Source organism: Polyodon spathula, chromosome 23 (assembly GCF_017654505.1).
Source record: "Polyodon spathula isolate WHYD16114869_AA chromosome 23, ASM1765450v1, whole genome shotgun sequence".
NCBI lineage: Eukaryota > Metazoa > Chordata > Actinopteri > Acipenseriformes > Polyodontidae > Polyodon > Polyodon spathula.
Genome location: NC_054556.1, coordinates 380955 through 509635, shown reverse-complemented (window position 1 = coordinate 509635; position 128681 = coordinate 380955). Strand labels below are relative to the sequence as shown.

Below are 128681 nucleotides of genomic sequence, written 5' to 3'. Positions count from 1 at the left end.
GGGGCCTTAGGCACTGAATGACCACTGGCTAACTGACAACCGGGGCAGCCCTCGTCCCAGCGAGTGGGTGACTTTATTTGACTGGGTTTTCAGGGAAAAACCTGTCTTAGTAAATCTGCCTACATAAAACATAGGTAAGTGCCAAGGAGAACACAAACCAAAACTGCTATACGAAAACAAAGCCGCGGAGTATCATGTTGGGGTAGGCTAGCAAGCTTCTGCCCGTAGTGACACGCTGTTTGTCCAGCTTCAGCACCTGGACAGCTCTGCACTCTTTTCAGCACTTTTTTTTCTTTTCTTTTTTTAACAGTGTTGCTCGGACAGCATCTCTTTCATTCATCCTTCCTGGTCGGCAGCCATTGCAAATGAAAGTATTTTTATATACGGGGTTTGGGGCTGAGCAATCAATTAAGCTCACATACTTAAAATTTTCACATGGATTCCCAGACCCAGTGCAGGGAGACAGATTGGCTTTTTCCCTGCCACATGCATTTTACTTTGAGCTTGGAAGCCTTTTTTTGTAAGTACATATTTAATTATTTGTATACTTGGACTAGAAAAAGGTTTAGCTGAAATCTTTCACTTGTGGCATATTTTAATTTTTAACCATGGGATTCAGATTGAAAAATATGAACTTTGCCTGGAAGTTAAAAATTTTAACCCACACACTGTACTGTAGGTGTTTAGGCTACATAAATAAAATAGATTTTATCATCAGCCTCTTCTTCAAATACAGAATGAAATGAAAGTCATCATCTTCATTATTCCCCCTCTTGCTTTTTTTCCTACTACTTCTCCTTATAGGTCTACCTGAATTTTCTTTGACTGACCTTTAGAAAGGTGGGTTGCTATTCATTTTCAGGAGTTAGCCTTGTTCTGTCACCACAGTTGACATTTCCAGAAGATCTGACACAATACAGTTTGCTCTACAGGTGAAAAAATCCATTATTGGAATCATCTGAGTTACTTTTTCAACTGACCTACATGGTAGCAAATATCATTGAAACCCTTTTTAGCATTCCAGTTTAAACATCTGGTTTATGTATTATTACAAAATATAGAATCATTTGAATATCTGCATTTTCCAAAGTGAAGCATAAAACGCAAGCAAACATTTGTAACAGTATACTTGAGGGAACAGTGATAATATTGGTAGTTCATAAGATTGGTTTTATAGTATGGCTGGCACTTAAATTTCATATGTGATCATTTCAATATGAAAATATTTCTGACTATTGTCTTATAATCCAATAAAAGATTTGTAGGCAGTTTTAGATTTAGGCAAATCAAATCAGCTAAATCCCTGAGTAATGTTTGTTTTGACATTCCAAACTTGTCATGTTTCACATCATTATTTTAATTAATTTCATTCCTGTTTTTCAAATCCAAATTCTTTCACAGGGGAATATACTGTTTAAAACCTTCCTCAAACTAGATATCCTGTTATCTCTTCTTTCTATCTAAAAGAAGAGAGGTTGATTGTACTGTTATTTCCTGCAAAACAATGTGCTTGCAGGGATAAAGGAAACGTCTATGACAGATTTTGAGGAGTTTGTTGTGATGACATTATACAGTATATGGAAATGCAGTACAGAAGACAACCAGAAATTGAGATATGAACTAAATGTGTAATGCTTTCATTTAGAATTAATTCGTTAAGCCTGATTTCTTGGGAAGGACACATATAATTCACTGATGCTCTACTAATCAAAACAAATGAGCAACATGTTTTTATTTGGTATTGCTTTAGGTACACATAGGTAAGCTAACATTCAATCAATCCTGAAAGCAGCGATCCAATTTGGGTCCAGCAGCTTTTTATTGCTTCCATGCAGGAGTGTTGTTATGAGGTTGTTATTGTGATGTTATCGAAGCCTCTCAGTATGGGAAAAAATCAGTTGAAGCTAAGTGGATTAGCCAGCAGTCAGAATAATCATACAATTGGCGTGTTACAGTCTGAAAGTAAAACTAATGATGTAGCATACAGGTAGGCATTCACACCACCACCATTTCCAGGCTATATCAAGTCTTTCATTCAACTGGTACCACAGCGGATTGCCCCTGCTGTGAATGTTCACATGCCAACAGGGAGGACAAATAGGACAAGTGATTATAACTGCCCTGACTGAGGGCACAGAACAGAACATGTTCCATACAGTACCTATTATTCATAGCAGCTTGTAATATGATAGAATCCATTTCAGTCTAATGTCATATTGTGTTATATATGAGTATATCTCCAGTCTTTCTATTGTTAATAGTTGAAAATGAAACACAAGGCAGGCAAATTTTGAGAATGTAGAGTTGATTCCTGAAAAGGGAAACCCAATCTATAGTTAGGTAGCTTAGTGTTACTGCTGCAGGAGTCCATAATAGGTAGAATGTGCAAAACCTTTTTTAGCCCCCACAGGGTTTTTCAGTTTTTTGATTTAACATTTCTGTTCTGTATCATGTGAATATATCACACTAGGAGCTACCATTGTTGGTACCCTAGCAATGACTTTACTTAAGTTTATAAATATTGAAAATAAACCTGTGCCAACACCCTTTTAATGCCACGGTTGCCAAATCTAAGTCCTCAAAATTAACGAATGCAGCTGTGAAAATGAACTGTAAGATATATTACTGCTAGATTATCATATTTCAAATTCTGAATGTTTTATTTTTTGGGAAGGAAGTAGCTGTATTCATTTTTTTTTTTCATTAGATCACCAACTATTTGGGCCAGGCCGAGCAACGAGTACAAATGGATATTCGTAACAAGTATGGCCATATGTCTGGGTACGGGTAATTCTGATATTTCCAATAAATATAGTTTACAAAAACACACATTGTGGACATGGCAGCCCTTAATTTCTTCATTTTGTACAATGAATGCACAGGGGAAAATGTCATTTTATGATTCTAGCCATGGAGCTTTGGCAGAAACATTTCTATCAGAAAGCTGCAAAGCGGCAGGGAAACACAGCTCAACCTGGATACAGTGTGCATCAAGAAATCAAGTGACACACGCAACAGAAAACATTTACTTGTACCTAAATGTACTCGCTATTGGGGGCTACTTTGAAGTATGTTTCCTTGAATGCATATTCCTGTTACACAATGTGAACAGAGTTATGTTCTTTTTTATAAATATTGATTTCAATTTTCCAGTTCTGTATGTAGGCCTACATGTAATCAGTTTACAACTGGTTACACAAAATTTTCTTTTGAAATGTTTATTACATTTCAAAAGAAATAAACATTTTATTATTATAGTTTTCATTTTTTTTTTAAGTTACACCTATGGCTAAATGTAAAAAAAAAAAAACAAAAAAAAAAAAGAAAAAAAAAAAAAGCCTTTTATGATATTTTGTAAATAATTACTTCATTTTTACAATTTTTATATGATATATAGTTTATATCTGTTTACACTATCTTTTGAAATGTTTATTTTATTATAGTTTTTCATTTTTTTAGTCATGTGTTACATGCGCTAATTTCGAAAATAAAGCCTTTTGTGTTTATTTTTTTATTTAAATACAGTGTTTCTGCTATGCAAATGGTAGATATGATGTTCATAAATAAATATTTTGAGTTGTATCTGTTTCATGTTTTTGTTTCATTTTTATATCGAAGCTGTTTAAAATGTACCTGTCAAAATGACTACTGCTGGCGGTTCTAGGTAGTAACATAAACCCGGCGGTTCTAGTGTTAATTTCAACCTCTTTCCAAGTTTTATATAAAAGAAAACTTAAAAGTATATTGTAGCTTCACAATTTGTCAAGGACTTTAAATCTGAAATCAAAATTGAAAGTTGAGAGAAAAGAGAGTTGCAGAGCTAGATAAGGTTTTATAATGCACAGTATTTTACAAAAATCAACCTCCAAAATGGCAAAGGCAGACCAGAGCTAAGACTTGCCAAAAAGTGAGACTGGAAACGCAATTGCCCTATTTGAGATAACATTATAAAAATAAAAAAATTTAAAATAAAGAAACACACAAATAGTAAAAAAAAAAAAAATATATATATATAAAAAAAAAAACATATTACATCTATTACAGATAAAACTTTGATATTTAGAATTTTATTTGGGACGGAGGAAGGGAGACAAAAAAAAAAAAACACATTGTAGTGTATTTAGTGATTTTCAAAACTAGAATAAATAATAATCAAGCTAAAACATTTTGTTGCAGAAAATTAATACGTCATAACATAAAATATATATTTGTTATGAATTTAAAATTGCATACAAGATAATGATCAGTAAACTACTTACAGTAAATTGTCATTACAGAAAGATGAAAAAGAGAAAACATGCAGTAAGAAAACTGTAAACTGTTAGGCAGCATGCAATTAGAAAACAAGACATCATGCTATAAGAACAGTGAATGAACAGCCAGGCAACATGCAAAATGAAAACAAGACAGCATGCTATCAGAACAGTGAATGAACAGTGAGGCAGCATGCAATCAGAAAACAAGACAACATGCTATAAGAACAGTGAATGAAAAGTGAGGCAGCATGCAATTAAAAAACAAGACAGCATGCTATCAGAACAGTGAATGAAAAGTGAGGCAGCATGCAATTAGAAAACAAGACAGCATGCTATCAGAACAGTGAATGAAAAGTGAGGCAGCATGCAATTAGAAAACAAGACAGCATGCTATCAGAACAGTGAATGAACAGTGAGGCAGCATGCAATTAGAAAACAAGACAGCATGCTATAAGAACAGTGAATGAACAGTGAGAAAAATTTCGCCATCCTTTTTCACACACACAGTAAAAGTAAACTAATAATAAAATACAATAGCTAAATAAATAATAATAATGAATACTAACAATTACCTATGTCTATTTAATAACCGACACAAAACACACACACACACACACAAACACACACACACAAACACACACACACACACACACAAACAGTTTTTGCTCATTTAGAGAGTATATGTTCAGAGAAAAAAACACAGGGATGTCAGTATTCGGTATGTGAAAAGCATTATGAGCATTATGAGAGCGCCATTGTGTAAACTAGGACTTGACATAGTTTAAACATTCATAAAAATGTACATCAATGTAAAAATGTACAACAAATTATGTTTTTTTTTTTGTTGTTTTTAATTTTTTTCGTGAAAACAACTGATCATTTAGTATTCAAGCCCAAATTCTGAGAGAGGAACATATGTCTTTGTTTAGATACCATGTGCATTGGAGTGCCCACTTAAACAGTATGGAGCAACATAAGTCCCCATTTAGATAGTACAGAACGACGCTCACTGCTGTGTGTTTGTGCAATGTAAGTACACTATGCAAGTACATTGTAAGTAACTGATATAAAATAGTTATAGTAATTAGGCTGCTAACTGTTTTCATGGTTCTATCAATATAATAACATATATTCTGACGGTAGAGTGATGTGTGTGTCGAAACATCACTGTTGACAGTTAATTAAATTGTTATTTTCGATAGATTCATTATTATTTTATGATTATATTATGAGATGAATAATAATATACAATAATAATTATAATAATAATGACTACAGCTAAATAATGTCTTTGTTCTTTATAGGCTACATACACAAGTAAAAATAAAAACTAAACCAATAATTTACACACACAGAGTAATCTAAATTTTAAAAGTAAAATGATCCTATCAGTTAATGGTGTAAATAGAACTTTGGCAGTGCTAGTTGTTCTATAATTATTATATCTTTGTCTTTGTGAATGAAGAGTTAACAGGTTTCATTCTAATTAAACCCTTAAGGGGAATAATTAAAAAGTCTGAATAATTTGCATAGCCCAGTGTCTGCACAATTACAATAGGTTTCAACATCCAGCTCATGTTGGAATGGTTTTAAAACTTCTCCTTGTAGTAGTCTCAATTCCATCTCATAGCTGTTTTCTTCTTGGTCCCCCATGGTGTTAATTATCTTTTCCAGTAGAACGTGGATTTGCTGCTTTGTGGTAACTACATCTAAAGGCTCTCCTTCCCCCAGATGGCTTCCTCTGAGCACTTTGTTGTTATCCAATATACATTTATCTGAATGGCATTTCCTAAGCATCCCACCTCTTCTCGTTGGCTTCTGTATCTCCCTATTATTTGCTGTGCCCTTTCCTTTTCAGCATCTAATCGTCTTGGTATCCCATCACTAATTACAATAAGATCCATGGAGAATTACAGGAATTGGGGAACTGAAGTCTTGTACTGAAGCTAAGCCAATTGGGATATAGTCAGGACAGCATTAACCAATGCATACTTTTCATTGTACTCTTCTGCCCACTGCTTTGGAATCAGTGGAGTATCTTTGTCACTTACTTTTCTTAGGGTTAATAGCAGACCTTACAAAGCATCTCAACGTAGTTGAATTTCACTTCAAACACCAAAGTGTACTGACCCTGTTTACTGCAAAGAAGACACAGTGAGACAGCGACATGGGTCAGTAGCTATTTATTCCGCTGTGATTAAAAGCTGTCTGCACAGCCAAACCAGAGCTCTAAACCTTGTTGTGGCTATTTCAACATAACCTAGTGACTCATCTTGGGAGAAAAAATCAATTTCAGGAAAACTTTGTGAAAAACGTAAAGGCTGCCCTTCGTATCAATTATATCATGGGGAAGAGGAGGCCTTGGTCTCAGTTTGGCTCCCCAGTGATGGCACAAAGCAACTTTGGTAGTTACTAAAGTGCAAAAACAGGGATAAGAGGACGAGGTCTGTCAAGGTGGTGTCCCAGGCTAAGCAAGGAGAGTGAATGAGATGGGATAATGTGGAACAGAGTAAGATTGACTGGCGAGACCTGTGGATTGTGGAACTGAGGAGGATCAGCTTCCTAATTAGGTACACATATGATGTTTCATCCATCATCACAGAGCCTGAATGTGTGGGTAGGGGAGAACCCTTCATGTCCTTTGTGTTAATCAGCGGCTACCCTGAAGCACATTCTTACAGGTGTCTCTGAGCTAGGATTGCTTCACTTGGCATCACAACCAGATTCTGCATTGATTGTCGACAATGTATTGAAGGCTCTCAGATCCACAGTGATGAGGTCTCTACACTAGACTGTATTGAAAGTGCTGGCTCTCAGATCCACAGTGATGAGGTCTCTACACTAGACTGTATTGAAAGTGCTGGCTCTCAGATCCACAGTGATGAGGTCTCTACACTAGACTGTATTGAAAGTGCTGGCTCTCAGATCCACAGTGATGAGGTCTCTACACTAGACTGTATTGAAAGTGCTGGCTCTCAGATCCACAGTGATGAGGTCTCTACACTAGACTGTATTGAAAGTGCTGGCTCTCAGATCCACAGTGATGAGGTCTCTACACTAGACTGTATTGAAAGTGCTGGCTCTCAGATCCACAGTGATGAGGTCTCTACACTAGACTGTATTGAAAGTGCTGGCTCTCAGATCCACAGTGATGAGGTCTCTACACTAGACTGTATTGTATTGCTCTCAGAAGTGCTGAGGTCTCTCTGTAGATCCACAGTGATGAGGTCTCTACACTAGACTGTATTGAAAGTGCTGGCTCTCAGATCCACAGTGATGAGGTCTCTACACTAGACTGTATTGAAAGTGCTGGCTCTCAGATCCACAGTGATGAGGTCTCTACACTAGACTGTATTGAAAGTGCTGGCTCTCAGATCCACAGTGATGAGGTCTCTACACTAGACTGTATTGAAAGTGCTGGCTCTCAGATCCACAGTGATGAGGTCTCTACACTAGACTGTATTGAAAGTGCTGGCTCTCAGATCCACAGTGATGAGGTCTCTACACTAGACTGTATTGAAAGTGCTGGCTCTCAGATCCACAGTGATGAGGTCTCTACACTAGACTGTATTGAAAGTGCTGGCTCTCAGATCCACAGTGATGAGGTCTCTACACTAGACTGTATTGAAAGTGCTGGCTCTCAGATCCACAGTGATGAGGTCTCTACACTAGACTGTATTGAAAGTGCTGGCTCTCAGATCCACAGTGATGAGGTCTCTACACTAGACTGTATTGAAAGTGCTGGCTCTCAGATCCACAGTGATGAGGTCTCTACACTAGACTGTATTATGCTGGCTCTCAGATCCACAGTGATGAGGTCTCTACACTAGACTGTATTGAAAGTGCTGGCTCTCAGATCCACAGTGATGAGGTCTCTACACTAGACTGTATTGAAAGTGCTGGCTCTCAGATCCACAGTGATGAGGTCTCTACACTAGACTGTATTGAAAGTGCTGGCTCTCAGATCCACAGTGATGAGGTCTCTACACTAGACTGTATTGAAAGTGCTGGCTCTCAGATCCACAGTGATGAGGTCTCTACACTAGACTGTATTGAAAGTGCTGGCTCTCAGATCCACAGTGATGAGGTCTCTACACTAGACTGTATTGAAAGTGAAATGGCTCTCAGATCCACAGTGATGAGGTCTCTACACTAGACTGTATTGAAAGTGCTGGCTCTCAGATCCACAGTGATGAGGTCTCTACACTAGACTGTATTGAAAGTGCTGGCTCTCAGATCCACAGTGATGAGGTCTCTACACTAGACTGTATTGAAAGTGCTGGCTCTCAGATCCACAGTGATGAGGTCTCTACACTAGACTGTATTGAAAGTGCTGGCTCTCAGATCCACAGTGATGAGGTCTCTACACTAGACTGTATTGAAAGTGCTGGCTCTCAGATCCACAGTGATGAGGTCTCTACACTAGACTGTATTGAAAGTGCTGGCTCTCAGATCCACAGTGATGAGGTCTCTACACTAGACTGTATTGAAAGTGCTGGCTCTCAGATCCACAGTGATGAGGTCTCTACACAGTGATGAGGTCTCTACACTAGACTGTATTGAAAGTGCTGGCTCTCAGATCCACAGTGATGAGGTCTCTACACTAGACTGTATTGAAAGTGCTGGCTCTCAGATCCACAGTGATGAGGTCTCTACACTAGACTGTATTGAAAGTGCTGGCTCTCAGATCCACAGTGATGAGGTCTCTACACTAGACTGTATTGAAAGTGCTGGCTCTCAGATCCACAGTGATGAGGTCTCTACACTAGACTGTATTGAAAGTGCTGGCTCTCAGATCCACAGTGATGAGGTCTCTACACTAGACTGTATTGAAAGTGCTGGCTCTCAGATCCACAGTGATGAGGTCTCTACACTAGACTGTATTGAAAGTGCTGGCTCTCAGATCCACAGTGATGAGGTCTCTACACTAGACTGTATTGAAAGTGCTGGCTCTGATCCACAGTGAAGGTCTCTACACTAGCTGGCTCTCAGATCCACAGTGATGAGGTCTCTACACTAGACTGTATTGAAAGTGCTGGCTCTCAGATCCACAGTGATGAGGTCTCTACACTAGACTGTATTGAAAGTGCTGGCTCTCAGATCCACAGTGATGAGGTCTCTACACTAGACTGTATTGAAGTGCTGGCTCTCAGATCCACAGTGATGAGGTCTCTACACTAGACTGTATTGAAAGTGCTGGCTCTCAGATCCACAGTGATGAGGTCTCTACACTAGACTGTATTGAAAGTGCTGGCTCTCAGATCCACAGTGATGAGGTCTCTACACTAGACTGTATTGAAAGTGCTGGCTCTCAGATCCACAGTGATGAGGTCTCTACACTAGACTGTATTGAAAGTGCTGGCTCTCAGATCCACAGTGATGAGGTCTCTACACTAGACTGTATTGAAAGTGCTGGCTCTCAGATCCACAGTGATGAGGTCTCTACACTAGACTGTATTGAAAGTGCTGGCTCTCAGATCCACAGTGATGAGGTCTCTACACTAGACTGTATTGAAAGTGCTGGCTCTCAGATCCACAGTGATGAGGTCTCTACACTAGACTGTATTGAAAGTGCTGGCTCTCAGATCCACAGTGATGAGGTCTCTACACTAGACTGTATTGAAAGTGCTGGCTCTCAGATCCACAGTGATGAGGTCTCTACACTAGACTGTATTGAAAGTGCTGGCTCTCAGATCCACAGTGATGAGGTCTCTACACTAGACTGTATTGAAAGTGCTGGCTCTCAGATCCACAGTGATGAGGTCTCTACACTAGACTGTATTGAAAGTGCTGGCTCTCAGATCCACAGTGATGAGGTCTCTACACTAGACTGTATTGAAAGTGCTGGCTCTCAGATCCACAGTGATGAGGTCTCTACACTAGACTGTATTGAAAGTGCTGGCTCTCAGATCCACAGTGATGAGGTCTCTACACTAGACTGTATTGAAAGTGCTCTCAGATCCACAGTGATGAGGTCTCTACACTAGACTGTATTGAAAGTGCTGGCTCTCAGATCCACAGTGATGAGGTCTCTACACTAGACTGTATTGAAAGTGCTGGCTCTCAGATCCACAGTGATGAGGTCTCTACACTAGACTGTATTGAAAGTGCTGGCTCTCAGATCCACAGTGATGAGGTCTCTACACTAGACTGTATTGAAAGTGCTGGCTCTCAGATCCACAGTGATGAGGTCTCTACACTAGACTGTATTGAAAGTGCTGGCTCTCAGATCCACAGTGATGAGGTCTCTACACTAGACTGTATTGAAAGTGCTGGCTCTCAGATCCACAGTGATGAGGTCTCTACACTAGACTGTATTGAAAGTGCTGGCTCTCAGATCCACAGTGATGAGGTCTCTACACTAGACTGTATTGAAAGTGCTGGCTCTCAGATCCACAGTGATGAGGTCTCTACACTAGACTGTATTGAAAGTGCTGGCTCTCAGATCCACAGTGATGAGGTCTCTACACTAGACTGTATTGAAAGTGCTGGCTCTCAGATCCACAGTGATGAGGTCTCTACACTAGACTGTATTGAAAGTGCTGGCTCTCAGATCCACAGTGATGAGGTCTCTACACTAGACTGTATTGAAAGTGCTGGCTCTCAGATCCACAGTGATGAGGTCTCTACACTAGACTGTATTGAAAGTGCTGGCTCTCAGAACCACAGTGGGAGTTCTCTACACTAGACTGTATTGAAGGCTCTCAGATCCACAGTGATGAGGTCTCTACACTAGACTGTACTGAAAGTGCTGGCTCTCAGATCCACAGTGATGAGGTCTCTAAACTAGACTGTATTGAAAGTGCTGGCTCTCAGATCCACAGCGATGAGGTCTCTACACTAGACTGTATTGAAAGGCTCTCAGATCCACAGTGATGAGGTCTCTACACTAGACTGTATTGAAAGTGCTGGCTCTCAGATCCACAGTGATGAGGTCTCTACACTAGACTGTATTGAAAGTGCTGGCTCTCAGATCCACAGTGATGAGGTCTCTACACTAGACTGTATTGAAAGTGCTGGCTCTCAGATCCACAGTGATGAGGTCTCTACACTAGACTGTATTGAAAGTGCTGGCTCTCAGATCCACAGTGATGAGGTCTCTACACTAGACTGTATTGAAAGTGCTGGCTCTCAGATCCACAGTGATGAGGTCTCTACACTAGACTGTATTGAAAGTGCTGGCTCTCAGATCCACAGTGATGAGGTCTCTACACTAGACTGTATTGAAAGTGCTGGCTCTCAGATCCACAGTGATGAGGTCTCTACACTAGACTGTATTGAAAGTGCTGGCTCTCAGATCCACAGTGATGAGGTCTCTACACTAGACTGTATTGAAAGTGCTGGCTCTCAGATCCACAGTGATGAGGTCTCTACACTAGACTGTATTGAAAGTGCTGGCTCTCAGATCCACAGTGATGAGGTCTCTACACTAGACTGTATTGAAAGTGCTGGCTCTCAGATCCACAGTGATGAGGTCTCTACACTAGACTGTATTGAAAGTGCTGGCTCTCAGATCCACAGTGATGAGGTCTCTACACTAGACTGTATTGAGGTCTCTACACTAGACTGTATTGAAAGTGCTGGCTCTCAGATCCACAGTGATGAGGTCTCTACACTAGACTGTATTGAAAGTGCTGGCTCTCAGATCCACAGTGATGAGGTCTCTACACTAGACTGTATTGAAAGTGCTGGCTCTCAGATCCACAGTGATGAGGTCTCTACACTAGACTGTATTGAAAGTGCTGGCTCTCAGATCCACAGTGATGAGGTCTCTACACTAGACTGTATTGAAAGTGCTGGCTCTCAGATCCACAGTGATGAGGTCTCTACACTAGACTGTATTGAAAGTGCTGGCTCTCAGATCCACAGTGATGAGGTCTCTACACTAGACTGTAGGTCTCTACACTAGACTGTATTGAAGGCTTCAGATCCACAGTGATGAGGTCTCTACACTAGACTGTATTGGCTCTCAGATCCACAGTGATGAGGTCTCTACACTAGACTGTATTGAAAGTGCTGGCTCTCAGATCCACAGTGATGAGGTCTCTACACTAGACTGTATTGAAAGTGCTGGCTCTCAGATCCACAGTGATGAGGTCTCTACACTAGACTGTATTGAAAGTGCTGGCTCTCAGATCCACAGTGATGAGGTCTCTACACTAGACTGTATTGAAAGTGCTGGCTCTCAGATCCACAGTGATGAGGTCTCTACACTAGACTGTATTGAAAGTGCTGGCTCTCAGATCCACAGTGATGAGGTCTCTACACTAGACTGTATTGAAAGTGCTGGCTCTCAGATCCACAGTGATGAGGTCTCTACACTAGACTGTATTGAAAGTGCTGGCTCTCAGATCCACAGTGATGAGGTCTCTACACTAGACTGTATTGAAAGTGCTGGCTCTCAGATCCACAGTGATGAGGTCTCTACACTAGACTGTATTGAAAGTGCTGGCTCTCAGATCCACAGTGATGAGGTCTCTACACTAGACTGTATTGAAAGTGCTGGCTCTCAGATCCACAGTGATGAGGTCTCTACACTAGACTGTATTGAAAGTGCTGGCTCTCAGATCCACAGTGATGAGGTCTCTACACTAGACTGTATTGAAAGTGCTGGCTCTCAGATCCACAGTGATGAGGTCTCTACACTAGACTGTATTGAAAGTGCTGGCTCTCAGATCCACAGTGATGAGGTCTCTACACTAGACTGTATTGAAAGTGCTGGCTCTCAGATCCACAGTGATGAGGTCTCTACACTAGACTGTATTGAAAGTGCTGGCTCTCAGATCCACAGTGATGAGGTCTCTACACTAGACTGTATTGAAAGTGCTGGCTCTCAGATCCACAGTGATGAGGTCTCTACACTAGACTGTATTGAAAGTGCTGGCTCTCAGATCCACAGTGATGAGGTCTCTACACTAGACTGTATTGAAAGTGCTGGCTCTCAGATCCACAGTGATGAGGTCTCTACACTAGACTGTATTGAAAGTGCTGGCTCTCAGATCCACAGTGATGAGGTCTCTACACTAGACTGTATTGAAAGTGCTGGCTCTCAGATCCACAGTGATGAGGTCTCTACACTAGACTGTATTGAAAGTGCTGGCTCTCAGATCCACAGTGATGAGGTCTCTACACTAGACTGTATTGAAAGTGCTGGCTCTCAGATCCACAGTGATGAGGTCTCTACACTAGACTGTATTGAAAGTGCTGGCTCTCAGATCCACAGTGATGAGGTCTCTACACTAGACTGTATTGAAAGTGCTGGCTCTCAGATCCACAGTGATGAGGTCTCTACACTAGACTGTATTGAAAGTGCTGGCTCTCAGATCCACAGTGATGAGGTCTCTACACTAGACTGTATTGAAAGTGCTGGCTCTCAGATCCACAGTGATGAGGTCTCTACACTAGACTGTAGGCTCTATTGAAAGTGCTGGCTCTCAGATCCACAGTGATGAGGTCTCTACACTAGACTGTATTGAAAGTGCTGGCTCTCAGATCCACAGTGATGAGGTCTCTACACTAGACTGTATTGAAAGTGCTGGCTCTCAGATCCACAGTGATGAGGTCTCTACACTAGACTGTATTGAAAGTGCTGGCTCTCAGATCCACAGTGATGAGGTCTCTACACTAGACTGTATTGAAAGTGCTGGCTCTCAGATCCACAGTGATGAGGTCTCTACACTAGACTGTATTGAAAGTGCTGGCTCTCAGATCCACAGTGATGAGGTCTCTACACTAGACTGTATTGAAAGTGCTGGCTCTCAGATCCACAGTGATGAGGTCTCTACACTAGACTGTATTGAAAGTGCTGGCTCTCAGATCCACAGTGATGAGGTCTCTACACTAGACTGTATTGAAAGTGCTGGCTCTCAGATCCACAGTGATGAGGTCTCTACACTAGACTGTATTGAAAGTGCTGGCTCTCAGATCCACAGTGATGAGGTCTCTACACTAGACTGTATTGATCCAAGTGCTGGCTCTCAGATCCACAGTGATGAGGTCTCTACACTAGACTGTATTGAAAGTGCTGGCTCTCAGATCCACAGTGATGAGGTCTCTACACTAGACTGTATTGAAAGTGCTGGCTCTCAGATCCACAGTGATGAGGTCTCTACACTAGACTGTATTGAAAGTGCTGGCTCTCAGATCCACAGTGATGAGGTCTCTACACTAGACTGTATTGAAAGTGCTGGCTCTCAGATCCACAGTGATGAGGTCTCTACACTAGACTGTATTGAAAGTGCTGGCTCTCAGATCCACAGTGATGAGGTCTCTACACTAGACTGTATTGAAAGTGCTGGCTCTCAGATCCACAGTGATGAGGTCTCTACACTAGACTGTATTGAAAGTGCTGGCTCTCAGATCCACAGTGATGAGGTCTCTACACTAGACTGTATTGAAAGTGCTGGCTCTCAGATCCACAGTGATGAGGTCTCTACACTAGACTGTATTGAAAGTGCTGGCTCTCAGATCCACAGTGATGAGGTCTCTACACTAGACTGTATTGAAAGTGCTGGCTCTCAGATCCACAGTGATGAGGTCTCTACACTAGACTGTATTGAAAGTGCTGGCTCTCAGATCCACAGTGATGAGGTCTCTACACTAGACTGTATTGAAAGTGCTGGCTCTCAGATCCACAGTGATGAGGTCTCTACACTAGACTGTGTTGGAAGGGATCACCCGGGGAACCTGGGAATGCTGTAAGTACATATTTCTGGGAGGCGGTTCAATAAATAACTGGGAGAACTACAGATAATGTTAACAAATATAAAACAACATGAAATGTGATTGCACAGTAAACGCTTACGTTAGCTCTCAGTCGCCTATGGGGTTGGCTTGGGTAAGATTGCATTCAGCCTTGGTCCCTCCTTCATGCAGTCTTGACCAGTCCTCTTGTCAGTGTTGTCTCTGCCCTCTGAATGTGTGCACTGCCATGTTAACAGACCCGGCCCCTCCTCACCTTCTCTTCTGCTTGTAAAGATCAAGTTTGCATCATTTTTAACAAAGTGCTCTCTTTGATTTCAGATTAAAGGATCTCCGGGGAGCAAAGGAGACAAGGTAACTGGGGAAGGTCTCTGACTTGCGTGCGTGTGTATGTGTGTCTGCGTGTGCATGTGCGTGTGCGTGCGTGTGTGTGTTTGTCTGCGTGCATGCGTGCGTGTGCGTGATAGTCACATTCTTTCTCTTTGTTTCAGGGGAGTATGGGGCTCCCGGGCCCAGAGGGTCCCAAAGGTATAAAAGGAGACCCTGCCGAGAAAGGGGAGAAGGTGAGTGGATACCTGTCCATTCACACTGCGTGGGCTGCCCTGGGAGCGCCACATTTTACACACGAGGCTATTTACCACGTTACAGAAACAGCAGGATCGTGCTCTCAGACACAACGCCATGCTTTCATTTCACCTACATATCTAGAGAAGAGCCTCTATAGAGCTGAGAAGAAACTCGGTACAGAAACTCTGTTGAGAGATTCAGAATCTGTGAGGTGCATCTGCCCTTCTGTCTGTCCTTCTTTCCGTGTGTCACACTTTTGTACACATGTGACATCCTTTTTCATGAGGCCGATGGCTCTAACTAAGTGCTGTTGGTTTTGATTGGCTGTGCCCCACAGAGGGGTGTGTGCTTCTCTAACACAGTAAATGAGGTACTGTTCATTTGGGACAGGCACTCCTTGCCATGGCGCTCCATGCATTTGTCTGTATTGGTTCATTTATATAGGTTTGGTGTTATCTGATGTGATGAGAAGCCCCTGAGATTTCCAGCTCCTCTTCTCTGCTCTCTTTGTCGTCTTCTTGCAGGGTTCAGTGGGGTTTGGGATCCCTGGTCAGCCTGGACCCAAAGGAGATTCTGGAGAGAGGGTGAGTGCCACAGCCCAGCCCAGGAAACTCCAGGACTGCAGTCAGTGTGGAGAAGCGGGACCGTTCCTCAGGAGCGTGTCTCGGAGGAGCGGAGCAGCAGAACAATCACATTCATTAAAACCATTTCCCTTGCTGCTGGCCATCATCATTTGGAGTAAAGAATCTGAACACGCAATTAAGTAAAGAAAAATGAATCCCTTCATAAATTCAAGTTCTTATTTACAGCCCTATAGAAAGCAACGTATAAGTCTTTTTTCACAGTCTTGAGATTCTAAACAGAAACTGAAAATCAAATGCTTGTCTACCAGACTGTCAGACGTTTCTTTCGTTACTAAGAAGTCAAAGTAGAGCCAGGTCTTTGACGAAGCCTTCAGGTACTTGACTAAAACTCTGTGAAACGAAGTCAAGCAGACAAACGTTTTGGATATGCCTTCATCTGCTTGACTCAGTTTCCTATAGTCCCAGCACAGATTACCCAGCTGAGCTGGAGATGCCCAGACACAGGACTGGGAAGGAAGGTGCTTGTGTCGAATCTCTTTCTGTAGTAAAGCTGATACTCTGAACTCTTTCTTTTCAGGGAAATACCGGCCTTACTGGAAAACCCGGCGTTAAGGTACGTGATTGATTGATTGACTGAGTGATCAATTTACTGATTGACTTTATTGATCGATCGATTGACTGAGTGATTGATTGTTAGGACACAGGGTAGCAGATACCTCATTACACAGAGAGTTAGGACACAGGGTAGCAGATACCTCATTACACATTGGGTTAGGACACAGGGTAGCAGATACCTCATTACACAGAGACTGGTGAGGGCATGGAAAGTGTTACCTCACCTTGTTGATGCTGAATCTTTGCCATCTTTTAAGATCCTTTAATACACGACTTGACAAAGCTTTGAGATCCGTCAGGGCAAGCACTGGTTGGCTAAATGGCCTTCTCTGTCAGATATTTTCATGTGTTCTTCTGTTCTTCGTGGTCTGTGTCTGCTCCTGTGTAGGGAGACCGTGGAGAGCCTGGAGAGAACGGAGAGCCTGGGAAAGCAGGAACTCCGGGACAGATCGGACTGCGAGGGAAGGAGGTGAGACCCTCTGCATTGCCACTGCAGATCACCGGGGCACTGCAGAGACACTGTCTGCATTGCCACTGCAGATCACCGGGGCACTGCAGGGACACTGTCTGCATTGCCACTGCAGATCACCGGGGCACTGCAGGGACACTGTCTGCATTGCCACTGCAGATCACCGGGGCACTGCAGGGACACTGTCTGCATTGCCACTGCAGATCACCGGGGCACTGCAGGGACACTGTCTGCATTGCCACTGCAGATCACCGGGGCACTGCAGAGACACTGTCTGCATTGCCACTGCAGATCACCGGGGCACTGCAGAGACACTGTCTGCATTGCCACTGCAGATCACCGGGGCACTGCAGGGACACTGTCTGCATTGCCACTGCAGATCACCGGGGCACTGCAGGGACACTGTCTGCATTGCCACTGCAGATCACCGGGGCACTGCAGGGACACTGTCTGCATTGCCACTGCAGATCACCGGGGCACTGCAGGGACACTGTCTGGCATTGCCACTGCAGATCACCGGGGCACTGCAGGGACACTGTCTGCATTGCCACTGCATATCACCGGGGCACTGCAGGGACACTGTCTGCATCGCCACTGCAGATCACCGGGGCACTGCAGGGACACTGTCTGCATTGCCACTGCAGATCACCGGGGCACTGCAGGGACACTGTCTGCATTGCCACTGCAGATCACCGGGGCACTGCAGGGACACTGTCTGCATTGCCACTGCAGATCACCGGGGCACTGCAGGGACACTGTCTCTGCCACTGCAGATCACCGGGGCACTGCAGGTGACACTGTCTGCATTGCCACTGCAGATCACCGGGGCACTGCAGGGACACTGTCTGCATTGCCACTGCAGATCACCGGGGCACTGCAGGGACACTGTCTGCATTGCCACTGCAGATCACCGGGGCACTGCAGACACTGTCTGCATTGCCACTGCAGATCACCGGGGCACTGCAGGGACACTGTCTGCATTGCCACTGCAGATCACCGGGGCACTGCAGGGACACTGTCTGCATTGCCACTGCAGATCACCGGGGCACTGCAGGGACACTGTCTGCATTGCCACTGCAGATCACCGGGGCACTGCAGAGACACTGTCTGCATTGCCACTGCAGATCACCGGGGCACTGCAGGGACACTGTCTGCATTGCCACTGCAGATCACCGGGGCACTGCAGGGACACTGTCTGCATTGCCACTGCAGATCACCGGGGCACTGCAGGGACACTGTCTGCATTGCCACTGCAGATCACCGGGGCACTGCAGGGACACTGTCTGCATTGCCACTGCAGATCACCGGGGCACTGCAGGGACACTGTCTGCATTGCCACTGCAGATCACCGGGGCACTGCAGGGACACTGTCTGCATTGCCACTGCAGATCACCGGGGCACTGCAGAGACACTGTCTGCATTGCCACTGCAGATCACCGGGGCACTGCAGAGACACTGTCTGCATTGCCACTGCAGATTATTGGAATCATGTTACACCACTAGCAATGGTTGGGTCCTTAAATTCAACTTTAGAAATACTAAATGAAACTTAGGAAATTTATTGACAAACATTGCGACCAGAAGTCTTGAAGACATTGAGAACGACTTTGTCAAAACAAGACATTGAGAAAGACTTCTAGTCAAAACAAGACATTGAGATAGACTTCTAGTCAAAACAAGACATTGAGAAAGACTTCTAGTCAAAACAAGACATTGAGATAGACTTCTAGTCAAAACAAGACATTGAGAAAGACTTCTAGTCAAAACAAGACATTGAGATAGACTTCTAGTCAAAACAAGACATTGAGAAAGACTTCTAGTCAAAACAAGACATTGAGATAGACTTCTAGTCAAAACAAGACATTGAGATAGACTTCTAGTCAAAACAAGACATTGAGATAGACTTCTAGTCAAAACGTTTATCATTGAATTTATTAAGTTTCTTTAAGTCGTTCTAAATTCATCCTTGCGGTTGTATGTGAAAGAAGTAGAATGCACCTTTAATTAATTTATGTATTTATTTTATTTCAGGGGGAGAAAGGAGACAAGGGAGACGAAGGAACGCCAGTAAGAGCTCACAATGCATTGATTCTAATTGAGTAATGATGGGAGCTCTTTGTACTGTGTAAATGTTGCTCAAAGAAGACAAGGGTGCAGAATGCAAGTCTCCGGTTTGACGTGTTTCTGTTCTTCAGTCTGGTTTTTGTTTTGTCTCGTTTTCAGGGGGAGTCGGGTTTACCAGGGAAAACCGGAGAGAGAGGTCAGAGGGTATGTTTTTGGTTTACTGCTCACAATGCCTTCCTGCGCTCGTGTTTCTCATTTGATTCCTGGGATATTCCTCTGAATAGATGTATTTGTGCACATTGCTTTGCAGAGCTGCCAGTCTCTCACTGATCAACTTACTGTATCAATCATTGAATAAATAAATGAAAATAATAATATTTCTGTAAGGCATGTCCATACTACTGACTCTGCTAGTTCTCATCTCAGCACTCTGCTCTGATTAGTTAGTTGTCTCCAGGCACGTTCTGATTGGCTGTTTGTATTCCAGGGGTTGCCAGGGCTGGCCGGCAAGGCTGGAGAGAAGGGAGACATGGGAGATCCTGGAGAGCATGGCAGAAATGTAAGTCAAGTCAGAAGTAGCAAGAGTCTCCAAAGAGAATTCAACCAATACTCCCCCCTGTCCACTGCCAGTACTGCAGAGCTGTGCTGTGTAAATCTGCATGAGATTGGGTCATACCTGCTATACTGCAGAGCTGTGCTGTGTAAATCTGCATGAGATTGGGTCATACCTGCTATACTGCAGAGCTGTGCTGTGTAAATCTGCATGAGATTGGGTCATACCTGCTATACTGCAGAGCTGTGCTGTGTAAATCTGCATGAGATTGGGTCATACCTGCTATACTGCAGAGCTGTGCTGTGTAAATCTGCATGAGATTGGGTCATACCTGCTATACTGCAGAGCTGTGCTGTGTAAATCTTATACTGCAGAGCTGTGCTGTTTCCTTTTATTCCTAAAATACTCCAGAACACTTTGAATTCTTTATTGACTGATCTAATACATGTTCCAGCCTATCAACAATTCAAATTGGAATTGAACTTCCACTGGTCTATCTATCTATCTATCTATCTATCACTATATATCCATCACTATATATATAGATATATATTTGATAGGGCTCATCCCAGGATTTTAGTGGGGAATATGAACAGGGAGAGTCTATAATATTGATATTTTCCTAATAGAATCGTTCTGATATATATATATATATATATATATATATATATATATATATATATATATATAATATATATATACTATATATATATAAGTATATATATATATATATATATATAGTATATATATATGATGTTGCAAGTCCTTCATGTTGTCTGTTTTGTGGTTCACAGGGCAGTCCTGGACCGCCGGGGCTGAAAGGAGAACGAGGAGCGCAGGTCAGTGCCTCCCTCCCTGTATCGCCATCACCCCTCTGATCAGACTGCTCCCCTGTGCACACTGCTGTGATGTGTGTTGCGTGGAGACTGTAGACTGCGTACAGAGCATAGTTTAACCCTTTCCTTTCTCTGCAGGGTGCACAGGGACCGCCAGGGCTGCCCGGGAGAGTGGTGAGGAAGCTTTAACCCTTTGTTACCCGTTTAACTGTGGCTGTCGAAGTCGAATTGTATTTACTTTTATAATTCAGCATGTACTGGCTTCGGTCACTTTGCCCGGAGAGATTCAATTGCGTTGAAAAGTATCTTTGGAAGAGGTTGTGCCAGGGATTGGAACCTGTGCACTGAGCTGCATCCACAGGCATTGCAAGAACAAGATCAGCAGTCTGATTGTACAGAGCGCCGCTCACAACAGGGGCATCGCAAAAAAATAAAAGGCAGAAAGCAAACAAGCAAGTGCTGAGCTGAAGGAAGGAAACATTCCCTACTGATCAATCCTCTTTCCTCTGGTGAAGTAGAATTCACTGTCAGGCATGCAGTCCAGCCCCCCCAGTATATAATTCACTGTCAGGCATGCAGTCCAGCCCCCCCACTGTATAATTTACTGTCAGGCATGCAGTCCAGTTGCACAGCCTGAACCTGGCTTGTTAGTGACGGTTCTCTCCATGTTCTCTCCTCTTTGCAGATTGATGTGGAGAGAGGGATCCAGGGGCACAAGGGAGACAAGGTACACGTGTGTTACAGAGTTTAGAGATTGGTAACCCTTAAGAGAGAACTGACGAGACGTCATGTTACAAAAGTGACAACAATGTTCAGAACTTAAGAGATCCCACCTGAAGAAGCGTTCTCTGTTCTGTTGAGATGTCTACTGGAAGGGAAAGTGTCATGTTTTAAGTCAGTCGTGTAACATCATGAAATAAGACTTGGAGCTGGAAGAGCATTCTAGGGAAATATGAATCCAGGCAGTGGATTGGATTACATTTAGATTTTATTAACATATTATCGATGACACCGTGTAACAAATTATTTTTTTTTTTGTTCCTGGGTAGTAAGTGTTATTTCCTAATTGCTTATGCCTCAAAAGTGACTACAAAAGATTCAGAAGTGAGTAGTTTTTCGAGATTTACAATTATACTGTATTACTCACGTCTAAATCTTTTGTTGTCATTTTTGTATTACTTTAGTATAAATACATGTTAATTTGGATTCATATGTTGTTTTTTTCTGACTTTATGTGGAAATAGTGATATTTTGAAATATCACTGTCCTGGTCACAAAAGCAAAGTTTGTGGGGAATAATATCCATTTTCTATACATTTGAGGCATAAGCAATTAGGAAATAACACTTACTACCCAGGAACAAAAATTATGTTACACAGTGTTATCAATGAAAATGGAACGGCTTGACATGAGCTTCATTTTGGGTTCATTTTGTTTGTCATTGTGTTGGGCTGCTAGCTTTCTTGCTGCAGCGTTACAGGGTGTTCTTTCGAGCGTCTGTCTGTTGGGCTGGTCTGCACTTCCCTGGTAATGTGGTACAGCAACCAGGCTGCTGTGCGGCGTGATAGGCTGTGATGTCACTTCCTGTCTTCACTGTCTCTGTTTTACTCTTCCAGGGTGATGCTGGTGACCCCGGAGAGCATGGGGCGAAAGGGGTGAAGGGTGAGGGCGGCCCCCCTGGTCTCGCAGGTGAAAGGGTGCGTCTCACTCTCCATTCCATTCCATTTCTTCCTCTACCCTTGCAATTGTTTTATTCGTCTCTGGAAATTGTCTTTGCAAGTACGAACAGTAAGGGCTCCCCAGACTCTCAAAGCGACATTGTCTGCATTTCTCTCCTGTCTAATGCCCCTGTGTCGTACTCTCTTCTTGTTTCTGCTCAGGTCTTTCTCAGGATTGCAAACTAACCAAAACGTAATCATTTGGACTGACTCTGTTAGAGCGAGCCTGCTCTGTATAAACAGAGTGGGCTTTCTAGATGCGTTGGGTTATTAATTTCTCTGTTTTATTTTCCAGGGTGTTGAAGGCCCCAGAGGGCCACCAGGAGCGAGGGTAAGTGAACCAGACAAGGAAACATTCCACTTCTTCCATTCTCCTTCCTTCTCCTGGTGTCTGTAGACATCAGTTCAGTTATTGCCTTTGGTGGAGGTCTTTGTGACCGTTCTAATACTAGAGTGTGATTTTGCTTGCTCTTTTTGAATGAACAGAACGTTGTAAAAGGTGATGGAATGGGTGTGTGTTTGCCTGTGTCCAGTGAAGGGACCTTGCTCTCCGTACTTCCAGCTTTCTCACTTCATCTTTCTAAATTGCAGGGTGAAAAAGGGGACCGAGGCAGCGCTGGGGAAGCCGTAAGACACCGTTCTTGCTGTTGTTTTTATTGTCATCATCATTATTATTTCTTTTTTTTTACACAGTGCATGCAGTAAAGGAAACCGATTGTATATAAAACTCCCATTTCCACTTTAGTGGAGCTTAATTAGATACGCATGCGCCTTTTCGTTTTAGTAACTTGCAATGGCTGGAATGGAATTGCAGAACCAAAGCCCGGGGCTTAAAAGTAATCATCTGTACGGTCCTTTACAAACATGGCTGACACTTGAACCAATTTCCAGCTGGAAGACAAGCTTGCAGTCCTGTGCTGAAACTAATGTCGGCCATCTTAGTGAAGGAGAGTTCCCAGGGATGAGGGTGGCAAAAAGAAGTGCATTTGAACAATGTACCAGTGAAGGGATCGCCATCACTGCTTATTGGCCACCCCTGCTGTCCTTCATTCTACCGGATCCTGTTCCCAAAACTCCAGATTCCCAGTGGGATGAAGCACAACAGGGCGGGCACAGAGCCTCTGCAATAGCCAATCAGATCATCCTCTGAGTCTAATCATCATATACAGTCAGCACTCGCATGACTGACCCCAGAACATTGTGACTTCAGCGAGGGGTCAGTAACACTGTGACTTCAGCGAGGGGTCAGTAACACTGTGACTTCAGCGAGGGGTCAGTAACACTGACTTCAGCGAGGGGTCAGTAACACTGTGACTTCAGCGAGGGGTCAGTAACACTGACTTCAGCGAGGGGTCAGTAACACTGTGACTTCAGCGAGGGGTCAGTAACACTGTGACTTCAGCGAGGGGTCAGTAACACTGTGACTTCAGCGAGGGGTCAGTAACACTGTGACTTCAGCGAGGGGTCAGTAACACTGTGACTTCAGCGAGGGGTCAGTAACACTGTGACTTCAGCGAGGGGTCAGTAACACTGTGACTTCAGCGAGGGGTCAATAACACTGTGACTTCAGCGAGGGGTCAATAACACTGTGACTTCAGCGAGGGGTCAGTAACACTGTGACTTCAGCGAGGGGTCAGTAACACTGTGACTTCAGCGAGGGGTCAGTAACACTGTGACTTCAGCGAGGGGTCAGTAACACTGTGACTTCAGCGAGGGGTCAGTAACACTGTGACTTCAGCGAGGGGTCAATAACACTGTGACTTCAGCGAGGGGTCAGTAACACTGTGACTTCAGCGAGGGGTCAGTAACACTGACTTCAGCGAGGGGTCAGTAACACTGTGACTTCAGCGAGGGGTCAATAACACTGTGACTTCAGCGAGGGGTCAGTAACACTGTGACTTCAGCGAGGGGTCAGTAACACTGTGACTTCAGCGAGGGGTCAATAACACTGTGACTTCAGCGAGGGGTCAGTAACACTGTGACTTCAGCGAGGGGTCAGTAACACTGTGACTTCAGCGAGGGGTCAGTAACACTGTGACTTCAGCGAGGGGTCCAGTAACACTGTGACTTCAGCGAGGGGTCAATAACACTGACTTCAGCGAGGGGTCAGTAACACTGACTTCAGCGAGGGGTCAGTAACACTGTGACTTCAGCGAGGGTTCAGTAACACTGTGATTTCAGCGAGGGTTAAACGCGTGTGATGCAGATCTGCTCATTTCATTCTGGCCCATTCCAACCTTTGTCTGTTTTTCAGAGAGCACAAAAAAGATACTGAGTCAACAATGCATATCTGAAAGGACTGTGTTTTAAAAGAAGTAGGCTTCCATTTAGATGCACTGTATTGGTTTTGTTGGTACAGTACTATATTTTTAACAGAAGTATTATTTTAATTCAGAACGATATGATTCTGAAAATATCTCTTGCCTAAAGAGACGACACATAGACTGTAATACAGGACATGCTTTTAAATCCAGTGCGTATTGCAGCAGCAGAGTGTAAAATTCCCTGTCAACAACCCGTCAGCAAAATGAAATCAGAACTGAACTGCAGAAAATGTAAAAGGCAATGCAATAGAGCAAAAGATTAAATGAACAAACATCAACACGGTTTCCAGAGTTAAAACAGCATCCTAATGTGAAAATGCAGAAAAAAGTACATCACAGTACCTAAAACTGTTTAATGGTTAACTGCTACCCTAGCTTGTCTTGTTTGCTTTGTTTTGGCTGCATTTCCATCAGAACTATGAAACTATATCAAATAAAAACAATAAAAGACTGATTTGGCAGACAAGAGAAAAAAAACGCGGGCTGTGACGGATATTCAAATAAACTGTAACATTGAAGAGATGGGCTGTGTATCCCAACACTGGTGACGGGAAAGTGCATTCATTTGTTACAGATATATAATGGGGAGGGATGTTATTCTTAATACAAGGTGGTAAAACGCCACTGTCGTGTATCTGGGTAACGGATATCCGAGTGAATGAAAGCTGGACGGTCTGTGTTGCTCTTGGCTGGGCAATGGCAGGGGTCCTGATCAGTGTGTGTTCCTCTCCGCAGGGTGCTCGCGGAGCCCCAGGTCAGGATGGTAGGAATGGACTGGACGGGAAACCAGGAGCTGGCGGACCCCCAGGCCAAAGAGTGAGGACTGCTTGGGGGGGTGAGGGGGACCACTGGGGTACAGCATGGTAAAGTGACACTAGGGTACAGCATGTTAAAGTGACAATAGGGTACACTGTTGCACTCTGTGCTAAAGGCTCACATGTTGTACCTTCCAGGAATAACAACAGCCCTTAAGATCTTTGTCTTTCGGTCTCGGTTGTGACCTTTCTTTCCCTCTCTTTCTCTTTCAGGGTGACCAGGGGAAGCAGGGAGATCCCGGTCGAGATGTGAGTCTCGCTTTCATTCTGCTGTGATTGAATGGTGATCGGATTTTTAAAGCCACTGATTTAGTGTGTGAGATTCTGTGTGTATTTCAGCAATGACCTGCAGTGCTGTCAGTGAGGACCTGTACCTCTCGCTGTTAACCCCTTCCTCCCTGTGTCTCTGTCAGGGTTTGCCAGGAGCGAGGGGGGTGGAGGGTCCTGCAGGGCCAATTGGACTCCCTGGGACTCCGGGCTTACCTGTGAGTACACCTGGGCACCTGGGCACCTGCCTTGTACACCTTTATTAGTTATTGATTTCATCCATTCATTTGATCTGCTGTATGTTTTATAATCCCAGGGTAAAGCAGGAGAGGATGGAAAGCCAGGAATACCTGGAAAGAATGTGAGTTACAAAACATACTGATCAAACTGCTCTGTCAATAGAGCATTCACCTTGCTGCTGTTATTGTCATGAGCCTCCTGTCCAGTGAAGGGGCTCTGCCTGACTGTGTTTGTTTTGTTTGTGTCTCTCCAGGGGGTGGATGGGACCCCAGGCGAGGATGGCAGAAAGGTGGGTCGCGTTTCTGAATGAAAACACAAATTGACTTGGGGGGGTGGGGGGGACGACTTCCCAAACCCACGTGATTTTGAGGAATTAGGAACGATTTTCTCTTTGTGTTGCATCTCTGCAAATGTCAATGTTTAAAATAAGTAAATCTTTGCAGATGAATGGAACAGTTTGTGTTGGTTTCACCTGACTCTTTTTCAGCTGCACCCAATATGTGCCAAAGAGTAACCACAAAACACTTTCTTTGCAGGGAGAGAAGGGAGAATCTGGAGCAGCTGGGAGAGATGTGAGTAGCTCTTTAATGTATAGAAATAATATATAGTAGACCCTGATATTGATGTGATCCAGCCCTCTGAAGTGTCTTTATAATATACAGCACTAGACCCTGATATTGATGAGATCCAGCCCTCTGAAATGTCTTTATAATATACAGCACTAGACCCTGATATTGATGAGATCCAGCCCTCTGAAATGTCTTTATAATATACAGCACTAGACCCTGATATTGATGAGACCCAGCCCTCTGAAATGTCTTTATAATATACAGCGCTAGACCCTGATATTGATGAGATCCAGCCCTCTGAAATGTCTTTATAATATACAGCACTAGACCCTGATATTGATGAGACCCAGCCCTCTGAAATGTCTTTATAATATACAGCGCTAGACCCTGATATTGATGAGATCCAGCCCTCTGAAATGTCTTTATAATATACAGCACTAGACCCTGATATTGATGAGACCCAGCCCTCTGAAATGTCTTTATAATATACAGCACTAGACCCTGATATTGATGAGATCCAGCCCTCTGAAATGTCTTTATAATATACAGCACTAGACCCTGATATTGATGAGATCCAGCCCTCTGAAATGTCTTTATAATATGCAGCACTAGACCCTGATATTGATGAGACCCAGCCCTCTGAAATGTCTTTTTAATATACAGCACTAGACCCTGATATTGATGAGACACAGCCCTCTGAAATGACTTTATAATATGCAGCACTAGACCCTGATATTGATGAGACCCAGCCCTCTGAATTGTCTTTGTATCAGATAGTTTGTAGCAGAGGGCTGGTATTAATAGTTTGTAACAGATTGAAATGGCGTCACATTAAAAGTATCCTTATTGTTGTTATTATGATACAGGCTGATTTTCACCCGCTCCGGTGACCGCTTGTGGAGGGGGTCTCAGCTTGTATCTTACAGCTCTCTATACACTATTCAATATGTAGCATTCTTATCAAACAGTATTGAGGGGCATCTTCTCTAAGCTTGTGCTCCAATACAAGAATGCCATTTGTTTTGATCTCTGTCTCTTGTTTGTTCAGGGCCGGGATGGAGTGAAGGGGGAGAGGGGGGAGCTGGGTCTGGCTGGCTCTGTTGGCCCAGCTGGACCCCCAGGGGTCCCTGGCAATCCTGGCCCCCCAGGACAGGTAAGGTCTACGAGACGTGCTCCTCAGTGTCGTGGCTCAAACAGTGTTTACGTTGATTGATCCCGATGGGAATGGAATGTGGAAGGCTGATCAGTCCTGCCATTTCGAATTTCCCCAGTCAAGCTGAATGCAGGTGTAAAAATTTAGAGAAATAACTTCAGATTGGAGTCGCATAACCCAGAACCTCTCAGAATGGGCTGCCAAGCCACGCTGTTGAGGCTGAATCGCTGGGATCTTTTAAGACCCGATTTGATGAAGCTTAGATATGAATCTGTTACTAGGGACTGGACGAGCACCAATGCCTCTTGCTGTTCTATGTTGTTTTTAAATGTTCTTACCATTTGAATAGTAAGAGACATACACAAAACAATTAGAATGCCACTGGAAACAAAGTAACATGTTTGTGTGTCTCACAGGTGGTCTACATGAAAGGGCAGGAGGTCACAGCTATCCCCGGACCCCCAGGGCCTCCAGGAACCCCTGTGAGTGACCCCTTCTTTATGTCTGCTCAGTATAAAAGCATTAGCAAAAACATTTGTCCCCTTGGTTTATTGTGTGTGTTGTTTAAAAAGCTCATCAGACTTTCGTAAGCAGCTTGTGGTCAGTGTTGGGTAATGACACCGGTCTATAATTCCCAGCTAGAATTTCTGCACTGGGATTGTCTCCACAGCAAGATTAGATACAGTAAATGCTTCTTTGAAGATGAATGTGACAGAATGGTCAGGCAGTCAAAAGTGAATTTTAAAAATGAAGTTCACTTTTATTTATAACAAATAAACACAGAACTTAAAATCAAACAGTACTCTGCCCTTTTTAAGCAGGGTCAGGCATTTAACAAGCATTACTGAAGCCGTTAGCGATCTCTGCTATCTCCCAGCTCCTCCTTTATCCACATGTTTACATGGCTATAACTCAGAGTTAGAGAGTTTCAATCAGATCATTTGCATTGACATCGTGCAGCAGCGCAGCTTCTAATGTGCTGTGCTCCTCCCGGACAGGGTGTCCCTGGAATACCTGGAGCCAGCGGCCCCAGGGTAAGTCTCATTCCTCCTTTCTTTTTTCATTGACTTCGTGATTGTTCACAGGCCCTATGTCCAGGCACACTTGGAGCGGAGTGTGCCTCTAATGGTTCTTTTTCTTCCCCCTCAACAGGGACAGGTGGGGGCAACTGGAGCCAAAGGAGACACAGTGAGTCGTATTTATCTAGCAGTGCTTCCATATGAAAATGAATGTTGAAGGCAGGTTCAGCACTTTCAAAGTACAACCAGATATGTGTCCAATGTTCTTATCTAATTCAATTACTTATGTTCTTATCCAATTAGAATCAGTCTTGTTTAATTAGTTCCCCTTACCAGGGTGGTCTATGATGGGGTGAACCCTGAGGGGCCGCCTCTTCTTCCTATATTTCTTGTGTTCTATTCTGTTCTGTTGAGTGTGTTCTATTCTGTTGAGTGTGTTCTGTTCTGTTGAATGTGTTCTGTTCTGTTGAATGTGTTCTGTTGAGTGTGTTCTGTTCTGTTGAGTGTGTTCTGTTCTGTTGAGTGTGTTCTGTTGAATGTGTTCTGTTGAATGTGTTCTATTCTTGAAGGTGAAATATTCAGTGTGTTTGAATGGCTGTTTCCCCCTCTGCTGTGTGAGTTATCTCAAGGTGTTCATGTTCTGTGTTTCTCTAAAGCTGCTTCTCTTGTTGTGACAGGGAGATCCTGGGGAGGACGGGAGGCCTGGCCGGAACGGAGAACCAGCGGTACAAGAGATTTTTCATAATTGTGAATTTTCTGCAATATTTTAATAATTTAATTAGATTCTTCCCTTTTTCATCACAAAAGAAATACAAACAGAAGGGTTGGGTTAGGATAGCAGCGTGCAAGGACAGCGCGTGTCACTGGAAGGGTTTTAGTGCAGCAGCGTGCAAGGACAGCGCGTGTCACTGGAAGGGTTTTAGTGCAGCAGCGTGCAAGGACAGCGCGTGTCACTGGAAGGGTTTTAGTGTAGCAGCGTGCAAGGACAGCGCGTGTCACTGGAAGGGTTTTAGTGCAGCAGCGTGCAAGGACAGCGCGTGTCACTGGAAGGGTTTTAGTGTGCAAGCAGCGTGCAAGGACAGCGCGTGTCACTGGAAGGGTTTTAGTGTAGCAGCGTGCGAGGACAGCGCGTGTCACTGGAAGGGTTTTAGTGTAGCAGCGTGCGAGGACAGCGCGTGTCACTGGAAGGGTTTTAGTGCAGCAGCGTGCGAGGACAGCGCGTGTCACTGGAAGGGTTTTAGTGTAGCAGCGTGCAAGGACAGCGCGTGTCACTGGAAGGGTTTTAGTGCAGCAGCGTGCGAGGACAGCGCGTGTCACTGGAAGGGTTTTAGTGTAGCAGCGTGCAGGACAGCGCGTGTCACTGGAAGGGTTTTAGGTAGCAGCGGTGTCACTTTTAGTGCAGCAGCGTGCAAGGACAGCGCGTGTCACTGGAAGGGTTTTAGTGCAGCAGCGTGCAAGGACAGCGCGTGTCACTGGAAGGGTTTTAGTGCAGCAGCGTGCAAGGACAGCGCGTGTCACTGGAAGGGTTTTAGTGCAGCAGCGTGCAAGGACAGCGCGTGTCACTGGAAGGGTTTTAGTGCAGCAGCGTGCAAGGACAGCGCGTGTCACTGGAAGGGTTTTAGTGTAGCAGCGTGCAAGGACAGCGCGTGTCACTGGAAGGGTTTTAGTGTAGCAGCGTGCAAGGACAGTGTCACTGGAAGGGTTTTAGTGTAGCAGCGTGCAAGGACAGCGCGTGTCACTGGAAGGGTTTTAGTGCAGCAGCGTGCAAGGACAGCGCGTGTCACTGGAAGGGTTTTAGTGCAGCAGCGTGCGAGGACAGCGCGTGTCACTGGAAGGGTTTTAGTGCAGCAGCGTGCAAGGACAGCGCGTGTCACTGGAAGGGTTTTAGTGCAGCAGCGTGCAAGGACAGCGCGTGTCACTGGAAGGGTTTTAGTGCAGCAGCGTGCAAGGACAGCGCGTGTCACTAGGTAGCTGGCTACGTGACATTCCAGTTAGAGCACTGCAGGGATTCGTGGTTGTTTAATTGAGGTCCTCAGAATAAAAGCCTTGGTGATCGATAGTCGTTCAGTAGATTCATTGTTGCATCTCTATTACAGAGTTTAAAGAGTGGCAGAATTAAGACCCGTCGCTGTTTAGATCTTTAAAAGAGTCCCCTGCTGTGAATCTGTAAGCATGGCAACACTATGCAGCAGGAAGGATCCTCTCTCTGCTGTGAGTCTGTAAGCATGGCAACACTATGCAGCAGGAAGGATCCTCTCTCTGCTGTGAGTCTGTAAGCATGGCAACACTATGCAGCAGGAAGGATCCTCTCTCTGCTGTGAGTCTGTAAGCATGGCAACACTATGCAGCAGGAAGGATCCTCTCTCTGCTGTGAGTCTGTAAGCATGGCAACACTGTGCAGCAGGAAGGATCATCTCTCTGCTGTGAGTCTGTAAGCATGGCAACACTGTGCAGCAGGAAGGATCCTCTCTCTGCTGTGAGTCTGTAAGCATGGCAACACTGTGCAGCAGGAAGGATCCTCTCTCTGCTGTGAGTCTGTAAGCATGGCAACACTATGCAGCAGGAAGGATCCTCTCTCTGCTGTGAGTCTGTAAGCATGGCAACACTATGCAGCAGGAAGGATCCTCTCTTTGCTGTGAGTCTGTAAGCATGGCAACACTATGCAGCAGGAAGGATCCTCTCTCTGCTGTGAGTCTGTAAGCATGGCAACACTGTGCAGCAGGAAGGATCCTCTCTCTGCTGTGAGTCTGTAAGCATGGCAACACTGTGCAGCAGGAAGGATCCTCTCTCTGCTGTGAGTCTGTAAGCATGGCAACACTGTGCAGCAGGAAGGATCCTCTCTCTGCTGTGAGTCTGTAAGCATGGCAACACTATGCAGCAGGAAGGATCCTCTCTCTGCTGTGAGTCTGTAAGCATGGCAACACTGTGCAGCAGGAAGGATCCTCTCTCTGCTGTGAGTCTGTAAGCATGGCAACACTGTGCAGCAGGAAGGATCCTCTCTCTGCTGTGAGTCTGTAAGCATGGCAACACTGTGCAGCAGGAAGGATCCTCTCTCTGCTGTGAGTCTGTAAGCATGGCAACACTATGCAGCAGGAAGGATCCTCTCTCTGCTGGCTATGTGACAATGCTTTACAGAGCTTTGACTTCTCCTTTTCCTTTTTGTTTTCAGGATATTAAGAAAGCGCTGTCTTCCTTTGGCATCGAGGTAAGGAAAGCTCCTCACACAGCAGTGTCGCGGTCCTGGTGGCGCTCGTGTTAATGCTAGCTCCTCGCGCAGCAGTGTCGCGGTCCTGGTGGCGCTCGTGTTAATGCTAGCTCCTCGCGCAGCAGTGTCGCGGTCCTGGTGGCGCTCGTGTTAATGCTAGCTCCTCGCGCAGCAGTGTCGCGGTCCTGGTGGCGCTCGTGTTAATGCTAGCTCCTCGCGCAGCAGTGTCGCGGTCCTGGTGGCGCTCGTGTTAATGCTAGCTCCTCGCGCAGCAGTGTCGCGGTCCTGGTGGCGCTCGTGTTAATGCTAGCTCCTCGCGCAGCAGTGTCGCGGTCCTGGTGGCGCTCGTGTTAATGCTAGCTCCTCGCGCAGCAGTGTCGCGGTCCTGGTGGCGCTCGTGTTAATGCTAGCTCCTCGCGCAGCAGTGTCGCGGTCCTGGTGGCGCTCGTGTTAATGCTAGCTCCTCGCGCAGCAGTATCTCAGTATCACAGCCCCTCTGTTTCTTGTTTCAGATCTTGTTGCTGAAGGAGATTCTAAGCAAGACGGATTTGCAGACTTTTCAGGGGAAGGCTGGCGCCCCGGGACAGAAGGGAGAGAAGGGGGATCATGGAGAGAGGGGGCACACTGGAGACAGAGGCCCTGCGGGCAAGGACGTAAGAACCAGAAAACAAAAAAAACAGCAGAGAAAACATTTTAGAAAAGTTTCCAAAGAGCTGTAAGGGGTGTCAGCTTCGACCTCAGTGGCGTTGCAACTGAGACATGCAGACAGGCCCTTGCCGCCTTCAGTGTGCTGATCAGAATTAGTGCTGGTGGGGGTATAATTATTGTTTAGAAAGAATGAAAGAAGTCCCAAAGCCTGCAAAACAGCCACCTGTTAAAGGCAAGCAGCACTTATTAAATGTGATGAGCCTATTAATGCTAATACATTGCAGGCAGAGACACTGATGCAGACATTAACAGCATGTCAATACCAATCATCACAGAGACACACGCATCACTCACACCAATCACAGAGACACGCGCATCACTCACACCAATCACAGAGACACGCGCATCACTCACACCAATCATCACAGAGACACGCGCATCACATCACAGAGACACGCGCATCACTCACACCAATCACAGAGACACCAATCATCACAGAGACACGCGCATCACTCACACCAATCATCACAGAGACACGCGCATCACTCACACCAATCATCACAGAGACACGCGCATCACTCACACCATCACAGATACGCGCACACGCAATCATCACAGAGACACGCGCATCACTCACACCAATCATCACAGAGACACGCTCATCACTCACACCAATCACAGAGACACGCGCATCACTCACACCAATCATCACAGAGACACGCGCATCACTCACACCAATCACAGAGACACACGCGCATCACTCACACCAATCACAGAGACACGCGCATCACTCACACCAATCATCACAGAGACACGCGCATCACTCACACCAATCATCACAGAGACACGCGCATCACTCACACCAATCATCACAGAGACACGCGCATCACTCACACCAATCATCACAGAGACACACGCATCACTCACACCAATCATCACAGAGACACGCGCATCACTCACACCAATCATCACAGAGACACGCGCATCACTCACACCATCACAGAGACACGCGCATCACTCACACCAATCACAGAGACACGCGCATCACTCACACCAATCATCACAGAGACACGCGCATCACTCACACCAATCGCACCAATCACAGAGACACGCGCATCACTCGCACCAATCATCACAGAGACACGCGCATCACTCACACCAATCACAGAGACACGCGCATCACTCACACCAATCACAGAGACACGCGCATCACTCACACCAATCACAGAGACACGCGCATCACTCGCACCAATCACAGAGACACACGCATCACTCACACCAATCACAGAGACACGCGCATCACTCAGAGACACACCAATCACACCAATCATCACAGAGACACGCGCATCACACTCACACCACTCACACCAATCACAGAGACACGCGCATCACTCACCAATCACAGAGACACGCATCACTCACACCAATCACAGAGACACGCGCATCACTCACACCAATCACAGAGACACACGCATCACTCACACCAATCACAGAGACACGCGCATCACTCACACCAATCACAGAGAGATCACAGAGCGCATCACTCACACCATCACTCGCACCAATCACAGAGACACGCGCATCACTCACACCAATCACAGAGACACGCGCATCACTCGCACCAATCACAGAGACACGCGCATCACTCACACCATCACTCGCACCAATCACAGAGACACGCGCATCACTCGCACCAATCACAGAGACACGCGCATCACTCGCACCAATCATCACAGAGACACGCGCATCACTCACACCAATCATCACAGAGACACGCGCATCACTCACACCAATCACAGAGACACGCGCATCACTCACACCAATCACAGAGACACACGCATCACTCACACCAATCATCACAGAGACACGCGCATCACTCACACCAATCACAGAGACACACGCATCACTCACACCAATCACAGAGACACGCGCATCACTCACACCAATCACAGAGACACACGCATCACTCACACCAATCACAGAGACACGCGCATCACTCACACCAATCATCACAGAGACACGCGCATCACTCACACCAATCACAGAGACACACGCATCACTCACACCATCACTCATCACAGAGACACGCGCATCACTCACACCAATCACAGAGAGACACGCGCATCACTCACACCAATCATCAGAGAGACACACGCATCACTCACACCAATCACAGAGACACGCGCATCACTCACACCAATCATCACAGAGACACGCGCATCACTCGCACCAATCACAGAGACACGCGCATCACTCACACCAATCATCACAGAGACACGCGCATCACTCACACCAATCATCACAGAGACACGCGCATCACTCACACCAATCATCACAGAGACACGCGCATCACTCGCACCAATCACAGAGACACGCGCATCACTCACACCAATCACAGAGACACGCGCATCACTCACACCAATCACAGAGACACGCGCATCACTCACACCAATCATCACAGAGACACGCGCATCACTCACACCAATCATCACAGAGACACGCGCATCACTCACACCAATCATCACAGAGACACGCGCATCACTCACACCAATCATCAGAGACACGCGCATCACTCGCACCATCACAGAGACACGCGCATCACTCACACCAATCATCACAGAGACACGCGCATCACTCACACCAATCATCACAGAGACACGCGCATCACTCACACCAATCACAGAGACACGCGCATCACTCACACCAAACATCACAGAGACACGCGCATCACTCACACCAATCACAGAGACACGCGCATCACTCACACCAATCATCACAGAGACACGCGCATCACTCACACCAATCACAGAGACACGCGCATCACTCACACCAATCATCACAGAGACACGCGCATCACTCACACCAATCACAGAGACACGCGCATCACTCACACCAATCATCACAGAGACACGCGCATCACTCACACCAATCATCACAGAGACACGCGCATCACTCACACCAATCATCACAGAGACACGCGCATCACTCACACCAATCATCACAGAGACACGCGCATCACTCACACCAATCATCACAGAGACACGCTCACAGAGACACGCGCATCACTCACACCAATCATCACAGAGACACGCGCATCACTCACACCAATCATCACAGAGACACGCGCATCATCACTCACACCAATCATCACAGAGACACACGCATCACTCAGAGACACCATCATCATCACAGAGACACGCGCATCACTCACACCAATCATCACAGAGACACGCGCATCACTCACACCAATCATCACAGAGACACGCGCATCACTCACACCAATCATCACAGAGACACGCGCATCACTCACACCAATCATCACAGAGACACGCGCATCACTCACACCAATCATCACAGAGACACGCGCATCACTCACACCAAACATCACAGAGACACGCGCATCACTCACACCAATCATCACAGAGACACGCGCATCACTCACACCAATCACAGAGACACGCGCATCACTCACACCATCACTCACACCAATCATCAGAGAGACACGCGCATCACTCATCACAGAGACACGCGCATCACTCACACCAATCATCACAGAGACACGCGCATCACTCACACCAATCATCACAGAGACACGCGCATCACTCACACCAATCATCACAGAGACACGCGCATCACTCACACCAATCATCAGAGACACGCGCATCACTCACACCAATCACAGAGACACGCGCATCACTCACACCAATCATCACAGAGACACGCGCATCACTCACACCAATCACAGAGACACGCGCATCACTCACACCAATCATCACAGAGACACGCGCATCACTCACACCAATCATCACAGAGACACGCGCATCACTCACACCAATCATCACAGAGACACGCGCATCACTCACACCAATCACAGAGACACACGCATCACTCACACCAATCACAGAGACACGCGCATCACTCACACCAATCATCACAGAGACACGCGCATCACTCACACCAATCATCACAGAGACACGCGCATCACTCACACCAATCATCACAGAGACACGCGCATCACTCACACCAATCACAGAGACACGCGCATCACTCACACCAATCACAGAGACACGCGCATCACTCGCACCAATCATCACAGAGACACGCGCACTCAATCTCGCATCACTCGCACCAATCACAGAGACACGCGCATCACTCGCACCAATCACAGAGACACGCGCATCACTCACACCAATCATCACAGAGACACGCGCATCACTCACACCAATCACAGAGACACGCGCATCACTCAGAGACACCACTCACACCAATCACAGAGACACGCGCATCACTCACACCAATCATCACAGAGACACGCGCATCACTCACACCAATCATCACAGAGACACGCGCATCACTCACACCAATCACAGAGACACGCGCATCACTCACACCAATCATCACAGAGACACGCGCATCACTCACACCAATCACAGAGACACGCGCATCACTCACACCAATCACAGAGACACGCGCATCACTCACACCAATCATCACAGAGACACGCGCATCACTCACACCAATCATCACAGAGACACGCGCATCACTCACACCAATCATCACAGAGACACGCGCATCACTCACACCAATCATCACAGAGACACGCGCATCACTCACACCAATCATCACAGAGACACGCGCATCACTCACACCAATCATCACAGAGACACGCGCATCACTCACACCAATCATCACAGAGACACGCGCATCACTCACACCAATCATCACAGAGACACGCGCATCACTCACACCAATCATCACAGAGACACGCGCATCACTCACACCAATCATCACAGAGACACGCGCATCACTCACACCAATCATCACAGAGACACGCGCATCACTCACACCAATCATCACAGAGACACGCGCATCACTCACACCATCACAGAGACACGCGCATCACTCACACCAATCATCACAGAGACACGCGCATCACTCACACCAATCATCACAGAGACACGCGCATCACTCACACCAATCACAGAGACACGCGCATCACTCACACCAATCATCAGAGAGACACGCGCATCACTCACACCAACCATCACAGAGACACGCGCATCACTCACACCAATCATCACAGAGACACGCGCATCACTCACACCAATCACAGAGACACGCGCATCACTCACACCAATCATCACAGAGACACGCGCATCACTCACACCAATCACAGAGACACGCGCATCACTCACACCATCACAGAGACACGCGCATCACTCACACCAATCATCACAGAGACACGCGCATCACTCACACCAATCATCACAGAGACACGCATCATCACTCACAGAGACACGCATCACTCATCACAGAGACACGCGCATCACTCACACCAATCATCACAGAGACACGCGCATCACTCACACCAATCATCACAGAGACACGCATCACTCACACCAATCACACAGAGACACGCGCATCACTCACACCAATCATCAGAGACACGCGCATCACTCGCACCAATCATCACAGAGACACGCGCATCACTCACACCAATCATCACAGAGACACGCGCATCACTCACACCAATCATCACAGAGACACGCGCATCACTCACACCAATCATCACAGAGACACGCGCATCACTCACACCAATCATCACAGAGACACGCGCATCACTCACACCAATCACAGAGACACGCGCATCACTCACACCAATCATCACAGAGACACGCATCACTCACACCAATCATCACAGAGACACGCGCATCACTCACACCAAATCACAGAGACACACGCATCACTCACACCAATCACAGAGACACACGCATCACTCACACCAATCACAGAGACACACGCATCACTCACACCAATCATCACAGAGACACACGCATCACTCACACCAATCATCACAGAGACACGCGCATCACTCACACCAATCACAGAGACACGCGCATCACTCACACCAATCATCACAGAGACACGCGCATCACTCGCACCAATCATCACAGAGACACGCGCATCACTCACACCAATCACAGAGACACGCGCATCACTCACACCAATCACAGAGACACGCGCATCACTCGCACCAATCACAGAGACACGCGCATCACTCGCACCAATCACAGAGACACGCGCATCACTCGCACCAATCATCACAGAGACACGCGCATCACTCGCACCAATCACAGAGACACGCGCATCACTCGCACCAATCATCACAGAGACACGCGCATCACTCACACCAATCACAGAGACACGCGCATCACTCACCAATCATCACAGAGACACGCGCATCACTCACACCAATCACAGAGACACGCGCATCACTCACACCAATCATCACAGAGACACGCGCATCACTCACACCAATCACAGAGACACGCGCATCACTCACACCAATCATCACAGAGACACGCGCATCACTCACACCGCATCACTCACATCATCACAGAGACACGCGCATCACTCACACCAATCACAGAGACACGCGCATCACTCACACCAATCATCACAGAGACACGCGCATCACTCACACCAATCACAGAGACACGCGCATCACTCACACCAATCATCACAGAGACACCCGCATCACTCACACCAATCACAGATACGCGCATCACTCACACCAATCATCAGAGAGACACGCGCATCACTCACACCAATCACAGAGACACGCGCATCACTCACACCAATCATCACAGAGACAGAGACACGCGCATCACTCACACCAATCATCACAGAGACACGCGCATCACTCACACCAATCATCACAGAGACACGCGCATCACTCACACCAATCATCAGAGACACGCGCATCACTCACACCAATCAGAGACACGCGCATCACTCACACCAATCAGGACAGCCATGTGGGAGCGTGTGCAGGTGAAGGCTATCCATCTCTCCAGTCCTGCACTCATCCACTCATTCATTCATCCACTCATCTATTGACCTCCTTGTTTATTTGTTTGTTTATAGAGTAAGCACATGTTTGACCTATCCTGACCTCTTGCTCAGTTCCTCAGTCCAGGGCTATTAATCAACACTAGTAAGCTGTAGCTGCTGCTAAACGGCTGCTTTTCTGGGGAGGCTGTGCAGGGTATTTTACTAGAGATTCAGGGTTTTTCAGGGGAGGAGTCGGGAATTAAATCACCAGTCCAATAAGTCTGCTGTCTGAGTTGAGTTACTAGAAATAAGAATGTGTCTGTCTGCTCTTTTGGCACAGGAGACACACAGACAGACACACACACAGACAGACAGACACACAGAGACACAGACACACAGACAGGGTTCGATCCTCAGTCAGAAAGCATACGGCATTACCATTACAGTACCTGTTTTTATCACTGTGTGTTTGTGAAGTTCTGACTGGTCTTGAATTCCTTTTAGGGTCTGTCAGGGGTCCCAGGGGAACGTGGACAGAGGGGAGAGAAGGGGGACCCTGGCCCTGCTGGACCTACAGGACCCCCCGGCAGGGCGATTGGAGAGAGGGGCCTCGAGGGCCCACCTGGCCAGGCAGGAGAGCCCGGGAAACCAGGAATACCAGGAGTGCCGGGAAGAGTTGGAGAGCAGGGAGAGACAGGCAGGCAGGGAGACAAGGTGAGAGGGGGGAGCGGAGAGAGGGAGTGAGGAGGAGGGAGAGAGGAGTGGGGGAAGCAGGGAGAGACAGGCAGGCAGGGAGACAAGATGAGGGTGGAGAGGAGAGCGGTAGTGAGGAGTTGGAGAGAGGAGTGGGGGAAGCAGGGCAGTATTCCCTCAGCCTCACTGTGTTTCTTTTTCTCTTGCAGGGTGATCGAGGTGATAAAGGGGACAAAGGTGACCATGTGAGTAGAGTCTACACTGTGCTTGCATGCTTTCCTCCCGGCAATGCTCTGGAGATTGAAGGCCTGTCCTGTAACTGATTATATATTAACGTCTTCTTGTTTCATTATTGCAGGGCAGGGATGGAGTCACGGGACCCCCTGGCCCGCCAGGACCCAAGGTATCAGTTTGAGGCTCCCGTGGTGCTGTCATACTATTGTTACTGTTTCCATATGTTTTCCTCCACTGGTTTCCAGCCTCATCCCACACACACAGTGAGGTGTCAGGGGATCCCTGCCTCTCTCATTTCTGTAAGAGATGTAGGACCAGAGTGCTTTGAAATGTTCAGGTGCTGATGGACGGCGTGTCTGTCTCTGTTCCAGGGAGAGGCGCAGGAGGTCTCGGGGCCCAGGCTGCCTGGAGAGAGGGGGCTGCCAGGAGTGAAAGGAGAGAAGGTGAGACTGGAGGGGCCGGGATCAGGATCTGGATCGGGGGGGTACAGCAAACATACAGCATATACAGTATATTCCAGACAGAGAGCGAGGTAGATAGAGAGCGAGGTAGATAGAGAGCGAGGTAGATAGAGAGCGAGGTAGATAGAGAGCGAGGTAGATGGAGAGCGAGGTAGATGGAGAGCGAGACAGATAGATAGGCAAATAGATAGATAGATAGACATAGATGGACAGATAGATAGATAGGCAGATTGATAAATAGATAGATAAACATATAGATAGATAGATGGACAGATGGATAGATAGATAGAGAGGGTACAGCATTGCAAAGGACACTTCAGGACAGACAGAGTTAGCGACTGTTTGAATGAAGGAGCTTTTTTTTTTTTAAATCTAGTTTGCTTTGGTTCTGGTGTTGACCCAGTTGTTTTTAAATCTCTTTTCTTTTCTTCCAGGGAGAGTCGGGAATCCCTGGCCCAGTGGGACCCAAAGGAGACAAGGTCTGAGTTTATAACAGCCTCCCTTAACCCTGGTGCAGCCTTCTACCCCAGTCTGCAACCCCCCGTAACATTCAGAGAATCACAGCACACCCCCACTGTAACATTCAGAGAATCACAGCACACCCCCCCCCCGTAACATTCAGAGAATCACAGCACACCCCCCCGTAACATTCAGAGAATCACAGCACACCCCCCCGTAACATTCAGAGAATCACAGCACACCCCCCCGTAACATTCAGAGAATCACAGCACACCCCCCCGTAACATTCAGAGAATCACAGCACACACCCCCCCCGTAACATTCAGAGAATCACAGCACACCCCCCCGTAACATTCAGAGAATCACAGCACACACCCCCGTAACATTCAGAGAATCACAGCACACCCCCCCCCCCCGTAACATTCAGAGAATCACAGCACACACCCCCCCCGTAACATTCAGAGAATCACAGCACACACACCCGTAACATTCAGAGAATCACAGCACACACACCCGTAACATTCAGAGAATCACAGCACCCCCCCCCCGTAACATTCAGAGAATCACAGCACCCCCCCCCGTAACATTCAGAGAATCACAGCACACACCCCCCCCCCGTAACATTCAGAGAATCACAGCACACCCCCCCGTAACATTCAGAGAATCACAGCACACCCCCCCGTAACATTCAGAGAATCACAGCACACCCCCCGTAACATTCAGAGAATCACAGCACACACCCCCGTAACATTCAGAGAATCACAGCACACACACCCGTAACATTCAGAGAATCACAGCACACACCCCCCGTAACATTCAGAGAATCACAGCACACACCCCCGTAACATTCAGAGAATCACAGCACACCCCCCCGTAACATTCAGAGAATCACAGCACACCCCCCGTAACATTCAGAGAATCACAGCACACACCCCCGTAACATTCAGAGAATCACAGCACACACCCCCCGTAACATTCAGAGAATCACAGCACACACACCCGTAACATTCAGAGAATCACAGCACACACCCCCGTAACATTCAGAGAATCACAGCACACACCCCCGTAACATTCAGAGAATCACAGCACACCCCCCCCGTAACATTCAGAGAATCATAGCACACACCCCCGTAACATTCAGAGAATCACAGCACACACCCCCCCCCCGTAACATTCAGAGAATCACAGCACACACCCCCGTAACATTCAGAGAATCACAGCACACACCCCCCCCCGTAACATTCAGAGAATCACAGCACACACCCCCGTAACATTCAGAGAATCACAGCACACCCCCCCGTAACATTCAGAGAATCACAGCACACACCCCCGTAACATTCAGAGAATCACAGCACACACCCCCGTAACATTCAGAGAATCACAGCACACACCCACCCGTAACATTCAGAGAATCACAGCACACACACCCGTAACATTCAGAGAATCACAGCACACACACCCGTAACATTCAGAGAATCACAGCACACACACCCGTAACATTCAGAGAATCACAGCACACCCCCCCGTAACATTCAGAGAATCACAGCACACCCCCCCGTAACATTCAGAGAATCACAGCACACACCCCCGTAACATTCAGAGAATCACAGCACACACCCCCATAACATTCATAGAATCACAGCACAGTTTCATTTTGTTCTCATTTTTTTGGGGGGGTAGCTTCAGAAACAAATTCTCTTTTTTTATTATTGATTTACTTGTTTTAATATTGTATTTTACTATATCATTTATTAAATGGGACAGTAGCTTGAGTTTTGGGTTTGTTGGTTGTCCTGATGAATATGCACATGGCTGTGACTGTGAGGTGCCATTGTAAAACTGCCTGTCCGTGTGTGTGTGTGTGTGTGTGTCTGTGTGATTGTGTGTGTCTGCCTGTCTGCTGTGTGTGTCTTTGTCTGTGTGATTGTGTGTGTCTGCCTGTCTGCTGTGTGTCTGTGTCTGTGTGATTGTGTGTGTCTGCCTGTCTGCTGTGTGTGTCTTTGTCTGTGTGATTGTGTGTGTCTGCCTGTCTGCTGTGTGTCTGCCTGTCTGTGTCTGTGTGATTGTGTGTGTCTGCCTGTCTGCTGTGTGTGTCTGTGTCTGTGTGATTGTGTGTGTCTGCCTGTCTGCTGTGTGTGTCTGTGTCTGTGTGATTGTGTGTGTCTGCCTGTCTGCTGTGTGTGTCTTTGTCTGTGTGATTGTGTGTGTCTGCCTGCCTGCTGTGTGTGTCTTTGTCTGTGTGATTGTGTGTGTCTGCCTGCCTGCTGTGTGTGTCTTTGTCTGTGTGATTGTGTGTGTCTGCCTGCCTGCTGTGTGTGTCTTTGTCTGTGTGATTGTGTGTGTCTGCCTGCCTGCTGTGTGTGTCTTTGTCTGTGTGATTGTGTGTGTCTGCCTGCCTGCTGTGTGTGTCTTTGTCTGTGTGATTGTGTGTGTCTGCCTGCCTGCTGTGTGTGTCTTTGTCTGTGTGATTGTGTGTGTCTGCCTGCCTGCTGTGTGTGTCTTTGTCTGTGTGATTGTGTGTGTCTGCCTGTGTGTGTCTGTGTCTGTGTGATTGTGTGTGTCTGCCTGCCTGCTGTGTGTGTCTTTGTCTGTGTGATTGTGTGTGTCTGCCTGCCTGCTGTGTGTGTCTTTGTCTGTGTGATTGTGTGTGTCTGCCTGCTGCTGTGTGTGTCTTTGTCTGTGTGATTGTGTGTGTCTGTGTGTGCTGTGTGTGTGTCTGTGTGATTGTGTGTGTCTGCCTGCCTGCTGTGTGTGTCTTTGTCTGTGTGATTGTGTGTGTCTGCCTGCCTGCTGTGTGTGTCTTTGTCTGTGTGATTGTGTGTGTCTGCCTGCCTGCTGTGTGTGTCTTTGTCTGTGTGATTGTGTGTGTCTGCCTGTCTGCTGTGTGTCTGTGTCTGTGTGATTGTGTGTGTCTGCCTGTCTGCTGTGTGTGTCTGTGTCTGTGTGATTGTGTGTGTCTGCCTGTCTGCTGTGTGTGTCTGTGTCTGTGTGATTGTGTGTGTCTGTGTGTCTGGCTGTGTGTGTCTGTGTCTGTGTGATTGTGTGTGTCTGCCTGTCTGCTGTGTGTGTCTGTGTCTGTGTGATTGTGTGTGTCTGCCTGTCTGCTGTGTGTGTCTGTGTCTGTGTGATTGTGTGTGTCTGCCTGTCTGCTGTGTGTCTGTGTCTGTGTGATTGTGTGTGTCTGCCTGTCTGTGTCTGTGTGATTGTGTGTGTCTGCCTGCCTGCTGTGTGTGTCTTTGTCTGTGTGATTGTGTGTGTCTGCCTGTCTGCTGTGTGTGTCTGTGTCTGTGTGATTGTGTGTGTCTGCCTGTCTGCTGTGTGTGTCTGTGTCTGTGTGATTGTGTGTGTCTGCCTGTCTGCTGTGTGTGTCTGTGTCTGTGTGATTGTGTGTGTCTGCCTGTCTGCTGTGTGTGTCTTTGTCTGTGTGATTGTGTGTGTCTGCCTGTCTGCTGTGTGTGTCTGTGTCTGTGTGATTGTGTCTGTGTCTGTGTGTTTGTCTCTCTCTGTGTGTCTGCCTGTCTGTCTGTGTGTCTCACAGGGGAGTGAAGGACCTCAAGGAGAGAAGGGAGGGAGAGGAGAGTCCGGAGAGAAGGGTCGGGATGGCTTTGCGGTAAGTTTGATAAACAGCAACAACAGCCTTTCACACCGAGCCAGTCCCAAAACCATTCGCTGACTCATTGATTTCATTGAAAAGCTACGTCAGTCCTAAGTCCAGATTTGTAAACTGTCCCAGCTTTCGAATCCCTAGTATGCATCCTCATTAAAAGGCGTGTTGCTCAGGTGTTGATGATAACATTGAGGGCTGCATGTCAGCTGAACCTCTCTCCCCAATGTTTGCTCAAAAATGTCATGCCCCTCACCGTGGCTGTAGGTCACGGCCAGCCCATTCCACTGCGCTGATCCCTGATTGGCTGGTTTGTTCCTCAGGGGTCCCCGGGAGAGCCAGGGCAGCCCGGGCAGGAGGGGAAGCCGGTGAGTGACATCGGGGGACGGGGGCGGGGCACCTGAATATTTGTTGTGATTTTCAATGTGAACCCCATTTCTGTTGGGGGGTCAGTGTTCATTTCAAAGAGGTTGCTCAGAGGACGATTGCTGATTTTCTTTAATAAAAGGTGATGATTCTCATATTGTGATTGTCAGTATTTATAATGATTTTATTACATGTTTCACTTTGGTCTGTGCTTGTTTTTATTTTTTGTCAGAAGTGAAAGTAAAGCAAGGTTCTTGTGTTTCTATTGATTTCTTTCCCTTTTGATGTCCCATCGAGGTGGCATAGACAGGAGCTGGATCCTGAATTATTAATACTTCAGAAAGTGTAGTGGCCTCCACCTGGCAGAGACACAAGCAGACTCTGTTTAATATGTGAATGATCTTCACAGCGCCAGTGTGAGACTCGGAGCCCCTCTTCTGGGGTCAGTAAAGCGAGGTGGAGAGCACCTGTAGGGCTCACTCCACCCCCCAGCTGGGTCCAACACTGTCAAACTGTCTTTGTCTAGTTACTTCGCTTTTCTCCCCTTCATGTCTAGGGACCACAGGGGGACAGCGGGCCTCCAGGGCGTGCAGTGAGTAACAGTAACTGAGCCTGTGAGCCTCTTTGTGAGCAGGGCTGGTCAGGAAAGCCTGGTGCCTGGGCTGCTGTGAAGGCTGTTTGCTCTTGGTTGCAGTGTGGTTATTCTAGCTTCTCTGTAGACTAGTAGCCAGGCTGTAGCTACGTTGATAAAATGTTAGCCCTTCCCTCCCCCCCTGGAGCTCCAGTCATCCTGCTGTAGATGCCTCCTCCATCCCTCCCTTTCTCTCCTCCATCCCTCCCTTCCTCTCCTCCATCCCTCCCTCCCTCTCCTCCTTTCTAACTCTCCGGCTTTCCAAAATTCCCACAGGGTCTGCCAGGCTTCCCCGGAGTGCTGGGTCGACCGGTAGGTGCGCTGTCCCGTCTCGCATGCGGCTGCACGACTAACCTGGCGTGGGATTGAAACCATGGAGGGACGGGTTCACTTTCAGACTGCTGCCCCTTTACCACGCGCACACACGCACACACACGCACACACACACTTGCGCACGCACTCTGATCAGACCACCAGAGAGACAGCAAACCTGGTCTCAATAGAGGCAGCTGGATCCCCAGATTGAAAGAGATAGAGAAGGAGTATTTATATTGTTCTGTACTGTGCAGTGAATCCTCTAATACAGAGCAGCCTGTCCTGTTTAAAAGCACTGTCAGTCTGCAGGGACCCCTGTCACATGTACAGATGTAGAAGCAGGTTTCACTCTACTGACTGACCTGTTAAACATTTCACTGGGTTGTAAGACTGACTGGTAATCGCTTTAAAAAGACCCCTGTGAAAAGATCTTGAGCAGATGTTATTTCATCTCCTTCAGGCTCTGCACACAGATCAAACCCAGCCAGGCTGACAGAGGATCTCTACACAGGGGTCAGCAGTCTGAGTGAAAGGCATCAGGGTGCTGCCCGCAGGAGTTCTTCAGCAAGTGCTTAGCAAGATAGTGCATGGAACATGCAATGCACACGCCAGTCATGGGTTTTGTATTTATTGCATATTCAGTGTTTGTTCTGTAAGCTTGGTTCTGAAACCTTTTATTTGTTAAAGTAAAAAAAAACATATATATAAATGTGCATGTGATATAGAGCCTGTGTGATGAACATGCCTGTGATACAAAGCATTGAGAAAGCAACGACACTTACTTATTATAATGAACAACTCCACTCCCCTTTTACTTGTGCAGAAATAGAAACCCTGAATCTGCAATAACATGTGGTCAGCAACAGCTTTGAATTCCCTTTGTTTTATATATGTTGATGGGCCCTATTTTCCACTGTTGTAATGATTATCATTTTTTTAACTTAAAGAAAAAGTGGAAAATACCAGCCCAGTGTCATACCATTGCCCAGTCATTACCAACTCCTTAATAATAATGAGCACTGGTGTAAACACTGCATTCTCAGCTCTGCAGTACATTAATAATAATGAGCACTGGTGTAAACACTGCATTCTCAGCTCTGCAGTACATTAATAATAATGAGCACTGGTGTAAACACTGCATTCTCAGCTCTGCAGTGCATTAATAATAATGAGCACTGGTGTAAACACTGCATTCTCAGCTCTGCAGTACATTAATAATAATGAGCACTGGTGTAAACACTGCATTCTCAGCTCTGCAGTACATTAATAATAATGAGCACTGGTGTAAACACTGCATTCTCAGCTCTGCAGTGCATTAATAATAATGAGCACTGGTGTAAACACTGCATTCTCAGCTCTGCAGTACATTAATAATAATGAGCACTGGTGTAAACACTGCATTCTCAGCTCTGCAGTACATTAATAATAATGAGCACTGGTGTAAACACTGCATTCTCAGCTCTGCAGTACATTAATAATAATGAGCACTGGTGTAAACACTGCATTCTCAGCTCTGCAGTACATTAATAATAATGAGCACTGGTGTAAACACTGCATTCTCAGCTCTGCAGTACATTAATAATAGTGAGCACTGGTGTAAACACTGCATTCTCAGCTCTGCAGTACATTAATAATAGTGAGCACTGGTGTAAACACTGCATTCTCAGCTCTGCAGTACATTAATAATAGTGAGCACTGGTGTAAACACTGCATTCTCAGCTCTGCAGTACATTAATAATAATGAGCACTGGTGTAAACACTGCATTCTCAGCTCTGCAGTACATTAATAATAATGAGCACTGGTGTAAACACTGCATTCTCAGCTCTGCAGTACATTAATAATAATGAGCACTGGTGTAAACACTGCATTCTCAGCTCTGCAGTACATTAATAATAGTGAGCACTGGTGTAAACACTGCATTCTCAGCTCTGCAGTACATTAATAATAATGAGCACTGGTGTAAACACTGCATTCTCAGCTCTGCAGTACATTAATAATAATGAGCACTGGTGTAAACACTGCATTCTCAGCTCTGCAGTACATTAATAATAATGAGCACTGGTGTAAACACTGCATTCTCAGCTCTGCAGTACATTAATAATAATGAGCACTGGTGTAAACACTGCATTCTCAGCTCTGCAGTGCACATTAATAATAATGAGCACTGGTGTAAACACTGCATTCTCAGCTCTGCAGTGCATTCTCATTAATAATAGTGAGCACTGGTGTAAACACTGCATTCTCAGCTCTGCAGTGCATTAATAATAATGAGCACTGGTGTAAACACTGCATTCTCAGCTCTGCAGTACATTAATAATAATGAGCACTGGTGTAAACACTGCATTCTCAGCTCTGCAGTGCATTAATAATAATGAGCACTGGTGTAAACACTGCATTCTCAGCTCTGCAGTACATTAATAATAATGAGCACTGGTGTAAACACTGCATTCTCAGCTCTGCAGCGCTGTCAGTACCCTGCACATTAATACAGTTTTAGGCACAGTATTCATGTTGTGATGTAACTCAGGGTGTGTTTGTTTATTAAGGGAAACCAAGGTGAACCCGGGACTCGCGGCCCCCCGGTGAGTCTTTATTATTATTATTGAATATTATTTATTATTATTATTATTGGTTTGCCTGCTGTACGCCATGACACGTCGCAAAGAAACTCATGAGATCAGCTGTCCCATATTGAGTTTCATCTCAGTGTCGGTACGGCTGACCAGCTGATCTGCTTTTAATGACTGTACCTGAGGCACCTCTCGGATTTCCATTCAACTGCATAGTCAAGTCGATGACAACACAGTGTGCCACCGAATGGTGTTCTGCTCATCAGCCTTCCCCGCTTTCAGTGAAAGTCACAATGGACTAGATGAGGGATAAATAAAGGTCCTGAGTTGAAAGCAGCTGGGTTTAGTTTTTTACATTTGTATTGACAGTATCGCAGTCTATACTTCAACAGTTATAGGACTGCACATGTCTGTGAGTAGGTTATAGGAACACAAGACCTCCGCTTTTAGCCTTGGTTCAGTCGTGCTTGCGTCCCTCGCTCAGACGCTTGCTGTCCTTTAGCTCTACAGGTAGTTTCTAATGTCATCTTGTCTTCTTTCCTCTCTGCAGGGTCCAATAGGTCTTGTTGGCCCCCAGGGCCCCCCTGGTCTGAAGGTTAGTGCTTTGTTTTATACTGAGACAGGGTTTGCTCCGCTGGCATTGCTTTGTTTTATACTGAGACAGGGTTTGCTCCGCTGGCATTGCTTTGTTTTATACTGAGACAGGGTTTGCTCCGCTGGCATTGCTTTGTTTTATACTGAGACAGGGTTTGCTCCACTGGCATTGCTTTGTTTTATACTGAGACAGGGTTTGCTCCGCTGGCATTGCTTTGTTTTATACTGAGACAGGGTTTGCTCCGCTGGCATTGCTTTGTTTTATACTGAGACAGGGTTTGCTCCACTGGCATTGCTTTGTTTTGCTACTGTTCTCATGTTGAACACGACTCTGACTACTTTTGTTTCTTCACAGGGAAATCAAGGAGAACCTGGGATTGGTATACAGGTAAGCGCTGTATTGGAAATAGGCAGGTGTCAGCTTTCTAGAGAGATTTGAGCAGATCACAATCCAAGAAGAAGATAAACAAGTCCTGACCAGCCCTGACCCTGCTGCTGCTGCTGCTGCTTCGCTTTCTGAAGTCTCAACAGATCACAATCCAAGGAGGTCTGGTAGCAGGACCATAATAGAGTCTAAGAGAGAGGCTAGCTCTGCTCCATAACAATGTCTGCTTCTCCCATTCCAGGGACTGCCGGGGCCCCAAGGCAACATGGGATTGCCAGGACCTCCTGGTCCTCCAGGAGCTGTGGTAGGTGATACAGAACCGTCATTCTTGCATGTGTTTGATACTGAACCGCGATTGCACCTGTCATATGACTAATATGCCAAAAACATTATTTGTGTTATTTTTTCTCCTGAAGGAAAAACAACACCAATTCTAAAATGAAGACAACACAATTTAAGACTACTTGCAGAAACACCAAGATTAAATGTTTATTTCTGGTAGGGTAACTTTACAGGGCGCGATTTCTGGAAAAAAAAAATGCGTTAATGACAATTGTAAATATCTCTGAGGATCGAGTGCAAGGCCCCAGCATGCATGATAGGATGGAGGTGGGTCTCTGGAAGAGTGTCATTGGTTTTCTTCTTTAATGTTTAGGGCCCCCAAGGTCCGCCAGGGTTGCCCGGACAGCTGGTGAGTTGAGATATTTTTTGAATTCCGTTAGACTGCACCGTGACTGCAAACACCACAGCTGTGCAGCTACTGACGCTGCAATGCACTGGGTTACCGTTCAATAACTCTGGACAGTAACTAATGTTCCACACCCTTAGCAAGCTGCTCTTTCAGCTATAAAACCAAGGCAACACAAAAGGACAAACTGAAGGCAAGCGTTTTTGTTTTGACCCTCAAAGAAATGTCCCGCTTCCTCACGAGGCCCAGAAGTGCACTATCACAATCATACTCCTTGCCTACAGAATCTCATCCAGCGTGTTTCTATCCTGCCTGTGCTCCGCAGGGAGAGTCTGGGAAGCCTGGCGTTCCGGGGAGAGATGGTACTCCCGGTAAAGATGGGGAGGCGGGGCTGCCGGGGAAAATGGTAAGGAAGAGCTTGTCCACGCAGCACCGCTTCCTAGAGTCCCCTCTGAGCTCTGGGTCTGTGCCTGTCTGTCTGTCCAGACCGTGTCTCGGTGTGTGTCTTGTCTGTTGTAATCTCACCTCTCTTGACGTCTCTCTCCGGCAGGGTGTCGCGGGGCCGCAGGGGCCAGCGGGGCCCAAGGGGCAGCAGGGGGACCGTGGCCTACCAGGAGAGGTATGTCATGTTGAATCCAAGGGCCATGCCCAAACACAGAGCCCAGCAGAGACCCTCATATCTGGGCTCTTGAAACTCACTGTCTGGGTGTAGCACCTGCGTACAATTATAACTTGTAAATTTGGCATTAACCAAATGACAGATTTCTTTCGATAGTCCTCGGGTATCTATTGATGGTAAATAAATACTTATTTCTAAACAAAATCCACTTTCTCGGTTTAACATAACCCTACCCCTAAACACACAGGTGAATAAATCAGCTGAGCATGAAGAACAATTACAATGACATGTATTTAAAAGTTTATTTCTTTACTTACTCCTTCCTAGTAAAAGTTTACTGCAGTCAAATTTCACGGTCATGTTTCAGTTCTGCTTTGCATTTACCATAGTTTGATGTGTTTTTTAACACGCTTCACCATACCTCTGTGGGCATTACAGTGCATACCTATGCTTTACCATGCTTTGATTCCTATGGATATACTACAGCAAGAGTTATTTCTGAAGGTATTGTCAGAATCGGGAATGATATTTATCTTGTCTTTTTTACTTCTCTCAGACTGGAATTGGCGTGCCAGGGGCGAGAGGAGAGAAGGTAAGAGAGAAGAGTAAAGAAATCTCAGTGCAGTAAACTCTCAGCCGTTCTCTGTGGCAGCACAGGTTCAGTGACGCCTGCTTGTGCTTGTTGTGTCCTGCAGGGAGCGCCTGGCGAGACGACGGGCGGGGTGATGGGACTGAGAGGCCTGCAAGGAGACCCGGTGAGAAGGGCGATCGAGCGGGGCGGGGGGGGGAAGTTCATCACGATAGTGCAGCATGGCCGCTATTTGAAGACCATGCAAAGGCTTTTTTTTTTAATGAATGAAAGAATGAATATTGTAGCGAGCAAGATGCCAATTTACAGGAAAAACAAGCTCTTTATTGAACTGGACCAGCAGGGAACAGCGTTCAGCACCACGGACAGCTCAGCAGCATGGCACAGTCCAAACAGCAACTGACAACGGCTGGACTCAGGGCACTCATGGCGCTGCAAATATACACCAGTGTGCAAATTTATAAGAACACCCCACTGCTTCTGTTTTGATTCATTGTGCATATGAACTCAAATCACTGTGATTAAAATCTTGAAAAACTGTCAAATTAGTGATTGTCTAATTTAATTGATGACTGATAAACATCTGTAGTTGATCAGGCTTGTGGTATTCTGTGTTTTCAGGGTGAACGAGGAGAGAGGGGGCTTCCTGGCCTCAGAGGAGACAAGGTATAGCAATAATAATACTAATAATGGCAGTGATGATGTTTATAAAGCTATTTTAATTTGCAGATTATTAATTCAGGTAATGCACATCATTTTAAATACTTATAAGAGTAAGATTGTTCATGGTATACTGTTCCAAATGAACTGTTGGCTCCTATCAATAAAACTCGCAGTTGCATTGCTGCTGTGTGTGTGTGCTGATTCTCTCTCTCTCACTCTGTTTCAGGGCGAGCTGGGAGAGGCAGGAGTGCCTGGCGAGGATGTGAGTTTTATTCAGGCTGTGGTATCTGTGGTGATGTGCTGTGTGTTTCAGCAGGGCTCCTATTCCTGGGTGTGCTGTTGGACTGTGTCCCGGAGGATCAGGTGTGCGTTTCCCATTGCACAGTGTGTGAAGTGTGGGGAACACTAGGGCCCATGTGAGCAGGTTACCTTTAGAGACCCTGTCAAGTGTGAGCTGGCCCCTGTTACCTTTATGGACCCGTAGACCTTATTATTCATTATTATTATTTTATTATTATTGTTGTTGTTATTGTTGTTATTATTATTGTTATTTATTTATTATTATTATTATTATTATTATGATTTCTTAGCAGGCGCCTTACCCAGGGCGACTTACAGTTGTATACAAAAAATACATATTAATCAATCAATCATTATTTTATATAGCACCTTTCATAGTGGAGCACCATCACAAAGTGCTTTACAAGATGCAGAAACAACAAGAAAATCCATAGTACATTAAATACAGTGGAAAGTGCGTAATACTTGATAGGAACATAATACATTAAATAGTAGCAGCAACACAGCAGCTAATAGCAGATACCAGGCTTAAAGAGCACGGAGAGCAAGAGAGAACAGGTGGGTCTTGAGAGTTGATTTGTGGAAAGTGAGCAACGGTGGGAGAATCACGCACCAAAGCTGGGAGAGTTCCAAAGAGTCGGAGCCATGAAGCTAAACAAGTGTTCTCCAAGTGTGCTGCACTTTTGCTTGGGGATAACAAGCAGACCAGAGTCGGAGGACCTCAGCTTGTGGGCAGGGACATAGCGGGTCAGCAGGTCGAGGAGGTACTCGGGACCTGTGTGATGAAGGGCATTGTAGGTGAGCAGCGAGTCGAGAGGAGACAAATGCATGACAAAGTATCTCTGCATCTGGGAGGGGAAGGTAGGGACATACTTTGGAAATGTGTTGAAGATGGTAGAAGGAAGATTTGACCATAGAGGAGATGTGGGTACCAAAGGAGAGGTTGCTGTAAATAAGTACACCAAGGCTTTGTACTGTGGAGGAGGGCAGCAGCAGACAGTTTCTGAGGTTCAGGGCAGCTGTATTTAGATTCTTAAGTTGAGTTTTAGATCCTACTAGAATGAGTTCAGATGTGCTAGTGTTCAGTTGAAGAATCAGACATCTTATCAAGAATTACAGTATAATTAAGAGCAAGATACAAAATAAAATGAATTCAGTCCTAATAAGAGCAAATACAAAACACAGTACAATATTGGGGCAGTTCAAAAGCAGATAACAGTGTTGATAGTTACATCAGGGTTAGATATAAGTGCAAGTGAAATACAAGATACTACAGATTGGGTTCAGTGCAGAATTAAATACAGTAAAATAAGGAGCAGATAAGTACAAGCTGAAGTGCATTAAAAGCAGAGTGCTGTATAGACCAGAAGGGGAAAGTTGATTTTTACAGGTGTTGTCTGAAGAGTCTTAAGGTAACCCTGTCAGGTGTGAGCTGGATCCTGTTACCTTTAGTGACCCTGTCAAGTGTGAGCTGGATCCTGTTAGTTTAGAAACCCTTTGTGAGCTGGATCGTTACATTTAGAAACCCTGTCAAATGCGAGCTGAATCCTGTTACCTTGAGAGACCCTATCACGTTTTATGTGGATCTTGTTACCTTTAGAAACCCTGTCAGGTGTGAGCTGGATCCTGTTACCTTTAGAAACCTTGTCAAGTGATCAAGATCCTGTTAGTTTAGAAACCCTGTCAAATTTGAGCTGGATCCTGTTACCTTTAGAGACCCTGTCAGGTGTGAGCTGGATCCTGTTAGTTTAGAAACCCTTTGTGAGCTGGATCGTTACATTTAGAAACCCAGTCAAGTGTGAGCTGGGTCCTGCTACCTTTAGAAACCCTGTCAAGTGTGAGCTGGATCCTGTAAAATGTTACTTGGATCCTGTTACCTTTAGAGACCCTGTCAGGTGTGAACTGGATCCTGTTACCTTTAGAAACCATGTCAAGTGAGCTGCATCCTGTAAAATGTGAGCTGGATCGTATTACCTTTAGAGAACCTGTCAAGTGAGCTGGATCATGTTACCTTTAGAAACCCTGCCAAGTGTGAGCTGGATCCTGTTAGTTTAGAAACCCTTTGTGAGCTGGATCGTTAAATTTAGAGACCCTGTCAAGTGTGAGCTGGGTCCTGCTACCATTAGAAACCCTGTCATGTGTGTGCTGGATCCTATTACCTTTAGAAACCCTGTCAAGTGTGACCTGGATCCTGTTAGTTTAGAAACCTTGTCAAATGTGAGCTGGATCCTGTTACCTTTAGAAACCATGTCAAGTGAGCTGCATCCTGTAAAATGTGAGCTGGATCTTATTACCTTTAGAGACCCTGTCAAGTGTGAGCTGGATCCTGTTACCTTTAGAAACCCTGCCAAGTGTGAGCTGGATCCTGTTAGTTTAGAAACCCTTTGTGAGCTGGATCGTTACATTTAGAGACCCTGTCAAGTGTGAGCTGGGTCCTGCTACCTTTAGAAACCCTGTCAAGTGTGAGCTGGATTTTGTTACCTTTAGAGACCCTGTCAAGTGTGTGCTGGATCCTGTTAGTTTAGAAACCCTTTATGAGCTGGATCGTTACATTTAGAGACTGTCAAGTGTGAGCTGGGTCCTGCTACCTTTAGAAACCCTGTCAGATGTGAGCTGGATCCTGTTACCTTTAGAAACCCTGTCAAGTGTGAGCTGGACCCTATAAAATGTTAGTTAGATTCTGTTACTTTTAGAAACCCTGTCAAGTGTGAGCTGGATCCTGTTAGTTTAGAAACCCTGTCAAGTGTGAGCTGTATCTTGTTACCTTTAGAAACCCTGTCAAGTGTGAGCTGGATCCTGTTACGTTTAGAAACCCTGTCAAGTGTGAGCTGGATCCTGTTACATTTAGAGACCTTGTCAAGTGTGAACTGGGTCATGTTACCATTAGAAACCCTGCATGTTGATATAGTTGTCCTGGCTCTCACCGGTGACTTTCTGTTTGACAGGGTGCCAAAGGACAGGCTGGACCCAAAGGTGACAAAGTGAGTACCTTCTGCAGTGCAGCCACCAGGCCCAGCATAGCAGCTGTGTGCTGCAGCCCCCTGAGAGACACTGTTCAAAGCTGCAACAGTGTGTCTGTAGTTTTTAATCCGTTTTGAATGCAGTCTTTGATGTGATTCGATCAAAATCCACAGCCCCCCATTCTACAGTATGGTGACTTTCTTGGACCCATTACTGTAAATATGCGTTTTAATTCTCTTTCAAAGTAGTAAGAAAGAGAACCAAAACCTACTGTCATGCAGGAATATGTATTATTCATTATTGCATTGACCCCCCCCCCCCCCCCCCCGTGGAGTTTAGTATAGCAGTTCTACACTGTATGGGAGTCAATGTCCTCATAAACATTGTGAGCTGGTGTGTGTGTGTGTGTGTGTGTGTGTGTGTGTGTTGCTGTGTAACAGGGGTCTGTATGTCTCATTTCAGGGAGAGGCAGGAGAGGGGCTGCCTGGTCCAGCTGGTCGACCCGGACCCCAGGGGCTCAAGGTAAGTCTGCTCTGCAATGAATAGCAATGATACAGAGTTGGATTCTCATAGCTATTACAATCGTCAGTAGCAAATAAGAAAAAAAAAAAACATTACAATTCTAAAACAAATAAGAAACAACTTAAGAATGCTTATTTGCAACTTTAAGTTAAAAATTAACTTAAAGAATTAGCTGTTTATTTCAGGTTTGGTAACTTTATTGGGTTGGTTTCTCCTTTCTGAACAAAAAAAAGTGCTAATGACGATTTGGAGTGAATAGCTTTGAGAATTTAGCCCACTGTATTCGCACTTGCTAGATTCACTTGTCTGTCTGTGCTGTAATGACAGTTCCTCACACTGTATGTCATTTGGCAGGGTGACCTTGGTTTGCCAGGCCCTGCTGGACCCCCGGGACCCCAGGGCCTCGCTGGGACCCCTGGTCTGCCGGGTCAGAGGGGTGACAACGGGCAGCCAGGAGTTCCAGGGCTGGTGGGAGAGAGGGTAAGTACTACACTCAAAACCAAGACTGCCAGACAGCTGTTATCAACTGCACTCTACACTCTACAAACCACACACCACACTACACACACCGAACACCACAAACCACACACTGCAGACTACACACACAATACACAATGCACACTGCACACCACGCACAGCAGACCACACACCACAAACCACACTCTGCAGAGTACACACACCGCACACCACAAACCACACACTGCAGAGTACACACACCGCACACCCCAAACCACACACTGCAGACTACACACACAATGCACACTGCAGACCACACACCACAAACCACACTCTGCAGAGTACACACACCGCACACCACAAACCGCACACTGCAGTCTACACATACCACACTACACACACCGCACACCACAAACCACACACTACAGACTACACACACCTCACACACTGCACACAATGCACACGGCAGACACTGCACAGTGGTGCCGCTTGCACTTTATTTGAATGGTAAGACGTTCCTTTTTGAAATGTATGGTTTGGGGTTTGCGTCCAGCCCTCACTTTTCCATTCAGTTGAATAGGCTGAGATGCCAACTGTACAATGCTTGTCTTGGTTTGCTGTCACTGAACCCCCTTTTTCTGTTTCCTGGGAAGGGTTTACAAGGGTTCCCCGGACGAGATGGCACCTCAGGAGTGCCGGGACCACCCGGACCCCCGGGGGCAGCGGTGAGTATCAAAACGCAAATCGATCAGGAGGGGGCCTGAGCTGAGAGACGGACAGTCTGTTCATCAACACTTTGTTACTCCAGTGTTATTTAAAAAATCTAATAAACTGGTGAAAGGTAGACAGCCTCTTTCATAATTTACCATACAGGGCTCCAAAAAGAGTCTTGGTTTGCCAGAGAAAAGTTGTTTGCTAATTTCTTAAGTTTGTTTAAACAACACATTGGACAGACCCTAGAGAAAAATGCATGTGCTGCATTGTATTTTATTTTGTGTTTTATTGCAGGGTCCCCAGGGTCTAGCTGGCAGCAAAGGAGACAAGGTGAGACCTCTCCCTGAGAAACTGTAGGTCCAATACTGGCTGTAGAGACCAGGCTGTCAGTCTGAGAGTCTGGGGTGGGGGGGTCCAATGCTGCTTGTAGAGACCAGTCTGTCAGTCTGGGAGTCAAATACTGCCTGTAGGGACCAGTCTATTAGTCTGGGGGTCCAATACTGCCTGTACAGTAGCACTCGTCTTCCAGATGAGGTCTTAAAACCGACGCTCTGAAATGTATAAATCTGATTTTCTGAGGTCTTCGTTCCACTGTATTCTTATTGCTAGGGGGGTTATACCAGATCCACTGAGGAGTTGAAGAGCGGCAGTATTTCGACCCTACACTGTTTAGATCATTAAAATAGAGCCCTACTGTAAGTCTTCTTGTTCCATTCCCAGGGGGACATTGGTGTCGGTCAGTCAGGCCCGAGAGGGGAGAGGGGTGACCAGGGTCCCAGGGTGAGTACCACTGCACTGCTGCAGCCCCACACACAGATCCCTTCCTATCACAGCAGTGTGGGAAAACTCCATTTAAAGAGGCAGAAATACCAGTTTTGATAAGCAACTACTAATATATATCCAAGACATAAAAAACAGCCATGTAAAATGTAGTTATTTTGGAAAAATACAGTAATTGTGTCATTTTCACCTGGTTCCTGTTCCCTACCATTGCAGGTCCATTTACTGTTTATTAACATGTAACTGAGGTTCAGTAAATGGGTAAATGCGTATCAGTTCAATTACTTACTCTTATGCTTACCTAACCCCACTGCTCGACACAGATTCAGTCTCAACCACAAAGACTGTCTTCATTTCTCACCCTCCGCTCGCTTCCTTGTTTCCAGGGAGAGGACGGACGACCCGGGAAGGACGGAGAAAGGGGACAAGCAGTAAATACCATGTTTCTCTTGTATCTTTTTTCATTTATTATAAAGGATACACAAGGGCTCTAAGTGTGTGTAGCAAAAATAATGAATGAATGACAGGAGACAAACACACAGCGACAATAGTCCTGGGATGTGTACGTCTTTCCTCATTAATTGATTACTTCAGTTACCAATGAAGAACCATTTGTTTTTGTGTTTGCTGTGGGGAGCTCTGAAATCAAAGCTTGGGGGAGCCACACTGCTGTAAGCCGGCCATGGAAATATGAAAAATAAATACGCTTTGGAGCCCCTGCATTGTTTAACCAAATAAAAATATGACTATTAGATATAAAATTATATACTCAGCAGTATGAAACAGAGCACAGGGGCATTTTAATATCAATAATAAAGTTCTCTTACAGGGAGCATCTGGAAGTCGAGGGGAGAGAGGAGACAAGGTGAGCTGGAGTTTCATCTCTTCATCGGATTCATTATACAGGACTTCATTAAGATTAGATTTGGAACAAGTCCAGCAGAACTGTCCATTTTTACGCTCATCATGATTCGTTAAGCAATTAAACATTTACGTTTCTTTCGAGTAAATATTTGAATAGATTTCCAACTTTATGTAAGACGAAAGTGCATATGTTGAAAACGACGTCTCGTCAATGATCTGTCAATGAATTGATTATGTTTCTGTTAGTATTTCTAAATGCAGTGCTGTAGTGTTTTATAGTGTGCAGTTGCAGAACACTTGTGGATTTCGATGGTGAGCTTGCTCTGATCATCGCTGACCCTGAGAGGTTTCCTCTCTGAAATATCCACTGACACTGAACCCGCAGAACTTCACAGCTCTGCTTCCTGTTGTTTTAGGGCGAGACCGGGCCAATGGGGGAAAAAGGAGACAAGGTACTGATCCAAATAAAAGCTATGTTTTACAAAAACCCTAATATTTTTTGTTTTAAAGCTATTCCTGAGTACAGTCTTCATGTGTGTGATTTGTAATAAGTTAATATGCAGATGGAACTGCACCCGAAACTGCACGGGGTGACATTTCTGAAACACATCACAGATTCATTTGTACAGCAAGCTTCGCTCTCCTGGACTGAATGAACTACGTGGAATTAGACTCAATATTGGACTTTTTACCTGTGCTAAGTTTTAGTCGTATGTTTTCTTCTAACTCAATTTTCACTGCCAATAAATAAGGCAGGTGCGCTAGACAGGTCTTGAAGTTGAGAACTGCAGGGATCAGGCCAGGAGAAACCGATTAAGCCTCTTTTTCTTTTGATCCTGGGAACAGGGTGATACAGTGACAGTCACCGGCCCACCAGGAATCCAGGGGAACAAGGGAGAAACGGTGAGTGAAATCCAATGGCAGTCTAGGAATGGTTTCAAAACGAGTGACCCCAGTGCCTCGACACCTGTTGTGCAAAAGGACTTTGCCTTTTAACACAACACTCTGTCATGGTTTTCATTACATGTTACTCCATGCTATTATTGGACTCTGCTTTTGCCAAGATAAAATGATGGGTTGTGATGGGAATCAACCAAGACGCAGCTTCGCTACCCCTCTGCCTGAGTCCTGACTATCCCATGTGTTTTGCTCCACAGGGCGATCGTGGCCCTAAAGGGATGCAGGGAGAGAAGGGGCTGAAGGGTGAGATGGGGCTATCAGGCCAGCAGGTAAGGAGGGCAGACTATACTGGGAGGAGCATGACTGCGACAGACATCACCCCAGATTAGCTGCTCAGCTCTTGGGGAGTCCTGCCTAGACTACAGATGCTCTTAAAAGTTTCCAGCCTGGTTATAGGGGTCGTTGCTGTAGATCCAATTTACTAGACTCCATTCGTAGTCCAGAGTACTCACACTCTGCAAACGCTTAATATTTGATATACATAGCAGACCCTGATATTGATGTGACAGGGCCATCCGAAATTCCTGTTGTATCAGATGGAAATTACTGGATCTAACATTAAAATTAGCTACACTGTTTAGTTATTCTTATTTTCCCATGGTTATACTATGCCTTTAACTTAGTTTACCACTGTTTTGCCATATTTTTCTAATACTTTAACAAACATCTGTGCTTTATAAAGCTTAGCTTTCATTTGCCATGCTTTCACTGTGTTTTGTAAAACTTTGCTATGCTTTTTACTATGTTATTTTGCCAGTAGGTTAGTTTTAATGATCCAATCCGGTTCCTGTGGCATTGACTTGTGTTCCTTGTGTTCCTGCCAGGGTCCGAGCGGAGAGCAGGGCGAGCGGGGGTCCCCAGGGTTCCAGGGGGCCAGGGGGCCCAGCGGGCAGAAGGTGAGAGCTCAAGGAATTCCCTTCGACCACCCTCGCTTCTGTAAAGAACCCCACTATGTATCACTGCTGTCCCTGAGTCACTGAACTGTGTGCTGTTGTGTATTGATTGGTGTAACAATACAGAGTAACATTGCACTGTGTGCTGTTGTGTTTTGATTGGTGTAACAATACAGAGTAACATGCTCCCCTTACCATTGTTTAGTGGAGCTTTTCCTTCTTAAAAATGTTGTTGTTAAGGTTTTGAAATGATTTCTTATCTCTGCCATTTTCACTGCTCCCCTTCTCATCAAATGCCACACTGCCCATCACACCTCAATCTCAATGCTAAAAAGCCTAGTCTGGATGCAGCCGAGTTATGAGTGGTATGGCATTTCCTAACTTGTGATTTCAAGCTGCACCACTGAAGTGAATTACGTTGCCATGTTTTTTTGTATGGAATTTCCTGACTTTTGTGGCTTCAAGCTTAAACCATGGCTTAACCCATACCTGTAGCAGTCCCTTGACTCGCCTGTCTCTTCTCTCTGCAGGGTGAAGCTGGGGCGCCGGGGTTCCCAGGAGAGCCTGTAAGGAAGATTTTAAAATGTGTTTTTTACAGTGGTGTTGCCATGTCTTTGCTTCGTGCTCATTCTCATCCTGTTCTCATCCTCTCTTGTTATCTCAGGGCTTGCCAGGGAAGGACGGGTTCTCAGGGCTGAGAGGAGAGAAAGGAGACGTTGGAATCACTGGCATGAGGGGGCCCAAGGTTTGATTTTATAAAAGTTATACACACATACTGTACAGATACACACACCCACATGCACACACACTGTACAGTCACACACTGCACAGACAAACACTCCCACACACTGTACAGACACTCACTCCCACACACACACATACTGCACAGACACACTCCAACACAGATACTGCACAGACACACACACGCACATACTGCAGACACACACACATACTACACACACACACACACACTCACACATAGAATCACAGAATAACAGAAGGGTATCACACAAACAAGCACACACACACACTCACTGATTCAGGACTGGGTTTAAAGACAGATTAAAGACTTACCACTTACTAGCACTCTTACCCTCACCAGCTTTGTATACTTGATAGCTTAAGTGATGATGTTTGTTTTCAGGGTGATCGTGGATTCAAGGGGGCGTGTGGGAAGGACGGGATGAAAGGAGAGAAGGGTGATGGAGGTATTCCTGGCAGACCTGGCCTTCCCGGGAGGAAGGGAGAGCTGGTAAGGAGGAGACCAGTCTTCTACCACACCGCCTCTTATACAATATCTGTAATTACAACACCCACATCCTATACAACATCTTACACAACGCCTGTGTCTTGACAATGCCGACGTCTTTATCACAGTGCTGCCGAGACATTAAACATGCAAGGATCTATTCTGAGACTGCCTGGAGCTCCAGAGACAGCGAATCACATCACAGCCCGACAGTCTTTAACCAGGGGATTTGGAAAAATGAGTTGAATCTGAAATAAATTAATTTGGAAAGCAAACACATCAGTACAATCTGCAAATAAACCCTTGTGTAATTGTGTCACTGAACCTCCTTAAGAGCCGTACCCAGAAAGCAGTAGCTTGCAGACAAATGCGCTGGCGTAGTGTGTTAACAGCATAGTGCATCCGCTCCAAGCGCTCACGGGTCAGCACAATCAGAAATGCAGACGCTGGACTAAAACACAGTTCTGCAGTAAAAGTTTTCTTTTCCAGGATTAGGGTGAGTGACTTGCTTGTGTTCAGTATAATGATGCTCTACAGTGACAACCGAATGACAGATGAGTGTCTGTTTCAGACCGGAGGCTGCTCATTCAGACACTGGCTTCTGCTTCAATGATCTAATTCCGTTGCCAGAATTTATAACCCTGGTTCTGCGCCGACCTCATTTCCCTGTATTTTTGTTGTATGCAGTGATGTCACTGATTAGATCATTAAAAAAGGACTAAAATAACCTGTTGGTAAGAGCAAGACAGGTGGCTGCTGCAAAGACACATTCTACAGTATACTTTTATACCATTTGTAATGAATTGGCATCTCAGTCCATTGAACTGAATGGAAAGGCAAGGGCTGGATGTGAACCAAAAACCATCCGGTTAAAAAAACGAACGTCTTACCATTCAGCTAAAGAGCCAGCTCTGTAGTGGAGAGGTGAGTGCGTTGCCTATGCTGATGTCAGTACTATTAACTCATCGGGCGCTAGCAGGAGATTTATTACAAGTTGTGTATTATAATGCTGAACCTTGCAAGTGACCTTTGTTGTTTTGTGGTGCTTGTGTTTCAGGGAGAGGCCGGTATCCCTGGCCAGTCTGGGACGCCTGGGAAGGAGGGTCTGATCGGCCCCAAGGTGAGTGCAGCTCATTCAAACTGGCCACTAAGAGAAACAGCTCAGTGTTGTAAGACTCCTATCTTTCATAAGGGAAGTTTTCACTGAGTGGGTGAGTCATGCTGTTCTGTGTTTGCAGGGTGACAGGGGGTTTGACGGGCAGCAGGGACACAAGGGACAGCAAGGAGAGAAAGGAGAGCGGGTAAGTGACACTCCTGCGTTGTTTCTGATTCGCTTTAGAATTGAATTGGGTGTGATTTTTTTTTTTTTTTTTTCCCCCGCTTGTGACAATTTGGAATAAAGAACTTTGGGACGCAAGCCTATGGTCTGAGCATTCACTAAACAGAAAGACCAGAAGGAAAAATGATAAAGCATTGCGTACGGTGCATGTTGTGGATTAATCAGACTTCTCCCTCGCTCTTTCTTTCTCTCCCCTACTCCCTCTCTTCTCTCACCCTATTCCCCCAACCTCCCTCTCTCAGGGCGCCCCTGGAATTCCAGGTCCCCCCGGCCCGAGAGGCACGGAGGGGATCCCCGGGCTGACGGGTTCCCAGGGGCCAGTGGGGCCCAAAGGACCGGAGGGAATGCAGGGGCAGAAGGTATTGTCCAGCCAGCAGCAGCAGGGCTTATTACAATCCAGAGGACCATATTTTCAAAGCGTTTACTCCAGTCTTTAACTGGGCAGCAGCAGCAGCAGGACACTTATATTAACTTGTGGAATAGAAAACAGCTTTAGGAATTTCATTTATAATGTAAAAAAAGAAAAACATTAGTCACGATCAGGGAGGTTGAATGTTGTAGACTTTCAGTGCCTTCCAATGTAGGGGAAAAGAAGAGCACTTGCATTGTAGACTGACACACATGATCAGGTGTGCTCTCTATTCTGTATATTGTAAGACAGGGACTTCAATTTCAGTTTGTTTATCCTGAATGAAGGACAGCTTTATTTTTTTCTGTCCTTTGTAATGTATTCAGCTGGAGCTATCGCTTTAAATGTTCCTGAAGTGCTTGTGTGTTTATTCCAGGGGGAGCGAGGTCCCCCAGGGGCCTCAGTGACGGGGCCCAGAGGACTCCAAGGGATTGCGGGGGAGAGAGGAGAGCAGGTAAGAGCCAGCTTCTTGCGTAAATGTGTTTTGGTGGTGGTGGTGGGGAGGGTTTGTGGTGTTTTGGTTCAGTTTCTGGGGTGCTCTGTGGTTTTGGTTCAGTTCTTGGGGTGATGTGTGATTTTGGTTCGGTTTTTGGGGTGCTGTGTGATTTTGGTTCAAGTTTTGGGGTGCCGGATGGTTTTGATTCAGTTTTTGGGGTGATGTGTGGTTTTTTGCAGTTTTTGGGGGGCTGGGTGGTTCATGCACGGCTGTATTTCTGTTTTCACACTGTGACCCCTCTGTTTCAGGGGGATCGCGGCGCAGACGGTTTGAGGGGAGAGAAGGGGGAGCCCGGCATGACGGTAAGACAGCTGGTCCAGTCAGACTCCCTGGTCAGTCACTGATCCAGAGCTGGAGCCTGCACCGCCTGTTAAAGATAACATGGTACTATTTAAATAACACAATTGGCAACAGCAATAGATTCACAAGACTAATCTTGTTATGAGAGCTCTGCTCAGCTGTTACAGCAGTATTCAGTGTTGTACTGAACTGGCTGTCGTTTCCACAGCTCTGCTGTGTGAGTGTTTGGACAGTTCCTATAATGCAGTTGAATGCGGTCAGCCTTGTTTAAAATGCATGTCCGGTGGCATCATGTTTGCTGCTGTGTGTGTGTGTAATGAAGACGCTGTTTACTGTGAAAGCTCCCCTACGCGTTCTTGTTAAGGTGTTTTCTTTTTGTTTTGGGGTTTATTACAGACCAGTACATTGAGAACTCATGGAATGCCCTCCATGTTTCTGCATTAAGGTCATCAAGCTCGCTAATTTGTGTAATGTATTGTATAATTGTTTGTTTTATTTTTACCAGGAGAGTGAGATTCGCTCGTACGTCCGCTCCGAGATGAGCCAGCACTGTGGTGAGTGTCACAGACGGACAGACAAGATTACAGACAAACACACAGAGAGACAGACAGACAGGCAGGAAAGCATACAGACAGGCAAAGAGTCAGAGAGATAGACATGTAGAGACATACAGACAGATCGGCAAACACGCAGACAAACGGACAAACAAGCAGGTTAACAGACAAGCATATACCTACATATATATATATATATATATATATATATATATATATATATATATATTTTTTTTTTTTTTTTTTTTTTTTGCATACTTAACATTTTCTTATTTTTTGTTTTGCAGCCTGTGGAGGTAAGTTACCCAGTTTCTTCGTTCCCTGGAGAGAAATCATCAGCCATGTGAATAACCCTGAAAGCAATGACTGTCAACACTAATTTTATAGTAGCAACGAGATTCTTATGTTATTATATACAACCACACTCCTTCCTTCCAGGACCGACACTCGGAATATAGAGAAGTAATGATTCTCACCTGGACACTCTTTTCTTCAACTAAACATTGTTTATTTTTGTGTACACTGTGTGTGTTTTTATTTGTTACAAATGTATTTTTTGTTTCTATTCTTAAACGGCATGCCTGAGTGTTTTTTGACACAAGTTTAGTCTAGCAATGTGTCGTAAAGCACAACAATAGGTAAGCTGTGTAAAACACAGAGAGGTACAGTAAAGCATAGTAAGCATATTAAACATTGGAAAAGCATGGACGAACTGCAAAATTACCAGGCAAATTTAATGGTAAACTTTTCTAGTCATTAACCGTGCATCGAAGCAGCATGTGGAATTGATCCAGGCTTCCACAGCTCTTCAACGCAGCTGAGACATGCCATTTAAAACTGTTCATTAACTAACTACACAAATCAGAAATCTTTGCCATGGCTAGTATTCACAAACCTGTGCTTGGGGTGCTGCTGTCACAGGGTAATATCACCAAGGGATATGACACAAGACTGCAAGCACAGCACAGCTCACTATAGATCACCAAGTGGTTCGTTATAGCTGGTATGGATCCATGTCCTACCTTATCCCATTTCATTTTTGTCTTTTAACAAAACAGTCTTTCGTTAAATGATCATTTCATCTTATTATGCATCATACAAGTAGCCCGCCAGGACCGTCTCACGTATCGTGATGCACATCGTATCGCTGCCTGCTTATCGATAGATGAATTGTATCGTTGCACCCCTGTTGTTTAGCTCATTAATTTGTCCCATGGCTCTGTTTGTGAATGCTAGCCCTGCTGTGAGTTTTGTCGTGGACATTGTTGTTGCTCTCGTGTGTTGTGTCTACACTAACAGAGTGGAGTTCTGGGTGTGTTCTGTCCCCTGTCCCCTGTCCTCCTCCTCCTCTTCCTCCTCCCCAGGTCTCCCAGACTCTCCATCTCGTCCGCCCCTCCAGTCCTTTCGCACGCGCCCCATCCCAGTGCTGCAGCTCACCCGCTCGAGCGAGGAGGGTGAGTGAGTTAGTACGTCCTGAACCGAGCGGCTGCATGGCTGGCTGCACACTGCGAACTGCAACTGGAAGCAACGCGCCCCTCCCTGCCCCGGCACAGCAAACCTTGAGACATGCATCTTTGGCCATTACTAATCTACTGATTCACTTCTTTTTAGAAACTTGCTATCTTTTTACTAAAATATTGATAATGTTTTTAAAAAATATATACTGTTAAAAAAACAACCAATTAAAGTGAAAGTGTGCTAGAGATTGTGACTGCAGAGTGATTTTGGACTGAGGGTTAATTACTGCATTGGTACTGCAAATTCTAACACTACAGTGAAAGCATGGTAAAGTATAACTAAGCACTGTAAAGTCCAGAAAGGTATGGTAAAGCCTATTTTAAAAAAAAAAAAAAAAAAAAAAAAAAAAAAACAATCCACTGTTGTACAAGCTTGGGAAAACTGCAAAAATTACGATGGAAATGTACTGTGGTAAACTTGCCTATCTCCCATTCCCTCCAGAGGGGCTCACTTTAGCACCATGCCTCCCCTGCAAGCTCTCAGCTTGAACCTACTCACTGCCTAAATGCTAACCCTGCCAATAAATACACACTGACTGTGCTAGGATTACACAAGACTTGCAAGGGTGTCAAACCCAAGTTTAATTAAAGCAGGAACTGTGCCAGGATGACACATGGGATAAGGAAGGATTTCATGCATTGCCTGGCACAAAACTTGCATAACCCTCACTGTCCTTTGCTTTAGTTCTTCCTGCTGCAGCGCCTGTTAAAACGAGTTATCCACTAGTCTGTGGTGCTAAACAGGCAGCAAACGCAGAATACACCAAACAGATCTTTGTGTTCTTGTTTAAATGCTACCACTTCTTGACCAGCTCTCTGTGAATGTCTTGATCTATACAGTAGCTCACATTTTTTAATCTAATTTCATGAACTGAATCTGAACTCATGAAGTTTAAAGACTTTCACCACACCCTCAGCTTCCTGTTAGACGGCTTGGGGACTACTAAAACTGCCTCCCACTGTAGCGGTGTGATTACTACAATAACAGCATGCTGACTAGCATAGGGGACCGGCTGGCTTGGGGTGCATTACAGATCAGAAATTAATATAATTGATTTTAAACATCACTTGATAGTATTTGTGAAACACTGGACTGGTTCTCGGCTTTAAAAACCACTGGACCACAGCTCTAAAGCACTTCTCTGTCTTGCTGATTAGATGTTTTCAGAGTATACCTGGGTTGTGTAAACCCACTGCATCCAGTCTTATTGTTATAAGGACCTTGTTGAAATGTGTTTCTGAAACAATCAGTGCTGAAACAATGCAAGCTGTCAGCCTCCTGCTCAATCTGCTCTTAAGTGCTCAGGCCTGCAATGCATTGACATCTCAGCCCACTGAGTTAAACAAGCTGAATGGAAAGACGGGCTGGACGAAAACTGTGAATCTCGCGGCTCAGAGCCTCCATCTGAAGAGATAGCCCCGTCGTCAAGTCATGAAATGGTTAAATACATGTGTTATGTTGGTGCGTCCTCTGCAAGTCTGTAGGTCTGATCAGGGTTTGCCTGCTGGTATGGACAAGCTCAAGGCAATCGCAGAGGAAGAGCAGTTTACCTTCAGCAGTTCAGAGTAGATCTAGCAGGGGTCTGATTGTTCCGATTGCAGGAGTGGTGCTGATAGCAGTTCAGAGTAGATCTAGCAGGGGTCTGATTGTTCCGATTGCAGGAGTGGTGCTGATAGCAGTTCAGAGTAGATCTAGCAGGGGTCTGATTGTTCCGATTGCAGGAGTGGTGCTGATAGCAGTTCAGAGTAGATCTAGCAGGGGTCTGATTGTTCTGATTGCATGAGTGGTGCTGATAGCAGTTCAGAGTAGATCTAGCAGGGGTCTGATTGTTCTAATTGCAGGAGTGGTGCTGATAGCAGTTCAGAGTAGATCTAGCAGGGGTCTGATTGCAGGAGTGGTGCTGAGAGTAGATCTAGCAGGGGTCTGATTGTTCCGATTGCAGGAGTGGTGCTGATAGCAGTTCAGAGTAAATCTAGCAGGGGTCTGATTGTTCTGATTGCATGAGTGGTGCTGATAGCAGTTCAGAGTAGATCTAGCAGGGGTCTGATTGTTCTGATTGCAGGAGTGGTGTTGATAGCAGTGCAGAACTGATCTAGCAGGGGTCTGATTGTTCTGATTGCAGGAGTGGTGCTGATAGCAGTGCAGAACTGATCTAGCAGGGGTCTGATTGCAGGAGTGGTGCTGAGAGTAGATCTAGCAGGGTTCTGATTGTTCTGATTGCAGGAGTGGTGCTGATAGCAGTGCAGAACTGATCTAGCAGGGGTCTGATTGCAGGAGTGGTGCTGAGAGTAGATCTAGCAGGGTTCTGATTGTTCTGATTGCAGGAGTGGTGCTGATAGCAGTGCAGAACTGATCTAGCAGGGTTCTGATTGTTCTGATTGCAGGAGTGGTGCTGATAGCAGTGCAGAACTGATCTAGCAGGGGTCTGATTGCAGGAGTGGTGCTGAGAGTAGATCTAGCAGGGGTCATTGTTCTGATTGCAGGAGTGGTGCTGATAGCAGTGCAGAACTGATCTAGCAGGGGTCTGATTGTTCTGATTGCAGGAGTGGTGCTGATAGCAGTGCAGAACTGATCTAGCAGGGTTCTGATTGTTCCGATTGCAGGAGTGGTGCTGATAGCAGTGCAGAACTGATCTAGCAGGGTTCTGATTGTTCTGATTGCATGAGTGGTGCTGACAGCAGTTCAGAGTAGATCTAGCAGTGGTCTGATTGTTCTGATTGCAGGAGTGGTGTTGATAGCAGTGCAGAACTGATCTAGCAGGGGTCTGATTGCAGGAGTGGTGCTGAGAGTAGATCTAGCAGGGGTCTGATTGTTCTGATTGCAGGAGTGGTGCTGATAGCAGTGCAGAACTGATCTAGCAGGGGTCTGATTGCAGGAGTGGTGCTGAGAGTAGATCTAGCAGGGTTCTGATTGTTCTGATTGCAGGAGTGGTGCTGATAGCAGTTCAGAACTGATCTAGCAGGGTTCTGATTGTTCTGATTGCAGGAGTGGTGCTGATAGCAGTGCAGAACTGATCTAGCAGGGGTCTGATTGCAGGAGTGGTGCTGGTAGCAGTTCAGAACTGATCTAGCAGGGTTCTGATTGTTCTGATTGCAGGAGTGGTGCTGATAGCAGTGCAGAACTGATCTAGCAGGGGTCTGATTGCAGGAGTGGTGCTGAGAGTAGATCTAGCAGGGGTCTGATTGTTCTGATTGCAGGAGTGGTGCTGATAGCAGTTCAGAGTAGATCTAGCAGGGTTCTGATTGTTCTGATTGCAGGAGTGGTGCTGATAGCAGTGCAGAACTGATCTAGCAGGGGTCTGATTGCAGGAGTGGTGCTGAGAGTAGATCTAGCAGGGTTCTGATTGTTCTGATTGCAGGAGTGGTGCTGATAGCAGTTCAGAACTGATCTAGCAGGGTTCTGATTGTTCTGATTGCAGGAGTGGTGCTGATAGCAGTGCAGAACTGATCTAGCAGGGGTCTGATTGCAGGAGTGGTGCTGGTAGCAGTTCAGAACTGATCTAGCAGGGTTCTGATTGTTCTGATTGCAGGAGTGGTGCTGATAGCAGTGCAGAACTGATCTAGCAGGGGTCTGATTGCAGGAGTGGTGCTGAGAGTAGATCTAGCAGGGGTCTGATTGTTCTGATTGCAGGAGTGGTGCTGATAGCAGTTCAGAGTAGATCTAGCAGGTGTCTGATTGTTCTGATTGCAGGAGTGGTGCTGATAGCAGTGCAGAACTGATCTAGCAGGGGTCTGATTGTTCTGATTGCAGGAGTGGTGCTGATAGCAGTGCAGAACTGATCTAGCAGGGTTCTGATTGTTCCGATTGCAGGAGTGGTGCTGATAGCAGTGCAGAACTGATCTAGCAGGGGTCTGATTGCAGGAGTGGTGCTGAGAGTAGATCTAGCAGGGGTCTGATTGTTCTGATTGCAGGAGTGGTGCTGATAGCAGTGCAGAACTGATCTAGCAGGGTTCTGATTGTTCCGATTTCAGGAGTGGCGCTGATAGCAGTTCAGAGTAGATTTAGCAGGGCTCTGATTGTTCTGATTGCAGGAGTGGTGCTGATAGCAGTGCAGAACTGATCTAGCAGGGGTCTGATTGCAGGAGTGGTGCTGAGAGTAGATCTAGCAGGGGTCTGATTGTTCTGATTGCAGGAGTGCTGCTGATAGCAGTTCAGAGCTGATCACTTCAGCAGGGTTAGTAGCACAGTGACTCCCTGCACAGCGAGACCTTGTTTAAAGACTAAGCAATGTTATGCAATGCTAGTGCAGAGGAGTCCATCGGGGCAGGATCTCAGTGCAAAGCCCTGTAGTGTCAGTGTGGAGGCTCCATCGGGCAGGATCTCGGTGCAAAGCCCTGTAGTGTCAGTGTGGAGGCTCCATCGGGGCAGGATCTCAGTGCAAAGCCCTGTAGTCAGTGTGGAGGCTCCATCGGGGCAGGATCTCGGTGCAAAGCCCTGTAGTGTTAGTGTGGAGGCTCCATCGGGGCAGGATCTCGGTGCAAAGCCCTGTAGTGTTAGTGTGGAGGCTCCATCGGGGCAGGATCTCGGTGCAAAGCCCTGTAGTGTCAGTGTGGAGGCTCCATCGGGGCAGGATCTCGGTGCAAAGCCCTGTAGTGTTAGTGTGGAGGCTCCATCGGGGCAGGATCTCGGTGCAAAGCCCTGTAGTGTTAGTGTGGAGGCTCCATCGGGGCAGGATCTCGGTGCAAAGCCCTGTAGTGTTAGTGTGGAGGCTCCATCGGGGCAGGATCTCGGTGCAAAGCCCTGTAGTGTTAGTGTGGAGGCTCCATCGGGGCAGGATCTCGGTGCAAAGCCCTGTAGTGTTAGTGTGGAGGCTCCATCGGGGCAGGATCTCGGTGCAAAGCCCTGTAGTGTTAGTGTGGAGGCTCCATAGGGGCAGGATCTCGGTGCAAAGCCCTGTAGTGTTAGTGTGGAGGCTCCATCGGGGCAGGATCTCGGTGCAAAGCCCTGTAATGTTAGTGTGGAGGCTCCATCGGGGCAGGATCTCGGTGCAAAGCCCTGTAGTGTTAGTGTGGGGTGTCCATCATGCTTGGCCGCGGGGTGCTGGTTGGCTCTGGTCTCAATGCTGGCGGACTGGGGCTCTGATGATGTGGCGCCTCCTGTGTTTTAGGGAGGGAACTGCGTGTGGTGGTGAACACGAACGACCCGGACTACGAGCATGTCTATTCCGTGGAGAACTACGATGATCCGGAAGAGGAGGAGCAGGAATTCTACCCCACAGTCACCTTCACCGAGGGTGAGTGCCACAAATAATTGCCTGCAAATTCCTGAATTCCAAAGCGTTAGCTACTACTTCTGTGGCATTCCAATTCAATTCATTATCAATTTGTGTCTGTTAAAAAAAAAAGATCTTCATGACTAGAAAATAATAATGACACAAAATGTGTTATTCAGATGTTACTGACCCATACCAGTGACCCTGTGAGCAGACTGCTCTACACAGCGACCCCCGCATGGTCACGTAGCGGTTGTTTTTTTGCAGGTGAAACGAGCACCACGGACCCAGTGCAAGCAAGGCGACGCAAACGAGCTTCCTCCGACAAAGGTAACAGGACACTCCGCACCCAAAGGGTTAACTCTCTAACTCCCTGCATGCTTGCTCCTCTGTAATCTAACAGACCAGAGTTTCATATTCCAACAGTACGGGGCACCAGGGGGTCTAACTGACCAGCATTTGATATTCTAACAGCACAGGGTGCCAGGGGGTCTAACAGACCAGCGTTCCATATTCTAACAGTGCGGGGCACCAGGGGGTCTAACTGACCAGCGTTTAAAATCGACGAGTGCATCTTCACACTGATGCTGTTATCCATGTCTTTATTTTTGCCTGTTGGTAGTCAGACATGAACAAGACCAGTTATGGCAAAAATAAGATGTGCTGGAACATTCTGAAATGGTTTTGATGAGAGTATCCTCACGATTTATAACGGAAACCCAACCCCAACCCCACCTACTGCTCCTCCCCCAGATCCCTGCCTCCTGCCCCTGGACGAGGGCACCTGCTCCCGCTACACACTGCGCTGGTACTACAGCCCCAAGGTGGCAGAGTGCCGCCCGTTCATCTACAGCGGCTGTGAGGGGAACAGAAACCGATTCAGCACCAAAGAGGACTGCGAGCTGCAGTGTCGGGACACCCCCAGAGGTACGGTACTGCCAGCCCTGCCTGGAGCACGACCCCAGCCAACGTGACCCCCATGCAAGAGCTCCCTTCTTATTTTACTGTTTGACTCACTTGAAGTACATTAAAGTGTATTGGAGTGGGGGGAACAGTTTATATATACATATATTTCATACTGAAATGTTTTGTCATTAATAAAAACATTTGGTTACAAAAAAAAAAAAAAGAATCCAAGCCAGAGCTGTTAAGGCTCCCAGGATTACTGTGTGGCTCCTGTGCACCAATTACTAAAAGCAACAGGCTTTGGAGGATAAGCACAAACTGATGCAGAACTCTTCATTGGCATGTACAGTACAGTACAACTCAGTTTGTAATGATGGAAAGGGTGCTGCTTCTAAGCATGCAGCTTAAATCAGTAAGTTAGAGACTTGCATGCACTGTGGGAGTTCATGCTTTCAGATGACTGGATTTTCAAAGCTATTTACTCCAATTCGTCATGAGCACAATTTATTTTTCAGACAGAAAAAAGGCACCCAATAAAGTTACCAAACCATAAATAAACAACTAAGACTTTTAACTCAGGCTTGAATGACATGTTTAGTCATCTTTTACTTGTTTTAGATGTTTTAATTGGGTTTTCTTTTTCCTTCCTGAAAACAATTGCAATAATGATAATTCAGAGTAAGAATCTAGCCCTATCTCTCTATAAACATTTAGTACGACTCCAGCTAAATGAGATGTTCTCAATGACCGGATTGACCAGTCAATTCAGACTGGCGGCCGGACGCAGTGAATATATAACATGTCTTGTTTCATCCCTCCTCTTTCTTTCAGACGCCGTGGCGGAGCGAGGAGGGAGGTGAGAGTGACTGCAGGCTGCGAGGTGACCGTCGTCCTGTAAAGTTTACATCCCGGACACTTCAGGAACAAGCCGATTCCCCTTTCTCTCCTCCTTCAGCTGGGATCACTCCCTCATTTCAGAGAAGGACCAACTCTCCATCTTCCCCGAATCCTGGTACAAAATATTCCCAAACTTGCCATTCCAAAGATGATCATAATCCATACCTGACACTCCGGAGGAAATATTCCCTACTTGACATTCCGCAGAAACTCAGGATTTGTAAATGTATTCAGCCAAGTGAAAATGAACCAGGCCAGCTACACTCTCATTCTCTCACCGTGGTCGGAGTTCGGATTCCTGTTTTTAATTTCTTTAAGATGGCCCAGCTGAAATATCCCTGGAGCACTGAGATGCTGAAATCACACATTATACAGATGGAGTAATCCCTTATAAAAGTTTCCCATCGTAAAAGCACAGTAAAGCATAAGTAAGCACGGTAAAGAACTGCAAGGTATAGTAAAGCTTATTAATAAATATGACAAACCAAGATAAACAAAGGTAAATGCATAGGATAACCATGAGAAAGCATGGTAAAACTGCACAAATACTGAGCAAAAATGGCACGGTAAACTTTTATAAAGGATCACACACATTGCATTAGCCTGAAGGGTAACATTTGAACTCCTGTAACAATCTCTATTCCCCTAAATACCAATTAATGGTATTAATTTTTTTTTATTTTAAACTGTATTTCCACGCTGTATGCAAGCTTAATATTGTATTTAAAAAATACTTTGTTCATAACCATTTACATTTTTTACATACTTTTATACAACCGGTGAGACTGACCCTCTTTCCTCTTTCCGCAGTCAGATCGTTGCATTGGCTGCGTTGCAGTCCCTTGTGTGTTGCTGAATGTGTGAGGGTTCCCGTTGTGTCCAGCAGGCACAGTGGATCTGTGGCCTCCAGACCCGCTCACTTCATTTAAGTTGGAGGTCCTCGGTATTTGTTGTTAAGCAGGAACTCTTTTCTAGGTCATGCTCCTTGTACAAAATAGAAACGGTTCTGGCTTTTCAAACTGGCCGTCTAGGCTGTCTATCCCTCACCTTTACAACAGAGTTCCACTCAATGGCAGTTCACTTCCACAAGGAGTGTTTTAAAAGGTGTTTGGAGGTGAATTTTCCTCTCATCCAAGGTTATCAATTTGTTACCAACACAAATACTACATCATTTGAACTTCTACAGATTCAGGTTTCTCCGTATGCGTTCCAAGTGTCCAGTTTTAATACAGAGTTACAGAGAGTTTTGCAGACTTACTCCTTGGCCTTGGTTGTAATTTTGGGAGCTCAGAGTCACGTAAATAAAGAACACTTCAAAGGGGATGCTACAGTCCTGTCTTGCAGTAGCCAGCTGTCCGATCCACTGTGGCTGCAATGAGCCTTGCTGTCGCTGCGTACTGCAAAGCCTCTGGATGAGAAGGGGATCTGTTGCTTTTATTAAGTATAAAATCTGTCCTTTTTTTGTAACATTGCATGTCTGTTTGTCACTGCAAACAAATATGGTGCTATTTTCTTTTTTTAAATTGTAATTTTTAAATTGCATTTTGTTTTTAAATTAAGACAAAACGGAGCGTGTACGTTATGTACAAGATGTAATTATGAAAACTGAGAAAAACAAACAGAAGTATTGTTCCACAGTCCTTCCTATTTCAAAAATTGTAAAAAAAAATAAAGAAATAATCAAATTCCAAACGCATGCGATGTTTATTTATGTGTTTAATATTGAGAACTGACATGATTTGTTAAGTATGCACACTGCAATACAGTGAGTCAGAGAACAGATACAAAAACAGCATGAGACACAGCAGTGTGCACATGTATTAGAACACCTGAGGATACACCTCCCCTCATTTATATCCTTTATATACCTGGCTGCATGAAAACCTTTACACTTCCGCTCAGTAATCAGTGATATAGAAACAATAGGCAAGCATGTGTGAAAATGTTACACCAAACAACTTCTAAAAAGTCTCATGCATTTTATCATTTGTGGCTCTGAGTTCCTTTTCTTTTGCTATTTTAAACGAATTGCACGTCTGGCCTATCAAAGTCATCAGTCAAATTAGACTAATCACTAATGTGCCTATTAAGACAGTTTTTCAAGATTTTCAGTTACAGTGGTTTGATTTCATTGCACAACCAATCAAAACTACAGAAACAGCGGAGTGTTTTAATAAATGCGCACACTGGTGTACCATGTTAAGGTCTTTACAACATAATGCAACTTGCAACATTTTCTGTTTAGTTAAATTTAATTTATATATATATATATATATACACACACTTTTATTTTACTGCACATAGTATTTTAATAGTTGAATGAATGCCTGTTCTATCCTTTTGTTTTCATTATGTTCAATTTATTTAGACATCATATCAGATGTCATGTTTAATAAAGATAATGAAATCTGTAGCAGATGTCTTTTGTTCCGGACTGGCTAATCTGCACAATTTATTATCTATAGAGAAGCGCTCGTGTCCCGTCAGCATCGTCAATCCCACTGATCTAATGGAAGCGTCTTTTCCAGCAAGACCAGCATTGCAGCTGTGTCTCGGACTCTCCATTTGCACCGCGATAGAGAGATAGACAGACAGATAGCCTTCACAACCCCACGCTGCTTTAATACGCACTTGACATTTCAGAGACCCGCTGAGTTTAAAATGTTTCTTTGTTTAAAAGCAATTTCCGTCTCGTTGAAGGGGAGCTGTATTTCATCTCTGGCTGGCTCCTATACCCCGGACAGATATGTTTCCACAGCTTTACCTTTTAATATGAGTCCCTGGATATGCAGTGCAGTGTGAGGAACATGCGATCTGGAAGGGTCAACCCTTATGAAAGTGTCCTATAGTACAAAAGCATAGCAACATGTAATACAGCACAGTGAAAGCATGATAAAGCACAGGCATGCATTGAAAGCACAGAGAGATGGTAAAGCATAGTATAACCATGGGGAAAGCATGGGGGAAAACTGTACAAATACTGTACAGAAACACCGTGGTCAATTTAATAAGGGAATGTCCAAAATGGGCCACTTGTATTTATTATTCTTGTTTGCAGTTCATACATTTATTTATTTATTTATTTGGAATCCTCTTTCAAATCACTTTTTAATCTCAGGGAATGCTTCTAAAACGAACATGGCTAATGGGATCGCTTGTACTACCCACTACAGAAAGAATACATTATAATGACGATCTAATAAACAAACAGACGGATGAATTGACAGCGTTATTAAAATGAGTGGTGATGACAGGGCACACAGCTTGCCCTCCTGCCCCTCGGAACAGGGGCAGCTGTCAGTGCGGGCGGTTATTAATATGCTAATAAGCGCCAGTGACCCCGCTGGCACATGTGGAAAGACTTCGAGCGAAACTTTTGTCATCACTTTAGTATTCTTAAATGCGTGCTTGTATCTGTGTGCTAGTGTGTCTGTTTTTGTGCTTCTGTGTGTGCGCTCGTATGAATGCTAGTGTGTGTGTGTGTGTGCACGTAGGAATGCTAGTGTGTGTGTGTGTGTGTGTGCGTGTACACGTAGGAATGTTAGTGTGTGTGTGTGTGTGTGCACGTAGGAATGCTAGTGTATGTGTGCGCGTAGGAATGCTAGTGTGTGTGTGTGTGTGTGTGCGTGTACACGTAGGAATGTTAGTGTGTGTGTGTGTGTGCGTAGGAATGCTAGTGTGTGTGTGTGTGTGTGTACACGGAAGCTAGTGTGTGTGTGTGTGTGTGTGTGTGCGTAGGAATGTTAGTGTGTGTGTGTGCGTAGGAATGCTAGTGTATGTGTGCGCGTAGGAATGCTAGTGTGTGTGTGTGTGTGTGTGTGCGTGTACACGTAGGAATGTTAGTGTGTGTGTGTGTGTGTGTGCGTAGGAATGCTAGTGTGTGTAGAACGCTCAGGGTGATGAGATGGTGGTAACATTTCTCATGAATATTTAAAGTGTCTTTAGCAGGATGCAGTATTGTTTAACCCACCTGCCTGTCTGGTGTCTGTGCTGTTAATGACCAAGCCCTCCGGTCTGAAAGCACCAAAGCAATTTGAAAACAAGAGCGTGAGTGGGGGTGCTGCCTCCTGTAATTACTGGAACTGAATCGATCTCCTTCAGGTACTTCTCCATCACTGCACAACATCCACAATCCCTCTGCTCGCATTACACAGGGGGCCGAGGGGAGGCATTCATCTGAACAGCGATTAGACTGAGAGGAGAGAGGCATGTCGACAGCCCTCACAAAGACAGCCAGTCACACACTTTACAAGAGAGGACAGCTCGGTACTGGCAAGCTGGTCAGCAACGTACTGCACAACCCCTGCCACAGCTGTGAATGAATAATCATGACCAGACATATAACAACAGTATGTAGAGAATAGTACAGAATAGGAAATGGCAATGAAACTTGGAAGGAAAACTTGGTAAGTGGTTGTTAAGACCTTGACTGCATTATGTAAGTAAATTAGGTGTTTGTATCAGGTAAAGCATAATAAAATGATTGGTTTGCAGTATGTGGAATCATTCATTGTGTTTTCATGATACATGTAAAATAAAGCGTGACATTCAGGCGGTCGGATGTGCACAGAGAGACATCCTGACAATCTGATACTCCTGATCGCTTATAATCATGTTAAAATCTCTCTCAACAGAGACATCTTCACAATCTGATACTCCCGATCGCTTATAATCATGTTAAAATCTCTCTCAACAGAGACATCTTCACAATCTGATACTCCCGATCGCTTATAATCATGTTAAAATCTCTCTCAACAGAGACATCTTCACAATCTGATACTCCCGATCGCTTATAATCATGTTAAAATCTCTCTCAACAGAGACATCTTCACAATCTGATACTCCCGATCGCTTATAATCATGTTAAAATCTCTCTCAACAGAGACATCTTCACAATCTGATACTCCTGATCGCTTATAATCATGTTAAAATCTCTCTCAACAGAGACATCTTCACAATCTGATACTCCCGATAGCTTCCTCAACATTAAATAAACACTTTTCCAGATACATGCAAACAGTGTGACCGACGACCGCCTCCACGACAGGGTGAGTCATAACTGGTGCAACATATATTTTGCATATATTTTGGTCAAACGATGGCTCACAGAGCGTCTCCATCACAGAGATGCTTCCTTTGCGTATTGTCCTCCATGTACCTTCCAGTAGAAGAAGCTGCAGAAACGGCAAGGCATGTGCGTTACAGAAGGGTGGTGATGGGTCCTGCATGGACAGGCATCCAGAACACATCAGTATCAGTGTCTTCACTCAATCCACACTTCACAGTGGCTAAAGCCTGGACTGCCACACTTAAAGTATGAAGTTTCCCCACAGTAAAAGCACACGCAAGTGCAAGAGAGCACAGTGCAAGCATGATAAAGCATGGGAAAGCATTCCTCATTTGCCTTTGCTGGTACCTCTGTTATTAAATGGCCCCAGGAAGCACTGATCTTGCCTTTCTGTGTTCTGCATTCAAACCGCAGATTGAATTGTTTTAACTAAGCCGTGTCCCTGGTTGAGGAATGGAGAGCATGGCTGCTGACGGAATGGCAGGAGAAGCTGACTGATGGAACAGATTGGTTGTGTCTCATTGTGTTCCTCTGTGATCCTCTCAGAGCGAGTCGCAGTCTGATTTCTCATTGTGGCTCACTGTGATCCACTCTGAGCACATCACAGTCTGATCTCTCATTGTGTCCCTCTGTGATCCTCTCGGAGTGCATTGCAGTCTAATCTCTCATTGTGTCCCTCTGTGATCCTCTCGGAGCGCATCGCAGTCTGATTTCTCATTGTGGCTCACTGTGATCCTCTCTGAGCGAGTGGCAGTCTGAGCTCTCATTGTGTCCCTGTGATCCGCTCGGAACGCATCGCAGTCTGATCTCTCATTGTGTCCCTCTGTGATCCTCTCGGAGTGCATTGCAGTCTGATTTCTCATTGTGGCTCACTGTGATCCTCTCTGAGCGAGTGGCAGTCTGATCTCTCATTGTGTCCCTGTGATCCGCTCGGAGCGCATCGCAGTCTGATTTCTCATTGTGGCTCACTGTGATCCTCTCTGAGCGAGTGGCAGTCTGAGCTCTCATTGTGTCCCACTGTGATCCGCTCTGAGCGCATCGCAGTCTGATCTCTCATTGTGTCCCTCTGTGATCCTCTCGGAGTGCATTGCAGTCTGATTTCTCATTGTGGCTCACTGTGATCCTCTCTGAGCGCGTCGCAGTCTGATCTCTCATTCCGTCCCTCTGTGATCCTCTCTGAGCGCGTCGCAGTCTGATCTCTCATTCTGTCCCTCTGTGATCCTCTCTGAGCGTGTAGCAGTCTGATCTCTCATTCTGTCCCTCTGTGATCCTCTCTGAGCGTGTAGCAGTCTGATCTCTCATTGTGTCCCTCTGTGATCCTCTCTGAGCGTGTAGCAGTCTGATCTCTCATTCAGTCTCTCTGTGATCCTCTGAGCACATCGCAGTCTGATCTCTCACTCCGTACCTCTGTGATCCTGTTTGAGCGTGTCGCAGTCTGATCTCTCATTGTGTCCCTCTGTGATCCTCTCTGAGTGTGTAGCAGTCTGATTTCTCATTCAGTCGATCTATGATCCTATCTGAGAGCGTCGTAGTCTGATCTCTCACTCAATCTCTCTGTGATCCTCTGAGCGCGTCGCAGTCTGATCTCTCATTATGTCCCACTATTATCCTCTCTGAGCGCATTGCAGTCTGATCTCTCATCAGTCCCTCTGTGATCCTGTTTGAGCGTGTCGCAGTCTGATCTCTCATTGTGTCCCTCTGTGATCCTCTCTGAGCGTGTAGCAGTCTGATCTCTCATTGTGTCCCTCTGTGATCCTCTCTAAGCGTGTAGCAGTCTGATCTCTCATTCTGTCCCTCTGTGATCCTCTCTAAGCATGTAGCAGTCTGATCTCTCATTCTGTCCCTCTGTGATCCTCTCTAAGCGTGTAGCAGTCTGATCTCTCATTCTGTCGCTCTGTGATCCTCTCTGAGCGTGTAGCAGTCTGATCTCTCATTCTGTCCCTCTGTGATCCTCTCTGAGCATGTAGCAGTCTGATCTCTCATTGTGTCCCTCTGTGATCCTCTCTAAGCGTGTAGCAGTCTGATCTCTCATTGTGTCCCTCTGTGATCCTCTCTAAGCGTGTAGCAGTCTGATCTCTCATTCTGTCCCTCTGTGATCCTCTCTGAGCGTGTAGCAGTCTGATCTCTCATTCTGTCCCTCTGTGATCCTCTCTGAGCGTGTAGCAGTCTGATCTCTCATTCTGTCCCTCTGTGATCCTCTCTAAGCGTGTAGCAGTCTGATCTCTCATTCTGTCCCTCTGTGATCCTCTCTGAGCGTGTAGCTGTCTGATCTCTCATTGTGTCCCTCTGTGATCCTCTCTAAGCGTGTAGCAGTCTGATCTCTCATTCTGTCCCTCTGTGATCCTCTCTGAGCGTGTAGCAGTCTGATCTCTCATTCTGTCCCTCTGTGATCCTCTCTGAGCGTGTAGCAGTCTGATCTCTCATTCTGTCCCTCTGTGATCCTCTCTAAGCGTGTAGCAGTCTGATCTCTCATTCAGTCCCTCTGTGATCCTCTCTAAGCGTGTAGCAGTCTGATCTCTCATTCTGTCCCTCTGTGATCCTCTCTAAGCGTGTAGCAGTCTGATCTCTCGTTGTGTCCCTCTGTGATCTTCTCTGAGCAAAGTCTGATCTCTGGAGAGCTGAGAATGGAGCGTTTAGACTAGTGCTCATTCTTATTAAGGTGCAGGGTAATGACAGCACCGGAGAGCTGAAAATTGAGTGTTTTTAGGCTGGAGCTCATTATTAAGGGTAATGACAAATTTCAGAAAATGCTCGAAAGTAGCGAATGTGTACAAACAACATGGCAAGCTAACGTCACTCATAATAAGCCATTAACGTGTCTATTAATGCTGTGCATCCAGCTCTGTTAAAATTTTAACCTGTAAACACAACTTGCTGATTAAAACATGTCCTGGCTTTCTGGAGGCTTGATTGATTTGAGTTAGTTGCTTAACAGATTTTTTTCCCATTAATTATAAATACTCCTGTTCAGAATGACATCGTGACCCTCCTTATTAATTAATAGATTCATCTCGGAGACTGGATGAGAACAGATGAGACATTGCGCTCGGCTCCATGCATCTGCACTGTCTCTCCAGGACCTTCTGTGATGCACTTTAACAAGCAGCTGCAGTGACTGGGCAGTACGTTGACACAGCAGGCTGGAGTTTATTCACTGCCCTGGAGCTGCACTATACTGGTGCAGATTAACTTTTTAATGAAAACAAAAACTAGTGCGTCAAACGTTACTCTGGTGCAATCCAGGTGTGTTATCTACTTAGTGTCTTAAACATCTAGGGCTCCGCTATTTACTGCAAATCATCATTAATATTAATTTTGTCTTTTTTGGGAAACATAAAACCATGTACAATTCTGAAATGAGTAAGAAACAACTCGAGACTACCCAAAAGCCCCCAGGGTAGCAGAATGTCCGAAATCTTCGGGGCACAGACTCCACAAACCTTTATGGAAAGTCCAAACCTTCCGAAACCAAATAATTCTACATTTATAATTAACAAATGAGAATAGTTATAGGCTAGGCTTAATATTTCTATTTCCCTTCAAATCTGCGAGGAGATTCAATTAGCTGTGCAAAAAATAGCTGAGAAGGGGGTTTCCGGCGGGTGATGCTGAAGTGAAAATGATCCTGTCGGCTTCCAGAAAATTACAGCTGGGATAAAATCTTCAGGTTTTGACCAAATCCGTCAGCGCATATTGTGTTCGTGTGCGCAGCAATTCTGGAGCCCTGCAAGCCCATCGTCAGATGTCTGAGTCGTTTATTTCATGTTCTGTAACTTTTTCAGATGTATCACTTATCGGTGAAAATATCATGCTAATGACATTTTGGAGTAAATAGCTTTGGGAACCTTGCCCTTAAACTTGATGATAAACTTTTATGATGCTCCGCGAGCAGCACTAATGTGGACGATGTGTAAATGGAAAAGGCTTTGAACAATTATTCAACAGAAGACCTCACCCTGCATGCACCCCACTGTATACACACCCCAGCTGACCTCTGTATTTGACATGCATATCCCTGACAGTGGAAAACCCATAAACATCCTTACAGCACAATCAGCTCAGTACAGAAAACTAACGGAAGATTTTCACATTTATCATAAGAGTGAATGTGAATGTTTGTTCTAAGTTTATTTTGCACTTCTAATTCCACAGATTGCAATGAAAGCACGTATCACAGACACAGAGAACAATCCTTTCTGACTCTCTACCCTCTTTGCTCATCTGTTTTTTCCCTTGATGCATCTTTTAATTTTACATATTACATCTCCTTCTCATTACCTTTTTCATCATTTTTCTTTTTCTCTTTCCTGTCAATTTCTTTCCTTCCTCTCATTTCATTATCTCTTTCTTTTCTCTGTTCTGATGTCAGTATGAGAGGCTGGACTCCAGGTTTATAACAGCGAGAGAGGGAGGGAGAGAAGAGGACAGCGATAGAGAGAGTCATTCTCTGAGTGCAGTCAGAGAGACCTCAGCACCTCCAGGCTCACAGACAGACCCTTCAAAGCGCAGGGCAGACAGGGAACAGCACACTGAAGAGAAGGTGACCAGGCAGCAGTTTCTGGAAGATTTGACTCCCTGTACAAGGTAAGTAGGACTGCAATAAGAAAGAAAGTTGACACAAACCTGTTCCTGCAGATGCAGATGCAGGAGGTGCACCGATTAATAAACCTGCAAGTGACTGTGTCTGTTTATTGAACCGATAATGACATGTGTATTGCAACGCATGTGTGCTTGTTAACTGTGCATGTGTGCACATATATATTGCAATGGATATTTTGTTACTAACATTACTTGTTATTATTATTTAACATTATCTATCAGTAACCTTATCTGTGGTATGAACAGGTCTCAATAGATAGTTGTATTACAGGGAGCTCTAAACATTGGGACTGACTGAGACACAGTCTCCGAGTGGTCTTAACGCAGCGCTGCTCATTATATTGAGCTGGTTACCAAGAGGGACTGTATAGTATGAAACCCATGAAGATGCAGCGCAGTGCTAGTACTTCACTGTTGAAACACATGTTAACAGTCTGTTTAAACCCAGCTCCTTTCTAAACAGCCAGGTGAGAGCTGTAACTGTCTCAATTACTTTTCCTCTACAATAGTACTGTCACAGGACACAGGGCATAATATTCCTGCTGTCACTGGAGATACAGTGTAATTCGTCCCTCAGAAAAAGATTCTTTAAATTTGCACATAAATATTGCAGTTTTCCCATGGTTATACTGTGCATCTACTGTACCGTAATTTACCCTGGTTTGCTATGTTTTTTAATATGCTTCAATATATCTCACTGGTCTTTACAATGCTTAACTATGCTTTCACTCTGTTACACTTTGCTGTGCTTTTACTATGGAAAACTTTTAGAAGAGTAATGACTTCAGAATCTACAATGTATTGGAATGTATGTGAATCTGTATATTACACTATTTTTCACGATATTGAAACAGTATTATTATTATTATTATTATTATTATTATTGCTATGGCATTACATCCCCTGTTCCTTCTGCCTCTCTCTTGAGTTCAGCAATTCAGAGTTTCTCCTCCGGCTCCAAATCTCAAAATCCACCCCTTTGCTAAATGTGTGTGTCTGGCTCTGGGCTGGGAGTGATATAGATGACTGTCCCTTGGGTGGGTTAGTTTAGACATGATTGCATGCTTCAAGCAGACAGCCGCAATGTGTCTCGGTGCAGTCATGTGTTTGTACCACGCATTCACTTGCATATCCTGCTGTAGCTCTCAGCACCGGAGCGTGCAGCGATTGCAGACGCGCAGTTCTCAAGATCAGTGTTTCACATCCTGTCTCTCTCACTCACTTAACTTCAGTACTGCCAGGCTTATTGAGCTGTGCGCAAAACCCGTATACAAGTGTCCCACACGAAAAGCACAGCAAGGTGTGGATAAAGCACAGGGAAAGCATGGTAAAGCATAGACAAACTGGAATGTGGGAACCTGCTATGCAATAAGTCTTACTTACATCCCTGTGTTAAAACCTGGAATGTGGGAACTTGCTATGCAACAGGAGTCTTGTTTCCATCTCTGCACTGTGTTCATTGCATCTCAGCAGCCTGAGTTCTCTCTCACTCCCTCCCTCTCTGTAGCCACTCCCCCTGGTTGTGTGCACTGACGATGTATCTTGGCCGGCTCCCTCTGCTCCTGGCCGCTCTGCTGGCGTCGGGGGTTCTGTCCCATGTTTTGGCGAGTGAAGGTCAGCGACAGGGGTACAGAAACGTCCAGGAGGAGGGGGGCCTGCTGGCTGTGCGAATCCTGAGCCGGGGAGGGGTGCTGCTGCGCTCGCTGCTGGATGGGGGGCTTCCCTCGGAGTGGCGTGCCATGGAGCATCGCTACCCCCAGAGGAAACGGGCTGCCCCCTCCCGCCCGGCCCGGAGTAGCCCCCACGGCACTCGCTTCTCCCTCTCCCTCGATGTTCCCACCAGCATCCTCAGCATCCTGCTGGACCTCGCCAGGGCCAAGGACATGAGAGCCAAGGCCGCCGCCAATGCAGAGCTGATGGCACGCATCGGACGCAGGAAATAACAAAGACTGAGATAAACAGGGACTGAATGGGACCGCTGAAACCAGACCCCCTGTATCTGTATCTGTTATTTAGTTGCAGTGTTTGTCATTCTCTACTCTGTTTCCCAATGTGTAACTGTTAATACAGATTCGATTCATGTTAAAGATGAGCTGAAAACATCACTTCAGATAGTCCCGGATTTACTTTGAGTTCTTCCTTCCCTTTAATGACTAGGGGTGTAACAAGGTAACGATACATATCGCGATACGCAGGTCGCGATACGATATGTATCACGATACATGTGTCGGACGCATAAAAAGTATAACTATTTGCAACTGAAGACAAACAATTAAATGAGACAGGGGAGAGCAAGTATTCATACCACCTATAAAAACACACATATTCTTCATTCAAGGGCCACTGTATAAAGAGCTATATTGTTTTTGGTCTTGCATCACAATACAAACGATACACACCTCTCTTAAGATACAGCTTGTAAAGAAAGTCTCATGATTTGATCGTTATACCACTAGTACTGACCAGACCCAATTCCACTCAGTGTCCGGGACCCTGGTTCAAGGAGGCAGAGATACAGTCTGAAGATATAACGCTGTTTGATGTTGGGCCGGGGCAGTGTGCGGCACTGTAACACCACATAGTGTCTGTATATTCTGTAAATATTGTCCTGTCCTTATGGAGTGATTGGCAGGTAAGATGGGGAGAGACACAGACGATTGAACAGTAATAAACTAGAACTCATCATTTATTCTACTCTCCAGTGGTGTGTTTTTGTCTTTATGATGATGCATTAGACTGGCTGGAATCACAAAACAAAACGATATGTATCCTCTCAGAATGAATTTCCCAAGCGCTTAAACTTTAACTTATTTGGAAACTCTGTAACCAATTAGAAAGCAAGTGTCATTTTAATTCCTCCAATCGAGTTCTGTGGCTTATTTTATTGAACCAATCAGAGCAGCAGTTTTGCCTAAAACATATACATGCAGGGCCAGCCTTAGGCTGTGCAGGGCCCAGAACATCGAATAAATGCAACAGTAGCAACCGTATCTTAAAGTTAGTATATAGGTGCATGACGTGTAAAACATCTGTGTGTTAATGGAAAAAGAATATAAATACTGAATGTGAAAAACAAACCCTTGCACTGCGAGTCAGCATCTGTATTCAACATGCAGAATTCAGGCAACGGTTAAACTTTTAAACCCCTAGCCCCTTAATAACCTTTAAATAAATGAATGAATAAAATAAATCACTCATCTCATTACATGTGAACATCCCCTGCTTAAATGTATTATTTAAAACAACAACAGCTAAATGAATGTCAGGGCACACTCTGTGGCTAAACCCTTACAAGAGTGTATCCTGGTATGTTTGCGCAGTATCTTTGCATTTTTCCAAGATAATACGATGCATCATATATATTTATGTAAGCATATACTATTTACTACAGTTTCCCCCGGTTCACCCTGCTTTCACTGTGCTTTACTACACTTTGCTTTGCTTTTGCTATGTTCACCCTTTCTAAGGTAAGCCTGTTGTGATGATCGAGGTGGCGATGAAAGCCCTGTTTCTGTCTGCTGTGAGGATAAGACCTGACAGCCACACCACACACCATCTGCAGGGCTATTTGATGGCAGCAGCTTTGCCAGGATGAAGCGCTGCGCTCAGCGAGTCATCAGATACTGTACCGTCAATTAGGCCATGACATCGGGCTGCAGCCCTGAGTGTTTCATATGCAGCAGAGTAAAGCAATACCACGATGGAGAGCATCAGACTGAGAGTAACTGCAGCAACACATACACACACCACGCACAGAGGCCTCAGACTCATTTCACTTTCAGCCTACCTGTTGCCATCCTCGTCAAAATCAAGTATTGGAAACTACAACGATGAAAAAAACATTGTGTGTTTTTATTTAACAGAAAAAACAACTTATACTGAGCAACAAAAGAACCCTATCACTTATATTTGGATAAAATTCACTAGATGTGAATGAAAAATGACAGATTCTGTTTTAGAGCAGGTGCAGCGACTTTTTATGCTGCTGATTAACAACTGACATCCCGAAGATGTTGAAAATGCTCTCTTGAAAGACGTAGCATATTAGTTTTTTTCTGTGATTTTCTTTATTGTTTTTATTCAAGCTTGCAATTCAACAACTGAAATCATTCCATATCCATTGTCCAATCAACTGTCTCACTAATTCGGTGATTAAGTGCTTCAGCCACGGTCACTCAAGCGCGTCGTGGTCAAGGATGAATGATCGAGTGATTAAAAAGAAACCACAAACATTTTGTCAATGTCCATCAATTATATACCTTTTTTTTCTAATATAAATTATCATGCACCCTTTTTTTAACAGTGCAGACCCAGGAAAGATAACTCTTATAAACTCATTATACTATGCATTTAATTGGGTTAGTTAAACAATTGAAACTAGGGTTGGAACAAAGACCAGGAGAGGAAAGGCCAACTTTGGCCACCCCTGGTGTACAGACACCGTGTATAAATGTGACAAACTAGAGGGGTGAAGAACAAAAAACAAAAGCAAACACAGGACAGTCAGGGGAGCCTGAGGCAGTGCCAGGCTATTATACAAACTAAACCATGAGCCAAGGACAGGGATGCAGCTGCCTGTTTAAAAGCAAGCAAGCAAGCAAGAGATAAACCCAGGGGAGCATGTTTGTGCAGTGTGTGTATTTATAACGACTATTTCTAAAAGCTTGTTAGAGGTTTGTTCTTTTATCTATTTATTTATGTATTTAGAGAGGATGGATTGAAATAGCCAGTGTGAGTATTAGTAGAGGTCACAGCGCTTCTGAAATGGGGCCCCTGCAGTACCATCGCTCATGGCGGGTCACACTGGCAGCTGTTGAAGTTGGGATACTCTGGTCTCTGAGAGCCACACTGACTGGATACATCAGCGGACAGGGTCACTTAATGTTCCTGGGGGTTCACACTAAAAGAATTCAGCAATAAACCTTCTAAGCAGGGGTTCACCTAACTCGTTTAATTAGGTTCTCATGTGGGTACCAGCACAAAGGGTTTGGCACTCACCAAAATTAGAGATCATCATCCAAGTCGCTGTCCAGCTCCACCTCCTCCGACAGGAGGGCAAACCACTGGGATCTCAAGGATGTCGGGTTCTTGTCCTCCTTTCTGGAGCTCGAACCGAGCCTGCGATTTACTGGCTGCATCCAAACTTCAATTAGAGAGTCAAAGGTTTCAGTGGTCAACTATTATTATTATTATTATTATTATTATTATTAATTATACATTACTATCTTTACAATCACGGGAACTTATTTAAATAATTGAAATTGTCAATTGCAAAGCATTTTCTTTTAAACAAAACAGTACACATTGTTAACTATAAAAACATACAACAATACAGTTCGCAGTACAAGACAGTACAATTAAAAAAGAAAAGCTACCAAACTCTTCAATCATGCGGCAGGCTAGCGCAGCACGAATTCACTGTATTGAATAAACTCTGCGGTCAATTAAAGGGCACACAGTAACTGCGCAGCAACAGCGTGGGGCATTTCAGAAAAAAAACGGAGGCAATTCCAGCCCTGTCTATCCGTTTGATATTAAAAGGTATGACGTGAGTAATACACAGCGCCTTAGAAAATAAAAAAACACAAAGAACTGGAAATACTAAAATATACGTGTTACATATATATTATATATTGTTAATATCAATCCACAGATTTTTTTTTTTTTTTAATGGTAAAAGTACTTCGTCCTTTTCACTGTAATTACAGGTGCCACTGTTTAATATAATTAGTGAGCCAGCCTAGTCACTTTAATTTTATTTAAAATATAATTACAATGACGTGTTATTAACAGAAAACATTACATCCTATTTTACAGTATATTAGTTTGACATTATTGCATATCTTTCCAGCACAGTTTGAGATAATTTCTTATTTCTTACCTTCTAATCCCGGCGAAGGCGCCAAACCGACACCTTCACCTGAGGCAGCTCGAGCGGCGAGCGCGCTCTCTGGGGCGGGAGTGAGGGCGCTAGGCGCGAGGGCAGAAGCGCGCGGGAACGAAGCGCCCCCAGAACCTCGCGCTGCGGCTCCGAGTTCAGACTCGGGTCACCTCGGGGTCACGATGCAACCCAGTCTGCAAAACGCACTGAGGCGCCCGCCGTGTGAACGCAAGCCCGCCGTGTGAACGCAGCCCGCGCGTGTGAACGCAGCCCCGCAGCCCGCCGTGTGAACGCAGCCCCGCAGCCCGCCGTGTGAACGCAGCCCCGCAGCCCGCCGTGTGAACGCAGCCCCGCAGCCCGCCGTGTGAACGCTGCCCCGCAGCCCGCCGTGTGAACGCAGCCCCGCAGCCCGCCGTGTGAACGCAGCCCCGCAGCCCGCCGTGTGAACGCAGCCCCGCAGCCCGCCGTGTGAACGCAGCCCCGCAGCCCGCCGTGTGAACGCAGCCCCGCAGCCCGCCGTGTGAACGCAGCCCCGCAGCCCGCCGTGTGAACGCAGCCCCGCAGCCCGCCGTGTGAACGCAGCCCCGCAGCCCGCCGTGTGAACGCAGCCCCGCAGCCCGCCGTGTGAACGCAGCCCCGCAGCCCGCCGTGTGAACGCAGCCCCGCAGCCCGCCGTGTGAACGCAGCCCCGCAGCCCGCCGTGTGAACGCAGCCCCGCAGCCCGCCGTGTGAACGCTGCCCCGCAGCCCGCCGTGTGAACGCAGCCCCGCAGCCCGCCGTGTGAACGCAGCCCCGCAGCCCGCCGTGTGAACGCAGCCCCGCAGCCCGCCGTGTGAACGAACGCAGCCCGCCGTGTGAACGCAGCCCCGCAGCCCGCCGTGTGAACGCAGCCCCGCAGCCCGCCGTGTGAACGCTGCCCGCAGCCCGCCGTGTGAACGCTGCCCGCTGTGTGAACGCAGCCCCGCAGCCCGCTGTGTGAACGCTGCCCCGCAGCCCGCCTGTGTGAACGCAGCCCCGCAGCCCGCTGTGTGAACGCAGCCCCGCAGCCCGCTGTGTGAACGCAGCCCCGCAGCCCGCTGTGTGAACGCGCCCGCTGTGTGAACGCAGCCCCGCTGCCCGCCGCTGCCCGCTGTGTGAACGCTGCCCGCTGTGTGAACGCAGCCCCGCAGCCCGCTGTGTGAACGTGTGAACGCTGCCCGCAGCCCCGCTGCCCGCTGTGTGAACGCTGCCCCGCAGCCCGCTGTGTGAACGCAGCCCCGCAGCCCGCTGTGTGAACGCAGCCCCGCAGCCCGCCGTGTGAACGCTGCCCCGCAGCCCGCCGTGTGAACGCAGCCCGCTGTGTGAACGCAGCCCCGCAGCCCGCTGTGTGAACGCTGCCCGCTGTGTGAAAGCCCCGCAGCCCGCTGTGTGAACGCAGCCCCGCAGCCCGCTGTGTGAACGCTGCCCCGCTGCCCGCTGTGTGAAGCGGGCTTCAGCGAGCTGACACGACTCCGCTCCCCCAAACTGCGTCCCTCTTCTGTGAATGGACGGCTTGATAGAGATCTCGAGGGGACGAGTCTCGCTGACAGGTTGACAGGATTATTATTATCATTATTATTAGTAATAGTATTATTAGTAACTAAGCCAAACGCTGGTGTCCTGAAGCTGCTGTTCCTTGGATCGCCACAGGAGGGGGCTGTAACCTCTTTGTGAATCTGGAGAAGCGTGCAGTTCTGCAGGAGGTGAGTGAAATGTGTGGATTAATACAGTACATGCATTCGGAGTTGGCAACCCGTTGCTTCCACTAGGTGGCACTGTCGTATCAGACGTTGAATGGAAATTGTGAATGACTGCATTTTGAAACAACATTCAGACATGGTTAACCCAGGCACTAGGATCTGCTACCTGACCGTCACGGAGCTGTCCCACATATCCGAAGACATCATCATCACCACTAGCAGGTAAGCCAGTCCGGATCAGCGGTGCTGAAACTGGAGCGGCACAAAACCGTTATCCGATTGTCTGGATCGAGCTCTCCATGGGCGAGGGTCACTGGTGTGGATCGAGCTGATTCACCATTGCAAGATAGACGAGAGAAGAACAGCTGCCTGGGTTTGTGTGGCTCGCTGTCATCCACAGAGTCAAACCCAAGCAGCTGCTTCTTCACTCGTTTCTCTTTGCAAGGTAAATCAGCCCGATCCACACCAGCGACCCCAGCCTGCTTGTCAGCTCCTGATCCCAGTGGTGCAGCGCTGGGTTTGTGCCGCTGTGTTGTTGAGTGATGGTGACGTGGAGATGATGATTCCCCCCCACTCCCCCCCCTGGCAGTACCACGCTGTGGTGCTCCTCTGCCACGTGCAGCGCAGCGACTGGCTGGCCAGTAAGATGTTGAGCAGGCTGGCGCGATGGGGCCTAATTAAGGCCTGGAGAAGGAAGAGGTGCGCGCAGGTGAGGGGGACAGGGAGAGTGGAAGAGGGAGAGGGAGAGAGAGGGGGATGGAGGGGGAGGAAGAATGAGGGACAATGTGGAGAGAGAGGAGAGAGAAGGAGAGAGGGGGTGGGGAGTGTTGGAAAGGGAGCGGGAGAAGGAGGGGGATTGTGGGAGAGGGAGAGAGAGGGAGAATGAGGGGCAGTGTGGGAGAGGGAGAAGGAGGAGGAGTGTGGGAGAGACAGAGAGGGAGAGAGTGGGGGATGGGGAGTGTTGGAAAGGGAGAGGGAGAAGGAGGGGGAGTGTGGGAGAGGGGAGAGAGAGGGGGGAGAGAAGGGGATGGAGGGGTAGGAAGAATGAGGGGCAGTGTGGGAGAGGGAGAGAGAAGGAGAGGGGGGGGTGGGGAGTGTTGGAAAAGGAGAGGGAGAGAGGAGGGGGAGTGGCAGGAGAGAGGGGAGAGAGGGAGAATGAGGGGCAGTGTGGGAGAGGGAGAAGGAGGAGGAGTGTGGGAGAGGGAGAGAGAGGGAGAGAGAAGGGGGATGGGGAATGTTGGAAAGGGAGAGGGAGAAGGAGGGGGAGTGTGGGAGAGGGAGAGAGAGGGAGAATGAGGGGCAGTGTGGGAGAGGGAGAAGGAGGAGGAGTGTGGGAGAGACAGAGAGGGAGAGAGTGGGGGATGGGGAGTGTTGGAAAGGGAGAGGGAGAAGGAGGAGGAGTGTGGGAGAGACAGAGAGGGAGAGAGTGGGGGATGGGGAGTGTTGGAAAGGGAGAGGGAGAAGGAGGAGGAGTGTGGGAGAGACAGAGAGGGAGAGAGAGGGGGATGGGGAGTGTTGGAAAGGGAGAGGGAGAAGGAGGGGCGGGGGTGTGAGAGGGAGAGGGAGGGGGGAGAACTCTTCTGGAGTTTAGAATACAAAGCCCTCAAGCACTGCACACAAACATTTTGTGGGACAATTGTAATAATTTCTGCAATGAAAAACAGAGCAGGGTTTATGCAGACCAGGGCCCTACACTTCCCCTGCTGTTAAGGATTGAATTGGTCTGGAATCAGAAATGCACACTTCATTAGAGTCAGTGCAGGGTTTGCATAGCCACACACCAGCCTGTGTGTGTGTGTGAGTGTGTGAGGTGACACTGTGCTCTGAAAATACAACATTGCAAACAATCCAAGAGGAATCTTTACCCAGACACTGATGCATGCCTGTACTATTAGCATCGCATTCTCCTTCACACTGACATTACCCTGTTACAAAACGCCCCGGGGCTGAGACCCGGAGCCCCGACCTTCACGGTGAAGTGAACCTTAACCCCCCACGACGTAGGCTCTGTCACGTGAAGGAGGGTCCGGATTCCACGTGACTGACAGTAATGAACAGCAGCTGTAGATCCCCGCAGTGTCTCAGCAGCCCCCTTCGCGTTTCACCTGCTCAACACAGAGACGACAGCCGGGCAGCTAATAATATTAATACACAGAGAGAGAGAGCTGACAGCGAGTGAGTACAGAAGGGTTCCCAGATGTGCGAGTGATAGCGGTGTCGAGTAACCTCTTACGCACTGTAACGCTTTCAGGTACCCGAATTGAGATGCTGTGATTCGTCCAGTCCACGGTTCGTTTGATTTGTGAATTCGAGAGTCTGTGCGCGTTACTGTTTGTTCTGTATATTGCTTGCACGCAGCACTGTGCTGGATATTGCTTGCACGCAGCACTGTGCTGGATATTCCTTGCACGCAGCACTGTGCTGGATATTCCTTGCACGCAGCACTGTGCTGGATATTCCTTGCACGCAGCACTGTGCTGGATATTGCTTGCACGCAGCACTGTGCTGGATATTGTTTGCACGCAGCACTGTGCTGGATATTCCTTGCACGCAGCACTGTGCTGGATATTCCTTGCACGCAGCACTGTGCTGGATATTGCTTGCACGCAGCACTGTGCTGGATATTGCTTGCACGCAGCACTGTGCTGGATATTGCTTGCACGCAGCACTGTGCTGGATATTGCTTGCACGCAGCACTGTGCTGGATATTGCTTGCACGCAGCACTGTGCTGGATATTGCTTGCACGCAGCACTGTGCTGGATATTGCTTGCACGCAGCACTGTGCTGGATATTGCTTGTTTTTAATTTACTTTCGGCGAATGTTACTTGCATTAAAATTTTTTACTAGCAAAACAAAAACTGTGCGCACGAAACAAGTGCATGATACAGCAGCGGCCCGTGCCTGTGAGCCGATAGAGTGAGTGCTGCTCTTTCCATGCTGGATACAGCAGCACTGAAGAGGCTTCTACTGGGAGTGCAGACTGTGGAGGGATCCATGTTAATACCATTTCAAACACACGCTGCCGCCAGTGGATTTCCTGCCCCAGCCACATGGGGTTTGTTATTGTTTCCCTTCCTTTATTGCAGTGTTTCTGGTTTGTGACAATGCAGTGCTGGCGCTCGTATAAGAGTGTTTGGACAATGTAGCAGCAGCTAACCGCAAAGCATTGCGCAGGCGTGTGTGCGTCTGTGTCTGTCTGTGTGGCGCTTGTTTGTTTTTAGGGAGCAGAGCTGTTCATGGTTTGTAATTGACCTGTTCGTGTTAAACGCTCGTCTTCCAGTATCTTGTAATGGCTATTGGTGCTGTGCATTGAACTGGTTACAGTTACAGGAGTCGATTGTTCCAGAAAATCGATGAGTGTGTTATCCGACCAGCTCCAGACGTGTTATCAATCGTTACTATCCACTCACTGTTAATTTTATCAATCGTTACTATCCACTCACTATTAATTTATTCAGTCGTTACTATCCACTCACTATTAATTTAAAGAGTTGAAGGTTATTTTAACTATGGCTCAGCTCACTGTAGGGCCCGGGTGAGGTCCCTATGATGCTGTAATGTAACAGTTTGAGTTGTTGATGTAACAGTTAATATCAAATTGTGAATAATTACTGTATTTGTTGTTTGAACCAGAAAGACAATCGAATCTTGATGATACAAAATTACACTCTTAAAATAATTCACCTGCAGTTAAGTGACCACTGCAGTCTGCCATTCATAACTCTGTCTGTCTATCTGCCTGTCTGTCCATTTGTCTGTCTGCCTGTCTGTCTGTCATCTATCAATCTATCTATCTATCTGCCTGCCTGTCATCCATCTGTCTGTCTTATCTATCTATCTATCTATCTATCTATCTATATCTCCTACGGATAGATAGATACAGACTATCTATCTATCTATCTATCTCTATCTATCTATCTATCTATCTATCTATCTATCTATCTATCTATCTATCTATATCTGCCTGCCTGCCTGCCTGTATCATGCCTTAGATAGATCTATATAGTCGGACTAGACGGACGGACAGTAGATAGATAGATATAGATAATCTATCTATCTATGATCTGCCTATCTATCTATCTATCCTATCTATCTATCTATCTATCTATCTATCTATCTATCTATCTATATGACGAGATAGATAGATATAACGGACGGACGGTACAGTATAAGATAGATAATAGTATCTATCTATCTATCTATCTATCTATCTATCTATCTATCTATCTGCCTGCCTATCATCTATCTATCTATCTATATCTGCCTGCCTGCCTATCTATCTATCTATCTATATCTGCCTGCCTGCCTGTCTGTCTATAATATAAAGAATAATGAAGTGTAGAACTGAAGCACGTATGAAGAAGCTGTCGCATAGCTGTCAGTTTTGAGCGGAGCTCCAGTCAGCAGTTGTAATCATGTTCACTCCACTGTGTTTGTTTGCCTCGGTCCTAATCGTTGGTACGAGGTCACTTTGATGTGATTCCAGTCTCTTTCTGTGAAAGTCAGTGTTCCAGTATGGCCCGGTATTGGTTAATAATAAGTGAATGGTGTGTGAACAGTCCTCAGCTATTTCTCCCGGTGGAATGGACTCATTTCTTAGATTTCTTTATCAGGGCCGCAGTTTGCAGGACACTGCATCGCAAGCTGTAATTGTTTGCTAAAGCTTTGCATGATAGTCCGGGTGAATAATTCAGAGATTTTAGTTTATGCATTACTTTGCTTCAGACAGCAGGGTTAGAAACTCACACCAGCCCTGCTGCACCCAGTCCTGGGCTTCAGCACTCCCCTCAGTGAAGTCTGTTATTATTATTAATATTGCAATGATCAGGAGCCAGGAGTTTGAGCAGGGTTAGAAACTCTTTACTGTCCGCGTCCCTCAACTCGTCCCCAACTTAGAGTGTGGTTCGGCGACGACTGGGTCAGGACCGGTCGTGCGGAGTTACTGCAGATAATATGATAATAATCATAATAATAAGTACTATCTTACTTATTAGTATTATTATTATTAGTTATTGAAGTGATGCCCTGCTGCTGTTAGAATCTCACACTAGCCCTGCTGCTGCTGCACCCAGTCCTGGGGTTCAAAACTCCCCTCAATGAAGTCTATTATTAAAGTGAGCTGCCTGGTTATTGTAGTAATATACCTGAACAAGGGGAGTTCAGAAGCCCAGGGTTTGTGTGATTCTGTGGCATGACTGCGTTATACACCAAGGAGATTCCTTCATGACCAGCACAGGGTTACCTGAGTATTACTGACTGCTAACAGAGTTTTTTTTAGTTGATTGTTGGCAGTTTTTAAACTGTAACCAAAAAACACTCTTGATTGCCATGTGCTGCCTCTTTAAAACGCCCTGCGAAGTTACAAACACGCCACTCTCTGCAGCCAATCTGCACGGGCTGGAACCGAGCTGAGAGTTTTACAATCCCAGTTTCATCACATTGCAGCCGGCTGGGGAGTGCCTGCTGGACACTGGGAGCTGCTTGCTGGTGACCTCGGCTTGACTGGCTCTGGGAGAAACCCTCAGGGAATCTGCACACTCATTAACTTGGCTTCGCTGGCTGTGTATTTCTTTAGCAGGGCTTTAGTCTTTGTAATTTGGCTTTACTGTAGTGGTGCCTTTAAGACACTGTCTGAGTGAACTCCAGCACTGAGTTATGAAACTGTTCTGTGCCGCTGCCCACCGTGTGCAAACAGTGGGGAGGAGGGTTGTGAGCTGTGTTGAGTGACTGAATACAGGGGTGGAAACAAGACGCATACTGATCCAATCCTGGTCTTGCTATGAGTTTAATAAGACACACCTCTGAGCTTGTTCACTGCACACTGGGGCTTGTACTGAAACCTGGAATGAGTGAAACTGCTGTGCAATCGGAGGAGTCTTCTTGCCATCCTAGAATTACTGCATCTGCACCGAGAGATGCTGCTTTTGAGTATCGTAGAATGCGTGGTGCTGGAGATTGTGTGAGAAATGCAAGCGCGCTGAGAGGCCTGCACTGTCACTCCTGAGATATGCGCGGATAGGGTTATGAGTGCAGCAATGCTTCAGTCAATCCAGCACAGTCCGCTTTTTGTTCTGTTTTTAAATACTAGTGCAGTTTTCTCAATGCGTATCGTATTAGGAATATGATAATGTGTACATGGCTTCAGTTGATGGTTTTTAGAAAGTGTGTATTTTAAATTTTTATAATAGTGTTCTTCATGTATTGGTTATTGTAAACAAGCCCCTGTCCAATATTCGATCAGTACGTTGGTTGCCTGATTGCACCTCTAATATGCCAGATCAAGTTCAATAAAGCATATTTAAAATCCAGTGAACTGTGGTAAATGTGTAGTATATCCACAGGAAAGGCAGGGGGGAGCACAGTGTGTGTGTGTATATTGATTGATTTCTGGATGTAGGTGAAAGGTGATCTATATGAGGCTCATGTGACTGGCATGTGGAACAGTCAGGGTGGAGCCAGCTGATTAAGACCCTCTTTCACAATCTGGAGTACAGTACAGAGAGGCTGGGTGTTACTCAACAAGACACACTCTGACCGTGCAGTGAAGTCATTGTTGTGAAAACTCAGGGTCAAAGTGCATAGCTGGGCTGAGACAGAATACAGCCTCCAGCACCCCGGAACAGCCAGCATTCGAGGAGCAGTGAGCTGAGAACCTTTCCACTCGTGACTGCAGCAGCGTCAGTGCAGTACAGAGTCAAGCAGGGTTACACTGAGTCAGAATACAGCCTCCAGCACCCCGGAACAGCCAGCATTCGAGGAGCAGTGAGCTGAGAACCTTTCCACTCGTGACTGCAGCAGCGTCAGTGCAGTACAGAGTCAAGCAGGGTTACACTGAGACAGAAGTAAGTACTCAATGCACAGCAAAGCCAAATTAGTGTGAACTGAATAATGTCTAAAGCTGTGTAGAACTTTGAGGGGAAGTATTAGAATGACAAGACTTCTTACTGCAGACCCAGGGAAGATTTAGAGAGGAAACTGGTTTTACTTAATTTAAAAACTAATGTTCTGTACAAAACTATGAGCAGAATTACATGTTCGAACTGGCAGCGAGGTGGAAACAGAGCGCTTTCTTTGACAAAGTGTTCAGCTGGAATGTTGAGGGTGTGTTAATATGTACCTTGTCTTAAAGTACAGGGGTGTGTCTTCTAGTGAGAAAACGAGAAGACGCTATTATACAAGAAGAGTCGGGGAAACAGTGCATATTAACAAAAACCCCTTTCTCCACTGTGTGTAGCTCAGAGTCTCTGTGTGTGTGAGTGTGAGAGAGAGAGACTAGCTGGTGTGTTTGTGTGTGTGTGGTGTGTGTATGTGTGTGTGTGTGTGTGTGTGTGTGTGTGTGTGTGTGTGTGTGTGTGTGTGTGTGTGTGTGTGTGTGTGTGTGTGTGTGTGTGAGACTAGCTGGTGATGTTTGAAGCTCGGATTGTGTGTGTGTGTGTGTGTGTGTGTGTGTGTGTGTGTGTGTGTGTGTGTGTGTGTGTGTGTGTGTGTGTGTGTGTGTGATGTGTACTGCTGATCGACCACTACAAACTTCGTGAGACTCCACACCCCTGATCGACCACTACAAACTTCGAGCCGACATGCCACGTGTGTGTGTGTGGGTGTGTGTGTGTGTGTGTGTGGGTGTGGTGGTGGGGGGGGCTGCGAGTGTGTGTGGGGTGGGGAAGGGTATACACAGCACATCTATGTGTGTGTGTGTGTGTGTGTGTGTGTGTGTGTGTGTGTGTGTGTGTGTGTGTGTGTGTGTGTGTGTGTGAGACTAGCTGGTGATGTTTGAAGCTCGGACAGTGTGTGTCTGAGACTAGCTGGAGAAATCGTTGATCTAACGCAGTTGTTCTGATTCTTAGAGAAACGCTTGTATTTCAGGTCCAAGACGTGATCATTTCTGTTTTTCGCCATTTAATGAAATGTTTGTTCTGAAGTGTGAAGTAAAAGCACAGTGAAATTCCCAGAGTACTGTATTGTGATTTTCTGTTCCTGGTTGTAGCTCAGTGCTCGGAGTGTGGTGTGTTCCAGGTCGTGGCTCAGGGCTCTGTTGAGTGTGGTGTGTTCCAGGTCGTGGCTCAGGGCTCTGATGAGTGTGGTGTGTTCCAGGTCGTGGCTCAGGGCTCTGATGAGTGTGGTGTGTTCCAGGTCGTGGCTCAGGGCTCTGATGAGTGTGGTGTGTTCCAGGTCGTGGCTCAGGGCTCTGTTGAGTGTGGTGTGTTCCAGGTCGTGGCTCAGGGCTCTGATGAGTGTGGTGTGTTCCAGGTCGTGGCTCAGGGCTCTGATGAGTGTGGTGTGTTCCAGGTCGTGGCTCAGGGCTCTGATGAGTGTGGTGTGTTCCAGGTCGTGGCTCAGGGCTCTGATGAGTGTGGTGTGTTCCAGGTCGTGGCTCAGGGCTCTGATGAGTGTGGTGTGTTCCAGGTCGTGGCTCAGGGCTCTGATGAGTGTGGTGTGTTCCAGGTCGTGGCTCAGGGCTCTGATGAGTGTGGTGTGTTCCAGGTCGTGGCTCAGGGCTCTGATGAGTGTGGTGTGTTCCAGGTCGTGGCTCAGGGCTCTGATGAGTGTGGTGTGTTCCAGGTCGTGGCTCAGGGCTCTGATGAGTGTGGTGTGTTCCAGGTCGTGGCTCAGGGCTCTGATGAGTGTGGTGTGTTCCAGGTCGTGGCTCAGGGCTCTGATGAGTGTGGTGTGTTCCAGGTCGTGGCTCAGGGCTCTGATGAGTGTGGTGTGTTCTCTTCCAGGCAGGTTGGCTGCAGTGAAGTGTTGCTGATCATGGATTACGCAATGAAGTCTCTCAGCTTGTTCTCTCCCAAGTCCCTCTCCAAGTAAGTCAGTAACACCTACACCTGCTTCTGTCACATCTGTTTGATTTATTTTTAAATGTGATTGTTCTGAAACCTTTTCCTATTACATACAGATAAAAACCACATTCAGCACGATTACATAATGATGCATTTCACCACAGTGTTTCCGTCGCTGGACACCGTGTCTGATGTCTGCTTTTATTTCGAGCATTTCTAATACAATGAGGGAGACTTCGCGCTGAAAGGGTTGGCATCACTTGTTAAGTTTCTTTTTAGTTTTTGCAAATCCGATTCTCTGAAAACGAAGACGTTAAGGAGTCTGTAAGCCACCCCCTCAATCTTTTCTTATAGAAGGAGTTGTTAGACCGAACTGGGTGGAATCTCGAATTGTGTTTCATGACGTGTTTCCAGGAATTTGCTCTCGTCAGTTGATTTATTGACACGAGGGAAGCGTGTCTGTTTTGCTGATTTCACAGCAAATGAATTCAGCCAGACAGAGGAAAGCCGTTATTCTGTTATTTTTTCCATGTTCTGGAGGAGTTTGTTTTTATTGAATATTTTCCGGTAGAGGAGTGTTTCAGTGGTGCTATAGTTTAGCTTGCTGGCTGTACCTCCGAGTGTCTGTGTGTGTCAGTGTGTCTGCATGTCAGTGTTTATGCTCCTCCCCTCTTATCAGCCATGCCAGCGTGGATCTCTCCACGAGGACCTCAGTGTTTGCTGACATTCCTGTGCAGATAAGAGGTCTCTATGCAGGGTACCTGCAGCCTGCATTGTGTCCCTGTATTATGAAACCCACACAAAACATCCAACAACCTGACTCTGCTCTCCTGCAGTTTTCAGTGGAGGTCAGCCGTTCCATAACCCCCAGTAACAGAGCGGTGAATCAAGCGCAGCTGAGCGACACCGCTGATTAGCAGCACTTGCTGATGAAGCTCTTCACAGAGGACCCGTTTATTCATTGATTCGCTGTGGCTCGCTCGCGTTGTCGTGACCTAGCGGTTATTCACAGGTGCTCTCAGTGCACTCTCCAGTGTGTTCGCAGTGCAGCCAGTGTGACTGTTCCCGTTCATATCAGTGTACTCTGCCGTGTGTTCTACTCGCTCGCTGAGTGTCCCGTGTGAGGAGGATTTTACTGACTCCTCCCCCCCTCCCCCCAGGTGCGTCTCCGCTAGCGCCTCCATGACCCAGCAGCTACTCGCAGGCCCTGCCACCCGACCCAAACCCTTCCGGGTCGCAAACTTCAACCGCAGCGTCAAGAAGGGCATCATGGCTGATGGGCTGAGGGACCTTCTGAACAAGGTGAGAGAGGAGAGGGGAGAGCTCTGTTGTTAATAGAGAGAGAGAGAGAGAGAGAGAGAGAGAGAGAGAGAGAGAGAGATCTGGTGCCTCTCCAACTCCCGGACCCCTGCATGTCTCCAGTGAGTGCTATTTGGTTCTGGGAGGTGAGGAGAGAGAGATGGAGAGAGGGATAGAGGGGAGGAGAGATAGAGAGGGAAGGAGAGAGGTTGATGTCGTTGCTCCTGCCTCCCCAGCTCCCGGATGCCCTGCATGTCTCCAGTGTCTGCTCTCTGGTCCTGGAGGAGGACGGGACGATGGTGGACACAGAGGAGTTCTTCCAGACCCTGGATGACAACACTGTCTTTGTGGCGCTGGACAAGGGACAGGAGTGGACCCCCAGTGAGGTAAGGACACAGAGACACATTCTGAAGACATGAATCATGACATTAACAATGTATTGTGTACTCTTCAGTTTTGGTTTTTTTTTAAACATGATGTGTAATACGTTGGTATGTCCAGTACTCATAAGGTGCTCTCATACCATAAGAGAGACTTGGTATACTGGACACACAGCTTATGATAGGAGCCCATCAGACTGGCAGGTACATCACGATACACAGTGACAGCTTCCTTTGAGTCTCCACATGCTCACTGTCTGTCTGTCTGTCTGTCAGGTGCATCACGATACACAGTGACAGCTTCCTCTGAGTCTCCACATGCTCACTGTCTGTCTGTCTTTCAGAATGGAGAGTACCGCTTGCACCTCACGGACAGGCCTCGCCGCAGGAAGGATGTCGCCAGGATCACCTTTGACCTCTACAAGACGAACCCCCGCGATTTTATTGGCTGCCTGAACGTGAAGGCCACCCTGTATGGCATGTACACCGTGTCATATGACCTGCGCTGCTATGGGGCCAAGAAGATGATGAAGTGAGTGTGAATATCAGAGAGAGGAATAACCGTGTGAGTGAATATCAGACAGAGAAATAACCATGTGAGTGAATATCAGAGCTAGAGACACAGAGAGGAATAACCATGTGAGTGAATATCAGAGCTAGAGACACAGAGAGGAATAACCATGTGAGTGAATATCAGAGCTAGACACACACAGAGTGGAATAACCATGTGAGTGAATATCAGAGCTAGAGACACACAGAGAGGAATAACCATGTGTGACAGGGTCTTCCTCGGGTCACACGCGTGGGTAGCCGCTGTTCAAGCATACAGAGAGACTGAGGTTGGTGTTGAAACGCCGGCACAGGCGCGCAGGATTTATTAACAACAAAAAGAAAGTGAAAGTAAAATAAAGGCGGTCATGTGACGTTACCAGCGATGGTAACGCACAGAGGACAAATACAGAAAACCGTACAAAAAGTGCAAAATAAGACACAATACCCCAAACTATAACTCAAAAGGTGCCGTGAAAACGGCAGGCCTTGCAGCAGCCCCGATCACAGCGATCGCCATGCTTTTATCTTGACGCTCTGTTGAGACACGCCCACCTGCCTGCTGGAACAGCTGATTGCTTTCAGCTGCTGCTCCACGCAGACCGGTAATCGTCCCCAGCGGAGCGCCACAGCAGCTAAACAATTAAATCAATTGTAACAATTAACACAAAAACATACAATAAACTAATTAAGTACCAAAACGTCACAAAATAAACCCATTCCCACATATAAACCACACCAACACTAATTTACCACTGTGCAGGGCAATCGCACTGCCACATACCTCCCTCCTTAGGATGAGCCCCAAGGGTTCATCCGACAACACCATTCACTTATTTAATTTTATTTATTTATTTTTTTTAACACACTACATATGGGTGGGTGGGAGGGAACATTCGAGCCCAGCCAGCCTCAACCAGCCACCAAACAGCTAACTGGCTCCAATGCTATCACCACAGTATCATCAATACAATTTATCACCATTATCTCGATAATTTATCATTACCATCACCATTACTATTTCCCATCACCATCATTTATACAATACTCTACTAACAATCTACTCACATGCAACCATTAACACACCAACAATTATTAACCCCCAGGGCTTCTATAAGGGGGCGCCCATTCAACCCCGCTTACCCCCTAAACCCAGTGTCCCTTCACGGGGCTCCTCTCCAGAGGATTGACCCGCCTCCTTCTGAGACGATCCCCCACAAACGACAGGTCCTCCTTCGCTGACGCTCGGCAGGCAGTTCCTCCCGCTGGCGTCCGGGCAGGCAGTCTCTCCTCCTCCCTCGCCAGCTTCCAGGACCGGAACTCCTCCTTCTGCAGCTCTCGGGGACGGACCCTCCTCGGCCTCTCTGGCGTTCGGGCGGGATGTCTCGGCTCCTTCACAGTGCCTTTAAGGACAGCGGCTCCATCCCTCTCCTTCAGCAGCCCCTCAGGGTTACCTGCGGTCTGCCCTTGTCCCCCCCAAAAAATTTCAGGGGTTTGCTCCTCCTGTCTCTCTGTAGCCATCTAGCCTTGCTTCGGCAGGATGCAGCGGAATCCACTTCCGACACCATATGTGACAGGGTCTTCCTCGGGTCACACGCGTGGGTAGCCGCTGTTCAAGCATACAGAGAGACTGAGGTTGGTGTTGAAACGCCGGCACAGGCGCGCAGGATTTATTAACAACAAAAAGAAAGTGAAAGTAAAATAAAGGCGGTCATGTGACGTTACCAGCGATGGTAACGCACAGAGGACAAATACAGAAAACCGTACAAAAAGTGCAAAATAAGACACAATACCCCAAACTATAACTCAAAAGGTGCCGTGAAAACGGCAGGCCTTGCAGCAGCCCCGATCACAGCGATCGCCATGCTTTTATCTTGACGCTCTGTTGAGACACGCCCACCTGCCTGCTGGAACAGCTGATTGCTTTCAGCTGCTGCTCCACGCAGACCGGTAATCGTCCCCAGCGGAGCGCCACAGCAGCTAAACAATTAAATCAATTGTAACAATTAACACAAAAACATACAATAAACTAATTAAGTACCAAAACGTCACAAAATAAACCCATTCCCACATATAAACCACACCAACACTAATTTACCACTGTGCAGGGCAATCGCACTGCCACACCATGTGAGTGAATATCAGAGCTAGAGACACACAGAGAGGAATAACCATGTGAGTGAATATCAGAGCTAGACACACACAGAGAGGAATAACCATGTGAGTGAATATCAGAGCTAGAGACACACAGAGAGGAATAACCATGTGAGTGAATATCAGAGCTAGAGACACACAGAGAGGAATAACCATGTGAGTGAATATCAGAGCTAGAGACACACAGAGAGGAATAACCATGTGAGTGAATATCAGAGCTAGAGACACACAGAGAGGAATAACCATGTGAGTGAATATCAGACAGGAATAACCATGTGAGTGAATATCAGAGCTAGAGACACACAGAGAGGAATAACCATGTGAGTGAATATCAGAGCTAGAGACACACAGAGAGGAATAACCATGTGAGTGAATATCAGACAGGAATAACCATGTGAGTGAATATCAGAGCTAGAGACACACAGAGAGAGGAATAACCATGTGAGTGAATATCAGAGCTAGAGACACACAGAGAGGAATAACCATGTGAGTGAATATCAGAGCTAGAGACACAGAGAGGAATAACCATGTGAGTGAATATCAGAGCTAGAGACACACAGAGAGGAATAACCATGTGAGTGAATATCAGAGCTAGAGACACAGAGAGGAATAACCATGTGAGTGAATATCAGAGCTAGAGACACACAGAGAGGAATAACCATGTGAGTGAATATCAGAGCTAGAGACACACAGAGAGGAATAACCATGTGAGTGAATATCAGAGCTAGACACACACAGAGAGGAATAACCATGTGAGTGAATATCAGAGCTAGAGACACAGGGTGTCTCTCTCTCTTCCTCTGTGCAGAGACTAATTAAAGACCTGTGTTTCTGTTTGAAGTAAAAGTAACTATTGAGCCTGACCTCAGTGTAGTAAACGTCTTCATTGCAGCTGCAGTGCTTGCTCTCGGTTTCACTCGGACTCTCACGTGAACTGCAGGGATGTGAATTGGACTCCTATTGCACAGCAGTCGCGCAGTCCAGGGTTACTAGAGGCTTCATCAGCCACAGTGTGTATAGGTAACAAGCTCAGGTGAGTCTTCTTAAACTCGCAGTAAAACCAGGAATGGATCACACTGCTGTGCAATGGGAGTCTTATTGCCATCCCTGAAATACCGTAAACGGTGAATTTGTGAAGTGACTTAAACTTGTGTTTGAAATATCGAGGGGAGCAGTGATAGAAGCACATGAGTGGGATCTCTCTTTCATCATCGAAGGCACCGAGAGACCAAGACGTTTGTCTTGTGATTTTGTTTGTTTGTTTGTTTGTTTGTTTCAGGGAGGCCCTGCGCTGGACCCTCTTCTCCATGCAGGCCACAGGCCACGTCCTATTGGGCACATCCTGCTACATGCAGCAGCTATTGGACGAGGAGGAGCAGGGGGCGGAGCGGAAAGAGCAGCTGACCCAGCCCACGCAGCTGCAGAGCATCCTATGGGGAAAGACAGCGGTGTGACTTCACAATGGGGAGGGGGCGGGACCACACTGAGGGCTGAGTTACACAGCATTCTTCACACCATGGACTGTGCTGGAGTATTCGGGACATTTGGAAAGGGGAGCTCATTTACCGACGGGCTGGCTCCCAAGCCATGCTTTGTTAACATGCTTTGAGTTTTGACTCTTATAGTGTCTGTGTATTGCGTGCTGTTCTCGTATAACAGAATTTATAAGTGGATGTTTTTACTATAATGCGGTATGAATTATCGTTTTTCAGTGTATTTGAAATTTAAAAGAATAATCCAGTGTTTGTTTAGATCTTGAAAGCCACCCTCCTGCATGAGTTTTATTCAGCAGGAAGTCTGAGAACGAGGTGTTTTTCTACCCTACGGGCTGCCTGTGCTGCACGGGGCTGTAATAATTATTTGTTTTTGTATTCACGTTCTATCCTCCTTCAGGTTTATTGTGGGCTGTTAACCACGCCGCGGGCCTCTGTTTGGCCACGCCGCGGGCCTCTGTTTGGCCACGCCGCGGGCCTCTGTTTGGCCACGCCGCGGGCCTCTGTTTGGCCACGGCGCGGGCCTCTGTTTGGCCACGGCGCGGGCCTCTGTTTGGCCACGGCGCGGGCCTCTGTTTGGCCACGGCGCGGGCCTCTGTTTGGCCACGCCGCGGGCCTCTGTTTGGCCACGGCGCGGGCCTCTGTTTGGCCACGCCGCGGGCCTCTGTTGGCCACGGCGCGGGCCTCTGTTTGGCCACGGCGCGGGCCTCTGTTTGGCCACGGCGTCGTTTCACTTCGTGTTCTGAACCACGATTTCTCACCTGGCTTGGTGTTCGTTTCAGAGACTCCCCTCCTCAGTGTTGCTGTCTTTGTTTTAATGTGTTTAACGACTGGGGCGTTGCACAATGCACACTCAGTGAGCGCTGATGAAGCCTGGTCTCTGCACTGTCACACATTTGAATGGATTGATTCACTTTAATAGCACTGTTTGTATATCTCTACAGCACCACAGAATACTTGAAGGTGTGTGAAACGCAGATCTGAACAGAGATGTGTCTCCTCTGCTCCGGAAGTGAGGAATTCAGAATAAACGCCAATATCCCAGATTACTTTATCTCCGCAGTGAAATGACATTGATCGTTTGTGACGGGCTGCCAGTGGCTGGCTGTGCCTGGTGTGGCACGCTAACCCCGCTGCCGACCCGGTTCCTTCTCGTATCGAGTCATGATGCTGTGTGCAAACACCAAGACGGGCCATCTCCATTACGCTAGTTACTGTGCTCTAGTGTATGAATGCTTCAAGGAGAGGGAATGCTTACTTCCACACCCAGGCCATTTAAAAACACAAAGCTCACCACTGCTGCCTGTAAATCCAGAACTCCCATTGATTTATGTTTCTTTTTGTTCTGATAGTTGTTTCTTTTGTAAAGTTGTAGTAGTGTGGAGAGGGAGAGGGTGGAAGATACATGTGAAGATTTTAAAAGTGATCAGTTCTAAGAAGCTGGCATACGGATATTGCAACGTTACATTTTTCTTTCAAAGGTTTGAATTAAAGGATTTGAATGCATATTATGTAGGATGGGGGGGTCAAGGGGGATCACCCTGTCCGACTGCTGCTGCTGTGGGGAGAAAAAAAATCTCTTGTGAAATAAAAATAGAAGGACACGCAATGCAAGACCCCCCCCGTCAGGAGTCACCCCTTATATAATGTGTCCCACAGTAACAGCACAGCAAAGTGTAATAAAGTATAGAGAGGTGAAGTAAAGCATATTTATAAAAACCAGCCATGTAATCGATGATAAACACGTTGGAAAGCTGACCATTCAGTGCAAATTTCTATTGGCCAACTTTTCTTAAAGAGTGTTTCAGGTCTCGGGCTGGTTTGTTACATGGAGTGTGTTAAGTCTATGAATAGAGGGCTGAAGCTGTATATTTAATAGAATTGTGCAATAAAATGATTTGTATATGATAATAATTCTGACAATAAAAGCTGTGTTTGTGTTTTTCCTGCAATGTTTCGTTCTGCATTGTGTGGTTTCTGTCCTGCTCTGCTGGTCGTCAGTATTAAAGTGCTCTGGACAGAGGAAATCACGGGACCACTGTGCTTATCTAGCCATGTAATAGCACAGTCAGGACTGGGTAACTGGCACTGTGTCCTGCTGTTACACGCCAGCTCCGAGATGTAATAGCACAGTCAGGACTGGGTAACTGGCACTGTGTCCTGCTGTGACACGCCAGCTCCGAGATGTAATAGCACAGTCAGGACTGGGTAACTGGCACTGTGTCCTGCTGTGACATGCCAGCTCCGAGATGTAATAGCACAGTCAGGACTGGGTAACTGGCACTGTGTCCTGCTGTAACACGCCAGCTCCGAGATGTAATAGCACAGTCAGGACTGGGTAACTGGCAGAGTGTCCTGCTGTGACACGCCAGCTCCGAGATGTAATAGCACAGTCAGGACTGGGTAACTGGCACTGTGTCCTGCTGTAACACGCCAGCTCCGAGATGTAATAGCACAGTCAGGACTGGGTAACTGGCACTGTGTCCTGCTGTGACACGCCAGCTCCGAGATGTAATAGCACAGTCAGGACTGGGTAACTGGCACTGTGTCCTGCTGTAACACGCCAGCTCCGAGATGTAATAGCACAGTCAGGACTGGGTAACTGGCACTGTGTCCTGCTGTGACACGCCAGCTCCGAGATGTAATAGCACAGTCAGGACTGGGTAACTGGCACTGTGTCCTGCTGTGACACGCCAGCTCCGAGATGTAATAGCACAGTCAGGACTGGGTAACTGGCAGAGTGTCCTGCTGTGACACGCCAGCTCCGAGATGTAATAGCACAGTCAGGACTGGGTAACTGGCACTGTGTCCTGCTGTGACACGCCAGCTCCGAGATGTAATAGCACAGTCAGGACTGGGTAACTGGCACTGTGTCCTGCTGTAACACGCCAGCTCCGAGATGTAATAGCACAGTCAGGACTGGGTAACTGGCACTGTGTCCTGCTGTAACACGCCAGCTCCGAGATGTAATAGCACAGTCAGGACTGGGTAACTGGCACTGTGTCCTGCTGTGACACGCCAGCTCCGAGATGTAATAGCACAGTCAGGACTGGGTAACTGGCACTGTGTCCTGCTGTAACACGCCAGCTCCAAGATGTAATAGCACAGTCAGGACTGGGTAACTGGCACTGTGTCCTGCTGTGACACGCCAGCTCCGAGATGTAATAGCACAGTCAGGACTGGGTAACTGGCACTGTGTCCTGCTGTGACACGCCAGCTCCGAGATGTAATAGCACAGTCAGGACTGGGTAACTGGCACTGTGTCCTGCTGTAACACGCCAGCTCCGAGATGTAATAGCACAGTCAGGACTGGGTAACTGGCACTGTGTCCTGCTGTAACACGCCAGCTCCGAGATGTAATAGCACAGTCAGGACTGGGTAACTGGCACTGTGTCCTGCTGTGACACGCCAGCTCCGAGATGTAATAGCACAGTCAGGACTGGGTAACTGGCACTGTGTCCTGCTGTAACACGCCAGCTCCAAGATGTAATAGCACAGTCAGGACTGGGTAACTGGCACTGTGTCCTGCTGTGACACGCCAGCTCCGAGATGTAATAGCACAGTCAGGACTGGGTAACTGGCAGAGTGTCCTGCTGTGACATGCCAGCTCCGAGATGTAATAGCACAGTCAGGACTGGGTAACTGGCACTGTGTCCTGCTGTTACACGCCAGCTCCGAGATGTAATAGCACAGTCAGGACTGGGTAACTGGCACTGTGTCCTGCTGTAACACGCCAGCTCCGAGATGTAATAGCACAGTCAGGACTGGGTAACTGGCACTGTGTCCTGCTGTAACACGCCAGCTCCGAGATGTAATAGCACAGTCAGGACTGGGTAACTGGCACTGTGTCCTGCTGTAACACGCCAGCTCCGAGAGGAGTCCGTGTGCCAGACTATGGAGTGACAGGGTTATGCATTCCCTGTAATGCGAAGCTCCACCACACAATGGACTGTCATTATAATGGGTGCCACTATTAAGCTGCCGGCCGGAACCCCTAATTCAGTAAAGAAAGGAGGCTGCTCTGCAGTGTTTCTCAAACTGAGACGATTGCAAAGTTCCCCTTTACAATGATGATGAGCGCCATGAAAATCATTCCGAAGCTAATTCGAGTCGTCGCCCCCCCTCCCGCTGGAGCCTGTTGGCAGCAACTACACTTGTAACAGCAGTGAGAAAGTCGTTCTCACACTCAGAGTGTCACTGACAACGCATTCTGAACATTTAAAACACAGCAGCGTCTACAGAAACACATGCACTTCATGACTTCTGCACTCCTGTGAACTAAGTGTTCAGTGGCTGCCTCTATTCAATCTCATTGAGAGGATACTTTTTCTTGCACACTTTGTATACCAGACAAAGCAAAGAGGGTACGATGTACATTAGAGGAAGGCACCCAACACTTAATCATACATGAAGGGCATGCAATTGAAATTGTGTAATATCTATCTAGTCTGTCCTCTGGTGAGGGTGGTGAGAGTCCCATTGCTGTGAGGCTCTCTGTGAAGCATGTACGTCAGCCAGCCAGCAGGCCACTGTCTGTCTGATCCGGTAATTTAGTTTAAACACAGCTTTTCAGAGATCTCAACATCCCATGGAAATGACAGAGTGAGAGGAGCCAGCTTGGATGATGAGAAAATGAGGAGCTGGCAGGGCAATGGGGATCATTTAAAGGAGACGACGAGGGATCAGCGGGCGCGTATTCAGAGGTATTGAGGAGGTGCAGAGCGATCCTCTTTCTACGCACCTGTCTGTCCTGCACACGCCCCCTGCAGGACATGCACTGCAGTGACTCCACCCAGAAGATTACTCTGTGATTACTCACCTCTTCAGTAATGACGCTGTGCTCATGAGTGTGATTCACTGGCACCGGCATTCTTGAATAGTCATCGTTTCAACTCGACAAACCTGGAAGTTTACACAGGATTTTGATGTGGTTGAAACTGTATATGTTTTATTAATACTACTCACTCTCTCTCTCTCTCTGTCTGTGTCCTTGCAGATGGAATCTAGATGACATTGCTTTGAAGAACGAAAACTATTATCAAACCCTCTGTAAAACAGTTGCATGGCAAAAACCAAATTGTTTTTAAAAACAGTCCTTAAAAACTTAAAACAGTCCTTGAAGTATTGTGAATACCATCCTGTGTGCTGCAGACACACCCCCTTCATAAAGATTACATACTAGTGTAGAGTTAAGCACACAGTCAATATCAAGCAGCCCTCATCAAACTAAGCAACGGGGAGTTGGTCTTGCCAACATGCCTGGAGAGGGGGCTCTCTCTCCTCAGAGAGCCGCGGGAGGGGAGATGAGTCATTATTCTCACACTGAGAAAAATAAAATAAACCTCAAACTTTTTTCTTTGCTGTTGCAGTGGTGGCGCAGTTGCAGGCAGCTGAGGGCCAACAACCCTGACAAAGAACGTTGTGAAGGGTTATCCGCGTGCCTGCGTGTGTCACAGTGAAGGACTGCACTCGTAGCAATGCTGTCTCCTGCAGCCTCGCTGAAGTTGTTGTGAATTCTGCTCGTACGTGGTGTCACATTCAAATCCAGCATTACAGGGATTATCACAGCCGGGGTCCCAGTGTGGAAATAAGACAGTTCCCTGGCAGGACTTTGATCTTGTGAAACGGACACACAGAGCAGTGCCTTGCATGATGCATGTATGAACCAGCGCAGTGGACGTTTGTAATATAACGGCACTCTGTATGTTTGACAATCCCATTTCAAACGCGTGTAAAAGAGATTACTGTCATAGAAGGCGCACAATATTACACGCATATATGCGTGCTTGTGGTTTATTTTTTATAGCTCGCCAGCCCAGATTGAGAGGCAGCTTCAAGGCACAGCAGATGGCAGAGTTGGCCCTCGATACCTGGTACATGGTAACAACTGGCTTATCCGCAGCTGTGCCAGCGCTTTAATATTGTCGACATGTGTGCGAATCAGCAACAGCTGTCAGTGGTGTTAATGTTTGTGGGCATCATAGCCGTGCAGTGTTCCAGGGACCTGAGAGGGAGCTCTGGAGTGATTGATTGATTTATTGATTGATGTGTGGTGTGTCAGGGAGCTGAGAGGGAGCTCTAGAGTGATTGATTGATTTATTGATTGATGTGTGGTGTGTCAGGGAGCTGAGAGGGAGCTCTAGAGTGATTGATTGATTTATTGATTGATGTGTGGTGTGCCAGGGAGCTGAGAGGGAGCTCTAGAGTGATTGATTGATTTATTGATTGATGTGCGGTGTGCCAGGGAGCTGAGAGGGAGCTCTAGAGTGATTGATTGATTTATTGATTGATGTGTGGTGTGTCAGGGAGCTGAGAGGGAGCTCTAGAGTGATTGATTGATTTATTGATTGCTGTGCGGTGTGCCAGGGAGCTGAGAGGGAGCTCTAGAGTGATTGATTGATTTATTGATTGATGTGTGGTGTGTCAGGGAGCTGAGAGGGAGCTCTAGAGTGATTGATTGATTTATTGATTGCTGTGCGGTGTGCCAGGGAGCTGAGAGGGAGCTCTAGAGTGATTGATTGATTTATTGATTGCTGTGCGGTGTGTCAGGGAGCTGAGAGGAGCTCTAGAGTGATTGATTGATTTATTGATTGATGTGTGGTGTGTCAGGGAGCTGAGAGGAGCTCTAGAGTGATTGATTGATTTATTGATTGATGTGCGGTGTGCCAGGGAGCTGAGAGGGAGCTCTAGAGTGATTGATTGATTTATTGATTGATGTGCGGTGTGCCAGGGAGCTGAGAGGGAGCTCTAGAGTGATTGATTGATTTATTGATTGATGTGCGGTGTGCCAGGGAGCTGAGAGGGAGCTCTAGAGTGATTGATTGATTTATTGATTGATGTGCGGTGTGCCAGGGAGCTGAGAGGAGCTCTAGAGTGATTGATTGATTTATTGATTGATGTGTGGTGTGCCAGGGAGCTGAGAGGGAGCTCTAGAGTGATTGATTGATTTATTGATTGATATGTGGTGTGCCAGGGAGCTGAGAGGGAGCTCTAGAGTGATTGATTGATTTATTGATTGCTGTGCGGTGTGCCAGGGAGCTGAGAGGGAGCTCTAGAGTGATTGATTGATTTATTGATTGATGTGTGGTGTGCCAGGGAGCTGAGAGGGAGCTCTAGAGTGATTGATTGATTTATTGATTGCTGTGCGGTGTGCCAGGGAGCTGAGAGGGAGCTCTAGAGTGATTGATTGATTTATTGATTGATATGTGGTGTGCCAGGGAGCTGAGAGGAGCTCTAGAGTGATTGATTGATTTATTGATTGATGTGTGGTGTGTCAGGGAGCTGAGAGGGAGCTCTAGAGTGATTGATTGATTTATTGATTGCTGTGCGGTGTGCCAGGGAGCTGAACGGGAGCTCTAGAGTGATTGATTGATTTATTGATTGATATGTGGTGTGCCAGGGAGCTGAGAGGAGCTCTAGAGTGATTTATTGATTGATTTATTGATTGATGTGCAGTGTGCCAGAGGGCTGAGCTCTGGAGTGATTGATTGATTGCTGCTTATTAAAAGTATGATCATGTATAGTATCACAATGTAAAACTGTAAAAAGATGTTGCAGGTTTTGTGCAAGGTGTGCATGAAAGCTTTTCTCATTCCTTGGTCATTCTTGCAGAATTGTTGTTTTGTATTATTCTTATTACAGTTTGCCTTGATTGCTAAATCAATGTTAATGAAGCTGTGGTCAAAGACATCAAGACCTACACATCCAGAGCTGCATTGTTTTTTGCATAACTATAAGTCATCTATGGTTCTTTTCACACAAAATGCAAATCTTAAAGACTTTTGTGCAAAACGCTAAATACAAGCCTCAACATTTGACACAAAATGCATTTGAATGAGTCTAATCCAAATCAAAGCGTTTGTTTGCAGGAGAAAGCAATCAGTTCCAATTGCATTCATCTATACCTGCCATTTGCAGAAGCAAACTGCTCAATTCTTCAATCACCCATCAGACCTTAATCATGAATGAAGGAGGCCAAAGGTGAATTCACAGTGAATAGTGAGAAATGGAGCAGGTCAGAGAGGGAGGACCTGAAAGACAAGAACGACAGCCTTCAGGAATGGGTGCGTCAGCATACATCTCATCTCTGTGCAGTTCTGCTGTCATTCAATTCCTGCATTCCTATCTGTCAACATTCGATTCAGTTATAGATTTGAAAGAAACGCCCCTTCTGGTGGCCGAGGATGAATCTTTACAGCTCGACGGGAGGCTGCTATAGTGGATATGGGGGCTGCCAACAATACCACCCGTTTGAGGGAGATTCAGAGCTCGATCGTCCAAGATAATGAAACAGCTCACAGTGTAAATGGTGTCAGTCTAGCAACAACTGACCGTGTCTTGAAGCGAAACCCTCTGACAATGAAGCAGGTGTCCAGGGTGGAACTGATCAATGAAGGAGATGAGGTTCCAGTACGCACATGCAAGTCATTTCTGCACTCCTTACAATACTGCAGTGCAAACGTATACTGCTGCAACAGCTAACGATATGAAGCATACCGATCTCTTCACGTTGTGTGATCTGTGATACTGTTTTTCTTTCTTCAGAGAATAAACAAGCTTGAGGCCAGTATCACTCTACATTATTGTATCTATGTGGATGAGGCTGGTTTCAATCTGAGCACACTAAGGAGAGGCAGGACCAATGTCATTGGTCACCGAGCCACAGTTAATGTGCCCAGTCTCCGAGGTGGAATATTCCCATGGGTGCTGCTATCTCCAGGAATGGTGTTGTTTCCCATATCGCCACCATTGGCCCCTACAAAACAGCAAGCTCATCCACATCTCTCAACAGTGTTCCTCCCACCATACTCTCTACTCCTGAACCCCAGAGAGGATCAACATGCTGTAGTGAGGTTTGGATTTATTGTACCTTTGTAAGCTTTTCATTAGATAACAAACTGTATTGTTTTGATGTACTTTGTGATAAATATTTGCTATTTTGAGAGCATTAGAGTGATTTGCAAATGCAAAGTGTTATTTTGCAAACTAGGTTTCTGTTTTGAGTGCTGTGTTAACTGTTTTGATAAAGCAGCACAATGTTTCAAGAACAGTATGTAAGAGATTGGGAAAAACTGGAGAGGAGAGCTGGCTGAATCTTCATTCATCCAGCTTTAATAAAGACTCCAGTCACTGTCCAGCAGACGAGAGTTTAATATCTAACCGCTAGAACAGAGAAGAACGAGGAGAGACAGAGCGGCTCTGTGTTTACACAAAGTAATTGCTGCAGGTGATTGATGACAGAGACAGAGACAGTGAGATATTATCAGGTTCCCACAACACCTCTTAGAAAAGTTCACCTGCAAAGTAATTCATTTTGCTGTTTCTCCATGATTATACTGTGCGTCTGAAGATATAATATTTAACAATAATACCTCAGTGTGTGTGTGTGTGTCAGTGTGTCAGTGTGTGTGTGTGTGTGTGTGTGTGTGTGTGTGTGTCATGTGTGTGTGTGTTTGTGTCAGTGTGTGTGTGTGTGTGTTTGTGTCAGTGTGTGTGTGTGTGTGTGTGTGTCAGTGTGTATATTCACCCCCATCTGGATTGTGGATCTGGCTCAGGTATGCAGAGTGAAGCTGGGGTGTGTGTGTCAGTGTGTATTCTGGTATTGTGGATCTGGCTCAGGTATGCAGAGTGAAGCTGGGGTGTGTGTGTCAGTGTGTATTCTGGTGTTGTGGATCTGGCTCAGGTATGCAGAGTGAAGCTGGGGTGTGTGTGTGTGTGTGTCAGTGTGTATTCTGGTATTGTGGATCTGGCTCAGGTATGCAGAGTGAAGCTGGGTGTGTGTGTGTCAGTGTGTATTCTGGTATTGTGGATCTGGCTCAGGTATGCAGAGTGAAGCTGGGGTGTGTGTGTGTGTGTGTGTGTCAGTGTGTATTCTGGTATTGTGGATCTGGCTCAGGTATGCAGAGTGAAGCTGTGTGTGTGTGTGTGTCAGTGTGTATTCTGGTATTGTGAATCTAGCTCAGGTATGCAGAGTGAAGCTGGGTGTGTGTGTGTGTCAGTGTGTATTCTGGTATTGTGGATCTGGCTCAGGTATGCAGAGTGAAGCTGGGGTGTGTGTGTGTGTGTGTGTGTCAGTGTGTATTCTGGTATTGTGGATCTGGCTCAGGTATGCAGAGTGAAGCTGGGGTGTGTGTGTCAGTGTGTATTCTGGTATTGTGGATCTGGCTCAGGTATGCAGAGTGAAGCTGGGGTGTGTGTGTCAGTGTGTATTCTGGTATTGTGGATCTGGCTCAGGTATGCAGAGTGAAGCTGGGGTGTGTGTGTCAGTGTGTATTCTGGTATTGTGGATCTGGCTCAGGTATGCAGAGTGAAGCTGGGGTGTGTGTGTCAGTGTGTATTCTGGTATTGTGGATCTGGCTCAGGTATGCAGAGTGAAGCTGGGGTGTGTGTGTCAGTGTGTATTCTGTGTACGACCATCATTGTCACCCCCACAACACAAGCAGTGTCACACATAAACCATAACATACTGATGGGGTGAGTCCTGTACGTCTACACTGGTACCTTGGACACAACTGACAACTCACCATTCAAACGAGCGTGTGTGTGTGTCAGTGTGTGTGTGTGTGTGTCAGTGTGTATTCTGGTATTGTGGATCTGGCTCAGGTATGCAGAGTGAAGCTGGGGTGTGTGTGTCAGTGTGTATTCTGGTATTGTGGATCTGGCTCAGGTATGCAGAGTGAAGCTGGGGTGTGTGTGTCAGTGTGTATTCTGGTATTGTGGATCTGGCTCAGGTATGCAGAGTGAAGCTGGGGTGTGTGTGTCAGTGTGTATTCTGGTATTGTGGATCTGGCTCAGGTATGCAGAGTGAAGCTGGGGTGTGTGTGTCAGTGTGTATTCTGGTATTGTGGATCTGGCTCAGGTATGCAGAGTGAAGCTGGGGAGTGTGTGTCAGTGTGTATTCTGGTATTGTGGATCTGGGATACACTGTGTCTCACACCCTCGTTAGCACCTCAAAGCTGTGAGAGTGTCTATGTGACACCAGAGTGTGGGCACATCGTGGAGTAGCACACACTCACATCTGGTGAGACGGGAAGCTTTCTATTTTTGAAAGTGCTATTTTGAAAGCAGCTTGCATGTCCTCTCTGTGTCTTTCTCGTTGGGAGCGGTGATCCCCACACATTCTGTTGCAGTACCTTGTGATGATGCAACCTTTCCTTTGTATTGAAGATTCACCTGATAATCCCAAGACTTTACAGTACAATCCCTTATAAAAGTGTACTCCTTATTAAACATATAGCAATCTGTAATCAAGCATAGTGAAAGCATGGTAAAGCCCAGAGAGGTTTGGTAAAGCCTATAGATAAACATAGGAAATGCAGAGAAAACTGTACAGTTACTGAGGAAAGCTTTCAAACAGGCCACTGTGATGGCACCCTCATTGATCTCTCTCTCCCTGTTATTCACACAAGCAGCTAGCTGGGGTGAGCCCTGCACAACGCAGATAAGGACCCTTCTCACTTCAGAGCTGTAATGAATCTGCAACAAGAGGGAGAAGGAGAAAGATAGTGAGGGAAAGAGAAGAGAAAGAAAATCCCAGGCTGGTGCAGGCCTGCTTGGAGCCCTAGAGCTGGATAATCATCTGAGAGATAATAGCCTGACTCTGGAGAGATCCTCTAATACCTGTTAGTGTGTGCTCTCCTTCACAGCTCAGCAATCACCAGCATGCACTCTCTCACTCTCTCTCTCTCTGTGATGAGGGTCCTCTCGATGGTTCACTGCTCCACTCTGGCCTCTCCCTGACCTGCAGTGCATGTGTTGCAGTGTGACAGGGCGGTCAGTGGTCAGGCAGGCAAACAGGACTCACACAAACACAGAAGTTAGGTCTCTCTCTCCACGAGTCCCTGCTCTGAACTGACTGCCACAGTCAATCTGTGCTTGTGTGTGTGCCCAGCCTGCACTGGCCAGGTGTCTATCACCCAGCCTAGCCAGCCTGCAATCCTCACAAGGTTTTCATTCCCTTCCAATTAGGTCAGGCCTTCCGTTCAAACACACACAATGTTTTTTACATTTCTGGTTGATAGAAAGCTCTCGGGGGAGGCTCCCGAGTGGCGAATCCAGTAGAGGCGCTCTGCTTGAGTGCAGGATGCGCCCCATCGCCTGGACGTCGCCAGTTCGAGTCTGGGCTATCCCACAGCCAGCCGTGGATGGGAGTTCCCAGGAGGCGCCGCTCAATTGGCTGAGCTTCGCCGGGGGGGGGGGGGGGGGGTCTAGGGGGGCCAGGGGTCTCCAGTCGGTCCCAAACAAGATCAGGAACCGGGTTTGAGGTGTCCTTGGCATCACCGCACACCCTGTCGCCCTCTGTAGACAGATCCGACCAGCCAATTCGATCTGTGGCTGTCTGATCTTATTTCTTTGTCCACTGGATACTGCATACGAAGTCCAACAAAAGCACTATCTGTAGCTCCTGGCGTCGCATGTGGAATCCATATGTGTACGGCACACATGCTTCGGAGGACAGCGTGTGTTCGTTGGCAACAACTAGTAAACAAGCGGTCGGCGTGTAAAAACATTTGCATGTTCCTGTGGTAGCGGTGAGCCGAGGACCATTTCAAATTGGGAGAAAATAAAAAAAATAATTGGCTGCAACTAAATTTTAAAAAAAGTCCAGGGCCAGGGGGGGCTGCCCTGTCTGTTAGCTAAAGCCCAGGGCCAGGGAGGGCAGCCCTGTCTGTTAGCTAAAGTCCAGACAGGGCAGCCCTGTCTGTTAGCTAAAGTCCAGGGCCAGGGAGGGCAGCCCTGTCTGTTAGCTAAAGTCCAGGGCCAGGGAGGGCAGCCCTGTCTGTTAGCTAAAGTCCAGGGCCAGGGAGGGCAGCCCTGTCTGTTAGCTAAAGTCCAGGGCCAGGGAGGGCAGCCCTGTCTGTTAGCTAAAGTCCAGGGCCAGGGAGGGCAGCCCTGTCTGTTAGCTAAAGTCCAGGGCCAGGGAGGGCAGCCCTGTCTGTTAGCTAAAGTCCAGGGCCAGGGAGGGCAGCCCTGTCTGTTAGCTAAAGTCCAGGGCCAGGGAGGGCAGCCCTGTCTGTTAGCTAAAGTCCAGGGCCAGGGGGGGCTGCCCTGTCTGTTAGCTAAAGTCCAGGGCCAGGGAGGGCAGCCCTGTCTGTTAGCTAAAGTCCAGGGCCAGGGAGGGCAGCCCTGTCTGTTAGCTAAAGCCCAGGGCCAGGGAGGGCAGCCCTGTCTGTTAGCTAAAGTCCAGGGCCAGGGAGGGCAGCCCTGTCTGTTAGCTAAAGTCCAGGGCCAGGGAGGGCTGCCCTGTCTGTTAGCTAAAGTCCAGGGCCAGGGAGGGCAGCCCTGTCTGTTAGCTAAAGTCCAGGGCCAGGGAGGGCAGCCCTGTCTGTTAGCTAAAGTCCAGGGCCAGGGAGGGCAGCCCTGTCTGTTAGCTAAAGTCCAGGGCCAGGGAGGGCAGCCCTGTCTGTTAGCTAAAGTCCAGGGCCAGGGAGGGCAGCCCTGTCTGTTAGCTAAAGTCCAGGGCCAGGGGGGGCAGCCCTGTCTGTTAGCTAAAGTCCAGGGCCAGGGGGGGCAGCCCTGTCTGTTAGCTAAAGTCCAGGGCCAGGGAGGGCAGCCCTGTCTGTTAGCTAAAGTCCAGGGCCAGGGAGGGCAGCCCTGTCTGTTAGCTAAAGTCCAGGGCCAGGGAGGGCAGCCCTGTCTGTTAGCTAAAGTCCAGGGCCAGGGAGGGCAGCCCTGTCTGTTAGCTAAAGTCCAGGGCCAGGGAGGGCAGCCCTGTCTGTTAGCTAAAGTCCAGGGCCAGGGGGGGCAGCCCTGTCTGTTAGCTAAAGTCCAGGGCCAGGGGGGGCAGCCCTGTCTGTTAGCTAAAGTCCAGGGCCAGGGAGGGCAGCCCTGTCTGTTAGCTAAAGTCCAGGGCCAGGGAGGGCAGCCCTGTCTGTTAGCTAAAGCCCAGGGCCAGGGAGGGCAGCCCTGTCTGTTAGCTAAAGTCCAGGGCCAGGGGGGGCAGCCCTGTCTGTTAGCTAAAGTCCAGGGCCAGGGGGGGCAGCCCTGTCTGTTAGCTAAAGTCCAGGGCCAGGGAGGGCAGCCCTGTCTGTTAGCTAAAGTCCAGGGCCAGGGAGGGCAGCCCTGTCTGTTAGCTAAAGTCCAGGGCCAGGGAGGGCTGCCCTGTCTGTTAGCTAAAGTCCAGGGCCAGGGAGGGCAGCCCTGTCTGTTAGCTAAAGTCCAGGGCCAGGGGGGGCAGCCCTGTCTGTTAGCTAAAGTCCAGGGCCAGGGAGGGCTGCCCTGTCTGTTAGCTAAAGTCCAGGGCCAGGGAGGGCTGCCCTGTCTGTTAGCTAAAGTCCAGGGCCAGGGAGGGCAGCCCTGTCTGTTAGCTAAAGTCCAGGGCCAGGGAGGGCAGCCCTGTCTGTTAGCTAAAGTCCAGGGCCAGGGAGGGCAGCCCTGTCTGTTAGCTAAAGTCCAGGGCCAGGGAGGGCAGCCCTGTCTGTTAGCTAAAGTCCAGGGCCAGGGAGGGCAGCCCTGTCTGTTAGCTAAAGCCCAGGGCCAGGGGGGGCAGCCCTGTCTGTTAGCTAAAGTCCAGGGCCAGGGAGGGCAGCCCTGTCTGTTAGCTAAAGTCCAGGGCCAGGGGGGGCAGCCCTGTCTGTTAGCTAAAGTCCAGGGCCAGGGAGGGCAGCCCTGTCTGTTAGCTAAAGTCCAGGGCCAGGGAGGGCAGCCCTGTCTGTTAGCTAAAGTCCAGGGCCAGGGGGGGCAGCCCTGTCTGTTAGCTAAAGTCCAGGGCCAGGGAGGGCAGCCCTGTCTGTTAGCTAAAGTCCAGGGCCAGGGAGGGCAGCCCTGTCTGTTAGCTAAAGTCCAGGGCCAGGGAGGGCTGCCCTGTCTGTTAGCTAAAGTCCAGGGCCAGGGGGGGCAGCCCTGTCTGTTAGCTAAAGTCCAGGGCCAGGGAGGGCTGCCCTGTCTGTTAGCTAAAGTCCAGGGCCGGGGGGGGCAGCCCTGTCTGTTAGCTAAAGTCCAGGGCCAGGGGGGGCAGCCCTGTCTGTTAGCTAAAGTCCAGGGCCAGGGAGGGCAGCCCTGTCTGTTAGCTAAAGTCCAGGGCCAGGGGGGGCTGCCCTGTCTGTTAGCTAAAGTCCAGGGCCAGGGGGGGCAGCCCTGTCTGTTAGCTAAAGTCCAGGGCCAGGGGGGGCAGCCCTGTCTGTTAGCTAAAGTCCAGGGCCAGGGGGGGCAGCCCTGTCTGTTAGCTAAAGTCCAGGGCCAGGGAGGGCAGCCCTGTCTGTTAGCTAAAGTCCAGGGCCAGGGGGGGCAGCCCTGTCTGTTAGCTAAAGTCCAGGGCCAGGGAGGGCAGCCCTGTCTGTTAGCTAAAGTCCAGGGCCAGGGGGGGCAGCCCTGTCTGTTAGCTAAAGTCCAGGGCCAGGGGGGGCAGCCCTGTCTGTTAGCTAAAGTCCAGGGCCAGGGGGGGCTGCCCTGTCTGTTAGCTAAAGTCCAGGGCCAGGGGGGGCTGCCCTGTCTGTTAGCTAAAGTCCAGGGCCAGGGAGGGCTGCCCTGTCTGTTAGCTAAAGTCCAGGGCCAGGGGGGGCTGCCCTGTCTGTTAGCTAAAGTCCAGGGCCAGGGGGGGCTGCCCTGTCTGTTAGCTAAAGTCCAGGGCCAGGGGGGGCTGCCCTGTCTGTTAGCTAAAGTCCAGGGCCAGGGGGGGCTGCCCTGTCTGTTAGCTAAAGTCCAGGGCCAGGGAGGGCTGCCCTGTCTGTTAGCTAAAGTCCAGGGCCAGGGAGGGCAGCCCTGTCTGTTAGCTAAAGTCCAGGGCCAGGGAGGGCTGCCCTGTCTGTTAGCTAAAGTCCAGGGCCAGGGAGGGCAGCCCTGTCTGTTAGCTAAAGTCCAGGGCCAGGGAGGGCAGCCCTGTCTGTTAGCTAAAGTCCAGGGCCAGGGAGGGCAGCCCTGTCTGTTAGCTAAAGTCCAGGGCCAGGGGGGGCAGCCCTGTCTGTTAGCTAAAGTCCAGGGCCAGGGGGGGCTGCCCTGTCTGTTAGCTAAAGTCCAGGGCCAGGGGGGGCAGCCCTGTCTGTTAGCTAAAGTCCAGGGCCAGGGGGGGCAGCCCTGTCTGTTAGCTAAAGTCCAGGGCCAGGGGGGGCAGCCCTGTCTGTTAGCTAAAGTCCAGGGCCAGGGGGGGCAGCCCTGTCTGTTAGCTAAAGTCCAGGGCCAGGGGGGGCAGCCCTGTCTGTTAGCTAAAGTCCAGGGCCAGGGGGGGCAGCCCTGTCTGTTAGCTAAAGTCCAGGGCCAGGGGGGGCAGCCCTGTCTGTTAGCTAAAGTCCAGGGCCAGGGGGGGCAGCCCTGTCTGTTAGCTAAAGTCCAGGGCCAGGGGGGGCAGCCCTGTCTGTTAGCTAAAGTCCAGGGCCAGGGAGGGCAGCCCTGTCTGTTAGCTAAAGTCCAGGGCCAGGGAGGGCAGCCCTGTCTGTTAGCTAAAGTCCAGGGCCAGGGAGGGCAGCCCTGTCTGTTAGCTAAAGTCCAGGGCCAGGGAGGGCAGCCCTGTCTGTTAGCTAAAGTCCAGGGCCAGGGAGGGCAGCCCTGTCTGTTAGCTAAGGGCAGCCCTGTCTGTTAGCTAAAGTCCAGGGCCAGGGAGGGCAGCCCTGTCTGTTAGCTAAAGTCCAGGGCCAGGGAGGGCAGCCCTGTCTGTTAGCTAAAGTCCAGGGCCAGGGAGGGCAGCCCTGTCTGTTAGCTAAAGTCCAGGGCCAGGGAGGGCAGCCCTGTCTGTTAGCTAAAGTCCAGGGCCAGGGGGGGCAGCCCTGTCTGTTAGCTAAAGTCCAGGGCCAGGGAGGGCAGCCCTGTCTGTTAGCTAAAGTCCAGGGCCAGGGAGGGCAGCCCTGTCTGTTAGCTAAAGTCCAGGGCCAGGGAGGGCAGCCCTGTCTGTTAGCTAAAGTCCAGGGCCAGGGGCCCCGGAATCCAGAGATCCTTTTTCAACGGCCCTCTAAACCCCAGAGGAATTGCTTTTAATCAGCATGCAAAGTGAGTGTGGCTTGTGTGAGCTGCTTCATTAAGATGAGTGGATTGCTTTTCTCTCGATCCTGAGAGCATCACAGCAACACGGACTGAAATCCTGCTTCTTGAAAATGGAAATGAAAACCCAATCAAGGAGACAAAGCCAGCCAGCAAGCTGAATTACCAGCCTGACTGATAGTCAGATAAAACAATCCAACAATTCAATTTGCTCAGCAGGCAGCTCCTGCACTCCGCTCCTCTCGCGTGGATTCCAGTCAGTTTGTTTGTGGGTTAATAAACCAGTGTGTGTGTGGTGTGCAGTAAACCTGGCAGAGGATTAAGTGCATCAGAGCTCAGTGCAAAACCAGCCTGGTGCAGTGGCCCTGCCCAGTCAGAGGGGAAGCGCGCATTCCTTTAACCCTTCCAGTGCCAAACCAGCACACGCACTTCAAAGAGCGAGGCACAGCATTGCAAGAGGAGGCAAAAGGAGGCTGAAAGACAGACTTGGACTATGAAGGATTGGCTAGCCAGTCAGGTGAGACATGAGACGGATTGGACAGCCCCAATGGGTCTCAGCCTTTGATTGGCTAGCCATGTCCGTGAGTGGGGCTCAGGTGAGTGTAGCTGAGCCCGTCCCCCATGTGCCAACCTGTAGTGGGACCCCCCCCCCCCCCCCCCCCCCCCATGTGCTACCTGTCACTGTGGTGCTGGCTTGCATGCCACTCCAAGGCTCTGTGGATGTTTTAATGAATGAATCCAGACAGTTCTCTCCCATGGCCTCGACAGAACAGCAGCACCTGGAGCCTGGGATGGAGGAGGGAGGGAGGACTTGTTTCCAGCAGAAATGCTGTTCAACACATCTTTATTACCTGAATGAAGGTGAATTCACCCCCCTGAGACAATCTGGCAAACAAGACACTCCACCTCTCCCTGCACTGCATGAACACATGAATGGACGTGTTTTCAGTTCCTCTTAGGATGGCGGATTCAATATCATTAACATGCAAGAATAATCATTGAAAACAGGCCAGGAAATCGGGTAACACACATTTATTTTGTGCCGTGTCAATACGTTTTAATTGATCAGCAGTTTTTCACTGTTTAGTGAAGTTTGGTTCCATGTTGATAAACGGTCAATAGGTATGCATTAGCGATGAGGTACAGGTGCAGTGTTTCACCCTTTCTCCTCCCCCACACTCCCTCCTTCTCTCTCTCTCTCTCCCCCTCTCTAATGTCTGTTCTGTATTCCAGACTGCAGTTTCTCTCAGTGTGTGTGGAAAGAGTCAGCCCCCCTCTCCTCCACACCATTGGTATTCCAGGACTGTCCTGCAGCGCTGAATCACAGATCCCTGGACGGAATGCTAACGATCCTGGGAATAGCCTGGTTTGACTGGGAAAGCCACCTCAACCCTCCCTTCCTCCTTCTCTTTACTTCTCCCTTTCTATCCACACCTCTCCCTCTCCCTCTCTCCTCTATTTCACAGGGCTGGCACGTGAGTCGTTTTTAGCTCATAACCGCCACAGGCAAATAAAACTCACCGCAGGATTTTGATTAACTGCAAACCTGCTCTTAATAAAATGCAGTTTGGTATCGTCATGAATGATGAAACTCTTTTTTGGATTCATTACAGACTTTTCAAACACCTTTCTCAATAATGAGTAAGCGTTTTTGACTGGCAGTTCTTTCCATCGAACCCCTAGACTAGCTGGAAGTGTCTTTTATACATGCTGCACGTGTGTGACCTTTAGATTGATAACGAGGAGAACGCGCCAGGGAGACCCCGGCCCGTTAGACACACGCATGAGGGCGAGAGTGGAGGGGGGGGGGGGGATCTTCTGAATGTCTGACCCTCTCATGAAGGGTGGAGGGAGGGGGGGTCTTCTGAATGTCTGACCTTCTCATGAAGGGCGGAGAGGGAGGGGGGGGTCTTTTGAATGTCTTGCCCTCTCATGAGGGCGGAGGGGGGGGGGGTCTTCTGGAATGTCTGACCTTCTCAGAAGGGCGGAGAGGGAGGGGGGGTCTTTTTGATGTCTGTCCCCCTCTCATGAGGGGCGGACCGGGGGGGGGGGGTGTCTTCTGAATATCTGACCCTCTCATGAAAGCTGAGAGACTTGGCTGCCATCTGAGAAGCCGCACAGCCCTTTTTGAAGCGCTCGATAGATTCAGGAGTCTTTGATATTAAAAGTCACATCTCCCCACTGCAGATGCGATCCTGCTTTTCATCTGCCTCTCTCTCTCCATCTGTCTGTCAATTTACTGTTTCTGTCTATCTAGCGATCTGTCTGTCTGCCTAACTATCTGTGTTATATGGTCTATCTCTCTGTTTTCGCTAGTCTAAAAGTAACTGAGAGACAGAAGTAGACGGGGGACAGTAACTTTTAAATGACAAAGTACTGTTTCTCTGTCGTAGACGAGTGATCTGTCCTGTCCTCCTACTATCAGTGAGAGGTCCATCTCTCTGTCTATCATCCTCCTGTCTGTCTGTCTGTCTGTCTGTCAATATACTGTTTCTGTCTGTTTATCTAGTGATCTGTCTGTCTGCCTAACTATCTGTGATGGTCTACCTCTCTGTTTATCTATCTCTCTGTCTGTCTGTCTGTCCTGTCTGTCTGTCCCAACACTATAAAAGACGATCTCTCTGAGGTATCAGCTTATGGAAGACTGTCTGTCTGTCGTCTGACCTGTCAAAAGACTGTTTCTGTCTGTTTGATCTAGTGTCTGTCTGTCTGCCTAACTATCTGTGATGGTCTATCTCTCTGTCTGTCTATTCATCTCTCTGTCTGTCTGTCTGTCTGTCAAAATACTGTTTCTGTCTGTTTATCTAGTGATCTGTCTGTCTGCCTAACTATCTGTGATGGTCTATCTCTCTGTTTATCTATCTCTCTGTCTGTCTGTCTGTCTGTCTGTCAAAATACTGTTTCTGTCTGTTTATCTAGTGATCTGTCTGTCTGCCTAACTATCTGTGATGGTCTATCTCTCTGTCTATCTATCTCTCTGTCTGTCTGTCTGTCTGTCAAAATACTGTTTCTGTCTGTTTATCTAGTGATCTGTCTGTCTGCCTAACTATCTGTGATGGTCTATCTCTCTGTCTATCTATCTCTCTGTCTGTCCTGTCTGGCTGTCAACATACTGATAGATAGACACGATACATAATCTCACTAGACAGACAGATCTGTCTGATAGACCTACTACCAAGATAGATGGTGACATCTCGTTATCTAGTGATCTGTCTGTCTGTCTGTCTGTCTGTCTGTCTGTCTGTCAATATACTGTTTCTGTCTGTTTATCTAGTGATCTGTCTGTCTGCCTAACTATCTGTGATGGTCTATCTCTCTGTCTATCTATCTCTCTGTCTGTCTGTCTGTCTGTCATCTATACTGTTTCTGTCTGTTTATCTAGTGATCTGTCTGTCTGCCTAACTATCTGTGATGGTCTATCTCTCTGTTTATCTGTATGTCTGTCTGTCTGTCTGTCCTGTCTGTCTGTCTGTCTGTCTGTCTGTCAAATACTTTTGGACAGTAGCCAGACTAACTAGTGATGGTCTATGACTAAACTCTGTCTATCTACAGCTCTTCTGTCTGACAAAGACAGACAAATATCTGATTTGTCCTAGACAGACAGTGATCTGTCTGTCTAGACACTACCAGTCTAGATCTCTCTGAGACAGAGATAGATCGGTCTGTCAGACAGACAGACAGCATACAGTTTGTCTGACTGGTTATCAATGATCTCACTAGACAGACCTAACTTATCTTGATAGACACTATCTCTATGAGAGACAGTATCTATCTCTCTGTGTCTGTCTGTCTGTCTGTCTATATACTGTTTCTGTCTGTTTATCTAGCGATCTGTCTGTCTGCCTAACTATCTGTGATGGTCTATCTCTCTGTCTATCTATCTCTCTGTCTGTCTGTCTGTCTGTCAAAATACTGTTTCTGTCTGTTTATCTAGTGATCTGTCTGTCTGCCTAACTATCTGTGATGGTCTATCTCTCTGTTTATCGATCTCCTGTCGGGCCAGTCAACTGTCACTATGACTGTTTCTGGTCTGACAGACAAAATAGATCTAGACAGACATACTGTGTCTACCCTAGACTATCCTCGGTCAGATAGTCGGCTAGACGCTCTGTAGATCTAGGTAGTCTTCTGTCTGCTGACTAGAACTATCTGTGATTGTCTATCAGCATCTGACGATCTATTCTAGTCTCTCTGTCTGTCTGTCTGTCTGTCAATATACTGTTTCTGTCTGTTTATCTAGTGATCTGTCTGTCTGCCTAACTATCTGTGATGGTCTATCTCTCTGTCTATCTATCTCTGTCTGTCTGTCTGTCTGTCTGTCAATATACTGTTTCTGTCTGTTTATCTAGTGATCTGTCTGTCTGCCTAACTATCTGTGATGGTCTACCTCTCTGTTTATCTATCTCTCTGTCTGTCTGTCTGTCTGTCAATATACTGTTTCTGACTGTTTTATAAAAGATCTGTCTGTCTGCCTAACTATCTGTGATGTCTGTCTCTCTGTCTCTGTCTATCTGTCTGTCTGTCTGTCTGTCTGTCTGTCTGTCAAAATACTGTTTCTGTCTGTTTATCTAGTGATCTGTCTGTCTGCCTAACTATCTGTGATGGTCTATCTCTCTGTCTATCTATCTCTCTGTCTGTCTGTCTGTCTGTCTGTCTGTCAATATACTGTTTCTGTCTGTTTATCTAGTGATCTGTCTGTCTGCCTAACTATCTGTGATGGTCTATCTCTCTGTCTATCTATCTCTCTGTCTGTCTGTCTGTCTGTCAATATACTGTTTCTGTCTGTTTATCTAGTGATCTGTCTGTCTGCCTAACTATCTGTGATGGTCTATCTCTCTGTTTATCTATCTCTCTGTCTGTCTGTCTGTCTGTTTCAAAGACAGACATTTTTATGATCACTAGACAGACAGAACGGATTGCATAGACACTACCAGATTGTCTACAAGTTTAGATACATACTCAGTCTGTTTGGCTGTCTAGACGCTGTCTGTTTACGATTGTTAGCCACTACCTAACCATCTAGTGGAGAGGTCTATCTCTCTGTCGACAGACGAGCTCTCTCTGACAGTCTGTCAAAATAGAGTTTCAGATGATAGTGGTAGCTAGTGATCTTTCTGTCTGCCTAATAGATCTGATGGTCGGATTGATCTACCAAGTCTATCTAGATTCTCTCTGTCTGTCTGTCTGTCTGTCAAAATACTGTTTCTGTCTGTTTATCTAGTGCTCTGTCTGTCTGCCTAACTATCTGTGATGGTCTATCTCATGTCTGTCTGTCTGTCTGTCTGTCAAAATACTGTTTCTGTCTGTTTATCTAGTGATCTGTCTGTCTGCCTAACTATCTGTGACAGTCTCTCTCTCCCTCTCTGTTTATAGATAGATTGTGTGTCAGGGGGAGGAGGAGAAACAAATGTAATCCAAGAGGGGCTTAAAGACTACATTCCCCAGAATGCTGCAGGAGTTAATGAATGTCACCTGTGCGTGATTAGGCAGGTATTGAACAGGGCACTAATGTTTGTTCTGGGCAGTCTGCAGTTTGTGAGAAGGGAAGAGGCTGTCAGTGGCAGAAGGTACAGTGGGAGTAAAAGTGTTTTGTTTTATGGCTAAGCTGTCCAGTTAGGATGGAGAATGTTTAGTTAGTACTCTGAGTGGGAGTTGGGTTTGGTTTTGTTTATTTTTGTGTGTAAAAGTGCACACAAGTACTGAAGTGCAATTCTGGTGTCTGTGTTTTAAAAGGGCAAAACGAACCTCAGCCGTGAGGCTGTGTTACAATAGATAAACAGATAGCTAGATAAAGCTCTCTGTCTGTGTATCGTACGGGAGGTGTTTGTTTGAGTGTATAAACTACAGGGGGCTTGGCAGTTGTATTCTCTCTCCTAAGCTGTCGATTCTGCACAGCCGCTTCCTCCTCGGTGATTTCAAGATCAGCTGCAATAAGAGCTGGACTCACTCCAGGCAGCGGGCGGGCCGGCTCCCTGCTGCTGCTGCAATGTGCAATCCCAGATAATAGATGCTTTCCGTTCATATGAATTAAACACGCGGAGAGAATCAGATGGAATGACATCGTTATCCAGGGCTGGTGTCCTCCTCCCAGCTTCACTGCTGCATCTAAATCAGAAGAGCTACGCTATCATAAACAGACTCCTCTCCATCCCATCTCCCTCTCCCTCTCCCTCAATCCCTCTTTCCTAGAGGAACTCTCAAAACGAAATAT

The 128681-nt window shown here is 46.9% G+C and overlaps 3 protein-coding genes across 6 annotated transcripts; all 3 read left to right on the top strand.

The window, feature by feature from the left end:
* Nucleotides 1-14927: 14927 nt before the first annotated feature.
* LOC121297894 (collagen alpha-1(VII) chain-like) lies at nucleotides 14928-75331 on the top strand. Its single transcript, XM_041224509.1, has 74 exons — nucleotides 14928-14953; nucleotides 15279-15311; nucleotides 15449-15520; nucleotides 16049-16108; nucleotides 16686-16721; nucleotides 17112-17192; nucleotides 19224-19259; nucleotides 19416-19460; nucleotides 19744-19815; nucleotides 20604-20648; nucleotides 20784-20819; nucleotides 21331-21372; nucleotides 22262-22342; nucleotides 22659-22694; nucleotides 22955-22990; nucleotides 25423-25503; nucleotides 25716-25751; nucleotides 25916-25987; nucleotides 26086-26130; nucleotides 26263-26298; nucleotides 26546-26581; nucleotides 27627-27731; nucleotides 28148-28213; nucleotides 28730-28765; nucleotides 28884-28919; nucleotides 29428-29475; nucleotides 31920-31955; nucleotides 32468-32608; nucleotides 39942-40151; nucleotides 40340-40375; nucleotides 40489-40533; nucleotides 40736-40807; nucleotides 41260-41304; nucleotides 44823-44894; nucleotides 45212-45256; nucleotides 46162-46197; nucleotides 48748-48783; nucleotides 49322-49366; nucleotides 49721-49753; nucleotides 49992-50054; nucleotides 50406-50441; nucleotides 50764-50844; nucleotides 50989-51057; nucleotides 51614-51649; nucleotides 51753-51812; nucleotides 52268-52312; nucleotides 52536-52571; nucleotides 55555-55590; nucleotides 56033-56092; nucleotides 56447-56572; nucleotides 57202-57273; nucleotides 57557-57592; nucleotides 57983-58042; nucleotides 58429-58473; nucleotides 58872-58907; nucleotides 59323-59358; nucleotides 59753-59809; nucleotides 60064-60135; nucleotides 60691-60762; nucleotides 61290-61325; nucleotides 61424-61504; nucleotides 61904-62011; nucleotides 63066-63128; nucleotides 63247-63309; nucleotides 63590-63706; nucleotides 64133-64210; nucleotides 64501-64554; nucleotides 65058-65106; nucleotides 65394-65402; nucleotides 66471-66560; nucleotides 71732-71857; nucleotides 72104-72166; nucleotides 72590-72763; nucleotides 73574-75331. The coding sequence occupies exons 3-74, from the start codon at nucleotides 15455-15457 to the stop codon at nucleotides 73600-73602; spliced, it is 4395 nt and encodes a 1464-aa protein (XP_041080443.1). The 5' UTR covers nucleotides 14928-14953; nucleotides 15279-15311; nucleotides 15449-15454; the 3' UTR covers nucleotides 73603-75331.
* A 7799-nt stretch (nucleotides 75332-83130) lies between these two features.
* LOC121298327 (urocortin-3-like) lies at nucleotides 83131-86449 on the top strand. Its single transcript, XM_041225399.1, has 2 exons — nucleotides 83131-83291; nucleotides 84814-86449. Exon 2 carries the CDS (start codon nucleotides 84842-84844, stop codon nucleotides 85247-85249), a length of 408 nt encoding a protein of 135 aa, XP_041081333.1. The 5' UTR covers nucleotides 83131-83291; nucleotides 84814-84841; the 3' UTR covers nucleotides 85250-86449.
* Nucleotides 86450-92940: 6491 nt separating this feature from the next.
* Nucleotides 92941-107508, top strand: LOC121298195 (cell death activator CIDE-3-like). Of its 4 annotated transcripts, none has more exons than XM_041225133.1 (7): nucleotides 92941-93080; nucleotides 99628-99711; nucleotides 100848-100989; nucleotides 101223-101372; nucleotides 101711-101898; nucleotides 104962-105102; nucleotides 105349-107508. In XM_041225133.1, exons 1-7 carry the CDS (start codon nucleotides 92956-92958, stop codon nucleotides 105521-105523), a joined length of 1005 nt encoding a protein of 334 aa, XP_041081067.1. In that variant the 5' UTR covers nucleotides 92941-92955; the 3' UTR covers nucleotides 105524-107508. The 4 variants fall into 4 exon arrangements, with proteins under 4 accessions (XP_041081067.1, XP_041081069.1, XP_041081068.1 ...); XM_041225134.1 differs by lacking the exon at nucleotides 92941-93080 and adding an exon at nucleotides 93697-93962; XM_041225136.1 differs by lacking the exon at nucleotides 92941-93080 and adding an exon at nucleotides 96401-97749.
* The last annotated feature ends 21173 nt before the right edge of the window (nucleotides 107509-128681 follow it).

Excerpts from the sequence above, each read along its gene's own strand:
- LOC121298195 (XM_041225133.1), top strand. The coding sequence starts at position 92,956 with ATGAACAGCAGCTGTAGATCCCCGCAGTGTCTCAGCAGCCCCCTTCGC. Across the intron at positions 99,712-100,847 it reads TCTCCCAAGTCCCTCTCCAA|GTGCGTCTCCGCTAGCGCCT; the intron begins GTAAGTCAGTAA and ends CCCTCCCCCCAG. Across the intron at positions 100,990-101,222 it reads TGAGGGACCTTCTGAACAAG|CTCCCGGATGCCCTGCATGT; the intron begins GTGAGAGAGGAG and ends CTGCCTCCCCAG.
- LOC121298327 (XM_041225399.1), top strand. The coding sequence starts at position 84,842 with ATGTATCTTGGCCGGCTCCCTCTGCTCCTGGCCGCTCTGCTGGCGTCG.
- LOC121297894 (XM_041224509.1), top strand. The coding sequence starts at position 15,455 with ATGGGGCTCCCGGGCCCAGAGGGTCCCAAAGGTATAAAAGGAGACCCT. Across the intron at positions 16,109-16,685 it reads AAGGAGATTCTGGAGAGAGG|GGAAATACCGGCCTTACTGG; the intron begins GTGAGTGCCACA and ends CTTTCTTTTCAG. Across the intron at positions 60,763-61,289 it reads GGGGGCCCAGCGGGCAGAAG|GGTGAAGCTGGGGCGCCGGG; the intron begins GTGAGAGCTCAA and ends TTCTCTCTGCAG.